The 122,394-nt window shown below is 49.0% G+C and overlaps 8 protein-coding genes across 9 annotated transcripts; 5 read left to right on the plus strand and 3 right to left on the minus strand.

Moving 5' to 3' along the window:
• Positions 1–3,597: 3,597 nt before the first annotated feature.
• On the plus strand, positions 3,598–14,111 carry NAGLU (N-acetyl-alpha-glucosaminidase; the record flags this gene model as incomplete). Its single annotated transcript, XM_080713852.1, has 6 exons — positions 3,598–3,983; positions 5,539–5,686; positions 7,792–7,938; positions 8,082–8,167; positions 10,526–10,782; positions 12,901–14,111. 6 exons carry the CDS (start codon positions 3,598–3,600, stop codon positions 14,109–14,111), a joined length of 2,235 nt encoding a protein of 744 aa, XP_080569978.1.
• A 647-nt stretch (positions 14,112–14,758) lies between these two features.
• Positions 14,759–16,365, plus strand: HSD17B1 (hydroxysteroid 17-beta dehydrogenase 1; the record flags this gene model as incomplete). The annotated part of the gene is made up of 6 exons (XM_080714070.1): positions 14,759–14,855; positions 14,942–15,109; positions 15,219–15,398; positions 15,479–15,572; positions 15,890–16,064; positions 16,156–16,365. 6 exons carry the CDS (start codon positions 14,759–14,761, stop codon positions 16,363–16,365), a joined length of 924 nt encoding a protein of 307 aa, XP_080570196.1.
• A 19,734-nt stretch (positions 16,366–36,099) lies between these two features.
• Positions 36,100–39,650, plus strand: COASY (Coenzyme A synthase; the record flags this gene model as incomplete). Its single annotated transcript, XM_080713883.1, has 9 exons — positions 36,100–36,814; positions 37,664–37,878; positions 38,130–38,261; positions 38,398–38,587; positions 38,675–38,739; positions 38,894–38,978; positions 39,154–39,251; positions 39,353–39,499; positions 39,588–39,650. The coding sequence occupies exons 1-9, from the start codon at positions 36,115–36,117 to the stop codon at positions 39,648–39,650; spliced, it is 1,695 nt and encodes a 564-aa protein (XP_080570009.1). The 5' UTR covers positions 36,100–36,114.
• Positions 39,651–41,029: 1,379 nt separating this feature from the next.
• Positions 41,030–45,699, plus strand: MLX (MAX dimerization protein MLX; the record flags this gene model as incomplete). The annotated part of the gene is given in 9 exon segments (XM_080713884.1): positions 41,030–41,106; positions 41,108–41,222; positions 41,408–41,444; positions 41,896–41,985; positions 42,257–42,363; positions 42,941–43,040; positions 43,225–43,324; positions 43,705–43,906; positions 45,643–45,699. Coding segments are annotated over 9 exon segments (885 nt in total).
• Positions 45,700–46,945: 1,246 nt separating this feature from the next.
• PSMC3IP (PSMC3 interacting protein) lies at positions 46,946–52,342 on the minus strand (the record flags this gene model as incomplete). Its single annotated transcript, XM_080713887.1, has 8 exons — positions 46,946–47,002; positions 47,078–47,137; positions 47,700–47,753; positions 47,836–47,981; positions 50,032–50,143; positions 51,941–52,030; positions 52,134–52,234; positions 52,309–52,342. The coding sequence occupies 8 exons, from the start codon at positions 52,340–52,342 to the stop codon at positions 46,946–46,948; spliced, it is 654 nt and encodes a 217-aa protein (XP_080570013.1).
• Positions 52,343–55,630: 3,288 nt separating this feature from the next.
• RETREG3 (reticulophagy regulator family member 3) lies at positions 55,631–82,402 on the minus strand (the record flags this gene model as incomplete). Its single annotated transcript, XM_080713877.1, has 9 exons — positions 55,631–56,091; positions 56,510–56,642; positions 57,411–57,493; positions 58,695–58,832; positions 60,226–60,310; positions 61,124–61,250; positions 62,196–62,226; positions 67,873–67,979; positions 82,164–82,402. 9 exons carry the CDS (start codon positions 82,400–82,402, stop codon positions 55,631–55,633), a joined length of 1,404 nt encoding a protein of 467 aa, XP_080570003.1.
• A 354-nt stretch (positions 82,403–82,756) lies between these two features.
• Positions 82,757–89,811, plus strand: TUBG1 (tubulin gamma 1; the record flags this gene model as incomplete). Of its 2 annotated transcripts, none has more annotated exons than XM_080713878.1 (11): positions 82,757–82,805; positions 83,127–83,239; positions 83,429–83,596; positions 86,277–86,366; positions 86,622–86,701; positions 87,123–87,249; positions 88,277–88,363; positions 88,477–88,626; positions 89,047–89,199; positions 89,280–89,441; positions 89,614–89,811. In XM_080713878.1, 11 exons carry the CDS (start codon positions 82,757–82,759, stop codon positions 89,809–89,811), a joined length of 1,377 nt encoding a protein of 458 aa, XP_080570004.1. The 2 variants fall into 2 exon arrangements, with proteins under 2 accessions (XP_080570004.1, XP_080570005.1); XM_080713879.1 differs by having other exon boundaries at positions 86,277–86,345.
• A 7,816-nt stretch (positions 89,812–97,627) lies between these two features.
• LOC308275518 (tubulin gamma-1 chain-like) lies at positions 97,628–105,810 on the minus strand (the record flags this gene model as incomplete). The annotated part of the gene is made up of 11 exons (XM_080713880.1): positions 97,628–97,825; positions 97,998–98,159; positions 98,240–98,392; positions 98,750–98,899; positions 99,021–99,107; positions 103,793–103,919; positions 104,280–104,359; positions 104,640–104,708; positions 105,017–105,184; positions 105,378–105,490; positions 105,762–105,810. The coding sequence occupies 11 exons, from the start codon at positions 105,808–105,810 to the stop codon at positions 97,628–97,630; spliced, it is 1,356 nt and encodes a 451-aa protein (XP_080570006.1).
• Between the last annotated feature and the right edge of the window lie 16,584 nt (positions 105,811–122,394).

A 122,394-nucleotide genomic window follows, 5' to 3' on the forward strand; every position in this document is an offset into this window, starting at 1 on the left:
AACTCTCTAAAATCTGTTACTAGCTGGGCGTGGTGGCGCACGCTTGTAATCCCCGCGCTTGGGAGGCTGAGACAGGAGGATCGCGCAGGTTCGAAGCCAGCCTCAGCTACTTAGTGAGGCTCTCAGCAACTTAGTGAGACCCTGTTTCCAAATAAAATATAAAATGGGTCTGGGAGTATAGCCCGGAGGTAGAAAGCCTCTGGGTTCCACCCCCAGTACCACACACACACACACACACACACACACACACACAAATAAATAAATTTTAAAAAAAATAAAATCTGTTACTGATGCTCCTGACCCAATAACTTGTTTTCCATTTGACCAGACTGACCCAAACCCACTCACTGCTGAAAAGGGTGCATTGTGTCTCTCTCAGGGAAAATGCTGCTATTACATTAATGATCTGGTTCAATGAAGAAAACTGCTACAAAGGGTGGTGTATGTCTCTTTCTCAGAAAAAATTCTGCTATTATATTAATAAATCTAGTGACAATCTACCTCATATCTAGAAAGGCTCCAAGGGCCAGCAGCTGCTAGCCTCCTTCTCTTCCAGGCAAGGGCCAAAAGCTTATGGGCTCCCGCCTTTCCCAGGACTCACTCTCACGATTTGCCTTTTCTTTTAATAGCTCCTTGTCTGTTAAAGTTTATTTGAATGTGCATCACCAAGCTGTCCAGGGTAACCCCTGACTCCCGCTGCAGCCATACTCCCACCTGCCCACTTCCAAAGGACTCGAACTCTTCGGACCAAGGGGCCCCCTACGATGCCCCCTGGCAGCAGGAAGTAACTTGGACTCGGTCTTCGCCCATTATCACCAAAAGGCCAGGATGATAGATGATAGGTCGGGTCCCCCCTCCCCTCCACCCACGTGACCCCGCAGCGGGGACCGGAGGCAGAACCCTGGAACCCAGAAGCAGAAATATCACGAGAATCCAGGTGCCTCGAGACTCCAGGCATCGCGAGACAGACTCCAGAGGTCGTGAGACTACAGATGTGGAGAGAGAATTGGCAAGCCTATAAGACATCAGTACTTACAATCCGCCACATGACTCAGCCAGCCGACCCGGATTACGTGTAACTCTCTGTCAGTCCCTTCCCCCATGTCCGGCTGACTCCCCGAAGGTGCCAGGTTCTTGACTCAAGCCATTGTTAATAACCTGGTTGTTGCTTGCCTCCTTTGCGAACTCCCTATTTTCACATTTCACATGTAACATTCCTCCCTCCTGATTTAGAGCGGGACCTTCTCAAGTGGGAATTTTATAGGCCTGGCGTGGTAACACACGCTTGTAATCCCAGCATTCAGGAGGCGGAGCCAGGAGGATCCTAGTTTGCAGACAGCCTCAGCTACTTAGTGAGGCCCCTTTGCAACTCAGTGAGACCCTGTTTCAAAATAAAGAATAAAAAATTGGGGCAGGGTGTGGCTCAGAGGTAGAATGACCCTGGGTTCCATCCCCAGTACTGCAAAAAAAAAAAAAAAAAAAAAAATGGGAGTCTTATAACCTACTATCAGATAAGGTACAAACATAATTACTTTTATGTCAAGCTCTTACATAGAAGGGCAGGAAAAGATAAGAGTAATAGTTCTAGGGGAAATATTTTTTATTTCTTTTTTGTTTTGAGGAAATGGGCTCCAACTTATTTTTGTGTTTGTTTGTTTACTGGAATCAAACCCAGGGACACCCTACCCTTCAGCTACACCCTCAGTCCTTTTTATTTTTCGTTTTGAGACAGGATCTCACTAAGCTGCTGAGGATGGCTGGAATTTGGGACCCTCCTGCCCTATCCTCCCCAAAGCTCAGGCTGCTTCTGCCCTTTGATCAGATGGAACATGGCCCATGCTCGCTACATCCAGCTGAGCTCCGGGGGCCGCCAGCCTCCAAGAGCCAGGCCTTTACATTCTTTAATTCCAGCAGGCTCATTGCCTTCCTGGGGCTTTACCTGGGCATTCTTCTAAGGCTTTTCTCTCCCTTTGTAGACAATTTTCACTCAGAGTTACAGATTAAATGCCAAAGCCTTTTGGAAACTTTAGATTGGGTATCACTCCACCTCACAGTCTCACAACTATGATGGAAATTCACGGTTCTGGAGATTGAACCCAGGGACGTTCTACCTGCAAGCTGCACCCCCAGTTCTTTGTACTTTTATTTGAAAGATAATCTTGCTGAGTTGCTCAGGGTCTCCCTAATTTGCTAATACTGGCCTTAAACCTGAGATCTTCCTTGTTTTCTTCTCCCAAGTACTGAGGTTATGGGTGTGCACCACAGGGACCAGGATGATGTGGGAGGACGGGAGGACTGAACCAGGGGCATTCCACTTCCAAGCTACACTCCCAGCCCTTTTTTAATGTTTTGTTTTGAAATAGGGTCTTGCTAGATTAGTGAGATTCTCTCACTAAACTGCTAAGGCTGGTCCTCAAACCTGTGATCCTCCTGTCTCAAGCCTCCCAAATCCTGGGATTGCAGATGTATACTACCATGCCAAGCTGGAATTCTTGTATAAGTATTTGGTTTCTAGATCTTCCCCACATAAGGACGGTGGGGAACATCCATCATTTCACCAGTAACGTCTGATACAAAATGAACTGCAAGCATGGTGGTACACTCTTGTAATCCCAGTACTTGGGAGGCTGAAACAGGAGGAAACAGTCAGCTACCTAGACCCTGTTTCAAAATAAAGAAGAAACGCCAGGCGTGGTGGCGCATGCTTGTAATCCCCGCGCTTGGGAGGCAGAGACAGGAGGATCGCGCAGGTTGGAAGCCAGCCCTCTGGCTTAGGAGACACAGTTTCCAAATTTAAAAAATATAATAGGTCTGGGAGTGTAGCCCGGAGGTGGAAGAGTTTCCAGGAACCCCAGTACCACCACCACCCCCAAAAAAATTTTAATATAAAGAATAAAAGATCAGGCTGGGGGTATAGCTCAGAGTTTGAATTCCCCTAGGTTCAATCCCCAGCAACACAAATACTAATATAAATAAATAAATAAATAAATAAATAAATAAATAAATACTGCAGCTGGGCATGGTGGTGCACACTTGTAACCTCAGCATTTGGGAGTCTGAGACAGGAGGATCGCAAGTTCGAGGATAGCCTGTTACTTAGCGAGCCCTCTGCAATTTAGTGAGACCCAGGTTCAAAATAAATAAATAAATAATAGGGACGGGGATGCAGCTCGGGGGTAGAATGCTCCTAGATCCCAACCCCAATACCACCAAGAATAAAATTAAAAACTGAACTGCAAACTCTTATGGGATCCTGGTGGCTGGGGATGTAGCTCAGTGGTAGAGCACTTGCTGGGCACACATTCAATTCCCAACACTGCAAAAAAAAAAAAAAAAGTGTTTGTGGATGTCTGGCTGGACAGAAGAGAAGCCGTTTGCCAGTGCGAGCGCTCGAGGGCCGACTGTGATGGGGTCACCACCGCCCCACCGCAGCTGGTGCGAAGACACTCCCGGACGCGGTCTGGACCCGGAAGCCGAGTTCCCTGTACGAGTTCCACGTGGCCTGAGGCCCGCAGCTGATTGGACGCGGCCCTCCCGGCCCCCCGGGTCCCGAGCCCGGATTGGTTGTTGGCGGGCGGGGCGCCCCAAGCCGAGACCATGGAGGCGGCGGCGGTGGCCGCGGCGCTGGGGTTCCTGCTGCTGCTGGCTGGGGCCGGGGGAGCGGCCGGCGACGAGGCCCGGGAGGCGGCGGCCGTGCGGGCGCTCGCGACCCGCCTGCTGGGCCCGGGGCCGGCGGCCAGCTTCGCGGTGTCGGTGGAGCGCGCCCTGGCGGCCGAGCCGGGCTCCGACACCTACCGCCTGGGCGGCGGCGGCGCGGCGCGCGTGCGGGTGCGCGGCTCCTCGGGCGTGGCGGCCGCCGCGGGGCTCTACCGCTACCTGCGCGACTTCTGCGGCTGCCAGGTGGCCTGGTCCGGCTCTCAGCTGCGCCTGCCGCAGCCGCTGCCCGCCGTGCCCGAGGAGCTGACTGAGACCACCCCCAACAGGTAGGGTCCCAGCCTCCATCCCTCGCTGAGGTCCCCCCAGTCCTGCACCGGGCTGGAGCTGCGGAAACCTGGAAGCCTGGCCCCGGGGTCCAGCAGCTCTGCCTTCACACCTAGCTCCTCCTCTTATAGCTGCGCGTCCTTGAGTAAATCACAGCATTCCAGAGCCTCAGCTGGCCCGTCTGAAAAATGGGAAGAATGACCTCCTCCCGGCAGTGTTAGTTTTGAGGACTGCGCGATGAGGGGAGTGGAAATTACGGTGCGTAGCTGGGCGTGGTAGCACACGCCTGTAATCCCTGTGCTTGGGAGGCTGAGACCGGAGGATCGCAGTTTCCAGGGCAGCCTCAAGTACTGAGACTCTTTGCAACCTAGCGAGATCCTTTTTCGAAACAAAAATAAACTGGGTGTGGTTGCCGCAGGCTTGTAATCCCAGTATTTGGGAGGCTGAGACTGGAGGAGCGAAGGTTCTGACCATCCTTGGCAATTTAGTGAAGCTCTTAGCAACCCAACGAGACCCTATTTCCAAATAAATAAAATTGGGCTGGGAGCTGGGCGTGGTAGCGCACGCTTCTAATCTCAGTACTTGGGAGGCTGAGACAGGAGAATTGCACGTTCGAAATCAGCTTCAGCAAATTTAGAGAGGCTCTCAGCAACTTAAGTAGTTCTGGGAGTGTAGCCCAGAGGTAGAAGGCCCCTGGGTTCCATCCACAGTACCATAAAAAAGAAAAAAATCAGGCAGGGGGATATAACTTGGAGGTAGAATGTCCTTGAGATCAACCCCCAGTACCAGAAAGAAAAAAAAGAAAGACTTAGTGCATAACTAATCAGTACGTTGAATTTCCTTTCCTTTTCACTCTATTTGAAGATACTGTTGGAGAAATAGCGCCCATCGCCCTCACAGGCCCCTGTTGTAGCACTTGCCACACTGTAGGGAGGTGATGTGTTCACACATCCGTGTCCCATCAGCCTGGAGGGGCAGGGAGCCCGCCTCCTGGGCATATAGCACCGAGTCACTGTGCGCAGTAGGGGCCCTGGAGATGTTGAATGTAAATGGAATATGCTGCCAGGCTCAGGCTTCTAATCCCAGCATTGGGAGGCTGAGACAGGAGGATTGCAGTTCTCCATAGCCTCAGCTACTCAGTGAGGCCCTTTGCAACTCAGTGAGACCCTGTTTCAAAATAAAGAATAAAAAAAATCAGGTTGGGGGTATATCTTGGAGGTAGAATGCCCCTGAGTTCCATCCCCAGTACTGAAAAAAAAAAGAAAAAAAGAAAAAAAGAAAAAGAAAAGAAAAGGAGAATGGAATATGCTCCCACGAGTATTGCCAGGCTAGCGTGCCTGGGGGAGGACTGAGGGCAAGTGGGCAGGGCCCCCAAGTCTCAGCGATTTAGCAGAAAAGGGGCTGCATTTGGTATGGCTCCCGCACTCCATTAGGTGGTGGTGGGGTATCACAGGGCCAGATACCTCTGAGTTCTTCCAGGTAATGGGCATTCAGGGGTGGAAGCAACCTCTCTGCCCCTAGGCACTTGCCCGGCTTCTGTCCCCCCACCCCCCGCAGGTACCGCTATTACCAGAATGTGTGCACGCACAGCTACTCCTTCGTGTGGTGGGACTGGGCCCGCTGGGAGCGAGAAATCGACTGGATGGCACTGAACGGCATTAACCTGGCGCTGGCCTGGAGCGGCCAGGAGGCCATCTGGCAACGGGTGCGTGCCCCCTCAACCCCTATCTGCGCACTTGCAGGTAGAGAATAAGGGCTCTGGAAGTGCTGTGGCATGCACCATAGCTGTGGCTCTCAGGACCTGAGGTTTCCATTCCTGAGATGAACACATCTGCATGCTTGCCCTGGGCTAAACCCCAGCCCTGTACTCAGACAGTTTAAGAAGCCCAGGCTTGCTGGGTGTGGTGACACATGCTTATGATCCCAGTGCTTGGGAGGCTGAGACAGGAGAATGGCAAGTTCCATCCCAGCTTCAGCACCTTAGAAAGACCCTATTTAGGAAAAAAAAAAAAAAGAGCAGGGTACTGTCGCATGCTTGTAATTCCAGTATTTGGGAGTCTGAAACAGGAGGATCTCAGGTTCGTAGCCAGCTTCAGCTACTTAGGCCCTCCACAATTCAGTGAGACCTTGTTTCAAAATAAAGAATAAATTCACCACAGCCGGGCGTGGTGGCGTACGCTTGTAATCCCCACACTTGGGAGGCTGAGACAGAAGGATCGCACAGGTTCGAAGCCAGCCTCAGCTACTTAGGCGCTCAGCAACTTAGTGAGACCCTGTTTCCAAATAAAATATAAAATAGGTCTGGGAGTGTAGCCCAGAGGTAGAAAGCCTCTGGGTTCCACCCTCAGTACCAAAAAAAAAAAAAAAAAAGAAAAAAAAATTCACCATAGCCAAACTATGGAAACAGCCAACATGTCCATCAACAGATGAAGGGATTACAAAACTGTGGGATGTGTACACAATGGAATTTTACTCAGCCATTTAAAAAAAACTCAATTACATCATTTTCAGGGGAATGGATGGAACTGGAGGACGTTATGCTAAGTGAGATTAGTCAGTCACAAAAAATAAGAAATCGGATACTTTCCCTAATATGTGAGAGCTAGGGAGAAATGGGTCATAAGAGGAACTCTAGATGAAAAAGGAAATCCTATAGAGGAGCAAACAAGACAACCTAAATGAGGGGATGGGAGGGAGGAAGAAGGAAAATCTCTAAAACACACAATGTACTTAAACATATCGAAGTCAACTACTAAGCCAAGCAAGGGAAGGAGGGGTGGGGAGGGAATGGGGTGGGAATGGGGTAGGGATTAAATTAGTGATGTGTACATGTATGTACACACAAGTTTTTTACCCCAATATGATGTATGAATATAATGCACCAATAAAAAAATTTTTTTTTTTGCTTTTTTTGGTGGTACTGGGGTTCCTGGAAGCCCTTCTACCTCCGGGCTACACTCCCAGACCTAATTTTACATTTTTTTAAATTTGGAAACAGGGTCTCCTAAGCCAGCGCGTGCTGCTGACTTCAAACCTGCGCAATCCTCCTGACTCTGCCTCCCAAGCGCGGGGATTACAAGCGTGCTCCACCACGCCCGGCCCAATAAAAAATTTTTAAAAAGAAAAAAGAAAAAAAAAACAAAATAAAGAATAAAAAATCGGGCTGGGGAAGTAGCTCGGAGGTCAGATGTCCCTGGGTTCCATCCCCAGACTCACAAAAAAAAAAAAAAAAAAAAAGAAGCAGCAGCTGAGGCTGTCTGTGAACCACGATCCTCTGGTCTCAGCCTCGGGAATGCTGGGATTAGAAGCGGTGCACCACCACGCCCAGCTAATTTTATTTTATTTTCGCAATACTGGAGATTGAACCCAGAGGCATTCTACCTCCGAGCTATTTTTTTATTCTTTATTTTGAAACAAGGTCGCACTAAGTTACAGAAGGCCTCATTCAATAACCGAGGCTGGCCAAGAACCTGCGATCCTATCTCAGCCTCCCAAGTACTGGGATTACAAGCGTGCGCCACCACGCCCGGCCCTTTTTATTTTGAAATAGTCTCACGAGGTGGATGAGTCTCACCACTTGCTGACCCTCCCCGGTTCGTGGCAAGCCCCTTCGTGCCCCACCTCCTCACTTATGCACCGCAGGGGACACTTTCATGAACTCCTGCTGACAGCTCCATTTCTCCTGGCCTGTGGGCTCCTTGTAGATGGGGGTTCAAGTTTTGCCTTCGTAGCTCTAGTGCCAGCACAGAGAAGCAGTGAATTGGGGGCTGGAGATGAACGTTCGTGTATGTGTGGGGATCTTCTCTGCAGGTGTACCTGGCCCTGGGCCTGACCCAGTCGGAGGTCGATGAGTACTTCACCGGTCCCGCCTTCCTGGCCTGGGAGCGCATGGGCAACCTGCACACCTGGGGTGGCCCCTTGTCCCGCTTTTGGCACCTCAAGCAGGTTTATCTTCAGGTAAAATGATGGCGAAAGAAAGGGGCAGAAGCCCAGGGAGGGTGCGGTGTTTGGCCACCCCCAGGTCTCTTAACAGGACCCCGGGACTGCGTCCTGAGCAAGTAAGCGAGGGCCTTGCTCACTGGCCCCTCCCGTCCCCCCAGCATCGGATCCTGGACCGGATGCGCTCTTTCGGCATGATCCCAGTGTTGCCTGCATTCGCAGGGCATGTCCCCAAGGCCCTCACCAGGTGAGGCTCGCTCTCCCTTGCTGCTCAGCTCAGAAGGGATTTATTTCTGCCGTTAGAAATCACTTCCAGAGCCCCAGCTCCTTAAGTGTGGTGGTACAGGCCTGTGATGCCAGGACTTGGGAGACTAAGACAGGAGGATCACAGGTTCATGGACATCCTCAGCAACTTAGTGAGACCTAGTTTCAAAATAAAAAGGGCTAGAGCCAGGCTTGATGGCACACACTTTTATTTTTATTTTTACTTTTTTAAATTTATTTATTTTTATTTATTTATTTATTTTTTGGTGGTACTGGGGATGGAACCCAGGTGCCCTCTACCTCTGGGCTATACTCTCAGTCCTATTTTGCATTTTATTTGGAGACAGAGTCTCTTAAACCAGCTGAGGCTGGCTTCAACCTGCACAATCCTTCTGTCTCAGCCTCCCAACGGGGATTACAAGCGTGCACCACCACACCCGGCTGATACACACTTTTAATCCCAGCATTTGGGAGGCTGAGACAGGAGGATCACAGTTCGTGGACAGCCTCAGCTACTTAGGCCCTCTGCAACTTAGTGAGATCCTGTTTCAAAATAAAGAATAAAAAATAGGGCAGAGGGTGTAGCTCGGAGGTCAAATGTCCCTGGGTTCCATCCCCAGACCTGCAAAAAAAAGAATAAAAAGTAGGACTGGGGGTGTAGCTCAGAGGTAGAATGCTCTTGGGTTCTAGTCCCAATACCACAATAAAAATAAATAAATAAAATAAATAAAAAATAAAAAGGGCTAGGGATATAGGCTAGGGATATAGCTTGGAGGTAGAATGCTCGTATCCCCCACCCCCAGAAAAGAAATAACTGTTTAAAAAAAAAAAAAACCATTGAAGACAAGCATGGTGGTGCATGCTTGTAATTCCAGTACTTGGGAGGCTAAGGCAGGTGGATCCGGGTTCATGGACAGCTTCAGCTACTTAGTGAGGCCCTCTACAACTTAGTGAGACCCTGTTTCAAAATAAAGAATAAAAAATAATAATCAGGTTGGAGATGTAGCTTGGAAATAGAATGCCCCTGGGTTCAATCCCCAGTACCACACACACAACTAATAAATAAACAAACAAACCACTTGAACTTTGGATGTAGGCCAGGGACTTAAAAAACGATTTGATATAATCCCAGCATTCAGGAGGCTGAGACAGGAGGATAGCGGTTAGCGAACAGCCTCAGCTGCTTATGAGGCCCTTTGCAACTCAGTGAGACCCTGTTTCAAAATAAAGAATAAAAAAAAAAAAGGGCTGGGGATGTAGCTTGAAGGTAGAATACCCCTGAGTTCCATCCCCAGTACAGCAAAAACAAACAAACAAACAAACAAACAAAAAAAAAACGACTTGAGCTTTGGCTGTAGGCCTGGATTTGAGTCCCAGCCCTGCTACCAACTAGCCATGTGACCTTGAATGGATTACGTGATGGCCCTGCACCTTGTTTCCTTGCTAGTAAAATGGACCATCACCTGCTCTACAATGAGGGTTTGGACGTGAGTCTGACTTGGCACAGATTGTTAGCAAGTGGCTGATCTTACAGTAGTAACAGGGGTCTCTATCCCTCCTGCTTCTCCCGGCTACACACCCCCAGAGCTGGGAGAGTCAAGGCCCAGCTGAGGTCTCCCCTCCTGCAGGAGGCCTGGCCAGCACTCCAAGGGACAGCCCCACGCCCGCGAGCACCGGCCCGGCGCTTGCTGCTGGCCTCGCCCGCTGCCCCTTCGCTCCCTTCCCAGGTGGCAAGAGCTTCTCTCTTTCAGATTCATCTCTGTGGGGCAGCTGGACTCAGCTCTCTGCTGGGCCCTGGGGATAGAGCAGTGACAGTTCAAAGCTTTGTCCTGGAAGGAGATGATCTTAGCCAGAGAGATAGGACGAGTGCTAAGGGCTGGAATGTGCTGGGGCTGGGGGTGGATAGCAAAAGCCTTCCATGCAGGCGAACCGCAGAGGATGGAGAGAAAGAGCCAGGGGGACAGCAAGGGCAGGGGGTGGTGGTGAGGAGATGTCAAGGCGGGGACGCAGGAAACCAAGCGCTTCCCAGGAAGTATAGACAAGGTAGGCTGCCGAGGGTGAGGGCCAAGTGAATGCCATGCCAGCCTCCAAACTCGCTCAGCTTTTTTGGGGGGGTGGGTGGGTGGGTCCGGGGATGGAGCCCAGGGACATTCTACCTCTGAACTGCACCCCCAGCCTTATTTTTTATTCTTTATTTTGAAACAGGGTCTCGCTGAGTTGCAAAGGGCCTCACTATGTAGCTGAGGCTGGCCGCGAACCGCTATCCTCCTGTCTCAGCCTCCCAGATGCTGGGATGACGGGCGTGGCTCGGCTCCCTGGCTCAGCTCTCGCTCCGCACTAGGGTGTTCCCGCGGGCCAGCGTCACCCAACTCGGCAGCTGGGGACACTTCAACTGCTCCTACTCTTGCCCCTTCCTTCTGGCTCCGGAAGACCCCATCTTCCCCCTCATCGGGAGCCTCTTCCTACGGGAGCTGAGCAAGGAGTTTGGCACTGACCACATCTACGGGGCTGACACTTTCAACGAGATGCAGCCTCCCTCCTCCGAGCCCTCCTACCTCGCTGCAGCCACCGCTGCCGTCTACGAGGCCATGAGCGCAGGTACGGCCCCCGGGAGGTGCAGAAGGTGGCCCTCTGGACCCTCGGGGAGCCGGGGCTGGCGCAGGGTGGCTGGGGTGGGAGGAGGCACCGGGAACAACACATTGCCTGGCACTTTGCTAAGCCCTTGTCCCATGGGCCATCTCATCTCATCCCATCCCACTGTGGTTGAGAGATCCCCGGCTGTGTGGTCCGTGAGCACTCACCTCTCTCCCATGTCCCAGTTGCTTCATCTATACAATGGCAGGATGCCTGGCCCGTAAAGAGTCACTACGGGGCCAGGTGTGGTGGCACACACTTGTAATCCCAGCATTCGGGAGGAAAAGACCTAGAGGATCGCGGTTCGCAGACAGCCTCAGCTACTTAGTGAGGCCCTCTGCAACTCAGTGAGACCCGGTTTCAAAATAAAGAATAAAAAATAGGCCAGGCATGGTGGTGCACGCTTGTAATCCCTGCCCTTGGGAGGCTGAGACAGGAGGATCACACAGGTTCGAAGCCAGCCTCAGCTACTTAGTGAGGCTCTTAGCAACTTAAAATGGGTCTGGGAGTGTAGCCCAGAGGTAGAAAGCTTCTAGGTTCCACCCCTCATACCACCAAAAAAATAAAAAAATAAAAAATAGGGCAGGGGGTGTAGCTCGGAGGTAGAATGCCCCTGGGTTCCATCCCTAGACCCCCCCCAAAAAAATGGGCAGAGGGTGTGGCTAAGAGGTCAAATGCCCCTGGGTTACATCCCCAGACCCCCCCCCACAAAAAAAACAATAAAAAATAGGGTGGGGGTGTAACTCGGAGGAAGAATGCCTCAGGGTTCCATCCCCAGTACGGCTGGGGGGGGGGTCACTACAGGTCAACTATTGAAAAAGATTTTATTTGATCTCTACCTTGTTGCCAAAGTAGGTCATACAGGCCAGGGTTAGGGACAGTGCCCAAAGCTGGCAGGTGTTCATGCTGCTGGCCCTGTAGAGGAGGTGCAGAAGGAGCCGAGTCAGGCATGGCTTGGGGGGAGGCCTCTGTTAGCCAGGCAGGGAGGAGATTGGCTTCCTGAGCAGAGCTGCCTCACGTGTGATCCAGAACCAGTGGCGTGAGCATGGCCCTGGAGCCCAGCTGTCCTGGTCCGCTTCCCTTGAATGCCCGAGGCTAGGTAACTATATACAGAGGAGAGGCTTACAGATCTGGAGGTTGAAGGGCCTGCATCTGGTGGCATCCTCTCTCCGGCAGAGCCCCAAGGTAGCCCAGGGCATCATATGCTTTGTGGGCCTCCCTCTCCTCATAAAGCCACTAGGATTCAATCATGGGGTCCACCCCATGACCTTGTATAATCCTAATCAACTCCCAAAGCTCTTCTGTAAGCACCATAGTTGAATTAAGTTTCTACCCTCTCAGTACCTTACAAGAGGGGTGAAATTCACACACAGGAACCCTTGGGGGCATACTCCAACCATATCTAAGCCACAGCACCATCAGATGTACGAACCTTAGGGCCCCACCTCAGGTCTCCTGAATCGGAAGGTTCAGAAGTCGGGACCCAGGAGTCCTCGCCTTGACAAGTCCTCGGGGACTTGTGATGCCCATCCAGCCCCGGGAGCGCTGTGCTGGAGCTCCCTTTTGGGAGGAGGTGGAATGAGGCGGTGTGTCCCGCTGCCCTGCAACAGATTGTGTGTTTGTTTATTATTTATTTATTTATTTCACGGTACTGGGGGTGGAACCCAGGGGCATTCAACCTCCAAGCTACACCCCCTGCCCTATTTTTTATTCTTTATTTTGAAACCAGGTCTCACTGAGTTGCAGAGGGCCTCACTACGTAGCTGAGGCTGTCCGCGAACCGCGATCCTCCGGTCTCAGCCTCCCGAATGCTGGGATTATAAGCATGCGCCACCACGCCCGGCTTATTCTTTATTTTGAAACAGGGTCCCACTAAGTTGCAGAGGGCCTCACTAAGTAGCTGAGGCTGGCCGCGGCCCTGTGATCCTCCTGCCTCAGCCTCCCAGTGCTGGGATTAAAAGTGCACCACTGAGGCTCTCTGGACCTCTGTGTTCCTCATTTGTAGAATCGGGCCAGCACTCCTCTAGCCCCCTCTCTTCTCACCATCTCTCTTTTTTGTCCTCCCCTCCCCTCTCTTTGCAGTGGACCCCGATGCTGTGTGGCTGCTCCAAGGCTGGCTTTTCCAGAACCAGCCCCAGTTCTGGGGACCTGCCCAGATCAAAGCTGTGCTGGGGGCTGTGCCCCGTGGCCGCCTCCTGATTCTGGACCTGTTTGCCGAGAACCAGCCCATCTACTCCCGCACGGGCTCCTTCCAGGGCCAGCCCTTCATCTGGTGCATGCTACATAACTTTGGGGGCAACCACGGCCTGTTCGGAGCCTTGGAGGCTGTGAACCGAGGCCCAGAGGCTGCTCGCCGCTTCCCCAATTCTACCATGGTAGGCGTTGGCATCACCCCCGAGGGCATTGACCAGAACGAAGTGGTTTATGCCCTCATGGCTGAGCTGGGCTGGCGGAAGGACCCGGTGCCAGATCTGGCAGCCTGGGTGACCGGCTTTGCTGGCCGGAGGTATGGGGTATCCCAGCCAGATGTGGAGGCAGCCTGGGGACTACTGCTCAGAAGTGTCTACAACTGCTCCGGAGAGGCCTGCAGAGGACACAATCACAGCCCGCTGGTCAAGCGGCCGTCCCTGCAGATGAATACCTCTGTCTGGTACAAGCGGTCAGATGTGTTTGAGGCCTGGCGGCTGCTGCTCAAAGCTGCTCCCAACCTGACCGCCAGCCCTGCCTTCCGTTATGACCTGCTGGACGTCACCCGCCAAGCGGTCCAGGAGCTGGTCAGCTTGCATTATGAGGAGGCGAGGACCGCCTACCTGAACAAGGATCTGGTCTCCTTGCTGAGGGCTGGGGGCATCCTCGCCTATGAGCTTCTGCCCTCGCTGGATGGGGCGCTGGCCAGTGACAGTCGCTTTTTGCTGGGCAGCTGGCTGGAGCAGGCCCGGGCAATGGCCGCCAGTGAGGCGGAGGCCCATTCCTATGAGCAGAACAGCCGCTACCAGCTGACCCTCTGGGGTCCAGAAGGCAACATCCTAGACTATGCCAACAAGCAGCTGGCGGGCCTGGTGGCCGATTACTACGGGCCCCGCTGGCGCCTCTTCATGGAGGCTCTGGTGGACAGCTTGAACCAGGGCATTCCTTTCCAACAGCGAAAGTTCGACAAGAATGTCTTTCTGGTGGAGCAAGCCTTTGTTCTCAGTAAGAAGAGATATCCCAGCCAGCCCGAGGGCAACACGATTGACCTTGTCAAGAGGATCTTCCTCAAATATTACCCCAGGAGGGTGGCTGGCTCCTTGTGACAGATTAGTCCCCTCTCTAGGGACCTTTATCCCCAAAGTCTAGGTTTGGGAGCCTGGAGCTAGCCAGGCATCTCAAAGTACCTTGCTGTACTGTCGTGTGCCAGGCCTGTGGGGCAGGCATCGGCGGCTTGGAGGAAGATGAGCTGCCCTCTACCACCTCCCCACTTTGGGGATTAAAGTACTGTTTTCTGTCAACTTAATAAACTGATGAATCAGCTTGGGTGTGTCGGCATGAAAAGGTTACAGAGAAGGTATCTGGGCAAGGGGCCTGCCACAGCGTGGGCTCTCCCCACGCCTGGCTTCAAGCTGTTTCAGGTTTGACACTAGCCCCCGACCCCAGCAATCCTGGTCACGAACTTCCTGGAACAGAGGCAGAGCAGGGAGTTCTACCCAGGGTCTGTGAGCCACCCACGGGGACCCCACACCCACCGGCTTACCCAGTCTCCTCCCGGCCCAGTAGCCAGGGCAGTCTGAAGCTACAATCAGTGACCTTCCCTCTGCTTTGCCCCTGAGCAGGGGCCTCCAGGGACCCAGGGAGGAGGGAGGACTCAGCCTTGAGATTGTTGGGAAGACTCAACAAGGGATGGGGCGGGGCGAGGCAGGTGATATCTCTGGAGACTCCAGGAGACTCCACCAGCACCCTTACCATGGACCGCACCGTGGTGCTCATCACTGGCTGCTCCTCGGGCATCGGCCTGCACCTGGCCGTGCGGCTGGCCTCAGACCCCTCCCGGAGCTTCAAAGGTATACAAGGGGCCCAGCTGGGAAGAAACGGAAGAGCCCCGAGGTGAGCAGAGTATTCATATCTTCATCTTCTCCCGCACCTTCAGTGTATGCAACCATGAGGGACCTAAGGGTGCAGGACCGGCTGTGGGAGGAGGCCCGCGCCCGGGGCTGCCCTCCTGACTCCCTGGAGACGCTCCAGTTGGACGTGAGAGACGCAGATTCTGTGGCCGCAGCCCGGGCACGCGTGACCGAGGGCCGCGTGGATGTCCTGGGTGAGCCTTCCAGAAATACATGTGTGCAGAAGCCTTCCCCACCCAGTGTGCAAACCAGGGCGTCCCGAGTAGGGAGCACTACCGGACGCGGCAGGCCTCTCTCCTGCAGTGTGCAACGCGGGCCGGGGCCTGCTGGGGCCCCTGGAGGCGCACGGGCTGAGCGCTGTGGGCTCCGTGCTGGACGTGAACGTGGTTGGCACCGTGCGGATGCTGCAGGCCTTCCTGCCGGACATGAAGCGGCGGGGCTCGGGACGCGTGCTGGTGACCGGGAGCATGGGCGGCCTGATGGGTGAGTGGACGGCCTGCCTGCACAAGGGCGGGCAGCGAGGTGAGTGCCGCGGGCCTCGGCGACCTCCTCTCCCCTCCCAGGGCTGCCCTTCAACGCTGTCTACTGCGCCAGCAAGTTCGCGCTGGAAGGTTTATGTGAGAGTTTGGCGGTTCTGCTGCAGCCCTTCGGGGTCCAGTGAGTCACCCTCCCGCCCTGACCCTCTGAACCCCGATCTTGGGGAGCCAAGCATTGGGTCTCGGAGCCACTCTGGGGCAGCGCCCCTGTCCCTGCTGAGCTCTGGGGCTTGGAGCACCGGCTAGGGCACCGCCCATGCCGGGCCTGAGACGCAGGTAGGAGGTCAGGTGTCCGCCCCTGGCTGGAATTCCTCGCAGCCTCAGGTGGACGTTGGAGCGCTTTGGACAGCCCGCCGCGGGTTGTTCTCTGGAGTTGGGCTGGGCAGGGCAGGGCTGGGCTGGCGTCCACCCAAGTGCTGCCTGCTCTCCCTTCTGCAGCGTGAGCCTCATCGAGTGCGGTCCCGTGCACACCGCCTTCTTTGAGAAGCTGGAGGGCGGCCCGGGAGGGGCTCTGGACAGCACGGACGCCCAGACCCGCCACCTCTTCTCGCTCTACCAGCGCCACTTCCAGCAGGTCATCCAGGAGGCGCAGGACCCGGAGGAGGTGACCGAGGTGGGCGCTGGCGGGGGCGCGGGGCGAGGGGTTGGGGCGTGGCCCACCTGGCCGCCATCCAGCCCTCCTGCCCCGCCCTCCTCTCGGCCAGGTCTTCCTCTCCGCGCTGCGCGCCCCGAAGCCGGCCCTGCGCTACTTCAGCACTGATCGCTTCCTGCCGCTGGCCCGGCTGCGCCTGGAGGACCCCAGCGGCTGCAGCTACGTGGCCGCCATGCACCAAGCCGTGTTCCCCGAGGAGCCAGACAAGGCACCGCCGGGAGGCCAGGGGGGCCCCCAGCTGGATGCTTCTAACTCTGCTTAGGAATAAAAACTCTGCCTGCAGCATCTGCCTCCCGTGTCCTCTTCTGTGTCCTGGGGCAGCGGTGGGAGGAGGAGGCAGCAGGGCTGCAGGTGGTGAGCACAGCCCAGTTGCACCCTGGGGGGGGGGGACTGAGAGAGGAGCCAGCCCCAAGCTGCCCAGAAGCTGAGCAGCCTCTGCACAGCTGGCTGTGGCCCTTATCTTCTATGAGCTGTGCCTCTTATCTGTAAAGTGAGGGACAATGTACCGGTATTGGGAAATGACTTGAAAATGTATTTGGCGGGGCTGGTGGCGCATCCTTCTAATCCCCACGCTTGGGAGGCTGAAACAGGAGGATCACACAGGTTTGAAGCTAGCCTTGCTGGCTTAAGAGACCCTGTTTCCAAATAAAATATAAAATAGGTCTGGGAGTGTAGCCTGGAGATAGAAAGGTTCCATCCCCAGTACCACTGGGGGGGAAAAAAAAGTATCTGAAGCCAGGTGTGGTGGCACACACTTGTAATCCCAGCATTTGGGAGGATGAGACAGGATCACAGTTTGAGGCCAGCCTCAGCTACTTAGGCCCTTTGCAACTCAGTGAGACCCTGTTTCAAAATAAAGAATAAATACAGCTGAAGGTGTAGGTCAGAGGTTGAATGCCCCTGGGTGGTTCCATCCCCAGGACTGCAATATATATGATTTGAAAATAATTTTGGTACTAATGTGCTGATATTGGGAAATGGCTTCAAAGTGTATTTGAAAATAGCTTTGGTATAACCAGGTGTGGTGGTGCACCCTTGTAATCCCCACGCTTGGGAGGCTGAGACAGGAGGATCACACAGGTTCAAAGCCAGCCTCATCTGGCTTAAGAGACCCTGTTTCCAAATAAAATTTAAAATAGGTCTGGGAGTTTAGCCTGGAGGTAGAAGGCCCCTGGGTTCCATCCCCAGTACCACAATAAATAAATAAATAAATAAATAAATAATAAATAAATAAATAAAATAGCTTTGGTATTAGTAAGTCAGAGCTTGGGTGCAGGCAGGCACTCAGGCAGAGAAGGAGCCCTGCAGAGTTCCCAGCACCAAAGAGAACAATAGACCCCCTTTTTTTTTTTTTTGGTGGTACTGGGGGGTGGAACCCAGAGGCATTCTATCTCTGGGGTACACTCCCATACCTATTTTATATACTTTATTTGGAAACAGGGTCTCACTAAGTTGCTGAGAGCCTAAGTAGCTGAGGCTGGCTTTGAACCTGTGTGATCCTCCTGTCTCAGCTTCCCAAGTGCGGGATTACAAGGAACACCACCACTCCAGGCTCTCCTTTTGCTTTTTTTTTTTTTTTCTTCAGTACTGGGGGTGGAACCCAGGGGCTTTTCTACCTCTGGGCTACACTCCCAGACCCATTTTATACTTTATTTAGAAACAGGGTCTCACTAAATTGCTGAGAGCCTCACTCAGTAGCTGAGGCTGGTTTCGAACCTGTGCCATCCTCCTGTCTCAGCCTCCCAAGCCAGCGCCACACCTGGGTTCTTTTGCATTTTAAAGATGAGTTTACATAATAGATAACTTCTAGCAGACAGACTAGGATGTGGGAGGAAGCCACAAGCCCTCAAGAGATCTCTGACTCTGATAATCAATGAACATATTTAGGGGCAGAACAAAAGGCTTGGGGTATGTACTGGACACAGGGCAGAAAATTATTGGTAGAGCAAGATAAAGAATAATGTATCTTTATAAAACTGTTCTGTAGCTGGGCATGCTTGTAATGGTGCATGCTTGTAATCCCAGCACTTGGGAGGCTGAGACAGGAGGATCACACAGGTTCGAAGCCAGCCTCAGCTACTTAGTGAAGCTCTCAACAACTTAGTGAGATCCTGTTTCCAAATAAAATATAAAATAGGTCTGGGAGTACAGCCCAGAGGTAGAAAAGCCCCTGGGTTCCACCCTCAGTACCACAAAAATTAAATAAATAAATAAATAAATAAATAAATAAATAAATAAATTTATAACATGTTTTGTCTCAACTCTCCAGAAAAGCCCAAAAAAGAAAAAAAGAAAAAAAAAAAACTTAAGCTGTTCAGTTATTCTCTTTGCTGGCTGTACTAAAACAAGGTACTGTTCAAGGCTTTTTTTTTTTTTTTAAGAGTCTCATTATGTATCTTTATTTTTATTATTTTTTTATTAATTTATTTTTTAAATTGGTGCATTGTAGTCATATATCAATCACATTGGAGTACAAGACTTGAGAGGATATACAAGCACACATCATCCAATTAGCCCTCCTCCAGCCCCCATCCCATCCCCTCCCCCTCCCTCCATCCCACACTTCTTTGGTGATTTACTCTGATACATTTGTTTATGTACCTCCTGCGTTTTAAAGAGGCTCCGTCCTCCAGTATTACATACCCTCTGATTGGTCACATTAGTTGCTTCACTATAGGGCCCTTTCTATAGCTCAACCTCTTCCTGTTGCCCTTTTCCTCCTAGTTATTGCTGATTAAGAGAAGCGTCTGATTTATATTTTCTGCGATATTTCTCTGTGCATGCTGCGTTGCAAGTACCGATCCCACTCTTGATGGTCCCAGTAGTGGCCTGGCTACTCAGTGGACTGATCCAGACCTCGCTGGCTCAAGCAGCGGCCTTGCCTCATGGGAGGCCCCAGTTCTGGTCTCGCTAGCCTCTGCACTGGTCTAACCCCTAAACTGGCTTTGGTTCCGGCCTTGGAGGCCGCAGGAGTGAACTTGCCTCACGCCAGGCTCAGATGCTGGCCATTGGCTCCTGCACTGGCCTAACCCGTTGGCAGGATTCCAATCCTGGCCTTGGAGGCCCCAGCACCGGCCTAACCCCTTGGCAGGTTCCATTCCTGGCCTAGGAGGCCCCAGGACTGGCCATGTCTCACGACAGGCTCCGATGCTGGCCTCGCCTCACGGCAGGCTCCGATGCCGGCCTCGCTTGCCCCAGCACTGGTCTAGCCCTTCGCAGGTTGTTATCCTGGCCTCGGAGGCCCCAGTACCGGCCTTGCCTCACAGCAGGCGCCGATGCCGGCCTCGCTGGCCCCAGCACCGGCCTAACCCCTCGACAGGCTCTTATCTTGGCCTCGAAGGTCCCAGTACCGGCCTTGCCTCACGGCAGGCTCCAATGCCGGCTTCGCTGGCCCCAGCACCGGCCTAACCCCTCGGCAGGCTCTTATCCTGGCCTCGGAGGCCCCAGTACCGGCCTTGCCTCAAGGCAGGCTCCAATCCCGGCCTCGGAGGTCTCAGCACCGGCCTTGCCTCACGGCAGGCTCCAATGCCGGCCTCGCTGGCCCCAGCATCAGCCTCACCCCTCGGCAGGCTCCAAACCCGGCCTCGGAAGCCCCAGCACCGGCCTTGTCTCAAGGCAGGCTCTGATGCCGGCCTCACTGGCCCCAGCACCGGCCTAACCCCTCGGCAGTCTCCGATCCCGGCCTTGGAGTCCCCAGTACTGGTCATGCCTCACGGCAGGCTCCGATGCCGGCCTTGCTGGCCCCAGCACCGGCCTAACCCCTCGGCAGGCTCTTATCCTGGCCTCGGAGGCCCCAGTACTGGCCTTGTCTCAAGGCAGGCTCCGATGCCGGCCTCACTGGCCCCAGCACCGGCCTAACCCCTCGGCAGGCTCCGACCCGGCCTTGGAGGCCCCAATACTGGTCATGCCTCACGGCAGGCTCTGATGCCGGCCTCGCTGGCCCCAGCACCGGCCTAACCCCTCGGCAGGCTCTTATCCTGGCCTCAGAGGCCCCAGTACCGGCCTTGCCTCACGGCAGGCTCCAATGCCGGCCTCGCTGGTCCCAGCACCGGCCTAACCCCTCGGCAGGCTCTTATCCCAGCCTCGGATGCCCCAATACCGGCCTTGCCTCAAGGCAGACTCCGATCCCAGCATCGGAGGCCCCAGCACCAGCCTTGCCTTACGGCAGACTCCGATGCCAGCCTCGCTGGCCCCAGCACCAGCCTAACCCTTCGGCAGGCTCTTATCCTGGCCTCGCTGGCCCCAGCACCGGCCTAACCCCTCAGCAGGTTATTATCCCGGTCTAGGAGGCCCCAACACTGGCCTTGCCTAATGGCAGGCTCCGATGCCGGCCTCGCTGGCCCCAGCACGGGCCTAACCCCTCGGCAGGTTCTTATCCCGGCCTCGGAGGCCCCAGCACCGGCCTTGCCTCACGGCAGGCTCCGATGCCGGCCTCACTGGCCCCAGCACCGGCCTAACCCCTCAGCAGGCTCCAGTCCCGTCCTCGGAGGCCCCAGCACTGGCCTTGCCACACGGCAGGCTCCGATGCCGGCCTCACTGGCCCCAGCACCGGCCTAACCCCTCGGCAGGCTCTTATCCCGGCCTCGGAAGCCCCAGTACCGGCCTTGCCTCATGGCAGGCTCCGATTCCGGCCTCGGAGGCCTCAGCACCGGCCTTGCCTCACGGCAGGCTCCAATGCCAGCCTCGCTGGCCCCAGCATCGGCCTCACCCCTCGGCAGGCTCCAAACCCGGCTTCGGAGGCCCCAGTACCGGCCTTGCCTCATGGCAGGCTCCGGTGCCGGCCTCGCTGGCCCCAGCACCAGCCTAACCCCTCAACAGGCTCTTATCCTGGCCTCGGAGGCCCCAGCACTGGCCTTGCCTCACGGCAGGCTCCGATGCTGGCCTCGCTGGCCCCAGCACCGGCCTAACCCCTCGGCAGGCTCTTATCCTGGCCTCGGAGGCCCCAGTACCGGCCTTGTCTCAAGGCAGGCTCCGATGCCGGCCTCACTGGCCCCAGCACCGGCCTAACCCCTCGGCAGGCTCTTATCCCAGCCTCGGATGCCCCAATACCGGCCTTGCCTCAAGGCAGGCTCCGATCCCAGCATCTGAGGCCCCAGCACCAGCCTTGCCTTACGGCAGGCTCCGATGCCGGCCTCGCTGGCCCCAGCACTGGCCTAACCCCTCGGTAGGCTCTTATCCTGGCCTCGGAGGCCCCAGCACCGGCCATGCCTCACGGCAGGCTCCGATGCTGGCCTTGCTGGCCCCAGCACCGGCCTAACCCCTCGGCAGTCTCCGATCCCGGCCTTGGAGTCCCCAGTACTGGTCATGCCTCACGGCAGGCTCCGATGCCAAACTCGCTGGCCCCAGCACCGGCCTAACCCCTCGGCAGGTTCTTATCCCGGCCTCGGAGGCCCCAGCACCGGCCTTGCCTCACGGCAGGCTCCGATGCCGGCCACGCTGGCCCCAGCACCGGCCTAACCCTCGGCAGGCTCTTATCCCGGCCTCGGAAGCCCCAGTACCGGCCTTGCCTCATGGCAGGCTCAGATTCCGGCCTCAGTGGCCCCAGCACCGGCCTAACCCCTCGGCAGGCTCTTATCCTGGCCTCGGAGGCCCCAGTACCGGCCTTGCCTCATGGCAGGCTCCGATGCCGGCCTCACTGGCCCCAGCACCGGCCTAACCCCTCAGCAGGCTCCGGTCCCGTCCTCGGAGGCCCCAGCACTGGCCTTGCCACACGGCAGGCTCCGATGCCGGCCTCGCTGGCCCCAGCACTGGCCTAACCCCTCGGCAGGCTCTTATCCTGGCCTCGGAGGCCCCAGTACCGGCCTTGTCTCAAGGCAGGCTCTGATGCCGGCCTCACTGGCCCCAGCACCGGTCTAACCCTTCGGCAGGCTCCGATCCCGGCCTTGGAGGCCCCAGTACTGGTCATGCCTCACGGCAGGCTCCGATGCCGGCCTCGCTGGCCCCAGCACCGGCCTAACCCCTCAGCAGGCTCTTATCCTGGCCTCGGATGCCCCAGTACCGGCCTTGCCTCACAGCAGGCTCTGATTCCGGCCTCGCTGGCCCCAGCACCAGCCTAACCCCTCAGCAGGTTCCGGACCCGACCTCGGAGGCCCCAGCACAAGCCTTGCCTCATGGTAGGCTCCAATGCCAGCCTCGCTGGCCCCAGCATCGGTGTAACTCCTCGGCAGGTTCCAATCCCGGCCACAGAGGCCTCAGTAGTGGCCTTGACTCACAGCAAGCTCCAATGTTGGCCACTGGCCGCGGCGCCCGCCTAACCCCTCAGCAGGTTCCGATCACTGTCTCTGTGGTTATTATTTCAAAGGTTCCAGATGTAATGTATCAGATCTCTGCCTCCCCTGAGTATTGGCCACTGGCATTGCCACTGCCTCCACCGTTTCAAATCCTTCCCAGGCTCTTTTTCCACTCTGAATGTTGTCCAGTGTTCCTAAGCATGCGTGATGGTAGCATTCGACATTTGGTGTAATTTCTCCAAAAAAATAAAGTTGGTAGGATCCGGTTTCTGCTTCTCCTGAATACAAGTCTCCACCACCATCGTGGAGAACTCTTTCAACACCGCATTTCTCCTTGGTCTCCACTAAACTCTCTCCTTACAGGTGATGTCTGAGATTCTTAACAATATAGAGAAATAGCAGTCCTCTTTCACGGCGAATTTTTCCATAAGTTCCAGTGCGTTTAGATAAGTTTTGTCTGCATCTCCAGTGTCCTGGCATCCATAATGGCTTTCTTACCTCCACTCCGATATTTTTCTTTATCTTTTTCTATTCTGGGCCCAGTTTCTCCAGGGGTCTGGCGTGCTACTCGCAGTTCGGCCGGGCCCCATCTGGCGTGCCCCGCGCGCGACCCCTGCCCAGAACCCAGCGTCTTACTGGGCCCCGTTTCTCTAGGGGTCTGGCGTGCTACGCGCAGTTCAGCCCGGGGGCCCAGAGTCCCGCGACCTGGCCCCGGCTGGTGTGCACCGTGCGCGACCCCCGCCCAGAACCCAGCGTCTTCCAAGGTTTTTTATTTCAACCAGCCTTAGCTAAGATGTAAACTTCTAAAAGCTGTCCAGGTGCTGTAAAACTTGGACCTCTGTGAGATCCAGTTGAGTACCATATGTATTGCCTTTAAAGTTCTTTTTTTCTTTGGCAGGATTAATGTTTTAAGACATTAGTGATGCTTACCTGATGTCTTAGTTTTCTGTGGTAATCTATAATATAGTTATTAAGTTATGTGATCAAATACAATATGCATTGCCTTTAGTTTTATTCCTTTTGCAGGATTAATGTTTTAAGGTGCTAGTGATATTTACCTAATGTCTTAACTTTCTATGGTAATATGTAATTCAATGATTAAGTTGGTCAAATGTAAAATGTAATGCTTTAAAATGTTCTTAACAGCCAGGCGTGATGGTGCACATTTGTAATCCCAGCATTTGGGAGGCTGAGACAGGAGGATTGTGCAAGTTTGAAGCCAGCTTCAGCTACTTAGTGAAGCCTTTTGCAACTCAGTGAGACCCTATTTCAAAATAAAGAATAAAAAATAGGGCTGAGGGTATCACTCAGAGGTAGAATGTCCCTGGGTTCCATTGTCAGTACCACATACAAAAAAAATGCTGTTAACTTCATAAGGTTTAAGTAACACTTAAGTCTTTTAAATGGGTTTCTAAATCGTTGGTATAAGAACATTATAAAATGGTATTGTTAGCCGGGCGTGGTGGCGCACGCTTGTAATCCCAGCATTTGGGAGGCTGAAACTGGAGGTCGCAGTTCGCGGACAGCCTCAGCTACTCAGTGAGGCTCCCTGCAACTTAGTGAGACCCTGTTTCAAAATAAAGAATAAAAAATAGGGCAGGGGATGTAGCTCAGAGGTCAAATGCCCCCGGGTTCCATCCTCAGGCCCACAAAAAAAAAAAAATAAATAAATAAATAAATAAATAAATAAAATAAATAAAATAAAATAAAAATAAAATGGTATTGTTTTTGGGTTGGCTCATATATAGGAGAGCGTTTGGGGGATGTTTGTTTGCGTATGTGATGAAGATGGTCTTAAATAAAATTAGTTAAAAGACTTATAGTAAGTTTCTATTAAACCTACCTTTTTTTTTTTTTTTTTTTTTTGGTGGTCCTGGGGTTTCTGGAAACCTGCGGGGGATTACAGTTGTACGCCACCATGCCCGGCAAGCTTACCTCTTTTAAGACCTCTGCAGGTCATTCTATTTATAAAATAAATAAATGATTTATTTGCTAAATGATTGCTAAATTATGTGGTTAAGTTTGTCTTGAACAAAGTTAAAACCATCAAGTTCCAGATGATGCTCCAGATAATATCCCCAGTGAACATCTGCCAGAGCCCTTGGACGGCCATAGAGACTCAAGACACTCACCCATCTGACTCCCTCAAAGCCAGACTGCTCACATGCACCCTAAAGCTGGGGTCCCACTTCATCCCTTCTCAGCATTGAAGAAATTAATGACAGAGCTTTCGGCGTCCTTATTCCTTCGCTAAGGGTGCATGCAAGTAGTAATATTGGAGGGGGGTGTATGGGGATTGAGCCTGTATTAATTGTTAATAAGAGCTGTTAAAAAAAAAACAACCCTATGTTTACCTTTGGCCTGAAAAGTGTCAGGAAGTTAATAGAAAGAGGGCGGAATGTGTGGTATTGGGAAATGGCTTCAAAATGTATTTGAAAATAGCTCTGGTATTAGTAAGTCAGAGCTTGGGTGCAGGCAGGCACTCAGGCAGAGAAGGAGCCCTGCAGAGTTCCCAGCACCAAGGAGAATGGGGATACCCAGGGCCCTTTTGCATTTTATTTATTTATTTATTTATTTATTTATTTTAATTTTATTCCAGGGCCCTTTTGCATTTTTATTTATTTATTTATTTTCATTTTATTTTATTTTGCGGGTCTGGGGATGAAACCCAGGGGCCTTCTACCTCCGAGCTACACCCCCTGCCCTTTTTTTTTTTAATTCTTTACTTTGAAACAGGGTCTCACTCAGTTGTGGAAGGCCTCACTAAGTAGCTGAGTCTGTCTGCGAACTGGTCTCAGCCTAATGCTGGGATTACAAGTGTGTGGCACCACACTAGGCTCCCCTTTTGCATTTTAAAGACAGGTTTACATAATAGATAACTTCTAGCAGACAGACTAGGATGTGGGAGGATGCCACAAGCCCTCAAGAGATCTCTGACACTGATAACCAATTAACACATTTTAGGGCATAACAAAAGGCTTGGGGTCTGTATCTGGGGACAGGGCAGGCCTACAGGAAGGAATCCCCACATCAAAAGACCTGCCCCTGGGGGATCTAGTAGGGTCAGAAGATTATTGGTAGAACAAGATAAAGGGAAAAAAAAATATATATATATATATATATATATATATATATATATATATATATATATATATATTTGTGGGGGGGGATGGGGTCTGGGGTTGGAACCCAGGGGCATTCGACCTCTGAGCTATACCCCCTGCCCTATATTTTATATTTTATTTTTTTGCGGGTCTGGGGATGGAACCCAGGGGCATTCGACCTCCTAGCTACATCCCTGCCCTATTTTCTATTCTTTATTTTGAAACAGGGTCTCACTGAGTTGCAGAGGGCCCCACTAAGTAGCTGAGGCTGTCTGCGAACCGCGATCCTCCAGGTCTCAGCCTCGCGAATTCTGGGATGACAAGCATGTACCACCACGCCTGGCTGATAATGAAACGGGGGTTTCTTCTGAGCCCCCAAGATGAAAGGGGGGGTGCTCTTGAGAAGAAACCTGGAGTTTCATCAAAGATGAAACAGAGTTTCTTGAGAAGAAACTCAAAGTGTTTCCTTACCGGGTTCTTGTCTACAGTGAGCAAAGAATGACACCCGCAGACTGCAGGAAGGGGAGTAAATGGTTTATTGGAAGCAGCAGGGAATAAGGAAAGATGGCTGAACACCCCAAAGGGGCTGTCGGGGTCCAGCAGCTGCCTTCAGGACAATACTTGGGAGTAGCCCAAGCCGAATGCCTTCAATTACAGGCGGTTTTCTTCTAGAGTCCACACGATCTGCCAGAAAAGAGGTACAGTCACCCCTTGGGGCCCTGGTCAGCCTGGATGTCCAGCAGAGGCCTTCAGGTCACTACCCGAGAGCAGCCCAGGCCAAATGCCTTCACTGCACTCCACCTTCTCTCAGGGATAACACGACCTGCGAGAGAGAGAGAAGCTCCCCAAAAGAGGAGGGGGTCCCCGAGAGGGAAAAACCCCATTTGGTGGCTGCGCTAGGGCTTTGCCAGATGTCTGCGTGTCCTCTTTTGGGTTGTGGTGAGCTTGGGATCCCAGGAATTCTGGGAAGCAGCTCTCAGAAGTTGCATAGGGTATTTGCAAGTCCTTTGAAGAATCTCCTTTTAGTAAAGCGTCAGACTTGCTCAGTGATGGCTCCTGGGTTTCTTGATTAGTAAACAGATGGCTTTGTGAAGCTTTGGTCCTTCTTATCTCTGAACCTTGGCCCCTCGCCCCTCAGAAAATTAGGTTTTTTTCTACCGAGGCCTCTTCCCTATCTGCCTATTTCCTTTCTATTTCCTCAATGATTTATCTTTATAAAACTGTTCTGTATCCAAAAACTTCAGTAACTTATTTTTAAGTTAATCCCGTATACCCCCTCTGGTGTAGGGCTTTAATCTGTCCCTTCTTTCTGCCTTTTTAATGTACCACCGGAAGTGTTTCACCATAACAACAATATCTATCTAGGGTGTTAATGAAGATTAAGCCAGATAATGAGGAGATAGAAAGGAAATAGGCAGATAGGGAAAAGGCCTCCATAGAAAAAAGTTAATTTCCTGAGTTTCCTGAGGGGCGACAAATGCCTGAAATTCAAAAGGCTCAGAGATAAGAAGGACCAGAACTTCACAAAGCCATCTGTTTACAATCAACAAACCCAGGAGCCAGCACAGAGCAAGTGGACACTCCTACTGAATGAAAGGAGATGAGACCCTTCAAAGGACTTGCAAATACCCTATGCAAATCCTGAGAGCTGCTTCCCAGAATTCTCCTTGGAATTCCCAAAGTCACCCTAACCAAAAGCGGACTTGCAAGCGGTGGACAATGACCCTTAGGGATCAACTGCGACAGACTGGCTCAATCGGGAATAATAAATCCAGCACTGAATATGGCCACCGAGTCCGTTCAGGACCTTTTCTCAGAAAGGTGGGCAAAGGCTTTGGGTGCAGTTCTGCAGCCACTTATCTGCAACGATTTTTTTCCCTTTTTATGAAATAAACTCCTTTAAGTTCTTATTCACGGCGCTAAAAGTGGAGATTCCTCTCTGGGAAAGAATCTGACATGGACAAATGCCTCTAGTGCAATTGACACTTTATTACAAGAACCCAGGAAAGTTTATATCCTTCACCAGTGAGATTAATAGTAAAAAAAAAAAAAAAAGTGTAGTCAACACAAAACAATATTGAAGGACATGTAAACAAAGTAAAAAAACAAAAACAAAACAAAAAAAAAAAAAACACTAGTCCGGGCATTCAAGATTAGCTCCGATTAGCTCCCGGATCCTGTGACCCAAAGGGCAAATTCTAGAAGACACAGGCACGCCCAGGGCTTGGAGAAGACGGCCTCTCATGGAATCTCCTTTAACTCGTTTCAGAACTTTCCGTTCCTAGGGCTTAGTCCATATGGCAGGCATGGGGAGATATGATGATTCAAGGGGATGCGATGGAGGTCTCCCAGGTTTCGTCCACATTGCCATCTAAAGTCTGAAAGCTTAAACAAGCTCACAACACAATTTAGCAGATAAACACCAAAAAGTAACATGAAGTTTTTAGATTTAGTTGTCAGATGTACTTCTCTAGCTGCTGAGCACTTTTCCTCAAACGATAGGCTTATTAGAAGCCTATTCCTCTTTTAATAATCCATTTTCCTATCACAAACCCTCTGCAACTTCCTTTTCTTTTCTGATTACCCTGATTCTCTCTTTCCCATTTGGGGCAATCTTAGGATAAGCTCTTCTTCATACAAAAATGCTTTCTTATTCTCACCATATTTCCTTTCTTTCACACTTACACAATTTTTATATCTGTCCTTTGTTCTGACATATTCATTTCTTAACCACGTGGCAACTCCCTGTCTTGGGCAGCGCACATACTGGGTGTAAAAGTCAAGAACCTTCCTAGCCTTCGGCTCTATTGTATTGGGCAGTATTAGCTACTCATCAACTAGGCTGCTTTGATGTCACACACAAAGTTTATCTTCTCTGTATCTAGGCTGGATCACAAGGAGAGGGGGTAAACAGAGGCACCGGTTGCCTCCCTTACAAGTTTTTTAGGGCTAATGGTTTCAGCTGATTCTTAAGACTTTTACTGTAAGTTAATGATTAGAATGAAGGTCAGAGATAGAGGGGAATTCTGCATTTGTAATTGCTGTGACTGGAATGCTTCCACAGCATCTGAATTCTGACTAGATTTTATTACCATTTGAGCAAAGCCGAGGGCGTTTAGAGGCTTAGACAAATTACTAGAAAATTTATTTTTCACGGACTCAGTTTCTCTCACAGTCCTGATCTTACATCACTGGAGCAATTCGTGTGGAAAGTTAAAAGAATCATTACCAAAAGAATAATAGTTATGAAAGAATATCTAAGAGTGGGGGAGTACTTTGGCCAGAGACAACACTTCCCCTCAGGGATCTGCTTTCTTTAAGCTTAGCCAATTTCTTGCGTGGAAATATCCTCACGCAGATGCCGAGGAAAAGGAAGTAATGGTGGCAATCAACAACTGGGGACTTTCCCTTTTGGGACTCCCTCCCCTTTTGGGGAGCTGTTCTCTCTCTCGCAGGTCGTGTTGGCCCTGAGAGAAGGCAGAATGCATCTGAGAGCACGTGGCTCGGGCGACTCTCGAGTAGTGACCTGAAGGCCTCTGCTGGACATCAAGGCTGGCCAGGCCCCTAGGGGTGACCTGCACCTCTTTTCTGGCAGATCGCGTGGACTCTGGGAGAAAGTAGTTTGCAATTGACGGGCAGTTGGCTCGGGCGACACTCGGGTAGTGACCTGAAGACAACTACTGGACCCCGGAGTTCCGACCGCCCCTTTGGGGTGTTCGGCCATTTTTCTCTATTCCCTTCTGGCAGATCACGTGGACTCTGGAAGAAAGCAGCCTGCACCTGAAGGCAATTCAGCTTGGGCTACTCTCAAGTATTGTCCTGAAGGCAGCTGCTGGACCCAGAGTTCCAGCCCCTTTGGGGTATTCAGCCACTCTTCCCCCATTCTCTGCCACTTCCAATAAACCTTTTACTCCCCTTCTTGAGGTCTGCGGGTGTCATTCTTCGCTCACCGTAGACAAGAACTAGGTAGGAAACGTTGAGTTCCTTCTTAGGGAACTCCCTTTCATCTTGAGGAAACGCCGGGTTTCCTCTCAAGAAACCCCCATTTCAGTAATGTCTGTACGTGCTATTGTGCAGGCTGGCTTTGAACCTGTGATCCCCCTGCCTTAGCCTCCTGAGTAGATGTAATGAACAGATCTAGCCATCAGAGGCCTTAATAGCCAGTAATTATTATTATTGACATATTCCCAGCAGACTAGATATGTAAAGAAGAAACAGGGCTAAAAAAAGGGGCCGGGCATGGTGGTGCATGCTTGTAATCCCAGTACTTGGGAGGCTGAAATAGGAGCTTTGCAGGTTTGCAGCCATCCTCAGCTACTTAGGGAGGCCCTCTGTAACTTAGTAAAACCCTGTTCCAAAGTCAAGAATAAAGCCAGGTATGGTGGCACATACTTGTAACCTCAGTACTTGGGAGGCTGAGACAGGAGGATCGCAGGTTCACAGCCAGCCTCAGCTACTTAGTGAGGCCCTCTGCAATTCAGTGAGACCCTGTATCAAAATAAAGAATAAAAAATAGGAATGGAGGTAAAGCTCAGAGGTTGAATGCCCCTGGGTCCCATCCCAAGTACTGAAAAAATAAATAAAAATAAAAATAAAATAAAATAAAATAAATAAATATAAATAAAGATTAAAAATAAGACTGGGTTGTAGCTTAGAGGTAGAACACCCCTGGATTCAATCCCCAGTTTTGCAAAATAATAATTAATAATAATAATAATAATAATAATAAGCCAGGTGTGGTAGCCCATGCCTGTAATCCCAGTGCTTGGGAGGCTGAGACAGGAGGATCGCACGGGTTCAAAGCCAGCCTCAGCTACTTAGTGAGGCTTTCAGCAACTTAGTGAGACCCTGTTTCCAAATAAAATATACAAAAAGGTCTGGGAGTATAGCCCGGAGGTAGAAAGCCTCTGGGTTCCACCCCCAGTACCACCAAATAAATAAATAAACAAATCTAAAAAAAAAAAAAATAAATAAAATAAAATAAATAGACCAAAGGGGGCCACGCCTTCTAGTCGTCCCCTTCCCCTGCCTCGGCTGTCTCTTCTGGGAGGTTCAGCTGGGCCGGCCTGGCCAGTCCAGCGAGCCGTCCTTCCTGAGCCTGCAGAGGGGCACATGGTGTCAGAAGCCGCTGATGGGCACCTGCTAATTCCCAAGGAGGCCTGGTGGGGGAGGGGAGGGAGCAGATGGAGGTGAGGGCAGAGGTTGCGGGGGAAGGGGCCGCAGCGACCCCAGGCAGGATCAGGATTTGGGGGTGAAGGGTGAGGGGCAATGTCTGAAGGGAGCCTGGGAAACTAGAAAGAGAAACCCACTGGAGCTCGTGGGCCTCTGTGGGGAACTGCAGGAAGGGGCGCTACATCCTGACCCACCCTCCATATAGGGGTTTTCTCTGGGCACACTGGGCTGCCAGCTGCCTCTGCCCTGGAGAAGGGGTTTCTCAGCACCGCACCCCTGCTGGGCAGGATGGATCTGCTGTCCTAAGGGGGCAGGAATCTCTGGGGCATGGGTCCTGCTCACAGGGCCTGTCCCCGCCACAGGCTAGTGTGTGTATGTGTGTGTGTTCAGGAGGTCCCCCAGAAAGTGGGAAGAGAACACTTGTGTGACCCCTCTTTCTTCCATGCATGCATAATCTTTTTTTTTTTTTTTTTTGCAGTACTGAGGATGAAACTCAGGGGCATTCTACCTCCGAGATATACTCCCAGACCTATTTTTATTTTATTTATTTATTTATGTATGTATGTATTTATTTATTTATTTATTGCTGGTACTGGGGGTGGAACCCAGGGGCTTTTCTACCTCTGGGTTCTACTCCCAGACCTATTTTATGCTTTATTTGGAAACAGGGTCTCACTAAGTTGCTGAGAGCCTCACTAAGTAGCCACGGCTGGCTTTGAACCTGTGTGATCCTCCTGTCTCCACCTCCCAAGTGCAGGATTACAAGCGTGCGCCACCACGCCCGGCTTTTTTTCCTTTATTTTGAAACAGGGTCTCACTGAGCTTCAAAGGTTTTCACTAAGTAGCTGAGGCTGTCTGCGAACCGGGGTCCTCCTGTTTTAGCCTCCCAAATCCTGGGATTGCAAACGTGCACCACCACACCTGATTCCAATTTTATTTTTTTTGTTTAGAAACAGGGTCTTAGCCAGGTGTGGTTTATTTGGAAACAGGTGAGACCCTGTTTCCAGAAAAAGTATAAAATAAGTCTGGGAGTATAGCCTGGAGGTAGAAAAGACTTTGGGTTCCACCCCCAGTACCACAAAAAATTAAAAAAAAGAAAAAAGAAAAAAAAAGAAACAGGGTCTTGCTAAATTGCTGAGCTCCCCATTGAGTTGCTAAGGCCAGCTTTGAACTTGTGATCCACCTGTCTCAGCTTCCAAATACTAGAATTACAAGCATAAACCATCATGCCTGGAGAGAGACTCTGTTTCAAACAAGAACAAACAAACAAAACCACTGGAGTATTGCTTGACGGCAATCAATCTCCAATCTCCTCCCTCTTCCTCCTCCTCCTCCTCCTCCTCCTCCTCCTCCTCCTCCTCCTCCTCCTCCTCCTCCTCTTTCTTCTTCTTCTTCTTCCTCTTCCTTCTTCTTCTTCTTCTTCTTCTTCTTCTTCTTCTTCTTCTTCTTCTTCTTCTTCTTCTTCTTCTTCTTCCTCCTCCTCCTCCTCCTCCTCCTCTTTCTTCTTCTTCTTCTTCCTCTTCCTTCTTCTTCTTCTTCTTCTTCTTCTTCTTCTTCTTCTTCTTCTTCTTCTTCTTCCTCCTCCTCCTCCTCCTCCTCCTCCTCCTCTCTCTCTCCCTCTCTTCCTCTCTCTCTCGCTCATCTCCCAAATACTGACAACACTAACGTCTACCTTCCATCTTCAAAGCATATAGCGAAATCATCTTTTCCACCATCATTGAGATGTTACTGCGATAGTCTAACGATTTACTGACTTTCCTGGTTTTGTCTTTGCCCACCTACAGTCAATTCCCACAGAATGATTTTTTTGTGGGGAAGGACTGGGGATTGAACGCAGAGGCATTTTGCCTCCAAGATACATCCGCTCCACCGCCCCCCCCCCTTTTTTTTTATAACTTGGGATTGATTCCAGGGACATTCTACCTCCGAGCTACACACCCAGCCCTATTTTATTTTTATTTGGAAACAGGGCCTCGCTAGGTTGGTGAAAGTCTCACTAACTTGCTGAGGCTGTCCTCAAACCTGTAATCTTCTTGTCTCAGCCTCCCAAATACTGGGATTACAGGTGTGTGCCACCACGCCGGGTTTAGAATGAATCTCTTTAGATTGAAGGTTTGGCTGGGTGTGGTGGCGCACACTTGTAATCCCAGCACTTGGGAGGCTGAGACAGGAGAGTTGCACAGGTTCAAAGCCAGCCTCAGCTATCTAGTGAGACTCTCAGCAACTTAGTGAGACCCTGTCTCCAAATAAAGTATAAAAATAGGTCTGGAAGTATAGCCCGGAGGTAGAAAAGCCCCTGGGTTCCACCCCAGTACCACCAAAATAAATAAATCAAATTAAATAACATAAAAGTCTGGCTGGGTGTGGTGGCACACGCTTATAATCCCAGCATTCGGGAGGCTGAGACAGGAGGATCACAGTTTGCTGACAGCCTCAGCTACTTAGTGAGGCCCTTTGTAACTCAGTGAGACCCTGTTTCAAAATAAAGAATAAAAAATAGGGCTGGAGCTATAGCTCGAAGGTAGAATGCCTTGGGGTTCCATCCCCAGTACCACAAAAAAAGAAAGAAGAAAGAAAGAAAGAAAGAAAGAAAGAAAGAAAGAAAGAAAAAAGAACGAAAGAGAGAGAGAAAGAAAGAGAAAGAAAGAAAGAAGAAAAGGTCTGATCTTGCCTGTGTTGGATACACCTTGTGTAGCTTCCCATCTCAGCACAACTGGAGGTTTTCCCCAACATCTCCAAGACCTTCTGTGCTGTGGCCTCTGCCTCTTCTCTGACCTCACCCTACTGCCACATCAGCCTTCCTGACACCCTGCCTTTTCACTTGCTGTCCCTTCTATCTCATTCGTGTTTCCCTGGCTTCTGATTCTCTTTTTTTCAGTCTTTGCTGATTCTTGGAACTATCTTATCTAAAATAGCATTCCTGCCCCTTCTGAAGGGGACAGTGACACCTACCTGAACTTCCAGTACTTGGGAGGTTGAGACCGGAGAATCTCAAGTTTGATATCAGCCTTGGCAATTTAGGAAAAATCTCAACAACTTTGTTTCAGAGCAAAATTAAGCCGGGTGTGGTGGTACATGCCTACAATACCAGAACTTGGGAGGCTGAGATAGGAGGATCACTCCTTATAGGACAGTCCTCCACAACTTAGACCCAGTTTCCAAACAAGAAATAAAATTGGCCTGAGGGTGTAGCTAAGAGGTAGAATGTCTCTGGATTCAATCCTCAGTATCAAAACAAAGCAAAAAATTAAAAGGGGTTGTGGGGAGTGGGGCATGTGGCAGAAATCCCTAGTACTCAGAAGGCAGACACAGAGAGTCGTGGGTTCAAGGACAGCTTCAGCAAGTAGTGAGACTCTCATCGCCCTGTTTCATTCTTTTTTATTTTTGCAGTACTGGGGATGAAGCCCCGGAGCACAGCTACACCCCCAGCCCTATTTTGTATTCTTTATTTTGTTTGTTTATTTATTTTGTGGCACTGGGGGTGCAACCCCAGACCTATTTTATACTTTTTTTTTTTTTTTTTTTGGTGTTGGGGATGGAACCTAGGGGCTTTCTACCTCCGGGCTACACCGTCAGACCTATTTTATATTTTATTTGGAAACAGGGTCTCCCTAGGTTGCTGAGAGCCTCACTAAGTAGCTGAGGCTGGCTTTGAACCTGTGTAATCCTCCTGTCTCAGCCTCCCAAGCACGGGGATTACAAGCGTGTGCCACCACACCCTGCTTTATTTATTTATTTATTTATTTATTTATTTATTTATTTATTTGGAAACAGGGTCTCGCTAAGTTGCCGAGAGCCTCACCAAGTAGCTGAGTCTGGCTTCGAACTTGTGTGATCCTCCTGTCTCAGCCTCCCAAGCACTGGGATTATAAACTTGCGCCACCACACCTGGCATATCCTTCCTTCCTTCCTTCCTTCCTTCCTTCCTTCCTTCCTTCCTTCCTTCCTTCTTTCCTTCCTTCCTTCCTTCCTTCCTTTTTCTTCCTTCCTTCCTTCCTTCCTTCCTTCCTTCCTTCCTTCCTTCCTTTCTCTTTCTTTCTTTCTTTCCCTTTCTTTTTTGCGGGTCTGGAGATGGAACCCAGAGGTATTTGACAATGAGGCAAGCTACACCTCTTGCCCAATTTTTTATTCTTTATTTTGAAACAGGGTCTCACCAAGTTGCAGAGGGCCTAAGTAGATGAGACTGGCATCGAACCGTGATCCTCCTGTCTCAGCCTCCCAAATGCTGGGATTACAAGCGTGCACCACCATGCCGGCTCATTCTTCTTCTTCTTCTTTTTTTTTTGTACTGGGGGTAAACCAGCTCATTCTTTATTTTGAAACAGGGTCTCACTAAGTTTTGGAGAGCCTAAATAGCTGAGACTGGCTTTGAATATGTGATACTCCTGTCTCAAACTCCCAAGTACTGGGATTACAAGCGTGTGCCACCATGCCTGGCTGAGACCCTTTCAAAATAAAATAATAGGGCTGAGGATGTAACTCAGAGGTAGTGTGTTTGGGTTCAATCCCTAATGCCACACACACACACACACACACACACACACACACACACACTCACAAGGGACTCTGGGGGTTGTTTGGAAACAGAACTCTCCAGAGTTCAGTCCCCAGGAAACTTCCAAATCTTCATCACTAATAGATGTGTTAAAGATTTGTTTATTTTTGTAGTACTTGGGATTGGACCCAGGGGCACTCTACCTCTGAGCTATACCCTCAGCCCTATTGTTTATTTTTTTTTTTGTGGGGGGTAGGGAATTCTGGAATTACAAGCATGCACCACCACCTTGCTCTATTCTGTTTTGTGGGTCTGGGGATGGAACCCAGGGACATTTAACCTCCGGGCTACACACGTCCTATTTTTTATACTTTATTTTGAAACAGGGTCTCACTAAGTTGGGGGGGGGGCTCGCTAAGTAGATGAGGCTGTCCGCGAACGTGGTCCTCTGTTTCAACCTCCGTAATGCTAGGATTATAAATCTGCGCCATCACGCCCTTGAACGCAGATTTTCATCTATTCCAGAGATGCCCGGCCCGGCCCGGCCCCACCCCGTCTACAGAGGCCTGCCGCCCACAAATCTCGCGAGAGTTCCGCGAGGAGCCGACCTCGAGATGCTTGGCCCCTCTCAGCTCCCGTAGCTCGGAGCCGCACTCGCGGAGGTAGTGCTTCCGGGTCGCCGCCGGGGACGCCTCCGCGGCGGTATAAGCGGAACCAAAGCCCGGAGGTTCAGTGAGTAGGGCACCAAGCTGAACTAGAGCGTTCCCTTTCGTCCCCTCCTCCCGTTCCGCGAGGGCCCGGGTGCAGCTTAGTGACAGCACCCTGGACTCGTGGTTCCCCCCGTGGCTCAGGGGTTCCTGTCCAGCTCCCCCACCCCGGACTCTGGTTTAAGCCAGCGAAGTCACTGCGGTGTGCCAGGACCCTTGCCTGCTCCAGGCCCCCGGCTCCTGGGTCCAGGGCGCCCCAGCCACTCCCGCTTCCCTCCCTGACTGTCCGCAGGCCCGGGCAGCATGGCCGTATTCCGGTCGGGCCTCCTGGTGCTGACGACGCCGCTGGCCTCCCTGGCCCCTCGCCTGGCTCCCATCCTGACCTCGGCGGCCCGCCTGGTGAACCACACGCTCTATGTGCACTTGCAGCCTGGCATGAGCCTGGAGGGCCCGGCGCAGCCCCAGGCCACCCCGGTGCAGGCCACGTTTGAGGTTCTCGATTTCATTGCGCATCTGTATGCGGGCGCCGACCATCACCGGCACCTGGACGTCAGGGTCCTCCTGACCAACATCCAAACCAAGAGCGCCTTTCTCCCCCCACCGCCCGGCTCAGTCCAGAATCTGGCCCACCCGCCAGAAGTAGTGCTGACTGACTTCCAGACCCTGGATGGAAGCCAGTACAATCCGGTTAAGCAACAGCTGGAGCGTTATGCCACCAGCTGTTACAGCTGTTGTCCACACCTGTCTTCAGTGCTGCTGTACCCCGATTACGGGACCGGAGAGCTGTCCGTGGAGTCCCTGGATGCCCCCTTGCCCTCCACCATCAGGCCAGCCTCCCCTGTGGCCAGATCTCCCAAGCAGCCTGTGCGTGGCTACCACCGTGGGGCTGTGGGTGGCACGTTTGACCGCTTGCATAACGCCCACAAGGTGTTGCTCAGTGTTGCATGTATCCTGGCCCAGGAGCAGCTTGTGGTGGGAGTAGCAGACAAAGATCTATTAAAGAGTGAGTGAGAAGGACCCTGGATTAGGGCAGTGAAGTCGTTCCCAGATTTCCTTGCCTCCTCCGTGCCAAAATCAAGGAAGTGTAAGGCCATCCAGTACTTCCCACGCTTCCCAAACGGCATAGTGCCTGACACTCAGTTGGTGCTAAGGAAACTCTAAGTGAATAAATGCAGTTTTCTCAGTGTGTGGTTCAGTCACCACTCAAACAGAACCCCCAAACATGTGACCAAGGGATCTGTACTTTAAGGATCTCCAGGTGATCAACTCTAAAGGTTGAGACAGTTGTAGGCAGTGAGCTGAGTTGTAGGCAGTGGTGCCAGTCAGTAAAGACTCAAGATTATGTGGTTCTTAAAATTCTTTTTTTAAAATGGTGCTGGGGGTTGAACTCAGGGGCATTCTGCCTCCGAGGAGCTGCAAGCCCTGCCCTATTTCTTTATTTATTTTATTTATTTATTTATTTTTTGAAACTGGGACTCATTAAGTTGATGCAAGCCTCATAAGTAGCTGAGGCTGGCTTCAAACCTGCCATCCTCCTATCTCAGCCTTCCAAGTACTGAGATTACAGGCGTGCGCCACCACGCCCAGCTGTTCTTGGAATTCTCTAACTGGCTAATTGCCGCTGGCACCGCTAATTCTCTGGAGTAATTTTTTGGTGGCTTGTTCTCAGACACAGGCCAGCCCTTGCAGCAGTGACTGGTGCTTGCCTATTTCCTCCCTTCCACGCCCCTTTCCCAGTTTAACCCTTCTTTCTGCCACCCCCCCCTCTGAAGATACAGTGCTTAGGCTTCCCCAAACTGTCCCACACTTCCTAGCGAAAAGGCCTCACCATTTTTCTGGGCTCCTTCCCTAGGCAAGTTGCTCCCTGAGCTGCTGCAGCCTTATGCAGAACGCGTGGAACATCTGAGTGAGTTCCTGGTGGACATCAAGCCCTCCCTGACTTTTGATGTCATCCCCCTGCTGGACCCCTATGGGCCCGCTGGCTCTGACCCCTCCTTGGAGTTCCTGGTGGTCAGCGAGGAGACCTATCGTGGGGGGATGGCCGCCAACCGCTTCCGCCTTGAGAATGTAACCCCTGAGGGAGACTGGCAGAGGGGGGTTGGTGGGAGGGGGAAAGTCACTGTGGGGGAGGCTGCTGGAAGTACGGTCCAAGAGGAGGGAAGAGAGGGCTCAGGGTGGTGGGAAGAAGCAAGGAGGAACTGGCTCCCGCTTCCCCGCTGAGTGGAGGGGGAGCCTTGGGTAGGGGAGAGGATGAGGGGCAGCCCGGGGTCTAGGATCCTCCCTCATCCCCTTTTCTTGCCCTTCCTCCTTGACTTTAGGACCTGGAGGAACTTGCCTTGTACCAGATACAACTGCTGAAGAACGAAAGCCACGGGGAAAACGAAGAGGAGAAACTCAGCTCTTCCACCTTCCGCCAAAGAATGCTGGGGAACCTGCTCCGGCCTCCACACGTAGGCCTCCCCTCCTCTTTCCCTTCCTCCCCGCTGCTTGAGTGCATTGGGAACGCTGGAGAATGGAAACTGGGGATTCAGCCCCGAACATGAGCTCAAGGATTCCAGTAACGGGTTCCCTCTCATCTACCCCCAGAAAAGGCCAGAGCTCCCTTCAGGACTCTACGTGCTTGGGCTGACCGGCATCAGTGGCTCTGGGAAGAGCTCAATAGCTCAGCGGCTGAAGGGCTTGGGGGCTTTTGTCATTGACAGTGACCAGTTGGGCCATCGAGCCTATGCCCCGGGTGGCCCTGCCTACCAGCCCGTGGTGGAGGCCTTTGGGACAGGTAATAACTGGTCAAAGCTGGAGGTGGCCTGGGGCAAGGAGCTGGCCTGGCCTCTTTGCTCAGTCCTCCTCCTCCTCTATTGCCCAGATATTCTTCATAAAGATGGCATCATCAACAGGAAGGTCCTAGGCAGCCGAGTGTTTGGGAACAAGGTAAACACACACCTGTCAGGGCTCCTCTGCTGCTACCAGATAGACCCATGGGTTGGGATGTAGCAGACCTTGCTGGTCTGGTCCAACTCCCACCCCTTGGGCTGGCTTCATCTCTCAGGAAAGGTGACCTCTGCCCACCCCCTACCCTCCCCAGAAGCAGATGAAGATCCTCACTGACATCATGTGGCCAGTGATTGCAAAGCTGGCCCGGGAGGAGATGGATGTGGCTGTGGCTGAGGGTGAGTGGAGGGTGCGGGAGCAGTGGGTGGGGTGGGGGCATTAAGCAAATTCTCCCCCTGGGAACCTCCCTGCCCCGAGTAGGACCACTGCTTTCCCTGGGACTGTGTTTTGCGGGTTTGCTGACTGGTGGCAAGAGCCAGGGTGCTGCTGGCAGTGACTGGGGTCTCCCCACAGGAAAGGACGTGTGTGTGATTGATGCCGCCCTGCTGCTTGAAGCTGGCTGGCAGAACATGGTACATGAGGTGTGGACCGTTGTCATCCCCGAGACTGAGGTATCTGGACCCCACCTACCCCATCCCCGCTGCAGATGGAATCCTGCTCTGACCCAGTGGGCTGAGCTGGGGTCCTTCCTGACAAATGCGTCTGCACTCAGGCCGTGCGGCGCATCGTGGAGAGGGACGGCCTGAGTGAAGCTGCCGCGCACAGCCGGCTGCAGAGCCAGATGAGCGGGCAGCAGCTCGTGGACCAGAGCCACGTGGTGCTGAGCACCTTGTGGGAGCCGCACGTCACCCAGCGCCAGGTTGGTGTCCAGGGGGAGGCTGGGTGGTGGCAGGGGATGTCCGCCTCACCCCGTGCTTTCTTCCTTCCAACATTCGGACTGCCTGAAGGTGGAAAAAGCCTGGAATCTCCTGCAGAAGCGCATCCCCCGGTCTCATCAGGCCCATGACTGACACTGTTCTCTGTGGGGCCAGACTGCTCTGGAGCAGATAAGAGTTCAGTGTGAGGTGGAGTCAGGGCCTCGATGCTTACCCTGTCCTGGGCCTCGAAGGCTTCAAGCTGAGCTTGCAGGACACGGCCTGGTGGACACAGGAAGCCTACCCAGCATGCTGGTACTTACCCGGGATGAGGGTGTGGCTCATAGGGAGCAGGCCCCTGAGGGTCCCATCCCGATCTTGCCACAGGTGTCTGATGCTCACCAGTGATTGGGTCAGGGCAGACACTAGAACCTGCAGCACAATTAAAGGTGAATCTTTACAGCTGCTGCCCGTGTGGTGTCTGCTTCCTGCTCCAGTGCCTCTAAGTATCTCTGGCTCCTTATGTCACAAGTTCAGGGCCCAGGTCTGAGCCAGAAGCCAGGGAGTGTAGTCATTATGTGCAGGCCTTTGACGCTAGCCAGACCGAAGTCGGCCTTGCCTCTTACCACTGACTAGCTGCGCGCTTTTGAATAAGTTATGGACTTTCTAGATGTGTGTGTGTGTGTGTGTGTGTGTGTGTGGTACTGGGGGTGGAACCCAGAGGCTTTCTACCTCCGGGCTATACTCTCAGACCTATTTTATACTTTATTTGGAAACAGGGTCTCACTAAGTTGCTGAGAGCCTCACTAGGTAGCTGAGGCTGGCTTCGAACCTGTGCAGCCCTCCTGTCTCAGCCTTTCAAGCGCTGAGATTACAAGTGTGCGCCACCACACCAGGCTTCTGGATACTTCTGTTTTCTAATCTATAAAGCAGCACAACGAGCTTTTTGCAGGGTAATTCCACAAGTGCCCTGCCAGATACTGGGCTGGATAAAGGAAGACGAATGCTGGGGCCGCTCTGCCCTCACAGAGCTTGCAGCCTGTGGGCCAGAGAGTGTGATGCCGGTGAACCCGGCTCAATTCCCGACAAACTGGCTAGGACTGCAGGTTCAGGTGAGACGTGTGCATGTGCACAAGATCTCCAACAATACTTAGACATGCGTTTCTATTTTGTGGTGGTACCCTGCTGAGGATGGAACCGGCCTGGCACATGCTAAGTACAGGCGTTGCCTACACTCCCAGCCCTTCACATAAGCCTTTTGATGGACCCCATTTCATAGGAGGTACTTCTTGTCGCCGCCATTCTAGAGCCTAACCCGGGGGAGGGCTGGAGGACGGCTCCCAGGTACCCGCAGTTAGGTCTGCGGCCCGGAAGAGCCACTCGGGCCGGCGTCCCGCGGGCCGCGCATGCGCCGCGCTCCCGCCCCGCCTCCCGCTCCGGGCCGCGGATTGGCCGGCTCCGGTCACCTGGGCGCCTCGCCTCTTCCTCGCGGGCGGGGTCGGCCGCCGGCTCGTTTCCGGCTCGGTAGGTCCACGATGACGGAGCCCAGCGCCTCTCCCGAGGACCCCTGGGTCAAGGCAAGCCCCGGGCGCCACGCCGGCGAGGGGCGGGCGGCGGGCTCGCGTGCGCAGAGGGTCCGGGCGGCGGGGGGCTTCCCTCCGGCCCCCAAAGTCTGCCCTGCTCCCCGGCCCCGGGGCTGCAGAGGAGACGGTCTCACCGTGCGCCGAGGTGGGAGCCGGCGGGGCCGAGTGCGGAGCGTGCAGGTGGAGGGCCGGGCGGGGCGGGCGGCTGGGCTTCGGGGACCTCGGGCCGCCCGCCCCGGGCAGTGCGTGCCGGTCATCCGTATCCCCGTCCGCGCGCCGCCGAGGGGTGCAGGGCAGGGCTGACAGGCGTCTCCTTGCTCGGTGCCACAGGTGGAGTACGCCTACAGTGACAACAGCCTGGACCCCGGTGAGTGCCTCCCCGCCGGCCTCAGCTCCCCGTTGGCCGTGTAGGTCCTCCCGGCCTTGCCAGCCACACCTGAGCACAGTCCACTGTTTCTGAGTCAAGGTCCTGCTTGAGAAGCGAGGAAGAACGGGAGGATGGGCAGGAAGCGACCAGGGTGGCACCTGGTTCCTCTGCTGTGGAGCAGGGAAGTGATGGGAAGAGTGACCGCCGGTCAGTCTTTTCGCGCCCAGAAGCCCCTTTGCGAGTCAGAGGGCACCACCGCAGGCCTATGGAGCAGTGTAGACACTGGGGACAGGAGATCGGAGCACAGCATAGCAGGAAGTGTGTGGCCCAGCACGGCTGGCTTTGAAGGGAAGAGGCTGGCGTTTGAGGAAGCCACTGTGCCCACAGCTGTCCACAGGCCTGGCAGTGTACTTGACCCGGTCCCTTAGTGACTGGGGCCTCTGTTTTCCAGGGTTTTTCATAGAAAGCACCCACAAGGGAAGTGTAGTGTCCAGAGCTAATAGCATCGGTTCCACCAGTGCCTCTTCTGTCCCCAACACAGGTAGGCAGTGACACTCCCACCACCCACCTGGGGGGGCTCAGATATGCCATCATTTTAGCATCTTTCCCAGACAGGGGACGCTAGGCACCCACGTGGGGTGCTGGAACTCGAGTGCCGGACATACGTTCTCTCTTCCACCTCATCCAGGAAATTAGATTTTCCTGCCCACCCACCATCTCTGGGCAACAGGTCTTTTCAGCTAGGGAAAGGTGGGCTAGCTGGGCTCCCTCCCGGCCCCACGGTCACCTCTCCCTGCGCCCACCCCGATTAGATGATGAAGACAGTGATTATCACCAAGAGTCCTACAAGGAATCCTACAAAGACCGGCGGCGTCGAGCGCACACTCAGGCTGAGCAGAAGAGGAGGGACGCCATCAAGGTGACTGGAGGCCTGTGCCTCAGCCAGCTTGGGAGGGACTTGCATGATCAGGTTCACCCTGTCCTGACTCCTAAAGACAGTCTGAAACTGAGGGGCAGCTGGTCTACGCTGGGCATGAATAACTCCTCCTTTCCCACCCCCACCCTTTGAGTTTGGAAGCACAGAACTGATATCACAGAAGAGCTTTGTGTCAGCCAAGGCATGGTGGTGCACCCTTGTAATCCCAGTACTTGGGAGGCTGAGACAGGAGGATCTGGGTTCACAGCCAGCTTCAGCTATTTAGTGAGGCCCTCTGCAACTTAGACTCTGTTTCAAAATAAAAAATAAAAATAGGGCAGGGGGTGTAGCTTTAAGGTCAAGAACCCCCTGGGTTCCATTCCCAGACCCCCCCCCCACACACACACACAAAAAAAAGAATAAAAAATCAGGCTGGGAGTACAGCTCAGAAGTAGAATGTCCCTGGGTTCAATCCCCAGTGCCGCAAAAAGAGAAAAAGAAAAAAAAAAAAAAAAAGCTTTGTGCAGTTTGCCTTAATCCCTCAGGGTTAAGGAACCCATTTCTCCTGTTCTCTCCCCAGAGAGGCTATGATGACCTTCAGACCATCGTCCCCACCTGCCAGCAGCAGGACTTCTCCATTGGCTCCCAAAAGCTCAGCAAAGCCATCGTTCTACAGAAGAGTATGTCCCAGGAGAGGGCTGAGGGGTGGAGTCAGCGGGGCTGGGAAGGGGCAGCACATTTATTCTGGGCCTGGCTGGTGCTGTAGTTGGATGGCGGGGCGTGGGGGAGGGGAAACAAGGTTGGCTGCTTTGTCCTGCTTGAGACTTCCTCTGTGCCCATGCTGTTTCTCTGCCCTCACCCCAGCCATTGACTACATCCAGTTTTTGCATAAGGAAAAGAAAAAGCAGGAAGAGGAGGTGTCTACACTACGCAAGGATGTGACAGCCCTAAAGATAATGAAAGTGTAAGAGGGTGCTGCATTGGGGGAATCGGCTTTGGAGGGGACTCGGGGGGCTGGCTTCAGTGCCCTTTCCCCCGGTCCAAAGGCCACATCAGTCAAGACATGTAGATAATACTCTAGATCCCTGAGCTGGCCACTGTGAAGCAAGACTTTATCCCCAACAGCCCCTCATATGTAGAAAATGCTCAGGAAAGGCCTGTGGGATTAACGAAGGGTAGGCTGGAGGCACCGATTCTGACCAAGTGGCTGTATCTAGCTGATGCTGAACACACCCCCAGAACTCTCTGGGGTCCCTTCCTGGGGGGCCAGTACACAGGGTAACCTCATTCTTCCTAGGCTGGTTGAGTCCCTGCAGCACCTCATCTTTGCCTGCTTCCTTGCAGGAACTATGAGCAGATCGTGAAGGCGCACCAGGACAACCCCCACGAAGGGGAGGACCAGGTCTCTGACCAGGTCAAGTTCAACGTATTTCAAGGCATCATGGATTCCCTGTTCCAGTCCTTCAATGCCTCCATCTCTGTGGCCAGCTTCCAGGAACTGTCAGCCTGTGTCTTCAGCTGGATTGAGGAGCACTGCAAGCCTCAGGTAGGGGCATCGGGCCTGGGGTTCTCAGGCCACCCTCACAGTGGCTCGAGCGTTTGTTCAGAAAAACAGGGGAAGTTTGAGGGAGTCTGCAACGTACAATCTTGTATGTTTAAGGGGCGTCCACGTCTTTCACATTCTTCTGTCTCCGCTTCTCTGCTGCCAGCCGTTTTCATGTAAAGTCTGGCACGTCTGGTGCGCATCAATACCAGGCCCCGCTCGGTTGTTTAGTGTTTAATTTTTTGTATTTTTGGTACTGGGGGTGGAACCCAGAGACAGTCTACCTACAAGCAACACCGCCAGCCTTATTTTTTATTCTTTATTTTGAAACAGGGTCTCACTGAGTTGCAAAGGGCCTCACTAAGTAGTTGAGGCTGACTTCGAACCTGCGCAATCCTGTCTCAACCTCCTGAATGCTGGGATTACAAGCGTGCGCTGCCACGCTGACTTGTGTTTTGTTTTGTTTGCTGCTTTATTTGCTTCTACCCAGTGGTCCATGGAGAAGCCTTGATCACCAGCAGCAGAGTTACATGGAGTTTTTGGAAACAGATTCTAGGACCTCACCTCTAAAAAGTAGTTGCCCCAAGGACGACTTATTTACTCATCATAAAGAGATGTGCTAATGGTATTGCACCGTCTGTTTTTGAGCCCTGGTTGCTTTTTCTCTGGCTTGAACTTATCTGAGATTTTTCCTGTTTTCCAGCATTTTTATTGTGAAACATTTTTTTTGTGTGTGTGGTACTGGGGATGGAACCCAGGGGCATTCTACCTCTGAGCTACACTTTTTAAAATTTTACTTTTGAAACAGGGTCTCACTGAATTGCAAAGGGCCTTGCTAAGTAGCTGACGCTGTCCTCAAACCTCTGGGTGTCTGCTTCCTGAGTGCGCGGGTGTGTGTGCATGCACGCGCGCTTGCACGTGCCACCACACCCAGCCTCTCAGCCATTTTTTGAAGCAGTTTCACCAAGTTACTTAGGAGGGCCTCACTAAGTAGCTGAGGTTGGCTGTTAACCTGTCATCTTGGATTACAGGTGTGCACCACCCAGCTTGGTTTAATCCATTTTTTTTCCTTTTTGTAGTACTGGGGATTGAACCCAGGGGCATTCTACCTTCAAGCCCTATTTTTTATTTTGAAATAGGGCCTAAGTAGCCGAGGCTGGCTGAGACCCCATGATCCTCCTGTCTCAGCCTCCCAAGTAGTGGGATTACAAGCATGTACCACTGTGCCTGGCTTAATGCACTTTTCTAAAGAGCATATCAGGCATAGGCATGGTGGCAGACACCTGTAATCCCTGTACTTTGGAGGTTCAGACAGTAGAGTTGCAGGTTGAAAGCCAGCCTTGGCAACGTAGCAAGACCCTGTTTCAAAATAAAAAGGGCTGGGGGTATAGATCAGAGGTAAAATATCCTGGGTTTAATCCTTATTACCACCAAAAAATAAAGAGCATGTCAGATGGGTGTGGTGGTAGATGCCTGTGATCCCCATATTTGGGAGGCTGAGACAGAAGAGAGGATCACAGGTTTGAGGATAGCATCAGCAACATAGTAGGACTCTCAGCAACCTAGTAAGACCCTGACTCGAAATATATAAAAAGTGCTGGGGGTATAGCTCGGACATAGAAAGAATGCCCCTGGGTTGGATCCCTAGTCTCCCCAACCCACACATACACACACACAGCGCGTCAAAGATGGCTCTGTCCCTTTATCTGAGGATTGTCTTTCCCTGTTGCCCCCACCAGACCCTGCGGGAGATTGTGATTGGTGTTTTGCATCAATTGAAAAACCAACTTTACTGATGCTCCTGGAATCCTGCAGAATGGCCAACACAAGAGCTTGGAGTCCCCTTGGCCGTGGAACTGCTGGGTCTATGAGACTGGACTCTGACACCTCACACCGGTCAGCTGGTTTCTACTTGGTGTTTGGTTTTCCTAGCCCCACTGAAGATGAAGTGGAGCCAGGGCCTTTTGTTTTGTGAAAGCTTTGATTAATTTATTATATTGACCATAAAGTTGAACCTACCCAGTCTTCCCCTCCCCATATAAATCCTCTGGCAGGAGTCTGTTCTGGGTACCCCAAAGAGCTCCTGGCCTCAGCCCTGTCTCTTAAGCCTTTGATTTCTGCTCATGATCTATATATATTTGGAAACTGTTTGCCTCTGTGTTGGTCTCTTGGGCAACCTTTGGCCCAAGTTTGGATATTTTGGCAGTAGATGGGTGGGAGAAAATAAGAGGAAATAGTCCCACAGCCATAACGGGTGAAAGGCCACCCTGTGCCTAAACAAGGGCTGCCAGGCCAGTCCGAGGTGAAAGCAGGGCTTTCTGGCCGGCTCAGGGCAGGCCCACGTGGTTCCTACTTTTGCCTCATGTCATGGCGGCTGTCCTCTGCTGCTGGGGGTCTAGGGAAAGCACCCTGCCTGAGGATTCCTGCCCTCTCTGTTCCCACAGGCAGTAAGTAGTGCTGCGCAGCAAGGGCAGGTGTAACATAGCACTACATATTGAAAACTTTATTTTCTTAAACACCAAAAATGCAGTTTTGCTACAAATATAATTTTGGAATAACAACTGAGCCTCAAAACCACCTTGGCCTTTGCCCAGCAGATCTGGGTCTCTACCAGCTCCCAGTGTTGCCTGGGGCGTGGGGGTGGGGTAAAAGGTCACCTGGGTGAGAGGCCGGGTCCCAAGCGCTGGTGTGTGGAAGCCTCTCTCTACCTTGTCTCCCAGGCTCCCTGCTGCCTTCCCCAGGTTTGATACCTGGGAAGTGTGAATGTCCAGAGGAAATTAAATATTTTTATATCAAATTACGTCACAATAAATATTGTGAAATGCTTTCCTTTAGCTTCGTTCCAAGTGTGCGTGTTACGGCCAAGCCACTGCGAGTGACGTGCACTGTGAGATGGCTGCGGCCTCCCTTCCCAGCCACCAGCCCTCGCTCCCTGGTGCGGGCCTCCCCCTCACTTCTCTGCCTTAAGTGGGAGAGCAGCAGAAAGACAGAAAAAGGCAGCCCGGCACCGGGCACGGCCGCACTCCCGGCCCCACGAGGCCCTCAGGGGTCTGGGAGAGTGACTTTATAATCTTCATCAGTCTCTATCCCAACTTCTTCCTGTGGGGCAGGGACACGAGTGAATGAGACGCCCCGTGGGGAAGAGCCGGGGGAGCCAGGAACAGTGCCACTTACAAAGAACTGCTGCTTGCTCTTGGGGTATCCTTCAAGGATCGCATCAGACAGCTCTGTTGCCTGAGGAAACAAAACCACCCCCTTTCAGACTGGCAGTACCGGGTACACCCATCAGATATTAATACTGGCAGCAGTTTCTCTGGTAATTGACAATTTCAAAAGCACTTCTGGCCAGGCGTGGTGGCGCACGCTTGTAATCCCAGCATTCGGGAGGCTGAGACCTGAGGATTTCGGTTCGCAGACAGCCTCAGCTACTTAGTGAGGCCCTTTGCAACTCAGTGAGACCCTGTTTCAAAATAAAGAATAAAAAATAGGGCTGGGGTGTAGCTTGGAGGTAGAATGCCTCTGGATTCCATCCCCAGTACCACAAAAAATAAAAATAAAAAGAGCCGGGCGTGGTGTCGCACGCATCCTCGCGCTTGGGAGGCGGAGACGGGAGGATCGTGCAGGTTCAAGCCAGCCGTGCTGGCTTAAGAGACCCTGTTTCCAAATAAAAAAGTGTAAAATAGGTCTGGGAGTGTAGCCTGGAGGTAAAAGGGCTTCCAGGAACCCAGTACCACCAAAAATCCAATCAAATAAAAAAGCACTTCCAGAGCCTCCCTTGGAGCACCCGCTGACTCACCATCCTCTTGCGCTTCCTCCACTCCTTACAGTATTTCTGCCTCTCTCTGTATACCTAGGAGAAAAAAGCAGGCTCCTGTATGCCCTCAGCCCTCGTGCTCTCCAGACCCATATGGCCTCCGCCTCCCGCCCGTCACCTGCTCCTTCTCTTCTGGGGTCACATGGTTGGTGGCCGCTTTGATGTTCCTCAGTCTCTCCGTGTAGCTGGCACACTCCTTCGTTAGCTCCTGGATCTCTTTCTGCATCTCCGGAGTGGTCAGGGCACTATTTAGCTCCTTTAGCTCTGTAACCAATGCCCCTGGGGTCACTTGCTACCCCTGAGGAGAAGGTTCTCCCTGAGGTGGGAGACAGACTTCCACTTTGCTCTTGGATCTATCTGAGTAGGATCCTACATTTTGACATACTCAGAAAAATAAGGCTTACAGAATTACAAGCAAAGTTTTCTATTTTTCTTTGGTCTTCCACCTACAGGTAGTAGTAAGGTGTGACGGCGGACTAAGGTGTGGTCAGAAGGAATGGAGGAAAAGATGGTGGTGAGCTCCGATCACAGCAGGGATGCCCACGGGTCCACAAAGGCATCAGTTACTCCACATGGTTTTTTGGTTTTTTTGGTGGTACTGTGGGTGGAACCCAGAGGCTTTCTACCTCCGGGATATACTCCTAGACCCATTTTATATTTTATTTGGAAACAGGGTCTCACTTTAGTTGCTGAGAGCCTAAGTAGCTGAGGCTAGCTTCGAACCTGCGTTATCCTCGTCTCAGCCTCCCAAGCGCGGGGATTACAAGCGTGCGCCACCACGCCTGGCATACTCCACATGGTTTTGAATGTAATGCCTCAGGTAGCCCAGCAAAGGGATCTTGGATGCAGCAAGATACTACAGCCAATGAGCCTTCCCCCCCCCAGTACTGGTAATGAAACCCAGGGGCATTCCTACCTCTGAGCTATACCCCCAGCCCAGTTTTTTATTTATTTATTTATTTATTTATCTATTTATTTACTGCAGGTCTGGAGATGGAACCCCAGGGGCATTTGACCTTTGAGCTATACCCTCAGCCCTATTTTTTTTATTCTTTATTTTGAAACCAGGTCTCACTGAGTTGCAAAGGGCCTCACTAAGTAGTGATCCTCCAGTCTCAAGCATCCCAAATGCTGGGATTAAAGCTGGGCATGGTGGTGCACGCTTGTTATCCCTGTGCTTGGGAGGCTGAGACAGGAGGATTACATAGGTTCGAAGCCAGCCTCAGCTACTTAGGTTCTCATCAACTTAGTGAGACCCTATTTCCAAATAAAGTATAAAATAGGTCTGGAAGTATACCCTCTCCAGTCCCTAGTACCACCAAAAAAACAAAAAACAAATGCTGGGATTACAAGCATAGGCCACCACGCCATGGCTACCCTGCCCTATTTTTTATTCTTTATTTTGAAACAGGGTCTCACTAAGTTGTGGAGTGCCTGACTATGTAGCTAAGGCTATCCAAAAACCATGATCCTGCAGTCTCAGCCTCCCGAATGCTGGGGTTACAAGCATGAGCCACCACACCTTGCTGTTACTTATTTTTTTTGTAGTGCTGAGTATGGAACTCAGGGGCCTCCTACCTCTGGGCTATATTTCCAAACCTATTTTTTATATTTTATTTGGAAACAGGGTTTCACTAAGTTGCCGAGAGCCTCACTAAGTAGCTGAGGCTGGCTTTGAACATGTGCAATCCTTTCTCAGCCTCCCAAATTCTGGGATTACAAGCGTGTACCACCATGCCTGGATACCCTGCCCTATTTTTTATTCCTTCCTTCTTTCCCTTATTTGTGGTACTGGAGATGGAACCCAGGGGCCTTCTACCTCCGGGCTACACTCCCAGACCTATTTTCTTAATATTTTATTTGGATACAGGGTCTCTTAAGCCAGGTGAGGCTGGCTTTGAACCCGCACGATCCTCCTGTCTCAGCCTCCCAAGCGCGGGGATTACAAGCACGCACCACCACACTTAGCTTTTATTCTTTATTTTGAAACAGGGTCTCACTGAGTTGCAAAGGGCCTCACTAAGTACTAGCTGAGGCTGTCTGTGAACCGTGATCCTCCTCTAGTCTCAGCCTCTGGAATGCTGGGATTACAAGCATGTGCCACCATGCCCAGCTATTACTTATTTTTTTTTTTTTAAATAGAGTCTCACTGGATTGCAAAGGGCTTCAGAGTAGCTGAGGCTGTCCATAAACTGTGATCCTCCCGTCTCAACCTCCCAAATGCTGGGATTACAAGCATGCACCACCACGCCTGGCTTCCAAAGAACCATTTACTTAGCAATTCCTGCCCTCTGTCGCGGGGAGGGGGTCCTACCAGCCTCCATGTGGCGGCAGCTCTGCTGCAAGCTCTGCACCTTGGCAGTGAGGGCCACGATTTTGGCATCCAGGCTGTGCAGGTCAGCATCACTCACCATGTCAAACTGGTCCTGCCAAGACAAGAGAAAGTACAAGAAATAATGTGGCAAATTATGTAAAGGACAAAGATGGGAGTCCACATAGCCGTGCGTGGTGGCAAACGCCTGTATTCCCACCACTTGTGAGGCTGAGACAGAAGAACTGCAGGTTTAAGACCAACCTCAGCAACTTGGACTCTCAGCAACCAAACAGGACCATTCCAAAATAAAAAAAAAAGGAAAGAAAAAATATAAATATATAGCCATGCTCATTATTTACATAGCCTATAACCGCTTTTGCTCTATGATAGCAGAGTTCAATAATTATGACAAGAAACCATATGGACTCCGAAGTTAGATACTGTGGCCCTGTATAGAACAAGTTTGCCGACCCCTCCTTTGAAGGATTTTTTAGGGTAGTATGAGGCAATAGCTGGTTACAGAAAAATTAGCTCTGGAAATGGTTTGGTTCAGTTAAATCAGTGTTTTCTGGATGTTAGCTACTGTGGAGGTGCTGAATAAATGAGTGAGAAATGGGAGCCATAGTAGAGGAACTCAGTGAGGGAAACAGGAAAATAATGCATTATGCCTCGAGAGAGGTGAAGGCCAGGAAGAGACAGAGTGCACACTATCCAGGAAAAGGTTTCTGGAGGTGATGCCTGAATGAAATCTAAAGATGAACAAGAGGTGGCTGGGCCAGGCATGACAGTGCATGTCTATAACCCCAGTACTTGGAAGGCTGAGACATGAGGACTGCAAGCTCAAGGCCAACACTGGCACTTAGGGAGATCCTGTTTCAAAATAAAAAATAAGAAAGGGTTGGAAGCCGGGCATGGTGGCACATGCTTATAATCCCAGCATTTGGGAGGCAGAGGATCGCAGTTGTGTGGACAGCCTCAGCTACTTAGACCCTTTGCAACTCAGTGAGACCCTATTTCAAAATAAAGGATAAAAAATAGGGCTGGAGGTGTAAGTCAGAGGTCGAATGCCCCTGGGTTCTATCCTTAGTGCAACAAAAACAGAAATAAAATAAAATAGGGTTGGGAGTGTGATTCAGAGGTCGAATGGCACCCCCCCCCCATATAATCTTCAGTACCAAAAATAAAAGTTAAGTCGAGCATGGTGGCGCATGCTTGTGATCCCAGCGTTTGGGAGGCTGAGACAGGAGGATTGCACAGATTTGAAGCCAGCCTCAGGTACTGAGTGAGGCTCTCAGCAACTTAGTGAGAGTTTATTTCCAAATAAAATATAAAATAGGTCTGGGAGTATAGCCCTGAGGTAGAAAGCCCCTGGGTTCCATCTCCAGTACCATCAAAAAATAAAATTAAAAAAAAAAAAGAAAGAAAAGAAAGAAATGGAGTACAAAAAGCCAGGCATGGCGGTAGATGCCTGTAATCCCTGTACTTGGGAGGCTGAGACAGGAGGATCACGGGTTTGAGGCCTGCCCCAGCAATTTGAGACTCCCATCAACCTACGTAGACTCTGTTTCAAAATAAAAAGGGGGGTGTATTCAAGTCACCCCTCCATGCCAGTCTAGTATGGAGCTGTATTTCTATTTTCTGTATTTCTATCTAATAAACTTTAAATCTTCAGCAAAAATAAATAAATTAAAAAGGGCTGGAAGTGTAGTTCAGAGGAAGAATGCCTTCGGGCTCAATCTCCAGTATCACCCCCCACCCTCCAAAAAAGCACACACCTTGATTTCAGGATGTCTGAGGTTACGATAGGTTAGTTTTGTGAGGTGCCTTAACTCTCCCAAAGCAAGCTGATACCGCTTGATACTACCAACGTCGGACGCTCACATGGGTGATCATTCGCGCACGTTCTCACCTGATCGGCAAAATAGATCTTCTGCTTGCCGTACATCTTCTCTTTGATCTTGCCTTGCTGGGCCAGCTGCTCCAGCGCCTTCACCACCGCCTGGCGGAGGAGAGGGCGGACAGTCAGGGGGCTCTCTGGCCCAGGCGGGGGTCCCGAGCGCGGCCTCAGGGCTCTCGGGGAGGGAGTCCCCAGCGGGCCTCACCGCCTTGCCCAGTCCGTGTTCCCGCTGCAGGTTCCCGAACACATCCTGGGCGCTGTAGGGTCGGTTCTGCTCCTGCAGGTACCTCAGGAGGATGGCGGGGGCTGCGGAGAGAGACGGGGCGCAGGGGTCACCGCCGGCCTCTCCGCCCCCTCCCCAGCCCTGCCCCGCCGGTTACCTCCCGCGGCGGCTTCGGCCCGGCCTTTACTCATCGCCCTTCCCGCCGCCAAACTCGGAAAGCCGGATGTCGTGGTTGCTCGGGGCGACGCCCACTTCCGCTTCCGGCGGCGGGGGCGGGGCTCGACGCGATTGGCTGGCGTCGAGGCGGCCCGCCCTCGCGCCCCGGGCGGCAGGTGGCCTCGGCCCGCGCCGCCTCGAACCCCGAGCTTGAGTTGTGAGCTGGAGCTGCAGCTGGGCCTGGCGAAGGAAGTCCCGGGGGCCAGCCTGGCGGGGACTAGGCTCAAGGTCCCAGGGCTAGTTACGCCTGGAACCCGACCCCACGGCCCTTCGTCCGTTGCTCTATCATTTACAAAGTAGGACCAGTGGCTACAGGGGGAGGGTGGATTGTGAGAACTGGGCGCCCGAGTCTGATTTGCTCTTTACCGAGTCTGGCACACAGGGGGCGCGCGACACTGCTGAGGTTTAAACGCCTGCGAAAGGCAGGGTTGGGAGGGGGCTACTCTTCCACCGCTGAGCTTGAAGTCTCCTTAGCAACCTCCAGCAACACCTGGCAGGTGCTTTCCACCCTTGACCACAGTGGCCAGTGGGACCGGGCCTGAAATAAGTATTTCTAGTTTCTGAGGTCAGCTGAAAGCCAAAAAGCAGCTGCCCTTGGGGCTTAAAAACATCCAGGGGAGCGTGGTGCTTTTTAAAGCTTTCTGCTACCTAAAACCTCAGTAGCCTTTGAAAACTGTGGTTGTCTTTGTATATTTAGCGGACAATATTAAGAATTAGAAGTGATGAGCAGGGGTGGTGGCACTCGCTTGTAATCTCAGTACTTGGGATCCTGCGACAGGAGTGCAGCTCACGGCCAGCCTCACCTATTTGGGGAGGCGCTCTGCAACTCAGCGAGACCCTGTTTCTAAATAAAGAATAAAAAAACAGGACTGGGGCCAAGCATGGTGGCGGACACTTGTAATCCCAGGATTTGGGAGGCTGAGACAGGAGGATCGAGGTTTGAGGACAGCCTCAGATACTTAGTGAGGCCTTCTGCAACTTAGTGAGACCTTGTTTCAAATAAATAATAAAAAAAAAAATAGGGCTGGAACCCGGTGTGGTGGCGCACGCTTCAGCATTTGGGAAGCTGAGACAGGAGGATCACGGTTCAGGGCCAGCCTCAGCTACTTAAGTGAGGCTCTTTACAACTCAATGAGACCCTGTTTCAAAATAAAGAATAAAAAATTGGGCTAGGGGCGTAGCTTGGAGGAAGAATGCCCCTGGGTTCCATCCTCAGTATCACCAAAAAAAAAAAAAAAAAAAAAAAAAAAAAAAAAAAAAAAAAAAAAAAAGGGGCTGGGAGGCATAGCTTGGAGGTAGAAGCCCCTGGGTTCAATCCCCAGCACCTCCGGGGTTGGGGGTGTGTGAATGTTGGCTAAATGCCAGCCAAGAATGCCAGTTACTTCTGTCTGGGCTCTAGAAGAGGGGAAGTGGACTCCTGCCATGTTGACTGTACTGGCCACTGCAAAGGTTACATAAACAGGGATGAACGGGGGCCTCACACCTGGCCTTCCTCTTCTGAAGCTGTCGCCTCAAGTTAATCAAAACTCAGTAAGAGAAGATCAGGGAGGGCACCATTCAATACCAGTCTCTTAGAGATGCTCTCATAGGAGATTTATTCCCCGGCACCCACCCACCCCGATTCACAGTGGAGGATTACGGAGACTCAGAGCAGGATCCCCCAATACAGGAAAGACCTTCCTAAGGTTTTGCTCTTTCTTCCCTCCCTCTTGCCAACTCCCAAGGCCTGAAGCTACACACACTCATGCAAACACACACAATCCCACTCCTTTCCCACCTCCCATTTTTTCCACATCAGAGTTCAACCTGTAGGACATCTGGGCTCTGAAAAGAGAGATGTCACCCAAAGTCTATTTGAGCATCCTAAAGTGGGGAGATGCCATTACCCCTAATTTTCAAACATGATAAACTACGAAACAGGCACCTAGCTCTTCCCCTTCTCATTATTAACTATTTTCACTCCCTGGCTTCTGTACCTTGTCCATCAACCAAGAGCAAACATGTTAGCAACACTCCCATCTGCAGCACAAGCAAATGGGCTCTGTCCAACATCCCTCACCCAAGAACAGGGATGTTGGGGGGAGTGGTCCCTGAGGATCAGCAAGGGGTTAATGCAAGAGGGAAGAGGAGAGAAGAGTTTGGCTTGAGCTCTGACTGGGGAGGCAGAGAGGCTATCACCGATTTAGAACCAATGATTGTTCTGGGGTCTTTGTCTCACATGATTTTGCTAGGGGCTGAAGAACAGATGCTCCTCTCTGCTGATTTCAAACACACTCTTGCTAACTGGGCTCATCCTTCAAGGAGGCCCTGCCAAGTTGGGAAGCAGTTCAAAATAAAAGCAGTAAGGGAGCTGAGCGGGGAGTAAAAACAGCTGGTGCAGGAAGAGCTGGTGGCTCCTGGGATGAATGCCACAGAGCCACTTGTAAAGTGCTACTTTGCAGTCCCCCGTGGAATTACTGCTTCTCCAAAGGAGGAGCAGGGAAGGAAGAACACAGAAATGGGCATGGTATTGCTTTGCTCACTACTCAGACAGACCATTGGTCAAATGGAGCCAAGGGTTAGCAGCACCAAAGACAACCACACAGCTCAGAAGCTTCGGTGAGACCTCAAAATACAGAGGCATTCACGAACTCCCAGCCAGCTCACCCCTATGGCTCAAGGCGATGCAGAAGATGCCCATCCCCACATCAGGTTCACATTTTCTAAATTCACAAGCAGTATTTTGGAACACTGGGGGTCAGTGCCCAAAAAATGAGGATGGGCTAAAGGGAAAGGGAGCCAGCCTGCTCTATAGAACCAAAGGACAAGTGTGCTTTGGAAAAAAAAAAATCCTGGTCTAACAGAAAAGGATAACTCTTCTAGCTGCTGCCTGAATTTTGGGGTTCCAAGGAGGTGAGAAGAGGAGGGAAGGGATACGCTCTTCTATCAGTGAGGCCCCGAGCCCAGACCCCAAAGCAAACAGCAGCACTTCCTCAAAGGGGAACCAATATCCCTGATTACTTTGTTCCCCAAAGTACCCTCCTGAAGGAGAGAAGCCTCCCTGGGAGAGCACACTCTCGGTTCAGTGATTAAGCGCAGAAACGCACGTCCAGCTGGCAGTAGGGAATGAGTATCCTCTCTAGACAGGCCTCTGAGCACCAGCCAGGCCACCCAGCAAACAAATATAATTCAGGGGATGGAACCTGGGTTCTTCCCTTGCCCCTTAAGTGGGACGGGGAGAAGAAAACCTAAACCATGGTGACCCCTAAAAGGAGTCTATCTCTTCATTGGCTCCTGGAACTGGCAGGGTCCAGCTGATTCAGCTCCGACTGGTCCAGAAGTTCAAAGTCATCTCCCTCTGCATCTGTGTCCAGGTCTGAACTAGGTGCCCGGAGGAAGCCTCTTGTTGCTCTCCGAGGAGGGGGGCCAGAGGGGCCTCCTGGCTGGGCGGCTCCTGACAAGGCCAGCTGGATCATACCCTGGGAGACCAGGCTGGCAAGGTTGCTGGTGAGGTTAGACCCTACAGGCAGGGCACCAAGCAGGAGCTCCGGCAGTGCAGCCTCGTCCAGGCCGGCAGGGGGTACCTGGGGGTCCTCAGCCCCTGCTGGAGAACGGTACATCAAGCTGGGCAGTCCAATGCTTGTGTCATCCTCATCATCCAGGCCGGCGGGATCCACATTAATGGAAGGGAAGTCTGGAAGGTCTCTGGCAAAAGATTCCTCTGGATCACTGTGACCATCTAGGTCTGGGAGAATACAGGGCTGTGTGAGACATGGCTGCTTCCTGGCCCTCCTATATCCCATACCCAAAAAAGGCAACCCCACATAACCAGATTTTTCCCACCCTCGATTTCTCAGGATGAGAAACCCATGGGGGGGCTGGTTAGCTTTTCTCTTCCACGAATGGATGGTTGTGACAGTCTCCAACCAGAGATCTCCCCCTCTCTTCCTCGACTCTGCCCATGAGGCTAGAGGCCAAGGCTGCTAAGGCTGTCAGATCTTCAGAAAGAGCAGCAGTGCCACCCTGGCTGTAGCCACCCCCTCAGGCTGACCCACCCCGACTGCAGCTCAGAGCCCAGGAGAAGAGGAAGCACCTGCATCCCGTCTCTCCAGGGAAGCTGAGGCAACAGAGTCACTATCCCTCAGGTTGAAGGTTCCCCTCACCTTCAGAGCCTTCTGTTAGAGGAGTTTGGCCCCTGGAAAGATTAAATGTGCCATTATCTGTGCAGGAGACCTCAGCATCTGAGTGTTCCGAGTCTGTGATAGCCAATTCCCTGGCAACAGCAGAATCATCCAGCTTAGGAAAAGAAAAAATCGACAAGTCTGAGTTGAATATGCCATTAACAATCAGGAGCAGCCCCTAAAACTTTTATAGCTCTACTAACTTATAGGATCTCCTAAGACCATCAGTGTATCCATAAATAGATATGGACTATACTCAAAATCTTGACTCCTCTTAAGCTGTTCACCCAAAGAAAATACTTATTCATCAAAGAAAACACTCTTATTCATGTGTGTGTGTGTGTGTGTTACTGGTGATGGAACCAGGGGCATTCGACCTCCAAGCTACACCCCCAGCCCAATTTTTTATTCTTTATTTTGAAACAGGGTCTCTGAGTTGCAGAGGGCCTAAGTAGCTGAGGCTGGCTGTGAACCTGCGACACTCCTGTTTCAGCCTTCCAAATGCTGAGATTACCAAGCCAGGCTTCATCAATCACTTGAGCATAGGAAGAAACAAAACCTTGAGAACCAACTAGCTACTTATTCTTTTTTTCTTTTTGGTATTGGGGATTGAACTCAGGGGCATTCTACCTCCAAACTACACCCCCAGCCCTGTGATCCTTCTAAGCCTCCCAAGCATGGTGGCGCACGCTTGTAATCCCCCGCTTGGGATGAGACAGGAGGATCGCACTGGTTGGAAGCCAGCCTCAGCTACTTAGTGAGGATCTCAGCAACTTAGTGAAACCCTGTTTCCAAATAAAATATAAAATAGGTCTGGGAGCATGGCCCGGAGGTAGAAAGCCTCTGGGTTCCACCCCCAATACCACACACACAAAAAAAATACCTGAGGACAGAAGGCAGCAAGCTCCTCTTCACTGTCACTGTGGTTGTCCATGTGACGTTCTGGGTGTAGAGCTCTGCGGCGCACTGTATGGGAAGAGCAGAAGGCCTTGATGCATTTCCTCAAGGCAAGAAAGCCCTCTTGGAAGTCGGGCGTGGTGGCGCACACTTGTAATCCCAGCATTAAGGAGGCTGAGACTGGAGGATCACGGTTCACGGACAGCCTCAGCTATTTAGTGAGGTCCTCTGCAACTCAGTGAGACCCAGTTTCAAAGAAAAGAATAAAAAATGGGGCTGGGGGTGTAGCTCAGAGGTAGAATGCCCCTGGGTTCCATCCCCAGTACCACCACACACACACACACACACACACACACACACACAAAAGCCCTATTGGGACTTCAAAGGCAAAAAAACAGAATATAAATGAGGGCCTCTGAATGGAGCCCTAAGCCTAGGTAATAATACAGGAGGGCAAGGCTGCTGAGCCTAAGTGGCAAGGTGAGTTGGTAACACAGGAGAACACATCTCTTTCTCTACCCACTCACACATTTCTTTTCTGGTCAGATGATCAAACCACCAAGCTTGTCATCAGCTCTAAGGACAGACTCTATCAAGGTGGTAAGTGGACACTAACAGGGTAAAAGGAAATGGCCACCTTGGTTAAACTAGGGTTTTAAAGACTGATACTATTCAAGTGGCTGGCCCAGGAGAAGCTGGGTCTTAGTGACCACTTGCAGGGTTCTTAGAAGGCCAGAGCTTAATGAAACACCCAACCTGACAGAACCAAACAGAAAAATGCACACTACCACCAGTAATGTCTTCAACGGATGACCGCAGGCTGATCTGATTCTAGCCTCTGAGGTGGCAGTGTTTAACCTCTTTTGGAAGGCAGCTTTCAGTAGTGAAGAGAGTTTAGGACTGCGCTGACATTTACTAACTGAGCCTCAATTTCCTCAACTGGAGGAGGATAAAACCAGACAGTTCTCATGGTTGTTGAAAGATTAAATAAAATGACAAATGGGAACCACCAGCACTGTATCTGGATACATTCAAAGTACTTCTTCATGAAAAGCAGATACTAGGGGCATCTTTAACATCTGCCCATTATTCAACTTGGGAAAGTTTATCTCTGATTTGTTTAAATCTGGGTTTCCCTGGAATAGAATATTTCTTTTATTTACCATCCTCCCCCACTTCACCCATACCCACCCACCATGTCAGACCTATAGGCTTCACCTCCTCTTCCCCCAATGGCCAAAATGAAAGGAAGCTTCCCCATGACACTTACATTGTCTCTCTCTCTGCTTGGACATCATGTAGCCACGGACGCTGAAGTCCAGCCGCTGCAGAGCCGGCTTCAACCGCACATAGGCTCGATCCCACAGGCGATGGTACACAGCCAGGGGCCACAACAAGACCATGACAACTGAGAGGAACAGTGGCAAGATGAAGAAGGGGCTGCACAAAGCAATTCTAATTCCATTTGTATTATGTCTTTAGGACCTGGACGTGTGTGTGTGTGTGTGTGTGTGTGTGTGTGTGTGTGTCTGTCTGTCTGTCTGTCTGTCTGTCTGTCTGTCTGTCGGTCTGTCTTACTAGGGATGGAACTCAGAGGCATTGCACCTTGGAGCTATAACCTCAGCCCAGCATTTTTTGGCAACATGGTTTCACTAAGTTGATGAGCTTAAGTTGCTGAGGATGCCCTCAACCTGTGATCCTCTGGTCTCAGCCTCCCAAGTACTAGGATTACAGCCTCAGCTACATAGCAAGGCCATCCGCAATTTAGTGAGACCATGCTCAAAATAAAGAATAAAAAATAGTGTGTAGCTCAGAGGTAGAATGCCCCCTGGGTTCAATTCCCAGTACTGTAATAAAAAAAAAAAAAAATTTAAAGCCAGGGGCATGGTGGCGCACACTTGTAATCCCAGTACTTGGGAGGCTGAGACAAGAGGACCCAGCCTTAGCTACTTAGTGAGGCCCCCCCAAACTTAGTAAGACGCTGTTTTAAAATAAAGAATAAAAAATAGGGCTGGGGGTGTAGCTCAGAGGTAGAATGCCTTTAAGTTCCATCGCCAGTACCACAAAAAAAAAAAAAAAAAAAAGAACATGGGCTGGGGATATACAGCTCAGTGGTAGAGCATTTGCCTAGCATGTATGAGGTCCTGGGTCCCATTCCCAGAACTGAAAAAAAAAAAAAAAAAAAAAAAGAGCCAGGCATTGTGGCACACACTTTCAGGAGGTGGAGACCAGAGGATCACGTTTTGCGAACAACTTCACAGCTACTTAGTGAGTCCCTTTGTAACTCAGTAAAACCTGGTTTCAAAAATAAAAGACTAAAAAATAAGGCTAGGGGTGTAGTTTGGGGGTAGAATGACCCGGGGTTCCATCCCCAGCACCGCATAAAAAAAAAAAAAGACTTTATATGTGAAGAGCCTGCTATGAGTGAGAAGACATTTTCATGACACTAAACTAAGGTCTTAAAAATACAAAAGGAAGCCAGGCGTAGTGGCACACACTTGTAATCCCCGCGCTTGGGAGGCGGAGACAGGAGGATTGCACAGGTTCAAAGCCAGCCGCGTTGGCTTAAGAGACCCTGTTTCCAAATAAAAATATAAAAAGCAGGTCTGGGAGTGTAGCCCTGAGTTAGAAGGGCTCCCAGGAACCCCAGTACCACCGGAAAAAAAAAAAAAAAAGGCCACTTCTTGAAAAAGCAAGAAAACCAAAACATAAAAGTCCTCTCCACAGACCCAGAGTTAGCTGTGGTTGGAAAAGCTCTAAGCAAATTATACCTCATAAGGTGAGGTGTATGCCATACTTACGCATTGAATAGGACAGCAAGAGCCCAGGGATGTAGCGACCCAACACAGCCAAGAAGGTCAGTATCCCACAGCTCAGCAAGCAGAACTGAAAGAATCAAGAAGCAGTACTAAGTTTCTGCCATGTGGCAAGGGGCTGGGGTGGGGATGGGGTATTATGGCGGAGATGTGATTGAAAGTTCTTTATCATTTGAGTCAAGCTTGGACATATCAGAATGATTGGTGTAGCTACTTTTGCATCCAATAGTGATTTTTTTCAGGAGGAAACGGATGTTTCTTTCTATTCAAACTCATTTATTTGGTTAACCCCATACAGCTGTACCTTTCATGCCGGGAAATTGGTCTGAATAAAACTTAGCCAAAAATTCTCTCTGAAAGCAAGTGTTGGTGGTAGCTTTTGTTGTTTGTTTGTTTAAGTCAAAGCAAGAAAACAAAAGCCAAAAAATAAAACCCTACCATATATTTGGTATGACAGAGAATGCACACAAGCAAGCTTTCTTTCCCATTTTGGGACAAGAAAATAGCTTACTTTATGGGGGCGAGCAGTGTAGCTCAGTGATAGAGCACTTGCCTAACATGTGCAAGGTTCTGGGTTCAATCTCAAACATCACAGAGAACGAAAGGGAGGAAGGGAGGGAGGGAGGAAGAGAGGGAGGGAAGGAGGGAGGGAAAGAAAGAAAGAAAAGAAAATGTCCTACTCTAAGTGACAAGCATGCTGAATAATTAATCCCTTTTCTTGGTCCTAATGGTCAGTCAGAACCTCTTCTACATCTTCCTTTGTTTCTACAAAACCTACATCTTTTCTTTCTTAAGTGATGATATATAGTAAAGGAGCTATTTCAGTTTAGCATGAACTGAACTCAGAAGCCACAGATGAAAGTGAAAAAGGGAAGAGTCTTACCTTGCCTGGGTTTTGCTTTTTGAAAAGCAAAAGATTCCTTATGAAAATGGTCCCACTAACCCAGACTTCAGCTACATGGTGGCAGAGCTCGGGCACGCTGAGCAACCGAGGGTGCACAAAGCCCCAGCTATGGGAGAGAGAAGGGGGAGCTGTGAAAGGAGGGTGTTAAAGGATCCCCCCGTCTTGCTGTGCAGGCAGCCAGTGCTTCTGAGTCTAAACAGGGGCTGGGGAGTCACTAGTCCCAGGTGCACTAGAGGTGAAGCATGACTTTATTCTCAGCTCACCAGGTTGAAACTTGAATTTAGGGACGAGGAGGGCAAACTTGTTCTGCCAACTCCGCCCTATGAGCCAACAGCCCAATCCACATGTGTAAACCTGCCACCAGCTGCACAGCCCTTTGTGCTTAGAAACATTTTCTTCCCAGCGTTCGAGACCATTGCAATTCACTGTGGTTGCAATCCAGGGACCCAAGCAAAGAACAGTCTGACTTAAACTATGGCTGCTGGGGAGGGAGCAGGGCAGAAGTGGTGAGTGTGCCCCCAGAGAAAAAATAAAACGCAAAATCAAAATAAACTGTAGCAGAGAAAATTCCTTGGGCAAAACACACAGGGTGGGTGAACTGAGTAATGAAAGCAGTAGCTCTAAGACACAGAGGAATCTTTGGCATTGGCTTGCTGATGCCAGGAACCAATGTGTTTTCTGACCAAGAACTTTAAATAGCCAGAGGTCACAGAAAACACTAAATGCCCTGGCTTAAAAGCCAGGAGACAAAGAGGCCATTGCTTTTAACTTTTCACACTGGGGCTGAATAATGCAGCTAATTCCCTGGCATGTCAGGTTATGGGGCACTGTAATGCTTTCTCTTCAGAAACTTATAAAGATCAGAGCATGAAGGACAGCCATCTCAACACATTGCTGCTTAAATTTTAGGACTGTTAAAATGATTATTTGGAACAGGGTAGGTTTTCAGCTTATACTGTATGTCCAGAACATGAGGTTAACAACATGTAACCAAAATATTACAAGAAAATCAATCAGAGCAACAAAGAGGGACTTAATTAGCGTTCCATACCTCTCGTTGTCTAATGCGCCGGGTCTTGGCACTACAATATTAAAACAAACACCAGCATTAGTTGGTAGGAAAAACTACACATGAAATGGTTAGGCTGTTGGTCTGACAGCTCAAGTTTTAATAGATTTGGGGAAAAGAAAACAGTAATAGCCAATAAAAAGGAGACACGTGTTATTCTGCCAGAATTAGAGAGCTCTGGGACAAGGGAAAAACAGCTAAGCCTGTTCAAACAACAAGGCCTGTGTCTGCTCAATTCTGAGAGGGGCTTGAGAGGTAAGGTCCAAATAAGCCACTAGAATACCTTTAATTGCCTCAGCAGAAAGCCAGGATACACGACAAAAACGGTCCACCCACCCCTTGAGTGTGTCTGGGTTGCTCACACAGGTGTGCCAGGCCACAGAAGCATGTTGTAACTACAACTACTCTAAACACCTGCCTATTCACTTTTTGATGGTACTAGGGATGGAACCCAGGGGCATTCTACCTGCTCTACAACTCCAGCCCTATTTTATTCCTTTAATTAATTAATTAATTAATTAATTTTTGCAGTACTGGAGATGCAACCCAGGGGCATTCTACCTCTGATCTACACCCCCCCCCAGCCCTATTTTTTAGTTTGAAAAATGGTCTCATTGAATTGCAAAGGGCCTCACTAAGTAGCTGAGGCTGCCAGCAAACTGTGATCCTCCTGTCTCAGCCTCCCAAATGCTGGGATTACAAGTGTACGCCACCACGTCCGGCTCTGGCTTTATTCTTTTATGTTGAAACAGGGTCTCAAAATAAATTGCAGACTGGCCTCATATCTGTGATCCTTCTGTCTCAGCCTCCCAAGTACTGGGGTTACATGTGTGCGGCACCATGCCTGGCTCTGTCTGTTCATTTTAAAGAGAGGCCCAGAGCTGGATGTAGTGGTGCATGCTCGTAATCCCTGCACTTGGGAGGCTGAGACAGGAGGATCACACAGGTTCAAATTCAATCTCAGCTACACAGTGAGGCTCTCAGCAACTTAGTGACATCCTGTTTCCAAATAAAATATTAAAAAATAGGTCTGGGAGTATAGCCCATAGGTAGAAGGCCCCTGGGTTCCACCTCCAGTACCACAAAAAAGCAGAAAAACTAAATGATTCCTTGAAATCTCTACAACATAGAATGGGAATATATTTAAAAGCTGTATACTCTGGTTTAAATATTCTGGTAGCTGGGTGTGGTGGCACACCCTTGTAATCCCAGTACTTGGGAGGCTGAGACAGGAGTATCACAGGTTCACAGCCAGCCTCAGCTACTTAGTGAGGTCCTCTGCAACTTAGTGAGACCTGTTTCAAAATAAAAAATAAAAAATAAAAAATAGGGCTAGGGGGTATAGCTCAAAGGAAGAATGCCCCTGGGTTCAATCCCCAGTATCACACACATACACACACACACACACACACACACACACACACACACACACACCAAAAAAAACAAAAAACAAAAAAAAAAACACCCTAAGCTGAGCATGGTGGTGCATACTTATTACACCAGTACTTGGGAGGCCAAGAAAGGAGTATCCCGGGTTCACAGCCAGCCTCAGAAACCTCGAGAGGCCTTCTGCAACTTAGCAAAACCCTATTTCAAATTAAAAGAATAAAAGAGGACTGGAGGTGTAGCTCAGAGGTAGAATGCCCTGGGTTCCATCTTAAGTACCACCAAAAAAAAACCCCAAAACCTTTATCAATCCTCCTCATTCACACCTCTACTTGAACCAACTCCGACTGTCTTTACCTGTGTCTGCTGATTGTATGTCACTCTCCTACCTATTTATTTATTTATTTACTTACTTACTTACTACTTACTTATTGTGGAGTGGGGATTGAATCTAGGGGCATTCTACCTCCAAGCTACACTCCTAGCCCTACTTTTTATTTTTTTTAATTTTATTTATTTATTCTTTGCAGTACTGGGGATGGAACCCAGGGGCATTCAACCTCTGAGCTACATCCCCAATATTGGAATTACAAGCATGCGCCACCAAGCATGGCTCTCACCTAGCTTTATATTACTGGTGCTGGCCTCAAACCTATGATCCTGTCTCAGACTCACAAGTGCTGGGATATTTATTTGTTTGTTTATTTATTTATTTAGTAGTACTGGAATGAAACCCAGGGGCATTCTACCTCTAAGTACATCCTCAGCCTTATTTTATTCTTTTTTTTTTTTTTTTTTTTTTGCGGGTTTAGAGATGGAACTCAGGGGCATTCGACCTCTGAGCTACACCCCCTGCCCTATTTTTATTCTTCATTTTGAAACAGGGTCTCACTAAGTTGCAGAGGGCATCACTAAGTAGCTGAGGCTGTCCGCAAACCATGATCCTCTGATCTCAGCCACCCGAATGCTGGAATGACAAGCATGTGCCACCACGCCTGGCTTCCTATTTTATTCTTTGATTTTGAAACAGAAATCCAATAAATTGCAGATGACCTAAGTTCCTAAGGCTGGCCCTGAACAGTGAATCCTCCCATCAGTCTCCCAAGTACCGAGATTATAAGCATGGACTACCTTGCCTGGCTAGGTGCTAGGATTATAAGGACATGCCACTACACCCAGCTTCTCTCCTACCTTTAAAATGCCAGAGTCAGTTGGGCGTGGTGACGGACACTTGTAATCCCAGTGCTTGGGAGGCTGAGACAGGAGGATCACACAGGTTTGAAGCCAGCCTCAGCTACTGAGTAAGGCTCTCAGCAACTTAGTGAGACCTTATTTCCAAATAAAGTATAAAATAGGTCTGAGAGTATAGCCTAGAGCTAGAGAAATTCCCGCGTTCCCCCCCCTAATACCACACACACACACAAAAAAAAAAAAACCCAAAGTCAAACTGGGTATGGTGGCACACACCACACACTAGCCTCAGCTACTTAGTGAGGCCCTCTACAACTTAATGGGACCCTGTTTCAAAATAAAGAACAAAATAAAGTGGGTACAGCTCAAAGGTAGAATCAAACCACTTTGTTTTTTTGTGGGTTTTTTTTGTGTGTGTGGTACTGGGGGTGGAACCCAGAGGCTTTCTACCTCCAGGCTATACTCCCAGACCTTTTTTATATTTTATTTGGAAACAGGGTCTCACTAAGTTGCTGAAAGCCTCACTAAGTAGCCGAGGCTGGCTTTGAACCCGTGCGATCCTCCTGTCTCAGCCTCCCAAGTGCTGGGATTACAAGCGTGCGCCACCACGCCCGGCTCAAACCACTTTGTTTAATCACCAGTAAAACACACACACACACACACACACACACACACACACACACACACACACAGAATAAAAATAGGGCTGGGGGTGTAGTAGTTTGGAATTAGAATGCCCAAGTTCAATCTCCAGTTAAAATAGATTAAAAAAAAGCTGGGCGTGGTGACACACGCAAGCTTGTAATCCCTGCGCTTGGGAGGCTGAGACAGGAGGATCACACAGGTTCGAAGCCAGCCTCAGCTGGCTTAAGAGACCTTGTTTCCAAATAAAATATAAAATAGGTCTGGGAGTATAGCCCGGAGGTAGAAGGCCCCTGTGTTCCATTCCCAGTACCACCAATAAAAGAAAAAAAAAAAAAGATAAAAATAAGATAAAATAAAATGCTTGTAATCTCAGTACTTGGGAGGCTGAGACCTAGGATCCCAGGTTTGAGGACAGCCTCAGCAGGCAGTAAAACACTAATCAACCTAACAAAATCCTGTTTCAAAATAAAAAGTAGACCTGGGCATGGTGGCACACACTTGTAGTTTTTTTTTTGGTAGGTCTGCGGATGGAACCCAGAGGCATTTGACTTTCAAGTTCACCCCCTGCCCTATTTTTCATTCTTTATTTTGAAACAGGGTCTCACTAAGTTGCGGAGGGACTCACTAAGTAGCTGAGGCTGTCCTTGAACCGCAATCCTCCAGTCTCAGCCGGGTTGAGGACAGCCTCAGCTACTTAGTGAGGTCTTTTGCAACTCGGTGAGACCCTGTTTCAAAAATAAAGAATAAAAAGTAGGGCTGGGTATAGCTCAGAGGTAGAAGGCCCCTAGGTTCCATTCCCAGTACTGCAAAAACTAAAAAAAAGAAAAAATAGCTAGGGGTATAGTTCAGACGTAGAATGCCCCTGGGTTTTACCCCTAGTACAAAAAACACCAAAAAATATACATTTTCTCTCTACTTGCCCAAATATTTTGCTTCATTTAAGGCTTATGCTAGGGCAAAATACATAAATTTATCAATCACAGACCTCACCGTGACACTTTTGATTATGTAGGTTCAATCTTTGAAAAAAGAAACCATATCAGCCAAGTAAGACTTGTAGATAGAATGCCCTCTGGTTCAATTCCCACTACAAAAAAAAACAACCCCAAACTAAAACCATATCTTTGGGTACTTTCCATAGTCTTAATTCCTAATTTAGTGCTTTGTGAATAAGCAGTTTCTTTCGCTTTCTTTCCTTGCTTCCTTTATTTCTCTTTTTCCTTGTACTGGGAATGAATCCAGGAATATTCTACCTTCAAGCTATACCTCTAGCCCTATTTCTTTTTCTTTTTTTTTTTTATGGTACTGGGAATGGAACCCAGGGACACTCTACCTTTGAGCTACACATCCCCAACCCTACTTTTCATTCTTTTATTTTGAAACAGGGTCTCACTGAGTTGCAAAGGGCCTCACTAAGTAGCTGAGGCTGTCCACAAACCCGGATCCTCCTGTCTCAGCCTCCCAAATGCTGGGATTACAAGTGTGTGCCACCACGCCCAGCTTCTAGCCCTATTTTTTAAGTCTTTATTTTGAAACAGGATCTTATTAAGTTATGGAGGCCCTCACTAAGTAGCTGAGGCTGGCTGCTAACCTGAGATCCTCCTGTCTCAACCTCCTAAGTATTGGAATTACAAGGTGCACCACCATGCCCGGCTTATGAATAGCAATTAAAAAGAAATTCTTTTTCTTTTTTTAGTGGTGCTGGGGATTGAGCCCAGGGGCATTCTAACACTGAGCTATACTCCCAGCCCAATTTTTTATTCTTTATTTTGAAACAGGGTCTCACTAAGTTGCGGAGGGCTCCATTAAGTAGCTGAGGCTAGCCGAGAACCTGCAATCCTCCTGTTTCAGCCTCCCAAGTACTGGGATTACAAGTGTGTGCTACTATGCCCAGCTTAAGATTTTTTTGTGTGTGTGTGTGTGGCACCAGGGATGGAGCTCAGGGGCATTCTACCACCAAGCTACATTCCCAGCCTTATTTTTCATCCTTTATTTTGAAACAGGGCCTCACTAGGTAGCTGAGGCTGTGAACCTGTGATCCTCCTGTCTCAGCCTCCCAAGTACTGGGATTACAAGTGTGTGCCCACACCTAGCTTGGGATAAATTGATGGTATCTCAGTAAGGATGTATATTCAATAAAGAGTTTTATTTTAAAACATCTCAAGGACTACTTATTCCTCAGCTAATTATGTTCCCAAGAGTAACTTAGGTGATGGGTACAGATTTCCTGAATTTAGTAGCAATGGGAAAGGCAAACTTCAGCAGTATGCCCATGATAGGTCAGAGGCCTTTCAAGTGTCTCCTGAAACAAATAATTTAGACTTCAAAGAGAGTCCCCAGCACCACACATCCCATCAAAAGTCCCCCAAAACTAAAGGCAAAAACCACAGAAAACACCCTTCCCAGTTTAGATTGTTCTAAATGCTGCTGAACTCACCTTTGATCTCAGGCCAGATTTTGCTCTTCCACTGATCAACACAAACAATGATCATCAAGCCAAATGCAAGTAAAAACACAAGACGAAGGGACGTCAGCGCAAAGAACCTACAGAGAAGGAACAGAAGGAAGGTCACTAACCAAGTAAGCTAATTTCAGAACAGAAAATATGTGCACTACAGGCTCTGTGGTAAATGAACTGAGTTTTAGTTTTTTGCTTTTTTGCAGGTCTGGGGATGGAACCCAGAGGCATTTGACCTCTAAGCTACACCCCCTGCCCTATTTTGTATTTTTATTTTGAAACAAGAGTCTCACTAAGCTGCAGAGGGCCTAAGTAGCTGAGGCTGTCCGCGAACCGTGATCCTCCGGGCTCAGCCTCCCGAATGCTCAGATTATAAGCGTGCGCCACCACGCCCAGCTAAGTTTTACATTTTTGTTCTGACACTAACTAGTTACATGCCTTGGGTAATCATTTATACTTTCTGGACCTTGGTTATTTTTTCCATGGACAGAGATAACTTGCTTCTATAAATGCAAGGGATGAGAACAAATAACTTCTTAAAGCCCCATTCAACTTTTGAGTCTATGATTCTATTAACTTCAGGGAGAATTCATACCTGATAGCCAATTTTGAACACAAAACTTTTCCTACCAAATTAGAATCTAATATCAGGTAAAGCATGTGCATAGCCAGGAGTGGTGGCCCATGCTTGTAATCCCAGTACTTGGGAGGCTGGGACAGGAGAATTATGCAGGTTTGAGGCCAGCCTCACCTACTTAGTGAGGCTTTCACCTATTTCCAAATAAAATATAAAATAGGTCTGGGAATGTAGCCCAGAAGTAGAAGGCCCCTGGGTACCACAAAAAAGAAGAAAAAAAAATCAAGCCGGGTGTGGTGGCGCACGCTTGTAATCCCAGCATTCGTGAGGCTGAGACCGGAGGATCGCAGTTCTAGGACAGCCTCAGCTACTTAGTGAGGCCCTCTAAAACTTTTCAAAATAAAAAAATAAAAAATGGGGTAGGGGTGTAGTTCAGAGGTCAAATGCCCCTGGGTTCCATCCCCAAACCCACACACACACAAAAAAAATGCATGTGTGTATGTGTTTTTTTGTGTGTTTGTGTGTGTGAATGTATGATGGCCTGTGCTTATGATCCCAGTATTTGGGAGGCTGAGAAGAGAGAATCACATGTTTGAGGCCAGTCTCAGTAACTTAGCAAAATTCTCAGCAAAGTAAGATCCTGCTACAAAAAATTAAAAATAAAAGGGCTAGGGATATAATTTGGAAGTAGAATGCCCCTGGGTTTACTCCCCAATACCAAAAAAAAAAAAGTAAACTGAATTCAGTAAGCATATTAAAAGAATTATACCCTATGACCAAATGGGATTGATTTCAAACACTACAAAGCTCAACACACAGAAACCAGCAAATATGCTGGGCGTGGTGGCGCACACTTGGAATCCCAGCACTCAGGAGGCTGAGACCAGAGGATCGTGGTTTGCTGACAGCTTCAGCTACTTACTGACGCCCTCTGTAACTTAGTGAGACCCTGTTTCAAAACAAAGAATAAAACCCAGGCGTGGTGGCGCATGCTTATAATCCCAGCACTAGGGAGGCTGAGACCAGAGGATTGTGGTTCACGGACAGACTCAGCTACTTAGTGAGGCCCTCTGCAACTCTGTAAGACCTGGTTTCAAAATAAAGAATAAAAAAGGGGAGTGGTGAGTTAGCCTGGACCACCCTCCCCCCTCATGCCATTTGGACATGGGACTTTAACTATTTTCTGTATTTCTATCTTTTTAATAAACTTCTTTAAATCTTAAAAAAAAAAAAAAGAATAAAAAATAGGGCAGGAGGTGTAGCTCTGAGGTCAAATGCCCATGGGTTCCATCCCTGGACCCCCCCTCCCCCAAAAAAAGGAAAAAAAAGAAAAAAAAAAAGAAGGCAGGGGGTGTAGCTTGGAGGTAGAATTCCCCTGGGTTCCATCCCCAGACCCACAAAAAAAAAAAAAAGAAAAAGAAAAAGAAAAAAGAAACCAGCAAGTATAATAAGGCCACTAAGTTGTGGAGGGCCTCATTTAAGTTGCTAAGCCTGCCCTGTCTCAGCTTCCCAAATACTAGGATTACAAGTGAGCACTTACCTGGCTTTTTTTTTTTTTCTTTGTGGTACTGGGGAGTGAATCCAGGGGCATTCTACCTCTGAGCTACATCTCCAACCTTATTTTTCGGTCTTTATTTTTTAAATAGGTCTCACTAAGTTGCTGAGGCTGGCTGCAAACTAGCAATCTTCCTGTCTTGGCCTCCCTCTTCACTCCCTATTTCCCTCTTTTTTTTTTTTTTTTTTTTTTTTTTAGTGGTACTGAGGATTAAACCCAGGGCCAATCTACCTTTGAATTACACCCTCAGTTCTACTTTTTATCTTAACTTTGAAACTTTATTTTGAAATAGAGTCTCACTAAATTGTAGAGGATATCACTAAATAGCTGAGGGTGGCTAAGAACCTACGGTCTTCCTGTCTCAGTCTCCCAAGTACTGGAATTATAAGCCTGTGCTATCACGCCCAGTAGCTATTAACTTTTTTTTTTTTTTTTTTTTTTTGGTGGTACTGGGGGTAGAGCCCAGAGGCTTTCTACCTCCGGGCTATACTCCCAGACCTTTTTTATATTTTTATTTTGAAACAGGGTCTCACTAAGTTGCTGAGAGCCTCACTAAGTAGCTGAGGCTGGCTTCGAACCTGTGCGATCTTCTTGTCTCAGCCTCCCAAGCACAGGGATTACAAGCGTGCGCCACCACGCCCGGCTGAGCTATTAACTTTTAAATTTAAGTGTCTTAGTATATGCTGTCATACTACTTTCCAAAAAAAGCTGTCAAATTTATGTTCCTATCAGTTATATGCCCATGTTTTTAAAAACTCAATAAAGCCAGGCATGGTGGTGCACGCCTATAATTCCAGTCCTTGGGAGGGTGAGATAGGAGGATCACAGATCTGAGACCAGCAATTCAACGCCACAATCACCAACCCACTGAGACCCTATTTCAAAACAAAAAATGAAAATGGGCTCAGAGGTAGAGTGTCTCTGTTTTCAATCCCCAGTACCACAATAAACAAACAAAACCTTTTGTGTATGTGTGGTACTAGGAATCAAACTCAGCGGCATTCTACCACTAGCTACACTTACATCACTATTTCATTTTTTATTTTTAAACAGGGTCTAAATAAGTTGCAGAGGAGCTCACAAGATTGCTGAAGCAAGCCGTGAACTTGTGATCCTCCTGTCTCAGCCTCCAAAATATTGGGATTACAAGTGTAATCAAACAAAAATGAGCGGAGTCAGGCAAAGTGTACCTGTAATCCCAGAGACTCAGGAGGTTTAGAGAGGAGGATCACAAGTTCAAGGCCAGCCATGACAATTAAGCAAGACTCTGTCTCAAAATACTTAATAAAAGATGGAGGGGCAGGCGTGGTGGTGTACGCTCCCTCGTAATCCCAGTATTCAGGAGTCAGAGATCTCAGAGATCGGAGGATTGTGGTTTGTGGACAGCCTCAGCTACTTAGTGAGGCCCTTCACAACTCAGTGAGACCCTGTTTCAAAAATAAAAGAACTAGCAGGAGTGGTGGTGCATGCTTGTAATCCCTGCATTCAGGAGGCAGAGACTAGAGGATCACAGTTCACGGACCGGACTGCCTCAGCTACTGAGGAAGCAAGGCTCTTCACAACTCAGTGAAACCCTGTTTCAGAAAATAAAAAGACTTAAAAACAGAACCAGGAGTGTAGCTCGGTGGTAGAATGCTTCTGGGTTCCATCCTCAGTACTGCAAAAATAAATAAATAAATAAATAATAAAAATAAATAAATAAAAGGACTAAAATATAGGGCTGGGGTGTAGTTCAGAAACAGAGGTAGAATGCCCTTGGGTTCAATTCCTGTCCCCCCCCCCCCACACACACACACGATGGAGGGATGCAAAAAATGAGGAAAAAAGAAAATAATATGTAAAAATTAGTAATCCAATACGATTTATATTTGAATTATTTCTAGAAAAGAGTGAAAATTTATAGTTCCTCAATTTTTTCCCCCTCTTTTTTGGTAGTACTGGGGGTGGAACCCAGAGGCTTTCTACCTCCGGGCTATACTCCCAGATGTATTTTATATTTTATTTGGAAACAGGGTCTAAGTTGCTGAGAGCCTCACTAAGTAGCTAAGGCTGGCTTTGAACCTGTGCGATCCTCCTGTCTCAGCCTCCCAAGAGGGGGGGATTATTCTTTATTTTTGAAATAGGGTCTCACTAAGTTGCTAAGAGCCTCACTAAGTAGCTGAGGCTGGCTTCAAACCTGTGCGATCCTCCTATCTCAGCCTCCCAAGCGTGGGGATTACAAGCGTGTGCCACCAAGCCTGGCTTTTTTCCCCTTTTTTTAATTTTTTTTTTTTTTTTTTTGGTGGTACTGGGGTTCCTCGAAGCCCTTCTACCTCCGGGCTACACTCCCAGACCTATTTTATATTTTTGAAACAGGGTCTCTTACACCAGCGCAGCTGGCTTCGAACCTGCGCGATCCTCCTGTCTCTGTCCTAAGTGCAGGGATTATAAGCATGCGCCACCACGCCCAGCTTTTTTTTTCCTTTTTTGATCTTTTTTCACTTTATTGAGGCCTAGCAATTGTCAAGCCCTTAGACAAGCAATCTGGTGTTAGTTTGTGACAGTGATAAATAATGACTACACAGCTATGTTTCATCAGAGAAGTACTATTTCTAGGTACTGTCTAGGATCCTTTGTTGTTACAGAGGAAGCTCATTGCAATGGCACTTCAGAACAAGGCATCCCATCCTATAGGGACAGTAAGCTCAATATTGTACAGCACTGTTACTGTGTGCTTAATGAGCTGGTCCCTGGTCAACTAAAAGAAAAAAGTTAACCCAATCTAGGTCATATAATGATAGCTATTGCTTGCATAAAAACAAATAAAACCTACTAGCTGCTAATGATCTACCCATAAGCTAAAGGAGAGAAAGTACCCAACCTTACAATTAAGACAGATAAAAATGGAAGGTAAAGACAGGCAAAGTTAACCAAGACATCTTGGCAATCTTCTTGGCTACCAACACCAACAAAAACCCTTCAGAGCCGGGCGTGGTGGCGCACGCTTGTCATCAGGCAGAGACAGGAGGATTGCGCAGGTTCGAAGCCAGCCGTGCTGGCTTAAGAGACCCTGTTTCCAAAAATAAAAAAATTGGTCTGGGAGTGTAGCCCGGAGGTAGAAGGGCTTCCAGGAACTCCAGTACCACCAAAAAAAAAAAAAAAAAAAAAAAAAAAAAAAAAAACCCACAAACCTTCAGAGAGGAGAAAGACTGATTTAATTTAAAGCTGGATGTGGCTTGTAATCCCAGTACTTGGGAGGCTGAGACAGGAGGATCACACAGGTTCAAAGCCTCAGCACTGAGTGAGGCTCTCAGCAACGCAGTGAGACCTGTTTCCAAATAATGTATTAGGTCTGAGAGTATAGCCTGGAAGTAGAAAAGCCCCTGGGTTCTACCCCCAGTACCACAACAAAATAAAATAAAGGCTGGGGGGTATAGCTCAAAGGTAAAATGCTCCTGGGTTCTAACCCCAGTAAAACATACACACACACACACACACACACACACACACACACACACACACACACACAGTTTAGCCGTGGTGGTATATGCTTATAACTCCAGTACTTGGGAGGCCCAGACAGGAGGATTGCAGGTTCACGGCCAGTCTCAGCTACTTAGTGAGGCCCTCTGCAACTTAGTGAGACCCTGTTTCAAAATAAAGAATAAAAAATAGGGCAGGGTGATCCACGTTTGTAATCCCAGTGTTTAGAAGGCTGAAACAAGAGGATCACTGTTCGCAGACAGCATCAACTACTTAGTGAGGCCCTTTGTAATTCAGTGAGACCTGCTTTCAAAATAAAGAATAAAATATAGGGCCGAGGGTGTACTTCAGAGGTCAGTCAAATGCCCCAGGTTCCAGCCCCAGACCTGCAAGCAAAAAAAAAAAAAAAAAAAAATTAGCCAGGTATGGTGGTGCACACTTGTAATCCCAGCATTTGGGAGTCTGAGACAGGAGGATTGTAGTTCACAGACACCTCAGCTACTTATTGAGGCCCTTTGCAACTCAGTGAGATCCTGTTCCAAAATAAAGAATAAAAATAAAAATTAAAAATAGGGCTGGGGGTATAGCTCGGAGGTAGAATGCCCCTGGGTTCCATCCCCAGTACTCTGCCCCCACAAAAAAAAAAAAAAAAGAAAGAAAAAAGAAAATTTGTAATCTCAGTACTTGGGAGGCTGAGACAGGAGGATTACAGCTTGACAGCCAGCCTCAGCTACTTAGTGAAGGCCTCTGAAACTTCACTAGTTAAGACCCTGTTTCAAAATAAAGACTAAAAAATAGGACTGGTGGTGTAGCTTGGAGGTAGATTGCCCCTGGGTTAAATCCCCAGTGCTGTAAAAAAAAAAAAAAAAAAAAAAAAAAAAGCAAGAAAGAAAGAAAAGAAAAGAAAACAAGAGCTGGGCATGGTGGTGCACGCTTGTAATCTCAGCATTTGGGAGGCTGAGATAGGAGGCTATGGGTTCACGAACAGCCTCAGCTACTTAGTGAGGTCCTTTGCAATTCAGTGAGACCCTGTTTCAAAAATATTAAAAAATAGGGCTGGGAAGCCGGGCGTGGTGGCGCACGCTTGTAATCCCAGCATTTGGGAGGCTGAGACTGGAGGATTTTGGTTCACAGACAGCCTCAGCTACTTAGTGAGGCCCTTTGCAACTCAGTGAGACTCTGTTTCAAAATAAAGAATAAAAAATTGGGCAGGGGGAGCAGCTCGGAGGTCAAATGCCTCTGGGTTCCATCCCCAACCACCTCCCCCCCAAAAAAATATAGGGCTGCGGGTGTAGCTTGGAGATAGAATGCCCCTGGGTTCCATCTCCAGTACTGCAAAAATAATGAATGAATGAATGAAAGAAAGAAAGAAAGAAAGAAAGAAAGAAAGAAAGATAGATAGATAGATAGATAGATAGATAGATAGATTAGGTCTGGGATTGTAGCTCGGAGATAGAATGCCCATGAGTTCAAACCAATCCCCAGTACCAAAAAAAAAAAAAGTTTGATACAATTTTTTTTCCAGTACTGGGATCAAACCCAGGGCCTCACACCTGCTAGGCAAGTGCTTAACCACTGGGCTACCTTCACAACACTTTTTTTCAGACAGGGTTTTGCTAAGTTGTACAGAATGGCTATGAACTCCTGCCCCATCCTAAATAGTTAGGATTACAGGCATGTAGCACCACACCTTGCTTAGGCTCCCCCACAGAATACATGTTTCTACTGAAACGGGTCTTCCCTTCTATTTCCTGTCACTTACTGTTATTGTGTGTGTGGTTTGTGTTTTGTTTTTTTCCTGAAAATTGAAACCTAAGCTACAATCCTAGCTCCATCCATCCATCATCCATCCATCCATCCATCCATCCTGTGGTACTGGGGATGGAATGAAGGGCACTGTACCACTGAGTTAGATCCCCAATCTTTTTTATTTTGAAACAGGTCTTCACTAAGTTGTTGAGAGCCTCGCTAAGTTACTGAGGTTGGCTGTGAACCTGCAATCCTCCTGTCTCAGTCTCCCAAATGCTAGAATTACAGACCTGCGTCACCACGCCCAGCTATTTTTTACTTTGAAACAGGGTCTTTCTAAATTGCTGAGGCTGGCCTCAGACATGTGATCCTCCTTTCTCAGCCTCCCAAGTACTAAGATTATAGGCCTGCACCACCATACCACACCAGCTCCTACTGCTTAGTGTTGTTTGTTTGGGTACTGGGGATTGAACTCATGCACATTCTGACTTTGAGCGACATCCAGCTTGCCTCTTTCTTCCCTTTCTCCTTCCTTTCTCTTCTTGTGGTACTGGGGATTGAACTCAAGGGCATTCTACCTCCGGGCTATAACCCCAGCCCTATTTTATTCTATATTTTGAAGCAGGGTCTCACTAAATTGGGGAGCGCCTCACTAAATTCCTGAGGTTAGCCACAGACCTGTGATCCTCCAGTTTCAGCCTCACAAATTGGTGGGATTACAAGGGCATCACCACACCCTGCTCCACCCAGCCCTTTTTATTTTTGCTTTGAAACAGGATCTCCCCAAGTTGCTACAGTTGCTGAGAGAGGAAGATCTCGGGTCAGTCTCAGCCTCCCAAGAACATCACTCCCAGCCTTACTAGTGTTTTTTTTACTCAAATTCTAACCTCTTAAATCAGAATTGCTGACTACCCTTAATCACTTCTCAGGTCATTAAATTTTGGAGGTTTTGTTTTCAGGGAGAGAACAAACATCTTTTACTGTTTATTCATTTATTTATTTTTCATTTGTGAGCAAAACATGTTCTAAATGACCCCCCAGAAGTACAGTACTGCTAAATCAGACTACTGACTGTAAAAGCAGTTCCCAAAATGGAATCAGCTCCTGAATTGAATTCAAAAATATCTCAATTCAAAGACCATCTAGTCCTTTTTTTTTTTTTTTTTTTTTTGCAGGTCTGGGGATGGAACCCAGGGGCATTTGACCTCCAAGCTACATCCCCTGCCCTATTTTTTATTCTTTATTTTGAAACACGGTCTCATTAAGTTGCAGAGGGCCTCACTAAGTAGCTGAGGCTGTCCTCAAACTGTGATCCTCCGGTCTCAGCCTCCCTAATGCTGGGATTACAAGAGTGTGCCACCATGCCTGGCTCCCATCTAGTCTTAAAGAACATTAAAACCAGAAAGGAGTTCAGCAGTCGTCCAGCCTTTCTTGAACCATAAGTTCTTCAAGGAAGTGGGAGGAGGGAGCTTGAGGTTTCCACACATTTCCAGTACTAATTTACCCTTCCCTACTGCCTATGAGTCAAACCAAAAAGTTACTAGAACCTGTTCTTTTTTGTTCCTGTCAGGACATACTCTTGCTGACTCTCATATTTTTCTCCCAAATCATTCATTTAGATGGGGCTGAGCTAATAAAAATACAAGCAATTAGATAGGAAAGTCTGATATTTCTATTATTATCCTAGAAATAACAGAACAGTGGCCAGAAATAATCTAGGATAGAAGACCTCTGACATGGCCAACTAAAAGAAAGAAAAAAGTCAAAGCCTCAGATTATTATGGTGACACACTATATATACTAATTTCTCTTATTTACCTATTATTTTAAGACGTAAGGGGGCAGCCGGAAGTGGTGGCACAGGCTTGTAATCCCAGCCTTCGGGAGGCTGAGACCGGAGGATCGTGGTTCATGGACAGCCTCAGCTACTTAATGATGCCCTCTGCAAATCAGTGAGACCCTGTTTCAAAATAAAGAATAAAAAAAAAAAAAAAATAGGGCAGGGGGTGTAGCTCAGAGGCCAAATGCCCCTGGGTTCCATCCCCAAAACCCACAAAACAAAATAAAAAGATGTAAGGGGGCATATTCACAGGTACAGAAAAACCAGGAATGAAAATATATAGAACACTGAAAGTTAAGACTACCTAGCTGAATTCTGATACTGGGGTTCCTGGAAGCCCTTCTACCTCCGGGCTACACTCCCAGACCTATTTTATACTTTTTTTATTTGGAAACAGGGTCTCTTAAGCCAGCGCGGCTGGCTAACTGGTTTCGAACCTGCATGATCCTCCTGTCTCCACCTCTCAAGCTCAGGGATTAGAAACCTGGGCCACCACGCCTGACTTCTAAACATTTTAAATGTCAAAGAACTAAAGAGTCGCTCTTCCACATTCTTTTTTTTTCTTTTTCTTTTTGCAGTTCAATCTTTTGGAGATTGAACCCAGGGACATTCTACCTCCAAGCTACATCTCCAGCCCTATTTTATTTTTTATTTTGAAACACGATCTCACTAAGTACCTGAGACTGGCCACCAACCTGCGATCCTCCTGTCTCAGCTTCCTAAGTACTGAGATTACAAGCATGCGCCACCACACCCAGCTACTCTTCCATATTCTGAACTGTCCTATTGAAATATCATCACTCAGCAGGGCGTGGTGGTGCACACTTGTAATCCCTGCACTTGGGAGGCAGAGACAGGAGGATCGCGCTGGCTTAAGAGACCCTGTTTCCACATAAAAAAGTATAAAAATAGGTCTGGGAGTGTAGCCCGTGGGAGTGTAGCCAGAGGTAGAAGGGCTTCCAGGAACCCTAGTACCACCAAAAAAAAAAAAAAAAAAAAGAAATATCATCACTCATCACTCATACTAAATACGATACTATTGGTATGAGAAGTCTTTCATTTTAAACTTCAAAGTACCTTCTAAGGAAGTTCATTTACCCAAATAATTGTATGAACTCCAATGCCAAACTACCCTACTGTATCTGTACCCCTCAAGCTCTGCCTGCTCTCTATAAGTGGCATCTTCAACTGTTCTTTCAGTCTCAAGTCACACTCCCATTTTGCTGTATCTTTACCTCCACCTTCTTAATGAGTGATGAGACTGTAACAACAGTAACTGTGCCCTGGATACACGGCAGGCAAGCTACCAGGAAATGCCAGAGAGAAAGACAGACAAGACAGCAGTGCTTTAAGACACGCAGGGTACACTAGGGGGTTCTGAGTGATAGTGTAAATATAGCATATCGGTGACCTTAAGTATATACTGTGGAGGGCTAGCAAATTAAAGCTCATTACAGTGTACTTAGAGATATGTTCTAGTCAGAGCAGCTCCTTATATGTAGACCTCAACCCTACATTCTACGAACTGGTCTAATGAGGATCAACTTTCTTCCTAAGGGTTACTAAATGCACTGTGGAAAATTAAATTTTGACTGGATAAGTATTCCCGAATGAGGTGCTATAGTTAAGGGGTTTTGTTTGTTTGCGGTACTGGGGGTTGAATCCAAGGGCATTCTTCCACCAAGCTACACCCCCTGCCCTATTTTTTATTCTTTATTTTGAAACAGGGTCTCACTAAGTTGCAGAGGGTCCCACTGGGTAGTTGAGGCTGGCTGTGAACCTGCGATTCTACTGTCCCGGATTCCCAAGTACTGGGATTACAAGCATGAACCACTACACCCTGATAGTTCAAGGTTTCTGACTGAGCAATGGTAGGAAAGTTGTACCAGAGTGTCAAGGAAGAAGCATTACCACAAATGGGTGATGAGCCCGGCATGGTGGCACGTGCCTGTAATCCCATAATTTGGGAGGCTGAGACAAGAGGATTGCAGGTTCACGGCCAGCCTCTGCAATCTCATTAGGCCCTCTGCAACTTAAGTGAGATCCTGTTTCAAAATAAAACAGAGTCGGGCATGATCACAGAGCTTGGGGAGCTGAGACAGGAGGATCACATGGGTTTAAAGCCAGCAACTTAGTGAGCCCCTGTTTCCAAATAAAGTATAAAATAGGTCTGGGAGTATAGTCTGGAGGTAGAAAAGCTCCTGGGTTCCATCCCCAGTACCACAAAAAAATTAAAATTAATTAATTAGTTAATAATAAAACAAAAAAAGCCGGGCCTGGTGGCACACGCTTGTAATCCCCGCGCTTGGGAGGCGGAGACAGGAGGATCGCGCAGGTTCGAAGCCAGCCCCGCTGGCTTAAGAGACCCTGTTTCCAAATAAAAATATAAAAAATAAGTCTGGGAGCTTAGCCCGGAGGTAGAAGGGCTTCCAGGAACCCCAGTACCACACAAAAATAAAAAAATAAAATAAAATAAAAGGGGCTGAGGGTACAGCTCATAGGTAGAATACTTCTGGGTTCAATCTCCAGTATCATAAAATAAAATAAAATAAAATAAAATAAAATAAAATAAAATAGCCAGGTAGGGTGGTGCACACTTGTAATCTCAGCATTTGGGAGGCTGAGACAGAAGGAATGTACTTTGGAATCAGCCTCAGCTACTTAGTGAGGCCTTTTGCAACTTAGTGAAACCCTGTTTCAAAATAAAGAATAAAAAATAGGGCTGAGGGTCCAGCTCAGAGGTAGATTGCCCCTGGGTTCCATCCCCAGTACCACAAAACAAACAAACAAATTAAGCAAGCAAACAAGCTGGGCTGTAGCTCAGAGGTCCCTTGCATTCAATTACTAGTACCACGTTAAAAGGAAAAAAAAGTGATGAATGTAGTAGGAAATTTGTTCGTTTCTGTTGTTGTTTTGGGATTGGAGATTGAACAGGGTGGTGACATTTTACCTCTAAGCTACAACCCCAATCTTTTTTATTTTGAAACAGGGTCTTGCTATGTTGCTGAGGGTCTTGCTAAGTTATTAAGGCTGGCCTCGAATCTGCAATCCTCCGGTCTCTGTTTCCCAAGTATTAGGATTACAGGTGTGTGCCGCTGAACCTGGCTGTAGGAAACGTTTACCATCAACGTTTCTAAAAACTCTGGAAGCAAGAAATGCCAAAGACTGCTGTGACACCTCTAACCTGGATCTCCTTAAAATTGGAAGGAGACAGACTTAGTAGCTGTCTTCCAGCCAAAGAACTTGGGACTATTTACCTGCTCCAGCTCACTTAAAACTTTTTTAGATGAAGTATGTTTTCATTTTAAAATCAAGAATTTTAAGAATACAGGAAGCCGGGTGTGGTAGTGCATGCTTGTAACCCAGTATTCGGGAGGCTGAAACAAGAGGAGGATCCTGGTTTGCAGCCAGCCTCAGCTATTTTGTGAGGCACTCTGCAATTCAGTAAGAACCTTTTTCAAAATCAAAAGAATAAAAAATAGAGCTGGGAGTGTAGCTCAGAGGTAGAATGCCCCTGGGTTCAATCCCAGTTCTGGAAAACACACACACACACACACACAGAGTCTGTAATCCCAGTACCTGGAAGCTGACACAGGAATATCACAGGTTCAAGGCCAGCCTCAGCAATTTAGTGAGACTATTATCCTGCTTGAAAATAAAAATCAGACCGAAAATGGTGGGATAAACCTGTAATTCTAGTACTTGAGAGGCTGAGACAGGAAGATCTCAGGTTCAATCAGCTTTAGCAACTTAGACCTTGTTTCCAAATAAAAAAATAAAACAGGTACAGCTCAGAGGAATACTCCTGGGTTCAATCCCCAGTACAAAAAAAAAAGAAAAAAAAAAGAAAAAAAAAAGCAGAATATGGTAGCCACACTAGTAATCTCAGTACCTGGGAGGCTGAGATTGGAGGATTGTAGGTTCAAGGCCAGTCTCAGCAAATAGTGAGATTCTCATTAACCTAACAAGATCCTGTTTCTACCCTGTTTCAAAATAAAAATAATATAGGGCTGGGGATGTAACTCAGAGGTCGAATGCCCAGGGCATAAACCTCAGTGCCACAAAAACAAACAAAAAATAAAATTAAAAGAATTTTAAGGAATGATTATTTCTATCAGAAACAAAAATTGTTTCAATTATTTTGTTGTTTCAGACTTATCCAGGATAGTCTTATTTCATTCAGCTGCAGAAACCCCCCTACCCATCAGTTCCCTTGGAATTTAACCAATAATACTTCCCTAGTTATTAATAAACCCAAACTACACTTGCTGGATTCTATAAAGACCTAAGTCCACTTTGAGTGATGACAACTCAAGAGAGCAGCAGCTCCATTTCCCCAGAGCATGACACACACAGATACTTGAAGCGTATTTATAGTGCCACTTGTTCAGCTCAGGAAGATGCACACATACTCTTTGACATCCTCAATTTCTTTGCTTATACATCGTAGCAAAGGATGTCTATTCCTTGGAACGGGGAGGAGTTGCAATCCTAAGTGGCTTTAAAACGGGAGGCATATCACAATCACTATTTCATAACTGTTCCTTAAAAGTTTATAACTTTCCTTCAAATTGCAGCTTTGGCAACTCAACCCACACAGACGCTCAGACTTCACCAACTTGACTGGTGAGAGACTAACATGCTAATTCATGCTAACCGCTCAAGCTTGTTTTCTTATCACACCTATGGATACCTTCTCAAGATCTTACGCCTCTATTCCCACAGTAACTACTGAAAACTCTAGACACAGTCTTCAAACCACACTTGAGCAGACGAGGGAAGGGAGGCGACGGCTCTAAGGCGAAGCAGCGTTCCCTAACGAGGCACCACGCTCAGTGCGAGCGGCTGGGGAGGTCACGAAGCTCCTTTAGACGAGCAGGGCCAAGGGGAGGGCGCAGAAACAGCGGGGGGAACAGCTGCAGAGTCCAGGGAAGAAGTGGGGATGGAGTGGAAGGAGGTGAGGCAAAATTAGGCAGGTACAGGAAGGAGCCAGTGCAGCGAAGAAAACAGGGCAGGCGAGAGATGCAGCCCTAGAGAAACCTGACGAATTCGCGCCTTGGAAGGTTCCGAGGATCCGGTTCTCTCACCAGAAAGCCGCGTTCAAGCCCAGGCACCACAGGGCGCTGCGGGCTGGCCGCTCCCACACCAGGGCTGCCTGCACCCGGCTCAGCAGAGGCTCGTAGGGCCCCAGCACCTCCACCAGGGCCCGCTGCGCCGCCTCCACCTGCTGGTCGCGCTCCCACGAGCCTGACACAGCTCGGCGACCCCTGAAAGCGGACCCCGAAGCTGGGCCTGGGGCCGCGGCCACCCCCTCAGCCTCCGCCATCTCCCACCGGCAGCCACAACATCCGGGGCCGCGACTCTGGTCACAATAACACCAACTGCGCAGACGCGAAATTCGACTCCGAAAGCCGGCGCTCGGCCCGCGGCGCATGCGCATCGGCTCCAGCCAGCCCCCACCGAGAGAGGACGGAGGGTGCGGCCTCCCAGAACGACTAGCCGGGTCCGACGCCACGCACGCGCAGTGCGCACACATGAAGCCAGAGGAATAAGGAAGTACCGTCTCCAGAGCTCTCTTCTCATTGGAGAGGAGAGATAGCGTAATGGGGTGGGTTCGGCGCATGCGTCGTGCGGCGAGCGGGCTGGCCAGAGCAGCAGCTACTCCGGTGACAGAGGAGCAATGCCAAGGGAGATCATCACCCTACAGTTGGGCCAGTGTGGCAATCAGAGTGAGCGAACCTCCGGCCCCTCCGCTAGCCAGATCCCTTAGATGCGATGGGATCTTGCTGTAGGATCCTGCACTCTTATCTGTCCGTCTTTTAATGGTAGTTCTCCGAAAGGCAGGACATCCCTGACCTAGTATCCACTTGCCCCCAACCCTGACTCCCCTGCCCAGTCTCTGGCGGACGGCCCTTTCCCGACACTGCAGAGTCCTAAGGCTGGCCTTCTTATCCTTGGACTCCCGAGCTCAGTTCCCCAGCTGCTAACTGGGGATCTATCATGCCCGGAGGCATATATCCTCTTTCTCCCCCGTCTCCCCCCTCCCTCAGTTGGATTCGAGTTCTGGAAACAGCTTTGCGCCGAGCATGGCATCCGCCCCGATGGCATCGTGGAGGAGTTCGCCACCGAGGGCACCGACCGCAAGGACGTCTTTTTCTACCAGGTGCCCCCAGCGACTTGGCCAGGGCCACAGTGGCTCACGGGGCCAGAGGGAAGGGAAGGGGCCTGGTACTGGGGAACCCGCTGGACAGAGGGGACAGGGCTGCAGGCTTGAGGACGGAGGGAGGGAGGGAGGACTCCTGACTTGGCCTGGCCCCAACTGATTGGACCCTTTCCTGGACCTCCTTGACAGGCCGACGATGAGCATTACATCCCGCGGGCAGTGCTGCTGGACCTGGAGCCCCGGGTGATCCATTCCATCCTCAACTCCTCCTATGCCAAGCTCTACAACCCAGAGAACATCTACCTGTCAGAGCACGGAGGAGGCGCTGGCAACAACTGGGCCAGTGGATTCTCCCAGGTCATATTCCCTGACCTGCCCCGCAGTTCCCTGTGTGGGGACAAGCCCTGTGTGTCCCTAGACAGAGATGAAAGCCCACCAAGGAAGGATGCGTGCTCAGGGCAAGAGACATGGCTGCCGAGAGTTATGTGTAATACTTTTAAGAGCCTATCCTAGCTAGTACTGTGTGTCAGGCCACTCTAAGTGCTTTAGGTACACTAACCTTATTGAAACCTTAGAGGTAGCTACTATAGGTCCACAGTATCTTATCTGCCTTTCCAGAATCCAGAAAGCTCTAAAGCCAAAAGATATTTCTTAGCTTGTTTAACAGCAAGTCCAAGTTTCAATGGAGACAGCCTATGTTGTAGTTTCTACTTAACTTTTATCATTGTTCATGTGTTTCATTGCAGAAATGTTCATGTGTTTGATTAATGCACCTCAAACCCCCATGGGTTTGTATGTATGCATTATATGTCTCACACTGTCTTTCTGAAAGCTCAAATATTTTGGCTTCCAAAATGTAACTGGCCCCAAAATTTGAGATAAGGGAATATAGGCCTGTACACGCCCATTACTTGTACTTGTGAGGGATCTGAGGCATGAAAAGATTAAGTAACAAGTGCTCACATCACCCTGTTATACAGAACTAAAGCCACAGTGATAGAGCACTTGCTAGTATTTATGAGGCCCTGGGTTCGATCCCCAGTAGCACAGAACAAAAGAAAAAGACCTGGAGCTAGTGTACGAGCCCAGGTTGCCCGGGTATGGAGTGTTTGCTTATAACCACTATGCAGTACTGCCTTATACGCAGAGAGAAAGCAAAGCAGGTCATTGGGAGGCTGAGACAGGAGAACCACACATTCAAGGCCAGTTTCAACAACTTAGTGAGACCCTCGGCAACTTAGCAAGATCCTGTTTCAAAATAAAAAGTAAAGTAGGGCTGGGGATCTAGCTCAGAGGTAGAATGTCCCTGAGTTCAGTCCCTAGTAACAAGCACACGTACACACAACACACACACACAAAGTATCTGTGCTCCATAAAAGAATTTTTAGGAGCTCTAAAAAGAATCAAGACTGGGTGTCTAGAGCTTGCTTGTATACCCAGCACTTAAGAGGCTGAGACAGGAGGATCATAGGTTTCCAGCCAGATGCAGCTACTTAGTGAGGCTCTCAGCAATTTAGTGAGACCTTATTTTGATATAAAGAATAAGGGCCAGCCATGTGTGGTGGCGCACGCTTGTAATCTCAGAATTCGGGAGGCCGAGACCGGAGAATCGTGGTTCATGGACAGCCTCAGCTACTTAGTGAGGCCCTCTGCAACTTAGTGAGACCCTGTTTCAAAATAAAAAAAAAATAAATAAAAGATGGGGCAGGGAATGTAACTTGGAGGTCAAATGCCCCTGGGTTCCATCCCCAAACCTGCAAAACAAAAACAAAAAAACAAAGAAAAAGAAAAGGAAGGAGGAGGAAGAGGAGGAGGAGAAGGAAGGAGGAGGAGGAGGAGCATCAGGCTTCTTGGCACACACTTGTAATCCCAGAATTTGAGAGGCTGAGACAGAAGTATCATTGGTTCTCGGCCAACCTTAGGTACTGCGTGAGGCCCTTAGCAACTCAGTGAGATCCTGTTTCAAAATAAAGAATAAAAAATAATGCCGGGCGTGGTGGCGCACGCTTGTAATCCCCGCGCTTGGGAGGCAGAGACAGGAGGATCGTGCAGGTTCGAAGCCAGCTGCCCTGGCTTAGGAGACCCTGTTTCCAAAAATAAAATAGTTCTGGGAGTGTAGCCCGGAGGTAGAAGGGCTTCCAGGAACCCCAGTACCACAAAAAAAAAAAAAAAAAAAATGGAGCTGGGCATGGTGGCGCACGCTTGTAATCCCAGCACTTGGGAGGCTGAGACAGGAGGATCACACAGGTTCGAAGAGGCTCTCAGCAACTCAGTGAGACCCTGTTTCCAAATACAGTATAAAATAGGTCTGTGAGTATAGCCCAGAAGTAGAAGTACCCTGGGTTCCACTCTCAGTACCAAAATAAATAAATAAATAAATAGATAAAAATAAATAAATAAATAATGGGGCTGGGGGTGTATCTTGGAGGTAGAATGCCCCTTGGTTCCATCTCAGGAATAAAAAAATAAATAAATAAATAAAAATTAAAGAATAAAATAGAGCTGGGCACAGTGGTACACATTTGTAATCCCAGTACTTGGGAGGCTAAGAACGGAGGATCCAGGTTTTTGGCCAGCTTCGGCTACTTAGTGAGGTACTCTGCACCTTCGTGAGAGCCTGTTTCAAAATAGAAATAAAAAATAGGACTGGGAGCAGGGCGTGGTGGCTCACACTTGTAATCCCAGCATTTGAGAGGCTGAGAAAGGAGGATTGCAGTTTGCGGACAGCCTCAGATACTACTTAGTGAGGCACTTTGCAACTCAATGAGACTCTGTTTCAAAATAAAGAATAAAAAAATAAGGCTGGGAGTATAGCTCAGAAGTGGAATGTCCCTGGGTTCCATGCCCAGCACTGCAAAAACAAAAACAAAAACAAAAAAAATAATAGGGCGGGTGGTACAGCTTGAAGGTAGAATGCACCTGGGTTCAATGCCCAGTACCACATAAATAATTAAAAAAAAGGAATCAAGGTGACCATTTTTAGGCCAAAGTCCTTGTCTCATGGTCTTGCCCATTCTCCCCCTCCACATTTATACAGGGAGAGAAGATCCACGAGGACATTTTCGACATCATAGACCGGGAGGCAGACGGCAGCGACAGTCTAGAGGTGAGTGCGCCAGGAATGTCGGTGAGGCCTAATATGCCAAAGCCTGGGCCGTTGTTCTGTAGAAGCCACCTCTCAGGCACCAGACATCTCCATTTGCCTCTTGTACTGGACGGAAGCCACGGGCGTGGCCAGAGACAAGCAGGCTCTCCTAAGCTGTGTGTGGGGAACGGAAGGGAAGGAAGCGCTTGGGGAGACAGAGTCAAGAAACCGTGGGGTGGGTCTGGCTTGAAACCCGGCCACTACATCCCTGGACACCGACTGCCCCTTTCCACGCAGGGCTTTGTGCTTTGTCACTCCATCGCCGGGGGCACGGGCTCCGGCCTGGGCTCCTACCTCTTAGAACGACTGAATGACAGGTAAGTGTTTGGGGGACAAGGAGGAGACATGGCCACACTTGGTTTCCTAAGTGACTGAGAGGCCCGGCAGACTTACCAGCCCGATTCCTAGTGCGGAAAAGAACCCTTTTATTGCTGCCTCTAGAGGGGCAGGTGAAGTTACCGTGGAGAACCCGATCACACTCTCACGGTGGGAACCACAGCCTAGAACCTGGGCCCTGGTCCAAGGTGCAGGGAGTGTGGTCAGGTCTGTGGTTGGAGCCGTAGATGCCACGCTGTCTACCTGCCCTTTCTTTCTCTTACGGGCCTATAGACTTTCAGAGTCAAGTCTGCCTTTTCTGCTCATCTTGTAGCCCACCCACCCAGATTTAGCTGTTGGGGAGCCCCAGGTTCATCATGGCTCTAATGTGTTGCACTCATCCTCCCTTCCCAACCCTACCAGGTACCCCAAGAAGCTGGTGCAGACGTACTCAGTGTTTCCCAACCAGGACGAGATGAGCGACGTGGTGGTGCAGCCCTACAACTCGCTTCTGACTCTCAAGAGGCTGACCCAGAACGCAGACTGCGTGGTGAGTTCTGGGTTCTCCCTGTCCCCTTTCCCAGACGCTTCTGTTTGATAATTTTTGTAAACTTAAATATAAAGAATAAGCCAGGCGTGGTGGCGCACGCTTCTAATCCCCACGCTTGGGAGGCTGAGACAGGAGGATCACACAAGTTCGAAGCCAGTCTCAGTTACTTAGTGAGTCTCACAGCAACTTAGTAAGACCCTGTTTTTAAGTAAAATATAAAATAGGTCTGGGAGTATATCTTGGAGGTAGAAAGCCCCTGATTCCACCCCCAGTACTACCATAAATAAATAAATTAATTAATTAATTAAATAGAATAAAAATAGGCTGGGTGTAGCTTGGAGGTAGAATCCCCCTGAATTCTGTCCCCAGTACCTCAAAAAATTAATTAATTAACTAATTAATTAATAAAAGACCATTTTAGTTGGGCATGGTGATACAAACTTATAATCTCAGTACTTGGGAGACTGAGACAGGAGGATTGCAAGTTCAAAGCCAGCCTGGGCAACTTGCAAGACTCTCATTTACCTAGTAAGACCCTGTTTCCAAATAAGATATAAAATTGGACTGGGGATATAGCTTGGAGGTAGAATGTCCTTGGGTTCTTTCCCCAGCACTAAAAAATAACAAATAAAATAAAAAGACCATTTAGAGGCTGAGCATACTGGCACATGCTTGTAATCCCAGTAGACAGGTAGGATCACAGGTTCAACGCCAGCATAAGCAAATTAGTGAGGTTTCAGAAACTTAGTGAGACCCTGTTTCCAAATAAAAAATAAAATAGGTCTGAGGGTGTAGCCTGGAGGTAGGCAGTCCCTAGGTTATATCCCGGTACTAAAAAAAAAAAAAAAGACAGACAGAGAGAGAAAGAGAGATATCATTTTAAGTGCTCCTATGTCCCAGACCTGGACAAGTCCCTTTTAGGTGAGTTTATCTGGAAATGAGCCTTAAAAGTTCAGAGTCTAGGCTCAGACAGAACACTGGATATTCCTATCCCTATTAATCAGTCACCCTCTTCCATCCCCACAAGGTGGTATTGGACAATACAGCCCTGAATCTGATCGCCACAGACCGCCTGCACATCCAGAACCCGTCCTTCTCCCAGATCAACCAGCTGGTGAGCCCTGGACTGCTTTGGACTGGGGAGTCCATCCATCCATCCATCCACCTGGGAGGACATACATGGTCCTGCCTAGCCCAAAGCCTATGACACTGTACTGCTGTCCCCAGGTATCCACCATCATGTCGGCCAGCACCACCACCCTGCGCTACCCTGGCTACATGAACAACGACCTCATCGGCCTTATCGCCTCGCTCATTCCCACACCCCGGCTCCACTTCCTCATGACCGGCTACACCCCCCTCACCACGGACCAGGCGGTGAGAACAGCCCTCCGTGGCCCAGGTTGCCCTGGCCCTGGACCCGCAGCTCTGACCTCGCCCTTCTCTTCTCCCGCGGCCCCAGAGCTTCCCTGTGCAGCCCCCAGGGGCCCTGCGCTCAGGAATGGCAGTGTCACCTGCTAGCTGACTTGTCTCCACCTTCCCTGCCGTGGCTCCTGCAGGGGCTGGGCTGCACGGGTTGGCTTCTGCCCTGCACAAGGGCATGAGCTGGCTGAGCTGAGCAGGGCTGAGATCCTGCCCCACAGCGCAGACTCAGGGTCGACCTGAACCCAAAGACTCTCCCCAGGAACCATGCTACCCTGAGTCTGAGGGCCACAGGTGCTGACTCCTCCTCGCTGTCTGTGCATCTCTGGACTGCGCCCTGAGTGCTGTCCTTGACCCCTGACCACTCTCCCTCAGGTGGCCAGCGTGAGGAAGACCACGGTCCTGGATGTCATGAGGCGGCTGCTGCAGCCCAAGAACGTGATGGTGTCCACAGGCCGAGACCGCCAGACCAACCACTGCTACATCGCCATCCTCAACATCATCCAGGGGGAGGTGGACCCCACCCAGGTAGGGAGGTCCCTTCACCCTCCTCCCTGGGCCCACTGGGCAGGGGATGCCTACCACCCCCGCTGCTGTGCCCACCCCAGGTCCACAAGAGCCTGCAGAGGATCCGGGAACGGAAGTTGGCCAACTTCATCCCCTGGGGCCCAGCCAGCATCCAGGTGGCCCTGTCCAGGAAGTCTCCCTACCTGCCCTCGGCCCACCGAGTCAGCGGGCTCATGATGGCCAACCACACCAGTATCTCCTCGGTGGGTCTCACTTTGCATCTCTGTCTCCGAGTTATTTTTTGGTTGTGCCTGTATCCCTGCTGCTCTTGCTTCTGGGATTTTGCTTTGGGGATAACCCAGCCTTGGATCCCTGGCTCTCTGGGCCCTATTGTCCCTTGATTTCTTTGTGACTCCTACTTTCCGCAATCCACAGCTCTTTGAGCGAACCTGTCACCAGTTCGACAAGCTGCGAAAGCGGGAGGCCTTCATGGAGCAGTTCCGCAAAGAGGACATCTTCAAGGACAACTTTGATGAGATGGACACATCCAGGGAGATTGTGCAGCAGCTCATCGATGAGTACCATGCAGCCACACGGCCGGACTACATCTCCTGGGGCACCCAGGAGCAGTGAGTCCTCCGGGACAGGGACCCTCATCTGCCTTCCTGGTTAGCCCAGGCCCTGCCTGCCTGACTGCCCCTCAGAACACAGACCAGGGACCTCACATTCTCTCACACACATGTACGTGCACTCTCTGTTGTCCTGGGGACACGTTTACTTCTCCTCTTATGAGACTATTTATCTTTAATAAAGCACTGGATACAAGTCAAGTCACCGGTCTCTTCAGAGCTTCAGAACTGATGGGAAGGGGCTGCCTGTTCTTATCACTGACAGGCTTCTCACTTCCAGCTTCTTCAGCTCTGAGCAAACAGCCCCCCTTAGCTTTGCTTCAGCCTACTTTTATTTTTTTTTAATAAATATTTATTGGTGCATTGTTGTCATAGATCTTAATGGGATAAAACTTGTGGAGATATACATACACACATCCCTCAGTCAGCCCTTACCCAATCCTAACCCCTTCCCTCCTCCTCCCTCCTTCCCATGCTTGGCTTCCTGATTGACTTTGATATGTTTAAGTACATCATGTGCTTTAAAGAGTTTCTCTTCCCGTCCCCTCAGATAGGTCACCTTAACTGCTCCTCTATAGGGTCCCTTCTTCATCTAGAGTTCCTCCTGTTACCCATTTCTCCCTATTTTTCTCACATTAGGAAAAGCATCTGATTTCTTATTTTTTGTGACATTTCACTATAAATGGCATAATTTTGTTCTCCCTATGGCTAGACAAAATTCTATTGTGTAACTATCCCATAGTTTTGTAATCCGTTCATCTGTGGAAGGACATCTTGGCTGGTTGTATAGTTTGGTAATGGTGAATTGTGCAGCTATGAACATGGTTGTTCATGCATTAATTTGGTATTTTGGTTTTCATGCTTTTTGGTAGATACCCAGAGGTGGTGTTGATGGATCATATGGTAAGTTTTCGTTTTCCTTCTTCTGAGGATCTTCCATACTGTTTTCCAAAGTGGTTGCATTCTATTTCTCCACATCCAATCAATTACAGTTTCTTCCTTGGAAGACCTTCATTTAATTTCCACACTGATTCCCACTTACAGAAATCCTGAAAGCCAGAAGATGAGTAACTTTAACAAGATGATCCACTCACAACCAATTTTTTTTTTTAAATAGAGGTCAGCTGGATCTGGAATCTGCTGAGAGATGAGGTGAGGCAGCAGCAGCTCCTAGTGCTTCCTGGCCACAGGGTTGCAGGAACCTGCTGGCCCTTTGCTGTAGAGCAGGCCCCGGTCCCAGCCCCGCCATACAGCAGGCTCCAGGCCGGGTCTCGCTGGCTCCAGACCCAGCCTCACCACATGGCAAGCTCCAGGCCCGGCCTTGTTGGCTCCAGTCCCAACCTCACCATATAGCAGTTCAGCCTACTTTTAGAAAACACAGGTGGGGCCGGGCGTGGTGGTGCAGGCTTGTAATCCCCGCGCTTGGGAGGCTGAGACAGGAGGATCGCGCAAGTTCGAAGTCAGCTGCGCTGGTTTAAGAGACCCTGGTTCCAAATAAAAATATAAAATTGGTCTGGGAGTGTAGCCCGGAGGTAGAAGGGCTTCCAGGAACTGCAGTAACACACACACACACACAAAAAAAAAAGAAACGAAAAGAAAAGAAAGAAAGAAAGAAAGAAAGAAAGAAAGAAAGAAAGAAAGAAAGAACACAGGTGGGCTTAAACCCACCTGAAATTCCTTCCTAGGGTCAAAGGCCCAGAGCAGGGACCTCGTTGTGTGACCCTCTCTGGTTGCAGTTCCCTCTCACGGTAGCAGGTGAACATTCCGCCAGTTTCATGTCCCCACATCAGTGTCCACAGCCGCAGCCCTGGGGCCACCATCCACCCGTAGGTTAGAGCAAGCAAGAGCTGGCCCAGGTGCCTTTCAGGTTCTTGCCCGGGTGATGCTGAAGCGCCAGTCTGGAAGAGCCACTGGTTCAGGCAGCTGAAGCTTAGGAACCTCAAGTCAGGAGCCCAAGGACAAAGCCTAGATTTAGAGTAAGTAAGGCCAAAAGTGGTTTCATCTCTAAGTTCCATAATTCTATTCTCAGGGGGGGGTCTCTATTTAAAGGGCCAGTGTCTCTGGTTGTGGTGGCACACACCTGTAATCCGAGGACTTGGGAGGCTGAGATGGAGGATAGCAGGTTCAACTCCAGCCTCAGAAATGTAGTGAGGCTATCAGCAACCAGTTTTATGAACTGGTTTACCATGACTTTGTTTCAAAATACAAAATAAAATGGAACTGAGGGTACAGCTTGGAAGTATAATGGCCCTGGGTTGAATCCCCATTATGACATAAAAATAAATAAAAGGAGTCAGGCGTGATGGTGCATGCTTGTAGTCCCAGCATTCAGGAGGCTGAGACAGGAGGATCGCAGCTCATTTCCAGCCTCAGCTACTTAGGCCCTTTGCAACTTAGTGAGACCCTGTTTCAAAATAAAGAATAAAAAATAGGGCTTGGGGTATAGCTTGAAGGTAGAATTTCCCTGGGTTCTATCCCCAGTGCTGCAAAAATAAATAAATAAATAAATAAATAAATAAATAACCAGTGCCTTTTACTTCTAGTAGAAGATCATAGGGAAGTAATGAATTTATAAGAGCTCAAATCATTAGGATCAAAAGGGCAAAATCATTAGCCGGGTGTGGTGGGGCACAATCCCAGCATTTGGGAGTCTGAGACAGGAGGATGTTCGCAGATAGCCTCAGCTACTTAGTGAGGCTTTCTGCAACTTAGTGATACCTGGTTTCTAAAAGAAAAATAAATAAAGGGCTGGGGATTAGCTCATAAATAGAATGTTCCTCAGTTTCATCCCCAATACCGCACACACAAAAGGTTCTCACTAGGTTCTTAAGATTCTTACTAAGTTGCTGAGGCAGGCCTTAATCCGCAATATTCCATCTCAGCCTCCCAAGTGTTGGGATGACAAGCATGCACCAGCACACCTGGCTATTAATCTGATTTTATAAATGAAGAAACTGAACTAAGAGTGGTTAAGCCATGCATGGTGGCACATGCTTATAATCCTAGCATTTGGGAGGCTGAGACAGGAGGATCCAGGTTCGTAGACACCCTCATGTACTCAGTGGGGCCCTGTTTCAAAATAAAGAATAAAAAATTGGGCTGGGGGTGTAGCTAAGAGGTAGAATGCCCCTGGATTCCATCTCTAGAACTGCAAAAATAAAAAAGTGGTTAACTTATCAACTTACCTAGATAGTGATTATCAGTTAGAGCCAAACCCTGGCTCTAACTGATAATTGATCAGCATCTAGGTATTTAACTGTCTCCGTGGTGTCTTATCAGCTGGTGTAGAATCATCTCATTTCTGAGGTCCTTTGCAGCTATTAGAAGAGCCCATGGCTGTTAAGGACATGGGGGACCTTGGATATCATGCAGAGAGGGAAGGTCCCTGAAGTGTGTTAGCCTCGATTAGCTTCAGGTTCACTTGCAGAGTGTCCATCACACAGGACAGGGGAGTTGGTGACCTGTGCCTGCCCTCAGGATGTCCAGGGCCAAAGCCAGAGGGGTCAGGCCTCATGAGATCAGAAGGATCGAGGCTGGCTGAGCACGGCGTAAGGGTGAAACACCAGTCTAGGAAAATTTCTGCCACTCTTACCAAGGCTGAAGAGCACCAAGGCACTTTGGGAAAATTAAAATTTCTTTTTCCTCTTTTACATGAGAAAGCATATTTGCTGGGCTGGGGATGTGGCTCAGTGGTGGAGCACTCCCCTAGCATGAGTGAGATCCTGGGTTCCACCCTAAGTACCGAGAAAAAAAAAAAAAAAGCATACTTGCTCACTATTGGCCCAGGATACTTTTCCTGTCATAAACCTGTTTACCTGTTGAGGATCTTGCTAAGTTGCTGAGGCTGACTTTGAACCTGCAATCCTCCTACCTCAGCCTCAAGTACTGGGATTATAGGCGTGTTCCACTGCACCCGCTAAACCTGTTTAACAGAGAGACAGGAGAATTGCAGATTTGCTGGGCCTCAGCAACTTAGTGATCAGAAGGAGCCATGATACAGGCCAGACAGACTCCTCTGGACAGGTCCTTGCAGGACTGGTGGGCAGAGCATAGGCAGAAGCCAGGCCCCGGGGCTGTCAAGGTGTGGCCGGGAGACCACAAGCCCGTCACCACCACAGGCAAAGCAGCCAGCCTGTTGCTGTCAGTTGCCGGGATCTGCAGGGGCTGACTGGGGCAGCCAGCACAGTTGGTGCTCACTGGCTGCCTGTTTTCCCAGTGGGGAAGATGGTTTCAGTGAAAACCAGAGTAGGCCTGGTCCCTGCTTAGCTCCTGTATGAGCTCTGGGTGCCCTTGCTCCTGATGACTAATCTATCCCTGGGGCATCTTTAAGGGTGGCTGGTGCTGAGTGCCTGCCAGTGTAGCAAGGTTGCTATAAGTGAGTTGCCCACTGGTTTTTCTCCAGGCCACAAGCAACCCCAGGGCCCCCTCTGTAGGATCCATGCAAATCCAGTGTGGAGCCCCCCACCCCCGTGGTGGCAGCCCGCTTGTAATCCCGGTGTTTAGGAGGCGGAGACAGGAGGATCCCAGGTTTGTGGCCAGCCTGGACAACTTAGTAAGGCTTTCTGCAATTTAGCCAGACCCTGTTTCAAAAAAAAAAAAAAAAAAAAAAAGAATAAAATAGGGCTGGAGGTGTAGGTCAGAGGTAGAATGCCCCTGGGTTTCATCCCCAGTACCCCAGTACCACACACACACACACACACACACACACACACACACACACACTAAAATCCAATGTGAGCCTGGTGTGGTGGCACATGCTTGTAATCCCAGCATTTGGGAGGCTAAGATAGGAGGATCTCGGTTCAAGGACAGCCTAAGCCGCTTAATGAGGCCCTCGGCAACTTAGTGAGACCCTGTCTAAAAATAAAAAATAAATAGGTCTAAGGGTGTAGCTCAGAAGCAGAATACCCCTGGGTTCCATCCCCAGTATCACTAATAATAATAATAATAATAATCCAGTGTAGAGTTTCAGGCAGAAGGAAACACCTAGAGTAAATTTACCTCTGGATAGCAACACAGTCACCAACCCAGGGGGATTTTTTTTAAAACTCTGGGAGAGAAGCCAATCATCAAAGATGCCCTCTTTATTTTCTGCTGAGGACCAGGCTTTCTGCCCCCAGGCAGCACTTCAAGGCCAAACATCAGGGCTGCGCCCCTCCCCCAGGCTATTTCTGGATCACCATCACCCCACAGCCAGAAGGCCCCTCCCTGTTCTTGGCCAGCAGCAAACCCCAAAGTGTGTGAGCCAGAGGGCAGCAGGAGGCCAGGTGGGAATGGAGGGAGGCCTCTGGGAAGCAGGGAAGCAGGTGCTGAAAAGACCTGCGGTCAAAGACTGCAAGCCAAGGAAGAAACTGTCCCCGGTTACAAAGAAGGGCCTCTGGGAAAGCATTCACGTTAAAGCAGAAGGCCAGAGCCCGGACCCGGAGCCTCGTTTTGATTAAGCAAATAGGAGAAAATGAGCCATTCAAAAGTAATGTTTCAGCTGGCGCATACTTGTAATCCTAGTACTTGGGAGGCTAAGATAGGAGGATCGCAGGTTTGCGGCCAGCTTCAGCTACTTAGGGAGGCCCTCTGCAACTTAGTGAGACCCTGTTTTAAAATAAAGCATAAAAAATAGGGCTGGGGGTATAGCTCTGAGGTAGAATGCCCCTGGATTCAATCTCCAGAAACACACACACACACACACACACACACACACACACACACACATAATTTTTCATCAGGCACTGTGGCATGTGGCCATAATTCCAGCAACGGGGATGGCTGAGGTAGGAAAATCACAAGTTCCAGGCCAGCCTGAGCAAATTAGTGAGAACCCATGTCAAAAAAATAAGTAATAATGGCTGGGGATATAGCTCAGTGGTAAAGCTCCCCCAAGTTCTTTCCTCAATAAATAAAATAAAAGTGGAGTATGTTGGTAAGGGTTTAAAATGCCAGTTCTTAGGAAGCTGAGAAAGAATGATCAGGGTTCAAAACCAGCCTCGGCAATTTAGCGAGACTCTCAGCAATATATCAAGACTCTGTTTCTTTTTTTCTTTTTTTCTTTTTTTCTCTATGGGTCTGGGGATAGAACCCAGGGACATTCTACCTCCAAGCTACACCTCCTGCCCTATTTTTATTTACTCTTTCCTTCTTTCTTTCTTTCTTTTTTTTTTTTTTTTTTTTTTTTTGCTGGTTTGGGATGGAACCCAGGGGCATTCGACCTCTGAGCTACACCCACTGCCCTATTTTTTATTCTTTATTTTGAAACCGGGTCTCACTGAATTGCAGAGGGCCTCACTAAGTAGCCGAGGCTGTCCTCTGGTCTCAGCCTCCCGAATGCTGGGATTATAAGTGTGCGCCACCACGCCCGGCTATTCTTTATTTTTGAATCAGGGTCTCATTAAGTTGCAGAGAGTCTCACCCTACCAAATGCTGGGATTACAAGCATGCACCACCACACCCATGTTTCTAAATAAAAAATGAGATAGCCGAGCATGGTGGCATACGCTCATGATCACAACGCTTGAGAGGCTAAAGAGGAGGATCGCACAGGTTTGAAGCCATTCTCAGCTACTTAGTGAGGCTCTCAGCAACTTAGTGAGATCTTGTTTCCAAATAAAATATAAAATAGGCCTGGGGGTATAGCCTGGAGGTAGAAAAGACCCTGGGTTCCACCCCTAGTACCACACACACACAAAAAATAATAATAATAAAATAAAATAGAATTAGGGGTGCAACTCAGCCTCCCTAGTACTGGAGTTAAAGGTGTGTGTCGCCACACTTAGCTGATTTTGCCCTTTTGATCCTAATGATTTAATCACTGATAAATTCATTACTTCTCTATGATCTTCTACTAGAAGTGAAAGGCTTGCCATTTATTTTTATGTCGTATGGGGGATTGAACCACAGGGCATTATACTTCCGAGCTGTACCCTCAGCCCCATTTTTTTTTTAACCAATGTCTTGCTAAACGAGTTCATAAAATTGGTTGCTGATAGCCTCGCTACATTTCTGAGGCTGGAGTTGAACCTGCTATCCTCCATCTCAGCCTCCCAAGTCCTCGGATTACAGGTGTGTGCCACCACAACCAGAGACACTGGCCCTTTAAATAAATAGAGACCCCCTGAGAATAGAATTATGGAACTTAGAGATGGAACCACTTTTGGCCTTACTTACTCTAAGTCTAGGCTTTGTCCTTGGGCTCCTGACTTGAGGTTCCTAAGCTTCAGCTGCCTGAACCAGTGGCTCTTCCAGACTGGCGCTTCAGCATCGCCCTGGCAAGAACCTGAAAGGCACCTGGGCCAGCTCTTGCTTGCTCTAACCTACGGGTGGATGGTGGCCCCAGGGCTGCGGCTGTGGACACTGATGTGGGAACATGAAACTGGCGGAATGTTCACCTGGTACCGTGAGAGGGAACTGCAACCAGAGAGGGTCACACAACGAGGTCACTGCTCTGGGCTTTTGTCCTAGGAAGGAATTTCAGGTGGGTTCAACCACACCTGTGTTTTCCAAAATGCTAAAGCAAAAGCTAAGTGGGGTCTGTTTGCTCAGAGCTGAAGAAGCTGGAAATGAGAAGCCTGTCAGTGATAAGAACAGGCAGCCCCTTCCCACCAGTTCTGAAGCTCTGAAGAGACCGGTGACTTGACTTGTATCCAGTGCTTTATTAAAGATAAATAGTCTCATAAGAGGAGAAGTAAACGTGTCCCCAGGACAACAGAGAGTGCACGTACATGTGTGTGAGAGAATGTGAGGTCCCTGGTCTGTGTTCTGAGGGGCGGTCAGGCAGGCAGGGCCTGGGCTAACCAGGAAGGCAGATGAGGGTCCCTGTCCCGGAGGACTCACTGCTCCTGGGTGCCCCAGGAGATGTAGTCCGGCCGTGTGGCTGCATGGTACTCATCGATGAGCTGCTGCACAATCTCCCTGGATGTGTCCATCTCATCAAAGTTGTCCTTGAAGATGTCCTCTTTGCGGAACTGCTCCATGAAGGCCTCCCGCTTTCGCAGCTTGTCGAACTGGTGACAGGTTCGCTCAAAGAGCTGTGGATTGCGGAAAGTAGGAGTCACAAAGAAATCAAGGGACAATAGGGCCCAGAGAGCCAGAGATCCAAGGCTGGGTTATCCCCAAAGCAAAATCCCAGAAGCAAGAGCAGCAGGGATACAGGCACAACCAAAAAAGAACTCGGAGACAGAGATGCAAAGTGAGACCCACCGAGGAGATACTGGTGTGGTTGGCCATCATGAGCCCGCTGACTCGGTGGGCCGAGGGCAGGTAGGGAGACTTCCTGGACAGGGCCACCTGGATGCTGGCTGGGCCCCAGGGGATGAAGTTGGCCAACTTCCGTTCCCGGATCCTCTGTAGGCTCTTGTGGACCTGGGGTGGGCACAGTAGCGGGGGTGGTGGGCATCCCCTGCCCAGTGGGCCCAGGGAGGAGGGTGAAGGGACCTCCCTACCTGGGTGGGGTCCACCTCCCCCTGGATGATGTTGAGGATGGCGATGTAGCAGTGGTTGGTCTGGCGGTCTCGGCCTGTGGACACCATCACGTTCTTGGGCTGCAGCAGCCGCCTCATGACATCCAGGACCGTGGTCTTCCTCACGCTGACCACCTGAGGGAGAGTGGTTAGGCGTCAAGGACAGCACTTAGGGCGCAGTCCAGAGACTCAGGATAGCATGGTTCCTGGGGAGAGTCTTTGGGTTCAGGTCGACCCTGAGTCTGCGCTGTGGTGCAGGATCTCAGCCCTGCTCAGCTCAGCCAGCTCATGCCCTTGTGCAGGGCAGAAGCCAACCCGTGCAGCCAGCCCCTGCGGGAGCCACGGCAGGGAAGGTGGAGACAAGTCAGCTAGCAGGTGACACTGCCATTCCTAAGCACAGGGAAGCTCTGGGGCCGAGAGAGAAGAGAAGGGCGAGGTCAGGGCTGCGGGTCCAGGGCCAGGGCGACCTGGGCCACAGAAGGCTGTTCTCACGGATTGGTCCGTGGTGAGGGGGGTGTAGCCGGTCATGAGGAAGTGGAGCCGGGGTGTGGGAATGAGTGGGGCGATAAGGCCGATGAGGTCGTTGTTCATGTAGCTGGGGTAGCGCAGTGTGGTGGTGCTGGCCGACATGATGGTGGACACCTGGGGACAGCAGCACAGTGTCATAAAACACGGCCTGGGCAGGACCACACTTTCCCGGATGGATGGATGGATGGATGGATGGATGGATGGATTCCCCAGTCCAAAGTAGTCCAAGGCTCACCAGCTGATTTATCTGGGAGAAGGACGGGTTCTGGATATGCAGGCGGTCTGTGGCAATTCGGTTAAGGGCAGTGTTGTCCAGCACCACCTGGGAGAGTAGAAGGGGATCACAGCGCCTTTTAGAGGAGAAAGGAGGCTGGGCATGGGGCACAGCCTTGTAATCCCAGCATTTGGGAAACAGAGAATAGGATCACGGTTCACAGACAGCCTCATCTGCTACTTAGTGAGGGTCTTGCCACTCAATGAGACCCTGTTTCAAAATAAAGAATAAAAAATAGTTCTCAGGCATAACTTGGAAGTAGAATGACCCTGGGTTCCATTCCCAGTACTGCAAAAAAAATTAAATAAATATAAAATATAAATAGAAGAGAAAGGAGACAGAAGTAAAATACAGCTTAGCCTCCGCTACACTCCAAAGCCAGAGCCAAGCCTGGTGACATAAGCCTGTAATCCAAATACTTGGGGGGGGGGCTGAAACAAGACAATCACAGGTTCCAGGCCAGCCTCAGCAACTTAGTGAAACCCTCTGTTGTCAGTGTGTGCGTGTGTGTGTGTGTGTGTGTGTGTGTGTGGTTCTGGGGATTGAACCCAGAGGTATTCTACCTTTGAGCTAAACCCCTAGCCGATTTTATTTCTTATTTATAAATAAGGTCTTTCCAGGTTAATGAGTCTCACTACTTTCTGAGGCTGTCTTCCAACCTGTGATCTTCCTGTCTCAGCCTTCTAAGTATAGGGATTACAGGCATGCACTACCAAACCCAGCTGTGAGATCCTGTTTCAAAATAAAAAATAAAATAGGGCTGGGGATGTAGACTGGAGGTAGAATGCTCCTGGGTTCCATCACCAGTACCAAAAATTAAATAAATAAGTAAAAATAAACCCTAAAAGCAGGAAGTAGGCTGTCTAGTTTAAAAGGAAGGTACTATACCTGGGCATGGTGGCCCACACTTGTAAAGGGCCTCACTAAGTAGCTGAGGCTGTCTGCGAACCCAGATCCTCCTGTCTCAGCCTCCCACATGCTGGGATTACAAGCATGCACCACCACGCCTGGCTCATCATGAGATGTTTTGAACTCTGCAGGACAGTCAACAAGTATGTGAGTGCACCCACACGCCACACAGTGTCTGGCTCTGGGGAGACACATAGAGAAAGCAGACATGGTCTTTGCCTTCTTTGGATACAGCTACAGCATAGTTGGAGGAAGAAAGGCATTAAGTAGAAAACAAACCTGGGCATGGTGGTACATGTATGCTTTCCCAGTACTCAGGAGGCCGAGGCAGGAGATTCACAGATTCAACTGAGTTTGTTGTTGTTGTTGTTTGTTTTCTTTTTTCTTTATTATTTTCTCCCCTTGTACTGGGGATTGAACCTCTAGGCAGTCTACCTCCAAGCTACACATCCATTCCTTTTTATTTTGAGATAGAATCTCATTAAATTGTTGAGCTATGAACCTGCCATCTTCCTGTACCAAGTATCGAAGTGACAGGCGTGTCTAGCACACCCAGCTGGAGAGGCTGGTTGTTTTGTTTTGTTTGCAGTACTGGGGATGGAACCCAGGGGCATTCTACCTCCGAGCTATACCCCAGCCCTATTTAATTCTTTATTTTGAAACAGGGTGTCACTGAATTGCAAAAGGGCCTAAGTAGCTAAGGCTGGCCGCGAACCAAGATCCTCCTGTCTCAGCCTCCCAAATGCTGGGATTATAAGTGTGCGCCATCATACCTGGCGACCCTGGGTTTTTTGTTGTTTTTGTGGTATTAGAGCTTGAACTTAGAGGCATTTTGCCTCTGAGCTACACCGTTGGCACTTTATTTTTAAATAGGTTCCCTAGAAGTTGCTGAGGCTGTCTTCATACCTGTGATCAGCCTGTCTCAGCCTCCAAAAAACTAGGATTAAAGGTGTACACCACCATATCCAGCTTGGGACTCTGTTTTGTTATATTTATTTATTTATTTATTTATTTATTTATTTATTTATTTATTTATATTGTGGTACTGAGGATTGAATCCAGGGGCAGTCTACCTCTGAGCTACATGCACAGCCCTATTTTTTATTTTGAAACAAGGTCTTGCTAAGTTGAGGAGGTTCTCACTAAATTGCTGAGACTGGCCACAAACCTGTGACCCTCGTCTCAGCTTTCTATGTACTGAGTGCACCACCACACCCAGTGAGACTCTGGCTTTTTTTTTGTTTTGTTTTGTTCTTGCAGTACTGGGGATGGAAACCAAGAGTATTCTGCCTCTGAGCTATACCCCCCAGACCTATTTTTTATTTTTTATTTTGAAACAGGGTCTCACTGAGTTGCAAAGGGCCTCAAACCAAGGAGCTGAGGATGTCCACGAACCAGGATCCTCTGTCTCAGCCTCTCAAATGCTGGGATTATAAGCGTGTACCGCCATGCTAGGCTACCCAGCCTTATTTTTTATTTATTTATTTATTTATTTATTTATTTATTTATTTGGTGGTACTGGGGGTGGAACCCAGAGGCTTTCTACCTCCAGGCTATACTCCCATACCTATTTTATATTTTATTTGGAAACAGGGTCTCATTAAGTTGCTGAGAGCCTCACTAAGTAGCTGAGGCTGGCTTCAAACCTGTGCGATCCTCCTGTCTCAGCCTCTCAAGTGTGGGGATTACAAATGTGCACCACCACACCCTGCTTTATTTTTATTTTATTTTATTTTTGCGGGTCTGGAGATGGAACCCAGAGGCACTGACCTCCGAGCTACACCCCCTGCCCAATTTTTTATTCTTTATTTTGAAACAGTCTCACTGAGTTGCAGAGGGCCTACGTAGCTCAGGCTGTCCGTGAACCGCGATCCTCCGGTCTCAGCCTTTCAAATGCTGGGATTACAAGCATGCGCCACCACGCCCAGCTCTTATTTTCTATTCTTTATTTTGAAACAGAGTCACTGAATTTCAAAGTGCCTCAATAAATAGTAACTGAGGCTGTCCTTGAACCACAGATTCTTCTTTCTTAGCCTCCCAAATGCTGGGATTAAAGACTTCATTTTATTTATTTGTTTATTTATTTATTTGTTGTGGTATTGGTGATGGAACCCAGGGGCTTTCTACATCTGGGCTACACTCCCAAATCTATTTTATATTTTATTTGGAAACAGGGTCTCACTAAGTTGCTGAGAGCCTAAGTAGCTGAGGCTGGCTTCGAATTTACACAATCCTTCTTTCTCAGCCTCTCAAGTGCTGGGATTTTAAGTGTGCACCACCACTCCTGGCTTAAAGACTCTATTTTGTTGTTGTTTTTGTTTCTGTTGGTACTGGGGATGGAACCCAGGGGTTTTATACCTCCATGCACCACTACGCCTGGCCTTAAAAACTCTGTTTTAAAATAAAAAATAAGGCTGGACATAGTGGCACACACCTGTAATCCAGTACTTGGGAGGATGAGAAAAGAGGATCACAAATTCAAGTACAACATCAACAAGTACTGGAACCCTATTTCAAAATAAAAATAAAAGCCAGGCATGGTGGAGCACACTTTTTTTTTTCCTTCTTCTTCTTCTTTTTTTTTTTTTTTTTGGTGGTACTGGGGTTCCTGGAAACCCTTCTACCTAATGGCTATACCCCCAGATATATTTTTTATATTTTTTAATTTGGAAACAGGGTCTCTTAAGCCAGCACGGCTGGCTTCGAACCTGCATGATCCTCCTGTCTCGGCCTCCCTAGCGCGGGGATTACAAGCGTGTGCCACCATGCCTGGCCACACTTTTAATCCCAGTTAGTACTTGGGAGGCTGAGACAGGAGAATCACAGGTTCCTGGCCAGCCTCAGCTACTTGGTGAGGCCCTCTGAAACTTACGTGAGATCCTGTTTCAAAATAAATAATAAAAAATTGGGCTGGCAGCCAGGCATGGTGGCACATGCTTATAATCCCCATGCTTGGGAGGCTGAGACAGGAGGATCACGAAGGTTCAAAGCCAGCCTCAGCTACTTAGTGAGGCTCTCAGCAACTTAGTGAGACCCTGTTTCCAAATAAAATATAAAAAATAGGTCTGGGAGTATAGCCCGGAGGTAGAAAGCCTCTGGGTTCCATCCCCAGTACCACACACACAAAAAAAAAAAAAAAAAAAAATTGGGCTGGGGGTGTAGCTCGGAGGTAGAATGCCCCTGGGTTCAATCCCAGTACTAAAAGTATATATATACAGACAGGCTGGCAGTGTTTGAGTGTGTGCTTAGCATGAAAGAGACCTGGGTTCAGTCTCTAGCACCAAAAATAAATAAATAAAACCAGAAAAGTATATTTAGCAATCTTAAACATACACAAAGGAACTTGATCTTAACTGGGTACCTGCAAATTTCACTAAGAAAATGACCCTTAAACTGGACGTGGTGGCGCACACTTATAATCCTAGTACTTGGGAGGCTGAGACAGGAGGATCAGTGGTTTGCGGACAAACTCAGCAACTTAGTGAGACCTTTATTCTCAATAAAGTATAAAAAAATAGGGCTGGGGGTGTAGCTTTTAGGTAAAAACAAAACAAAATAAAACATAAAAACCCCCAAAACTAACTCCTGAGAATAGGCAAGGTGAGGGTACCTGGTAGGGTGGGGTATCTTTGCCTTGTTGAGAGTTGTGCTGCCTGTAAGGACAGGGAAACCACCTGGAAAGTGGGACCTTATTTCATAATCCATCCCATAAGGCACTGCTCTGTTGGTCCTCTTTTCTCCGTATGCCTCAGCAAGGCAGGGTGGACACGACTGGCCGGCCAGGGAGGCAGGCCACAGCTCCCAACCCCCGCCCCTGTGCTCACCACGCAGTCCGCGTTCAGGGTCAGCCTCTTGAGCGTCAGGAGCGAGTTGTAGGGCTGCACCACCACGTCGCTCATCTCGTCCTGGTTGGGAAACACTGAGTACGTCTGCACCAGCTTCTTGGGGTACCTGAGGGTGAGGAAGAGGGAGGAGAGAGTAGCACAGTGCCCTGGAAGAACCCCCTGACTGCCAATCTCTGTCTTCTGTAGGAGCAACAGGGACCATTTCTCCCCAAGTGCCACCAAACTCTTACACAAAAGGAGAAAGAGCAGAACTGAGTCTTCAGAGCCAAAAAAGACAAGCCTCAAGCATCAGATTCTGAAGATGCCCTCCCCTCCCCTTCCTAGGTAACCTCCCAAACCCCAACCCCATTTATTGCTTGCATGGTGTTTCCTGGGTGGGTTTGTCCCTGTGACTCAAAGTGGGTTGTGGAAGACGTCTCAGTTCAGGAGGAAAAGGTGACAGCAACCTAAGGAAGCACAGGCTTACCTGTCATTCAGTCGCTCCAGGAGGTAGGAGCCCAGGCCAGATCCTGTCCCTCCAGCAATGGAATGACACAGCACAAAGCCCTGTGTGGGGAGAGATGGACAGGCAGCGTCCAGGAATGGGGGGGAGAAGATTCAAGCTTGTCTCACTCCCCCTTCCCGAGAACAAGGACTATACCTTATTTACTTCAGTATCCCACATCTGAGGCCAGAAGATGTTTTCCCCAAAACACCAGGTGCTGGAGATCTTGCCCAGTGCCTCCCCATGCTAGGCCAGTTTCTACAACAGAGCTGCACCCCCAGCTCCCCAGCTGGGACTTCAGTTGTTCTCACATCCCCTGTTCAGGCCACCTCCTGACCTCACCTCTAAACTGTCGCTTCCGTCTGCTTCTCGGTCTATGATGTCAAAGATATATTCATGGATTTTCTCCCCCTATATAGAAACATGGAAAGGGAGGGTCAAGCTGAAGGTTCTCTTTTGGCCCCAAGAAGTCTACCCTGGGACACCGAACCAGCCTGAAGCAGAGCCTTAGTGTGGTCCAAACGCTAATTCATAAATGATTGCACAAAATATGCACAAACCTCTCCCTAGTTATCTGTGTTGTCAAGGTATCCATTTGACTTATTGACTTATTGTCATTGACATATAACTTATTGTCATTCTGGTCTGGTCAGATTCCCAGGACTGCTTGAACCTGCCTTGCCCAGGGTAAGAACATCCAGGGATTCTGGGATGGACACCTGGGAGAATCCCGTGGCCCAGTTGTTGCCAGCGCCTCCTCCATGCTCTGACAGGTAGATGTTCTCTGGGTTGTAGAGCTTGGCATAGGAGGAGTTGAGGATGGAATGGATCACCCGGGGCTCCAGGTCCAGCAGCACTGCCCGCGGGATGTAATGCTCATCGTCGGCCTGTCAAGGAGGTCCAGGAAAGGGCCCAATCAGTTGGGGCCAGACCAAGTCAGGAGTCCTCCCTCCCTCCCTCCCTCCGTCCTCAAGCCAGCAGCCCTGTCCCCTCTGTCCAGCGGGTTCCCCAGTACCAGGCCCCTTCCCTTCCCTCTGGCCCCGTGAGTCACTGTGGCCCTGGCCAAGTCGCTGGGGGCACCTGGTAGAAAAAGACGTCCTTGCGGTCAGTGCCCTCGGTGGCGAACTCCTCCACGATGCCCTCGGGGCGGATGCCATGCTCAGCACACAGCTGTTTCCAGAACTCGAATCCAACTGAGGGGGGAGGAGACGCCCAGGTCTGCTAGAGCCCTTTTGAGGACAGGGTCAGGCTCGGAGCTTGTCACAGTCAGGGGTGGACCCCAAACGCCTGGGCCGGGAGCCATCACAACTCGGGGCTGGAGGCGCAGCGCCGGCTCCGGGATGTCATGCGCAGTAGGCAGGGGGTTCGTGGGAGGGAAAGGGGACCGCTGAGTGCCCGGCATTGGGATTGCAGCCTGGGGCAGAAGCAGAGACTGGCGGGGCCGGCGCTCATTCGCTTGCTCACTCTGGTTACCGCACTGGCCCAGCTGCAGGGTGATGATCTCCCGGGGCATCGCGGTTCAGACGTGGGCGCACCGGCCCGGCCCTGCAGAAGTGACCGCTGCCCCAAAGTCCGGCACCCGGCGGGCAGGACGCGGGAACGCGCTCCTGGTCTATTGATGCGGGAGCTTGGTCTGCGCGTGTGCAGTGAGGGCCTCACAAGCTGCGGGCCGCAGAGCCCAACCTGGGCATCATTTTCTCCCTTAGTTGTCACAGCTGGAATTCCACACAGATGCAGAGATAGGCCACGCCCCCTCCTGCCTACCGCTAGGCACCTGCGTAGTAAGACTTTTTTTTTTTTTTTTGGAGGGGGTCCACCTGCAAGGTCCAGACCAGGGTATGGGGGAGGGAACGGAGGAGTGGCCAGGTGGATGCTGTTACCCAGGCATGTGGATTTTCCTACCCAAGTATAGATAGGAGAGCTGGATCTGCTAGGTCTAGAAGCTGAATTTATTTTTTTATTTTTTTTTTGCAGTACTAGAGATGAAACCCAGGGGCATTCTACCTCTTAGCTACACCCCCAGCTCTATTTTTTTATTCTTTATTTTGAAACAAGTTCTCACTGAGTTGCAAAGGGCCTCACTAAGTAGTTGAGGCTGTCCTCCGGAACCGCAATCCTCCTGTCTCAGTCTCCCAAATGCTGGGATTACACGTGTGCACCACCACAGCCATCTCCCCATCTGTATTTTTTAATTTTTTCTTTTCGGTACTGGGGATGGAAGGCAGGGGCATTCTACCCGTGAGCTACATCCCCAGCCCTATTTTTTATTCTTTATTTGCAAACAGGGTCTCACTAAATTGCAGAGGGCCTTTTACCAAGTTGAAGGCTAGCCACCAACTTGCCATCGTCCTATCTCAGCCTCCCAAGTACTGGGATTACACGCGTATGCCACAATGCCCAGTTTATATCCCCAGTCATTTTTAAACTTTTATTTTGAGACAGGGTCTTTCCTATCTCAAAGTTGTCCAGGCGGGCCTCGAATTTTCCCCTTCTGCCTCAGCCTCCCAAATAGCTAGGATTACAGGCATAGAACAGCATGCCTGGCAAATTACATGCTTCAAACTCATAAAATAATATGGATAGAATTGCCATGTAAATTACTTATATTGAAATGTGGTTTTTAAAAAATTCATGAATTTTATGACAATTTGTTTTTGTGTATGTGTGGTACTGAGATCTGAATGCAGAAGCATTTTACCTCTGAAATATACCCCACCCTTTTTATATATATGTATATATACACATATATTTATTATTTTATTTTACTTATTGGTACTGGGGGTCAAACCCAGGAGCATTCTACCTCCAAGCTATACACTCATCCCTATTTTATTTTATTTTGAAACAATCTTGCCAAGCATGGCAGATCACAGGTTTGTAGCCAGCCTCGGCTATTTAGGCCCTCTGCAAAATAGTGAGACCCTGTTTCCAAATAAAGAATCAAAAATTAAACTGAGGGTGTGGCTCGAAGATGGAATGCTTCTGAGTTCAATTCCCAGCACCACAAAAATAAATAAATAAATAAATAAATAAATAAATAAAGCTGGGGATGCATTGCATTGGAAGAGTGCTTCCCTAGCATGTGTGAAGACCAAGGTTTAATCCCTAGTACAATAGAGAAGAAGGAAAAGGTACATTATCCACTAAACTGTCAAAGATACTTATGACTTAAATCCTTACATGGCTGGGCGTGGTGGCGCATGCTTGTAATCCCCGCGCTTGGGAGGCGGAGACAGGAGGAGCGCGCAGGTTCGAAGCCAGCTGCGCTGGCGTAAGAGACCCTGTTTCAAAAATATAAAATAGGTCTGGGAGTGTAGCCCGGAGGTAGAAGGGCTTCCAGGAACCCCAGTACTACCAAAAAAAAAAAAAAAAAAAAAAAAAGAATCCCTCACCTCTTGGGAGGCTGAGACAGAAGGATCGCATAGGTTCTAAGCCAGCCTCAGCTACTTAGTGAGACCCTGTTTCCGAATAAAATATAAAATATTGGTCTGGGAGTATAGCCCGGAGGTAAAAGAGCCCCTGGGTTCCACCCCCAGTACCACCAAAAAAAAAAAAAAAAAAAAAAGACAGATGGGGAAAATCTACCTGGCTGAGCCGGAGTTGTGACATATGCCTTTAATCCTAGTACTGGTAAGGCTGAGACAGGAGGATCGCAGGTAGCGAGACTCTCATCAACCTAGTGAGACCCTGTTTCAAAAAAATTTTTTAAAGTACTTGGAGCTGAGCCGGGCGTGGTGGCGCACGCTTGCAATCCCCGCGCTTGGGAGGCTGAGACAAGAGGATCGCACAGGTTCGAAGCCAGCCTCAGCTACTTAGTGAGGCTTTCAGCAACTTAGTAAGACCCTGTTTCCAAATTAAAAAAAATAAATAAATAAATAAAGTACTTGGAGCTGGGTGTGGTGGCACAGGCTTGTAATCTTAGCATTTGGGAGGCTAAGATAGGAGGATCTGGGTTCGCAGCCAGCCTCAGCTACTTAGCGAGGCCCTTTGCAACTCAGTGAGATCCTGTTTCAAAATAAAAAATAAGGCTGGGGGCGTAGCTTGGAGGTAGAATGCCCCTGAATTCCATTCCCATTACTGAAAAAAAGAAAGAAAGAAAAGAAGAGAAAAGAAAAGACAAAAGAAAAACAACTAGAAGTGGGAACCAGGCTTTTTGCCACACAGGAGAGGCTCCCATGTTGGAACACAAAGAGGGACAGAGAAGCGGTTTAGAGCCAAGGTTCCTGAGGAGGCCAGAGCTACTGGGATGCAGGGCTCAGGTGGAGGGATTAGCTACAGGAAGGAAACGTTTCCCACAATAAGAGGGAGGAAAGGATGAGTGTGGGTAAAAATAAATGTTTCAGTGGGGTGGGGACGGGGCGGGAAGTTGAGGGGGCTTCTGCCTGCTGCCTTCTATTTTCACTGCCAAGTAGGAGTGAAGTTATCTGCAGAGTGAGAAGGAGAGGGGAGGTGGATCAAGGTAGGAAACAGGAGCGAGAACTGACAAGCAAGCACTGCTCAGAGGACTCCCAGCCCAGGGGTGGCAGAGGGTAGAGAGACGGGGTGCCATGGCAACTGCCTGCTTGGGTGTGCACTGTCTTGATTAGTGTTCAGCTGCTCCGGTGTGGGAGGAAGAGGACCTCTAGAGAGTCAGCTAGAGCCGGGCCTGGGCTTTCATCAAGAGGATGAGGTGAGCCGGGCGTGGTGGCGCAGGCTTGTGATCCCAGCATCTGGGAGGCCGAGACAGGAGGATCACGGTTTGCAGACAGCCTCAGCTACTTAGTGAGGCCCTTGCAACTCAGTGAGACCCTGTATCAAAAATAAAAAGTAGGGATGGGGGTGTAGCTTGGAGGTAGAACGCCTCTGGATTCCACCCCTAGTAGCCCTAAATAAATAAATAAATATAAAAGGGAGGATGAGGTGAAGATCCAAGGAATAAGGATGGGCTTGGCTGGATATGGTGACTTTTGCATGTAATGCTGGTACTTGGGAGGTTGAAACATGAGGTTCCCAGGTACTAGGCCAACCTCAGCAATTTAACAAGACCCAGTTTCAAAAAAAAAATTTTTTTTTGAGGGTTTGGAAATGGAACCCAGGGGCATTCAACCTCCAAGCTACACCCCCTGCCCTACTTTTTATTCTTTATTTTGAAACCGGGTCTCACTGAGTTGCAGAGGGCCTCATTAAGTAGCTGAGGTTGTCCGCGAACCGTGATCCTCCAGGTCTCAGCCTCCCGAATGCTGGGATTACAAGCGTGCACCACCACGCCCGGCCCAGTTTCAAAATTTAAAAACAAAAAAAAATTTGCACCCCGGGCGTGGTGGCACACTCTTGTAATCCCCACACGTGGGAGGCAGAGACAGGAGGATCGCACGTTTGAAGCCAGCCATGCTGGCTTAAGAGACCCTGTTTCCAAATAAAAATATGAAAATAGGTCTGGGAGTGTAGCTCAGAAATAGAAGGACTTCCAGGAACCCCAGTACCACCAAAATAACTAACTAAATAAATAACTAATTAACTAACTAACTAAATAAAATTGCCCGGTGTGGTGGTGCAAGCTTGTAATCCCAGTACTCAGGAGGCTGAGACAGGAGGAATGCAGGTTCGCAGCTAGCCTCAGCTACTTAGTGAGGCCCTCTGTAACTCAGTGAGACCCGGTTTCAAAATAAAGAATAAAAAATAGCGCAGGGGGTGTAGCCCGAAGGTCAAATGCCCTTGTGTTCCATCCCCTCTACCACAAAACAAACAAACAAAAAAATGTAAATGAACTAAGGGTGTAGTTCAGAGGTGGAATGGCCCTGGATTCAATCACCAGTATATAAAAAAACATCTGTGTCTATGGCTGACAGTGAGGTAACTGTGGTAGCTGATGTTGGTCGTTCTCCCTATTTACCTCCTAGTGATTGGTCTATGATTGTCACAGTTTTGGCCAATGAGATGAGGATTACAAGCACGCACAATCATGCCTGGCTTCCAGATAAACTTTTTTTTTTTTTCAGTACTAGGGATAGAACTCAGGGGCATTCTACGTCCGAGCTACACCTCCAGCCTTATTATTATTATTTTTTTAATCTTTATTTTGAAGCAGAGTTTCACTGAGTTGCAAAAGGCCTCATAAAGTAACCGAGGCTGTCCCCGAACCTGGATCCTTCTGTCTCAGCCTCCCAAATGCTGGGATTATAAGCGTGTACCATCACGCCTGGCTCCCAGATAAACTTTCTTTGTGTGTGTGTGTGGTACTGGGGTTCCTGGAAGCCCTTCTCCCTCTGGGCTATACTCCCAGACCTATTTTTTAATATTTTTTTAGCAACAAAAACCACGCAGGAGGAATCACAATACCTGACTTTAAACTATACTACAAAGCCATTGTAATAAAAACAGCATGGTACTGGCAAAAGAACAGATATATAGACCAATGGAGCAGAATAGAAGACCCAGAAACAAGTCCACACACTTTCAGCCAATTGATTTTTGACAAAGGGGCCAAAAACATACACTGGAAAAAAGATAGCCTCTTCAACAAATGGTGTTGGCAAAACTGGTTAACCATATGCAGAAAATTGGAAATTAATCCCACTTTTTCACCCTGTACAAAAGTCAACTCACGATGGATCAAAGACTTGGAAATTAAACCAGAGACCTGAAGCTCCTTAAAGAGGGCATAGGTCCAACACTACAACACATAGGCACAGACAAACATTTCCTCAACAAGACCCCAAAGGCACAACAAATTAAAAGGAGAATCAATACATGGGATTGCATGAAACTGAAGAGCTTCTGTTCAGCAAAGGAAACTATCAAGAATCTCAATCGAGAGCCAACAGAATGGGAGAAGATTTTTGCCACCTACACCACCGATAGAGGACTAATATCTAGAATATACAGAGAACTCAAGAAACTCAACACTAATAAAACAAAGCATCCAATAACAAAATGGGCAAATGAACTAAATAGACACTTCACAAAAGAAGAAATTCAAATGGCCAATAAATGCATGAAAAAATGCTCAACATCACTGGCAATCAGAGAGATGCAAATCAAAACTACCCTGAGATTTCATCTAACTCCAACTAGAATGGCAACCATTCAAAACACAAACAACAACAGATGCTGGCGAGGATGTGGAGAAGTGGGAACTCTAAGACATTGTTGGTGGGATTGCAAATGAGTGTAACCACTTTGGAAAACAGTATGGAGAATCCTCAGAAGAATGGGAACAAATCTACCATTTGATCCAGCAATACCACTTCTGGGTATCTACCCAAAAGATAAGAAGCCAAACTACCAAACTAATGCATGTGTATCTATGTTCATAGCTGCACAATTCACCATAGCCAAACTATGGGACCAGCCAAGATGTCCATCAACAGAAGAATGGATTACAAAACTGGGATGTGTACACAATGGAATTTTACTCAGCCATCAAAAAATACTCAATTGCATCATTTTCAGGGAAATGGATGGATCTGGAGGACATTATGCTAAGTGAGATTAGTCAGTCACAAAAAATAAGAAATCAGATGCTTTCCCTAATATGTGAGAGTTAGGGAGAAATGGGTCATAGGAGGAACTCTTCAAAGAGGAAATCCTATAGAGGCGCAAACAAGACAACCTAAAGGAGGAGAAAGGAGGGGGGAAGAGGAAAATCTCTAAAACACACAATGTACTTAAACATACCGAAATCAATCACTAAGCCAAGCAAGGGAGGGAGGGACGGGGAGGGAATGGGGTGGGAATTGGGTAGGGGTTAAATCAGCGATGAGTACATGTTTGTACACACAAGTTTTTTACCCCAATATGTTGTATGAATATAATGCACCAATAAAAAAATTTAAAAGAAAGAAAAAAATATTTTTTTATTTGGAAACAGGGTCTCTTAAGCCAGCAAGGCTGGCCTGGAACCTGCGTGATCCTCCTGTCTCCGCCTCCCGAGCACGGGGATCACAAGCGTGCGCCACCACGCCCGGTTTATATATACTTTTATTGGCGCATTGTAGTCCCGAATCATAATGCAATTCACAATGAGCGTGACAGACACGCGTGTTGTGGGGGAGTCCCAAGTGAGAACTGCCAGCCCATTGCTTTTCCACCCCATCTGTAAGTTAGCAACAGAAGCAAGTCGGCTAGGGAACTCTGGATGGATCAAGCCCAAGCCCAAGCCCGCTGAAACAGCGCTCCGTGCTCAGAGGAGTGAGAAGCCAAAGCGCAGGGGACACAGCCTGTGTGCGCCTCCTCCTCTGCCATCCTCCCCCAGGGCTCAGGAGCCAAGGCTCGAGGTGCTGTTTTGTTTGGGTTTTGTTAGTCACATGTTGAAACCAAGTGTTCTCAGGTGTTGGAATCAAAGTGATTTTAACCTTATCTTCCCGAATCTGCGTCCACATCTGTGTGACCTGATCCCTCCTCCAGAGCCCATTTGGAAGTGTTGGAGGGTAGAGAAAAAGGGATTTTACACTCTGGTAGCTTTTGTTTTGCTCATGTAGAGATGAAGAAATAAAATTCTTCTTCTTTTTTTTATTTTTTTATTTTTGTAGACCTAGAGAGTGAACCCAGAGGCTCTGAGCTCTACCTCTAGCCCTTTTTGTGTTGTTGTTGTTGTTGTTGTTGTTGTTGTTGTTATTATTATTATTATTATTATTATTATTAAGTTTTTTGTGGTACTGGGGTTCCTGGAAGCCCTTCTACCTCCGGGCTACACTCCCAGACCTATTTTTACATTTTTATTTGGAAACAGGGTCTCCTAAGCCAGCGTGCGCGGCTGGCTTCGAACCTGCGCGATCCTCCTGTCTCTGCCTCCCAAGCGCGGGGATTACAAGCGTGCGCCACCACGCCCAGCCTTTTATTATTATTATTATTATTATTATTATTTTGACAGGGTCTCTATAAGTAGCTGAGTCTGTTGCTGAGGCTGTTTTCAAACCTGAGATCCTCCAAGTTCTGGGATAACAGATGTGTGTCACCACGCCTGGCTTGCTTTTACATTCAGAAGACATGATTGTACATAAAAATATTAAGGCATATTAAAAATAGATTTAGAAATATGAGTTTAGAAAGGTTATGGGGTTCATATGTATGTTGATTGCATTTTTTTTAGTTAAAAAATACACAGGTTGAGGGTGTAGCTCAGTCAGAGAGTGATAGAGCATGTGCTTAGCATATGGGAAACCTTGGGTTCAATCCCTAGCTCCAAAAATAAATAAAAGACAAGCCATAATCCCAGTACTTGTGAGTCTGAAACAAGAGGATTGCAGGTTCAAGGCCAGCCTCAGCAACTTAGTGAGACTCTGCTTCAAAACAAAAATTAAAAAAGAGTTGAGGTAGCCAGGCCTGGTGGCACACACTTGTATTTTCAGTCCTTGGGATGCTAAGATAGGAAGATTGAGGTTCATAGACAGCCTCAGGTAATTATGAGAACTTGTTTCAAAATAAAAAATAAAGCCGGGCGTGGTGGCGCACGCTTGTAATCCCCGCGCTTGGGAGGCAGAGACAGGAGGATCGCGCAGGTTCGAAGCTAGCCCCGCACGCTGGCTTAGGAGACCCTGTTTCCAAATAAAAAAAAATGCAAAAATAGGTCTGGGAGTGTAGCCCGGAGGTAGAAGGGCTTCCAGGAACCCCAGTACCACCAAAAAATAAATAAATAAATAAATAAAATAAAAAAAATAAAAAGTAGGGCTGAGGGTATAGCTTAGAGGTAGAATGCCCCTAAGTCCCATCCCCAGTGCCGCAAAATAAATAAATAAATAAATAAGAATAAAGAATAAAAAAAAATAGAGTTGGGGGTGTAGCTCAGAGGTAGAATGCCCCTGGATTCCATTCCTAATACTACAATAAAATAAAATAAAATAAAATAAAATAAAATAAAATAAAATAAAATAAAAAGACAGGCATGGTGGAGCTCACTTGTAGTCCCAGTACTTGGGAGGCTGACACATGAGGACCGCAGGTTCACAGCCAGCCTCAGCTAGTGAGGCTCTTCGCAACTTAGTGAGACCCTGTCTCAAAAGAAAAAATAAAAAAATAGGGCTGAGGATATAACTCAGAGGTAGAATGCCCCTGGGTCCCATCCCTAGTACCATAAATGCACGAAAAAAAATATAGGGCTAGGAGGTATATCTTAGAACACTCTTCGGTTTAGTCCCCAGCACAGAAAAAGAAAATAAAAGAAGAGAAGAGAAGAGAAAAGAAAAGAATAAAAACCAAGCACGATAGCACACACCTGTAACTTTAGTACTTGGAAGCCTGTAACAGAGGATCACAGGTTCAAGACCGACCTCAGAAACTTAGTAAAGCCCTCAGTGAGAGATCCTTTCCTTTTTTTTTTTTTAATTGAAGAACTAGGGATTGACCCTAGGGGAATTCTAGCTCCAAGCTAGATCCCAGCCCTAGTTTTTAGTCTTTATTTTGAAACAGAGTCTCACTAAGTTGCAGAGGGCCTCACTAAGTACCTAAGGCTGGCTGCGAACCTGGGACTCTCCTGTCTCAGCCTTCCAAATACTGGGATTACAAGCGTGCACCATCAAGCCTGGCTTTAAAGATCCTGTTTCAAAATAAAAAATAAGATAGGGCCAAGGGTGTAGCTCTGAGTTCTATCCTGAGTATCAGAAATAAATAAATTTAAATTACATCATAAAAAAACCAGGTATGAAGGTGCATGCCTAGAATCTAAGTACTTTGGAGGCTAAAATGGGAGTATAGCAGGTTTAAGGCCAGCCTCAGAAACTAAGGGAGGCCCTCAGCAACTTAATGAGACCCTATTTCAAAATAAACAAATTTTTTTTGTGTGTGGTACTGGGGGTGGAACCCAGAGACTTTTCTACCTCCGGGCTATACTCCCAGACCTATTTTATACTTTATTTGGAAACAGGGTCTCACTAAGTTGCTGAGAGCCTCACCAAGTAGCTGAGGCTGGCTTTGAACCTGTGCGATCCTCCTGTCTTAGTCTCTCAAGCGCTGGAATTACAAGCGTGCGCCACCACACCCAGTTTATAAACACATGTTTAAAGCCAACTCAGTGATTTAGCAAGGGCCTCAACAGCTTTGAGGGATCCTGTTTCAAAATAAAAAATAAACCGGCATGGTGGTGCACGCTTGTAATCACAGCATATGGGAGGCTGAGACAGGAAGATCGCACTTCGCGGACAGCCTCAGCTACTTATGGGGCCCTTTGCAACTTAGTGAGATCCTGTTTCAAAATAAAGAATAAAAGATCAGTCTGGGAGAGTACCTCGGAGATAGAATGTCTCTGGGTTCCATCCCCAGTATTGCAAAAATAAATAAATAAAAATAAATAAATAAGTAAATAAAGGGATGAGGAGGTAGCTTGAAGGTAGAATGCCCCTGGATTCAATATTCAGCAACACACACACACACACACACACACACACACACACACACACACACACAAAGTTAAAAAGACTGGAAGTGAGCCGGGCATGGTGGCGCACGCTTGTAATCCCAGCATTTGGGAGGCTGAGCCTGGAGGATCGCGGTTCGCATACATATAATATATATATTTTTTTAAATTTGGAAACAGGGTCTCTTAAACCAGCGCGGGTGGCTTCGAACCTGCGCAATCCTCCTGTCTCCACCTCCCAAGCGCAGGGATTACAAGCATGCGCTGCCACACCCGGCTTCCATCTCTATCCCCCCCCCCCCTTTGGAGGTACTCGGGTTCCTGGAAGCCCTTCTACCTCCGGGCTACACTCCCAGACCTATTTTTACATTTTTATTTGGACACAGGGTCTCCTAAACCAGCACGTAGCTGGCTTCGAACCTGCGCGATACTCCTGTCTCTGCCTCCCAAGCTCGGGGATTACAAGCGTGCGCCACCATGCCTGGCCTTCCATCTCTATTTTTAATCCTTTTTTCCTTCCTTCCTTTCTTTCTTCCTCTCTTTCCTTTCTTCCTTCCTTCATTTTTTTGGTATTAGGGATTGAATCCAGGGGCATTCTACCTCAGAGCTGCATACCCAGCCCTATTTTTTATTCTTTATTTTACTGTTGTTTTGTGTGTATGTGTATTTGTGTTTGTGTGTGTGTGTGTGTGTGCGTGTGTGTTACTAAGGATGAACCCAGGGATGTTCTACCTCTGAACTCCAACCCTAGACATATTTTTAATTATTTATTTTGAAACAGGCTCTCACTAAGTTGCAGAGGGTCTCACTAAGGAGCTGAGGCTGGCTGTGAACCTGCAATTCTCCGGTCTCCACCTCTCAAGTACTGAGATTATAAGCATGCGCCACCACGCCCGACATGGCTAATCTATGTAGTGTTCTGGTGTTGAATTTGCATTGGGAGAGTACCGAGGACTGTTTTGCTCCTGGAGATCATTAGCATTGGACAATGTAAACATCTGGTGATGAGACTTCTGGCTGCTGTCCACTTGCAAAAGAGATCTTTGTGCCAAGTGGGACACTGCCAAAGTGAACTCCTTATCCGCCCTGGTATTGCACACATTTCCCTGAAGCAGAATGTCCAAATGGCCCCTGTGTCCTCTGAAACGCATCACAATCTTATAATAATAGACCTGTAGAAGTCGAACCCCTTATTTAACAGACCGCTGGCCCCTCATCAGATACAGGTGCCCCCTCCCGGTGTTCCTCTCGTGTCTTGTCCAGCCCCCAGCAGAGTTCTCATCCCACAGGATCACGAGCTACTCACATTAGCACATAAGCAGTAGGTTGAGAACGTCCCCAGCGACTCTGTCCTGCCGTCTCTGTTGTCTTTAACACCTAGCGCGGTGCCTGGGACTGGCCAGCCGCTCAATAAATAAGCGTTGAGGGAATGAGTGATGAAACCAAGGCCCAGGGACAGGAAGTGACCTGCCCAAGGCCCCAAATCGAGTTAGTGGCAACATTCTGGAAGGTAGGTTATGACAACATTTTAATTAAATTACGTCATTTGAGCTGGGTGTGGTAGCACACGCTTGTAATCCCAATACCTGGGAGTCTGAGACAGGAAGATCACAGGTTCGAGGACAGCCTTAGCAAGTAGCAAGACTCTCACCAACCTAGTGAGACCTTGTTTCAAATTAAAAATAAAAAAATTTGGGCTGGGGGTGAAGCTCGGAGATAAAATGCCCCTGGGCTCAACCCCAGTACCACACACATACACACACACACACACACACACACACACACACACACAATTGCATTGTTTAAAGATATATAGTAAGAGGCCAGAATTGGTTTGGATCTTGGAATAGAACTTTGGTGACAACATTTGAGGAGGTCAGCGTGACCCGGGAAGTGCAACCGGGCCAGTAGCCAGGTGGCTGTCAGCACACAGCTCCGCGCACTCTTCCCCGAAGATGCTGCAGGTGATGGGCTTGGAGATGCTGACACCGGCTCTTCTGTGGGTGTCTGGAGTGTGTCTGTGAGAGAGACAGACACAGAGGGACAGACAGAAGACAAGGAAGGAGACACAGAGTAGGTGTGGCCCAGCTGACCCAGAGGAAGTCCTTTTGACCTGCTGATTTGAGGTGACAAGAGGAGTCACCTGGCTGGCCTCGGTGGCCTTAGGGAAAGGTGTGTAAGGCCTCTGCTAGATCCACAGGTGGGAGTGTGCAGGGTGGGTCAGGGGCCAGGGCCAGTCCCTGAGAAGAGTCCCCTTGAGCCTGCTGCTGAGCACAGCGGACCGGCGACACCGGGACTGACTTGGACCTCAGCGATTAGGTTGCCCAAGTTTTTTATTTAATTTTTTTTTTGAGCTGGGGTTCTGCTATGTTCCCTAGGCTGGACACAGAGTCCTGGGCTCAAGCAAGTTCCTCCTGTTCAGCCTCCCAAGTGGCTGAGACAGCAGGTGTGTGCCCTTACCTCCAGCTCAGCTGGACAACTTTTGTTCCCAAATCCTCTGCACCTTGTATTTATTTATTTTGTGGTTCTGGGAATGGAACCCAGGAGCATTCTACCTCTGAGCTACACCCCCAGCCCTATTTTTTATTCTTTATTTGAAGTAGGGTCTTACTAAATTGCAGAGGCCAGTGTCTCATTCTTCTGACTGTTAAAATGTATCTTCATTGCTGGGTGAGGTGGTTCACACTTGTAATCCCAGTATTTGGGAGGCTGAGACAGGAGGATCACAGGGTCAAGGCCAGCCTCAGCCACTTAGCAGACCTTGTTTTAAAATAAAAAATAAAAAGGGATGGGGAGTGTAGTTCAGAGATAGAACGCCTCTGGGTTCAATCTCTAGTACTTAAAAAAAAAAAAGAGAGAGATGTCTTCATTTATTACCAAAAGATTTTAGTATTGACATTTCAAGGATGAGCTTTATTGATCACAGATGTCTTGAAATTGTTTGCAAATCCATGAGTCCCCATCCCTACTCTAGGGAACGGTCCAGGGCAGAGTCTCAAAAAGATTCACAAATTAGCAAAGGGTAAGAACTACTGACTTGGGAGACCAAGGCAGGAGGATTGCAGTTTGGAGGACAGCCTTAGCAATGGAGTGAGATTTTCAGCAATCTAGTGAAACCCTGTTTGAAAAAATAAAAAATGTAAAGGGCTGGGAGAATAGCCGGGAGGCAGAATGCCGCTGGGTTCAATTCCCAGTAAAAGAAAAGAAAAGAAAAAGAAACAAACAGAACAGCAGGTGTGGTGGTGCACACCAGTAATCCCAGTACTTGGGTGGCTGAGACTGGAAGAGCATTGCAGGTTTGTGGCCAGCCTCAGCCACTTAAGTGAGACCCTGTTTCAAAATAAAAGAATAAAATAGGGCTGGAGGTATAGCTCAGAGGTAGAATGCCCCTGGGTTCCATCCCCAGTCATACACGCGTGTGCGCGCGCGCGCGCACACACACACACACACACACACACACAACTACTAGGTAGGGCAGAACAGAAGGGACATATTTCCAGGGCCTGTCATTCATGACAGGATGGCACTGGAGCGAGGCAGAGGCAGTGTTTTCGGCTGGTCGGTGGCTGTCGATTAACAGCTGCTACTTGACCTGGCGACAGCAGCCACCTGAAAGCGTGTACACACATGTGGGTTATGGCTGGTCATTAGGAACTTGCTGAAGGAGCCGGGGAAAGCTGCACAGAGAGTGGACACGGCAGAATAGAAGGTCACTGTGGGGGACTGCTGAGCAAAACCGGACGCGAGAGTGGACAGAGTCGTCCATTACTCTGAGGCAGGGCGAACACCTGTAATCCCAGTCCTTGGGAGGTTGAGACAGGAGGATCACAGGTTTAAGAGTGAGGCTCTCACCAACCTACTGAGAACCTGTTTGAAAATAAAAACATAAAAGCCGGGCGTGGTGACACAGGCTTGTAATCCCAGCATTTGGGAGGCTGAGACCAGAGATCGCGGTTCGCAGACAGCCTCGGCTACTTATTGAGGCCCTCCACAACTTAGTGAAAGCCTGTTTCAAAATAAAGAAAAAAATAGGGCAGGGGGTGTAGCTAGGAGGTTGAATGCCCCTGGGTTCCATCCCCAGACCCACTAAAATAAAATAAAATCTGGCTGTCTGTAGCCCTTAACCTAAGCCCTATCCTGTCCATCTAATTCATTCTTTCTCTTTCTTTCCTTTCTCTCTCTTTTCCTTCCTTTTCCCTTTTGCCTTTGTATTCCAGTACTGGGGATTAAAGACAAGGGCGTTCTACCTCTGAGCTATACCCTCAGCCCTTTTGTTTTGTTTTGAAACAGGCTCTAGTTAGGTTGCTGAGAATATGGTGCTGGTTTGATCCTGTGATCCTCCTGTCTCAGCCTCCTGAGTATTGAGAGTATAAGCATGTGCCTCCATGCTCAGCTTTAATTAATCCTCTTCACAATCCTGAGGGATCTAGGACTGTTTTTTAATTAATTAACTAGTTAATTTGGCATTCTACCTCCTGTTTTATTTTGAAAACAGGGTCTCGCTAAATTGCTGAGGCTGGTTTCAAATCTGTGATCCTCCTGTCTTAGCCTCCAGGTACAGGGATTCCAGTCATGCACCACCATGCCCAGCTCCCAGTTTTTAGAACATCCCTGTGGCCATTTCTACCGGTGGGGGTCTAAGTTGATACTCAGGGATTGAAACCTTTTCAAAACTGGAAATCTAAGTGGGCAAGAAAGAAAAGTTTCAGGAAACCACGTTTTCAAGGTTCAGGAATCCTAAGGAAGGATGGGACAGACTGGGAGGATTGTGGGCCAGGGGAGAGAAGTCACATCATTTTCAAGTTGAAACAAGGTTCCTGCTGTCTGGCCCAGGGTTTTTCTCACTGGTCCAGCTGTTGGTTTTGATCTGAGGCTCTGCTCTCCCCCTGCCACCTCTTTCTGGCCCTCTTCTGACCTTGGCTGTGTTCCTTTGCCAGGGAAAAGTTGTCTTAGAGGAACTCTTCCAGTTGGCGCCTTTGTGACACTCTGTGGGTGGCCTCCCAGCCTAGCCAGTTCCGAATGCCCCCTTTGCCCAGCCCACTGCAGGCCATCAGCTTTGGAACTGCCCCACCTTCCGCTGATAATCTGCTCTGTGCAGCTGTCTGCAGATTCCGTCCACTATTTGATATAGTAGGAAGTAAAATACTTGCAGACACTAGTTTGTTTCCATTCAGGTGCTAATGAAACCTTGTATACTGTGCGCATTGGGAAAATTTCCAAAGGATCAGATATCAGAAGTTCAACTACATGGAGCCATCTGGTTCCTGATACCATAAGCTATGCTATGTAAGTGTTAGGATATTTTTACCTATGTCACGCATAAAAGGAGTTAAAAAAAATTTCTGCTGAGCATACTGGCCCACGCCTATAATCCCATACTTGAAATTGAACCAAAGGGACATTCTACCTCTGAGCTACATCCACAGCCCTATAATTTATTCTTTATTTTTAAACAAGGTCTCATTAAGTTGCAGAGGACAGTAGCTGAGGCTAGCCATGAACCTGCGATCTTCCTGTCTCAGCCTTTCAAATACTGGAGTTATAAGCGTGCACCACTGTTTCAGGCCCCATCCCTTATTTATTTTTTGAGATGGAGTCTCACTAATTTGCTCAGGCCGGCCTGGAACTTGTGATCTTCCTACCTCAGCCACACTATTTGGTGAGATGATGGGCATGTGCCACTGTGCCTGGTAGGACATTACTTTTGAATGGCTCATTTTCTCCTATTTGCTTAATCAAAACGAGGCTCCCAGTCCCGGCTCTGGGGTTCTGCTTTACCGTGAATGCTTTCCCAGAGGCCCTTCTTTCTAACCTGGGGCAGTTTCTTCCTTGGCTTGCAGTCTTTGACCGCAGGTCTTTTCAGCACCTGCTTCCCTGCTTCCCAGAGGCCTCCCTCCCTTCCCACCTGGCCTCCTGCTGCCCTCTGGCTCACACACTTTGGGGTTTGCTGCTGGCCAAGAACAGGGAGGGGCCTTCTGGCTGTGGGGTGATGGTGATCCAGAAATAGCCTGGGGGAGGGGCACAGCCCTGATGTTTGGCCTTGAAGTGCTGTCTGGGGGCAGAAAGCCTGGTCCTCAGCAGGAAGTTAAAGGGCATCTTTGAGGATTGGCTTCCCTCTCCCAGGGGGGTTTTCATCCCTCTAGGCTGGTGACTGTGTTGTTATCAGAGGTAACTTTACTCTAGGTGTTTCTTTTGCCTAGGACTCCACACTGGATTACTTTTTATTTTTATTTTTTTGTGGTACTGGGGATGAAACCCAGGGGCATTCTACCTCTGACCTACACCTCCAGCCCTATTTTATTCTTTTTTTTTTTTTTTTTTTTTTTGAAACAGGGTCTGGCTAAGTTGCAGAAAGCCTCACTAAGTTGTCCAGGCTGGCCACAAACCTGGGATCCTCCTGTCTCCGCCTCCTAAACACCGGGATTACAAGCGGGCTGCCACCACGGGGGTGGGGGGCTCCACACTGGATTTGCATGGATCCTACAGAGGGGGCCCTGGGGTTGCTTGTGGCCTGGAGAAAAACCAGTGGGCAACTCACTTATAGCAACCTTGCTACACTGGCAGGCACTCAGCACCAGCCACCCTTAAAGATGCCCCAGGGATAGATTAGTCATCAGGAGCAAGGGTACCCAGAGCTCATACAGGAGCTAAGCAGGGACCAGGCCTACTCTGGTTTTCACTGAAACCATCTTCCCCACTGGGAAAACAGGCAGCCAGTGACCCAGGGGCATTCTACCTCTGACCTACACCTCCAGCCCTATTTTATTC

This window comes from Muscardinus avellanarius (assembly GCF_963383645.1).
Source record: "Muscardinus avellanarius genome assembly, chromosome: 16".
In the NCBI taxonomy this organism is placed as follows: domain Eukaryota; kingdom Metazoa; phylum Chordata; class Mammalia; order Rodentia; family Gliridae; genus Muscardinus; species Muscardinus avellanarius.